Below are 144,179 nucleotides of genomic sequence, written 5' to 3'. Positions count from 1 at the left end.
GACTGCCTGTCACAGCTCCTTAGCCCCTTTGTTACTATCTTACTAGGATGCGGAGTGAGGAAAGAGCGGCAGCCGGAACCGCTAGGCTGTGGACCCACTGACCACAGGCCCAGCGCGGGGTCCCTAGGTGACCTTGGAGGAGGTGTTGCTGACGCCCCTGCCTGCCTTCAGGCAGCCAGCGCGGGTGAGGCCGTTTACGGTGCCCCAGAAGCCTGCCTGCTCGCCCGCCCGCCGGTATTAGCGGCTTAAGGGCCTGATTAAAAATAATGCTACGAGGAAGACCCGATTATTTTTTTATGAGGCCACATTCTTTTTCTTCATTTGCAAATAACAGCCCCGTGGGGCCCCTCTCTCGGGATCCAGGGAGCCTGAGCTCACAGGCACCAGAGAAATGCTGGCCCCCTGGGACCTGTCCCTTCTTGAGGGCGCTCTCCACTCTCTGACACAAACTGCCTTCCACGCTTGGACTTCGAGGGCGGTGGTCTGTCATGTTGAAGCCTCAGAAATTAAACGTGCAGCTCACAAGTCCATTACTTTTAGATTCCCATTAATCTATTTATAAGTGAGCCAGCGCTGGCTCTATAAATACAGTCCTATAAAATGGAACTCCTTCCCATAAATCTTCCAAGTTGTTTATTTACATGTATTCCCTCGCCCTCTAACGAGCCTCGTTTAAACTTAGGGAAGATCCAGGCAGACCCGACCCCCGACGCGCTGTGCTCAACCCTCCCCAGCTTCCCCATCGGAACCGTGGGCTCCCGGGGAAGGGAGGAGGAATCGCTCGGAGGGTGGAAGACAGAGGACAGAAACTCATTTTTCCTTCTTGACTTTGTTTCTTTGTTTCGATCCCAAACTCACGCTCTCCATATTTCCCCTCACAAAGCTCCACGTTGATTTATATTGTCATAAACAGCATCCTCGTGACGATCGCTCCTCTCATAGCTTGGGGTGAGCTTCTTTTTCACTTCTCTGGCAGCCACCACTTTTAAATCAGGCCTCATAAATAACCCCATCGCTTCCTTTGGAGGAGGTCAAACGTCTCCCCGGGTCCACTTTCTCGGCTTGAGAACCTCCTGGCCCCTCCCCCAGGTCACAGGTTAGCGCCCTCCCACCGACTCTCCCCCACGTTCCCAGAACGCCGCAGAGGAGGACGTGGAAACTGGGCGTGAGCGCGATTGCACTCACCCCGGGGCACAGTGCCTGCGAGCGCACGGACCGCGCGTGCGCCACCCCAGCGCAGGCACACAGCGCCGCGGCCCCGGTCTAGGCACGTTCTCCGGCTCGCGGGGCAGGTGGTTAACGAGCGCGCTCGCGCGGACGCCCACGCCCGCGCACGCACGCGCTGCGGCTCCCTGGGGCGTAACTCCAGCCCCCGCGATCACCCAGGGCGCGGCCCACCCTCGCTGCAGGGATTGTGCTGTGCGCTCCAGGGGTCAAGGCGCAGAGTTCGCAAACGACTGCCGCGTGGGCAGGCTGTTTGTGCTCAGAGTGAGGGAACAGGTTTGACACACGAGTGCAGCACGTTCTACGTTGGTCAGAAGCTAGCAAGGTCAGGCCTCGACTTTTTGCCCGCTTGTTGGAAATTTATTGGTTCCTGTCCACCCTGGCTCTTTTCGCTATTTCGCTTCTCTCCGCAGGGCTGCACCCTTCTGGAGCTGTACTCAGGCGATAGGCGTCTAAACGCAAGCAGGGGTCACACCTGCTGCCGGGAGAGGCCTCTGCATAAAAATGTTCTTAAATTTTTAAGCAGCATTATAGCCGGTGGAGTTAGCAAAGCGTGACTTGCCCCGGCCGCACGGAGGGCAGCTCTGGCAGTCATCTGTGACTCGACCACCAGTTAACGTCCTGGACATGCCTGCTCGGGGAGATATTAGCAAACATTTCAAGGATGTGGCTGTCAGATGTCATTAGCTAACGCACTGAACTGGAGGAGGGCATGGCCAGGGCATATACGCGTAGAATGTTTTGGGGAGCTCAGAGTCTGCCTTCTGTATAATAGCCAAATGTCCTGACCTGTACATTCATCAAATGGCTGGAGAAAAGAAGCTGGCACATGAGTAGTGGGATACAGAGAGGTGGCAAGGGTAGCTTGACTGAGACTGGGCATGCAGGTCTTTCCGGGGTGGAAACTCGACCCAAATCATACTCCATAGACTGACGTGCAGGATCAGGTCATCGCAGAGTCCTAGCGCTCACCGTGTGAACTCTTGGGTCCTACGCTGGAACCCAAGTCCATTTGTGCAATTAGGGATCGGCAACTACCGTGTTTCCCTGAAAATAAGACCTAGCAGGCAATCAGCTCTACTACGTCTTTTGGAGCAAACATTAGTATAAGACCTGGTCTTATTTTATTGTAAGGCCGGGTCTTATATAATAAAAGACCAGATATAATATAATACAATATAATATATATATAATAATATATAATAAATATATATAATATATAATTACATATATATATATATATATATATATATATATATAAAATAAAAACCTGGTTCTTATGTAAGACCCAGTCTTATATTAATTTTTGCTCCAAAAGATGCATTAGAACTGATTGTCTGGCTAGGTCTTATTTTCAGGGAAACAAGGTAGGAAACACCTGATTACTTGGAAGGGCAAAGTGAGTGCAACTGTAATCTGAGTTTCCAAGGAAGTAGGATTTTAGATAGTTTATACACAGCAGTGGATTTTACTGCTGAACTGTCGACCATTCTAGGTTTGGAAAGGGGCAGGGATGGTTTGGGATTGTACTAAATGGCTGGGAAAATCCCAGTCAGTTTAAAGAAAACAAGCATAAAACCAAACCAAACCTCAGTGCTTCATTAGCCATTCCCTCCACCCCTAAAAGTTCCAGTGCAATCTTGGACCAGGACGAATTTTGTGTATATGTTATCCTCCTAGATAAGTGATTCTACCAGGAAACTAGGTGGGAGATCTTTTTGGTTGGGGGTTCTAGTTAGGGTTATGTACACACACACACACACACACACACACAGTATAGTAATATATCACAATATAGGAATTCCCCAATACCTGGACTAAACAAAAAGTAACCACAACAAAACAACATTTACCAATGTGAATTTTCTTTGTCATGAGAGTTCCATTGTGTTAAGGAATGAAGAAAAACTTTTTTCATTTCTTAGGTATTAGAACTCTTGCTGTTAAGATAGAATTCTTTGGGCCAGAGATTACTAAAAATAGGAAACGTCCCAGATTTGAGGCAGAAGCAGAGCTTACTCTTTTTTATAAGTTGTATTCCATAATCCTCTTTTGCTGTTTTTAGGAGGGAAAGGGGCTCAGGCATGAGCCCTATCAACAAAATGGGCCCATTGAATGATTCATTCACTTTTATGTTCAATCTAAAGATTCTTTTCCTTTTCAAAGATAAGGGCCATTAAAGACAATAGGGCCAAATAATTCAAAGAAGGATCAGCTCATCCGGGTTCCTGTGACCTTTTCCCCCTTCCTTTAATTCTCAATAGTGAACATCTGTGTTTGGTGGCTAATGTCTGAAAGTAATAGAGACAATTAGAGCTTTCTAGTTTTTCTTGGGGGAGAGAGGTTTGTTTGGGTCCCAGTGTGGAGAGGTAAGAACTTTGTCTATGACGCTGCTTTGCAAGATGAAACTAGGGGAATAACAGCCTCTAGGCCTTGCTGCTTTGCAGGCCTTGGGGAATTGAGGGTGGTAATCATATGCACTGAAGCTATAGGTAATTCATATTATTCCTTTCTGTATTTTTTTCGTTGTTGTTTTTAAATGATCTTATCATTTGCCACCTCTATACCAGGAAAAGAAAATCACGTCCATCTCACTCAAGCCTTGTTCTGAATTTACTTTCAGCTGTGATGCCTGTTAAATTGCTTTCCTGAATACGTTCTTACTCTCCCACCACTTTTGCGAAGGCTCTCCTTTCTCTTCCACCTAAGTACAAACTAAAAATCAAATGAAACCAAAATAACTTGCCAAAACACAGACACCCACCGTACGTTAATTTATTGAAAAGTGTTTCAGTTTTCAGTGTGTAAAACTGTGATACTCACCAGTCTTGAAGCTGCTTGAAAGGGTCAAACTTCTGAAAAAATAAGATATTTTGGAGATAAGCAATTAGATAAATTTATTTCCAAAACAAGTGTCAAGAGTGAAATAACACATTTTCTTAGTATATGTTGTCCTTCTTGCACTCTGCTGTGGATTTTTTATGATCCAAAGCTTGTTTCTTATAGAGGACATACACCTGATCTTAAATGAGCAAACCTGTTACGTATGCATGTGTAAAACTACATAACAGTTTTCGAGCTCTTGGGTGAAGTTAAAGTTGAGAAGTGACAAACTATATCTATATCTATGTCTCTCTCTATTTTCCCTAGAATCTCAGTGGCAATGAAACTTTTTTCTAATGGAGGTCATTTGGAAAGCCATCCTATTTTTAATGTTCTCAAATTTGTAGAAGGAGGTGTGTCCTTCTACACACCAGAAGAACCAGAGCATGAGACCTTAAAATGAGGGCAGAGTTTTCCTGTTTGCTTACCTGAATGTCATCATTCTAAAGTCTACACAAAAATAAGAATTGCAGTTGAATTGTTTTACCTTTAATCACATATGTGCATAGGCACGGGCAGAAGACTGTTTTCATTCATCATTTCTCCTAAACATGTGTTGGGAATTTTGGAACTCTGACTGCTCTAGATCATATTTGTGACTTTGTTCTTACACATGCAGTTTAGAAACCTACAAGATGATAACTAGGTTATTCTTCCTCTCTCTCCTTTTTGCTGTTAATAAGTCTGTCCTTCTTCCTTTTCTCTTCCCCACTGTTTTCCCCCCTCCCCAGCATTCTGTCAAGCAATAGGCTGTAAAATAGTTATCCAGACCAGCAGCCAGGCAAGTGCCGATTGAGAGTAATTTCTGCCCCAAGCGTTTAGCCCAGGGCAAAGCAAGCGTGCTCTCTAACTGATCAACCTGGATATTTCATTATTCATTAATTTACTGTTTAACCAAATCCCACTCATTATCAGAGGCAACGCTTGGCAGAGCCCAGCGAACAGTAGCAGTTGGTGTCAGGCGTGGAGAATTGGCCCATTTGATCCTGGGCTGTTTTATTATTCAACACCACTGACTGAGAAAAAGGTCCATGAATAATAAAGAGCCAAAGCGTGTTTGAACTGAGAAGCATGACACAGCCTTACAAAACAGCAGTTAGAAAATTAAAGGCAAGGTGGCCCAGACTTTGCATTTTTTATCTTGGCTGTGGGCACAGACATTTATATCCCTATATTGTTTTCACAGATTTTTTTTTTTTTTTAAGTCTTTAGACAGAGGCAGTTGTTTCAGTCAGTCTCACCCTTTCAAAACAGACCATTGAAGAACTCAGGAGCAAACTTACACAGCAAGAAATAAACATGCCTCCAGATGGGAACTTGAAAATGTAATATCTAACCTTATAGTCAGTTAGGTCCTTTGTGGCCCTTCTCAGCTATGGGGAAGATTTGGGGGGCTTTAATTCTTTGGGCCTGCCATCATTCATACCCTGGGTTGGTTAATAATATAATTCATGATGCTGATCAAATGCATGTTAAATTCCTTTTCTGTCCAATTGGTTCCTTGACAAATTTTTGGTTCCTTAAGCACCTGGCTTCAAAGGGAATATAACAAAGGTTTTAGGGGTCCTATAGGTAATATCCAAAATCTCAATGTGAAAGAAGGGCCTAAGAAAAATATAGGGATAGAGGGAGGAGTTTATGCTTCCCTAGACGTAACTTTTTTGAGTTTACACACGCAGTAGTGGGCATGAATTCTTTCAGGCTCTGTTAGGTCTGTAAGTGTATAGTGGAATTAAATACACTTGTTGGATCCATTGATGGTGGGCCTGGAGGTATAACTGTCTTTAGGACTGATCTGTCCTGTCATTCTATTCATGTATCCTTTTTATTCCTTGATTTATAGTCCTTGAATAAGTATCATGAGACCTACAACAGTAATGATAACTACATTTTGTATGTTGTCTTCTACTACCTAGTATCCCTTTCATGTTATACATGCATAGCCTTACTTACACAAAGAAATAGAACACATGAGCTAAGGCTCTTTCATTTAGATAAGCAGTATCTGTGTAAGAAACAGTTTCTAGAGACCAATAAGGTCCATATGGGCTTCCTATGCTCATAAACATATATATATATACACACACGAGTACATACACACACGAGGTCTGACATTTAAGTTTGCGAACTTGCCACCATGCACTTACATTGGCAGCCCTGTACAAACAGCTCGATAAGGTTTCATAACCTTGGTATATCAGTGTCTAACAGCTATGTTTGTGTCGACATGTGGCAGTGTCTTCCTGAGTGGCGTTCATTATTGTTGCGTGGTTTTGTGTGCCATCGTGAGAATGTCTGAGCTTTAGTTAGAGCAGCTAACAAACATTAGATTTCTTGTTAAACTTGGCAAGAGTGGAAGTGAAATCAGGGACATATTAGTCCAAGTTTATGGGGATAATGCCATGAAGAAAAGGGCAGTGTACAAATATATTAAATTTTTTTTTCTGAGGGGAGCGAATGCGTCACTGATGAAGAGAGGTGAGGGTGGCCAGTAAACGAGCAGAATTGATGAAAACATTGCAAAAATTCATTGAACTGTGTGTCAAAATCATCAACTGACTGTGAGAAGCAAAGCAGACCAAGTAAACATCGATAGAGAAACAGGAAAATTTTATCCGAAAATCTTGGCATGAGAAAGTTGTGTGCTAAAATGGTCCTGAAGGAGTGTACTGAGGAACAAAAGCAAAGGAGAGTAAAAGTTTTCCAAGACCTTTTGGAGAGACAAGATGATGTTTTGGGCTGTGTTATCACTGGTGATGAAACATGGATGTACCAATACGACCCTGAAACAAAGTGTCAAAGTGCACAATGGAAGTCAGCCAGTTCTCCATTACCAAAAAATTTTGTCAGTCCAAATCAAGAGTCAAAACGATGTTGATAACCCTTTTGATAACCCATGTTGATATCCCTTTTTGGATATCAGAGGGATTATTCATTATGAGTTTGTACCAACTAGACAAGTAGTTAACCAAGTTTACTATTTGGAAGTGCTGAAAAGGCTGCGTGAAAAAGTTAGATGACCTGAACTTTTCACCAACCATTTATAGCTCTTGCATAACGATAATACACCAGCTCACACGGCACTATTTATGAGGGTGTTTTTAGCCAGTAAACAAATAATTGTCGGGCACACCCTCCCTACTCACCTGATCTGGCCCCCAATGACTTCTTTCTTTACCTGAAGATAAAGGAAATATTGAAAGGAAGGCATTTTGATGACATTCAGGACATCAAGGGTAATAGGAGGACAGTTCTGATGGCCATTCCAGAAAAAGAACTCCCAAATTGCTTTGAAGGGTGAACTAGGCACTGGCGTCAGTGCATAGCTTCCCAAGGGGAGTACTTGGAAGGTGACCATAGTGCTATTCAGCAATGAGGTATGTAGCACTTTTTCTAGGATGAGTTCGCGAACTTGATTGTCAGACTTCATATACATGTATATTATGTATATATGTACACAACTATGTATATATATACATATATATACATATAGTATACATACATATGTATATATATCCAATGCTGGTGGTGATGAGATCAAACTTCAAATGATTTTGAATGTTGGAATCTGTAAGCAAAGGCTGAAAGCATTAGGAGGAGGCTAGGCTTTTTTTTACCTCAGGATGTTCTCTTGCCTGCCTTGGATGCATTTGGAAACTATTGTTATTAGGCTTGAATTTAAAATAGGACAGAATGTTAGCATGGAAAAGATTCTTTTAACATCATCAATCTGACCACTTCATTTTAGAGGTGCTTAGAGAATGGCTCGCCCAACCTTACGCATGTAGCTCCTGCTAGAAATGCAATTACAACTTTAGTTCCAATCCTCTCCTTCCTCTACATAACAGCTTAGGTCTTTGGTTTTTATTCCAGATATTAATGTTGAATTTTTTTTCTGCATATCTTTCAGTAGTTTTGAAGAAAAGGCCTTAAAAACAACCTGATCCCATTACATTGAATACTTTTTGGTATCGCAATTTTTGGCATTAGTTATAAGAATAAGGTGAAAACTCTTCCTGCAAGTTAGTTGGGATTGGACCGTCAGGATAATAAGATAAAGAACTCCATTATTTTCCTTCCTAGTATGGTGTACCAGGTTGTTTACTTATTATAAATAAAAGTAAGTATAAGTTAACATAACTGAGTGTGATCATGATTGAAACTTATGGCAGATAAAGATAGTATCTTGACTTCTCAGATCATGCCAGTCCTCATTAAATCATGAGCCACCTGCCCTTGGGTATGACTACATGTGAAGAGATCCCAAAGCGAAGGAAACTGGATAACATAAGGAAGTTCATCGAGAATCACAAGGTCCTTGTTCGCCCTTTTCTTCCAGCTTTGCTCCAGGTCGAGATATTGAGACTTACTCTCTAATGAAGTGTGATTTCAGAATGTTAAGATTCTCTGAGGCCCCTTTAAATCCTTAGGATTTAGAACTTCAAAGTTTCTGGACGAGCAGTAAGTGGGAGGAACTGGTCTTCATGGTCCCTGGAGAAGGGCACTGTTGGAAATTGGGCCGATGGATCAGAGGGATAAACAGGCTCAGTGTAAATATCACCTCACCTGGGAGAAAGTCCTTTCTTAACTCCTTTACCTCCTGTTCTAATAAGTCTTTTTAAGTTCTCTTCCCATGATTCTCCGCCCTGGCGAGAGAGAGTTTAAAAACATACTAATGTCCAAGCCCCATCCTCTGATTTATTTGATTGCAGACATGGGGATTGACTCTGGTGATTCTAACGTACAACCAGGGTAAAAAATCAATGCTTTATGTTCTCAGAGCACTTTCTTCATGACATGGCACTTGCCCCATTGTCCTATTATAAAAGTCTCTCTCTGGGAACCTCATCTTATAAGCTTTAAGTTTAAAGACCATGTCTTAATCAACACACACAAAATGTGGCATATAGTAGTTGCTCATTCATTGAACAGATTCTTACTGAGCAGTTACTGAGGATACATGAGTAGAATCTGGAGATACATCAGGAACAAGACAGACCTGTTCTTTCTTTACCTTGTGAAATTTATAATCTTATCCTTGTAGGCAAGTATGTGGATTCTGGATTTGTGAATCTGTATAGGGTTACCTAATAGCTGGCCAAGAGGCATCTTAGTACAACAAATTGTTGAGTGCTTCCTATGTTCTAGACATTGTGCTAGGTTTGGCTGCATTAGGACAGATGAACCAGGCTGCAAGGGCTCCTGGTGTGGGCACACTGTTTATCTGCCCTTTGGATTGGCTCAGTCTGTGTTTCCTAAACCCTGTACATTTGTCAGAATTTCATTTAGATCTCATTTAACTTACACATTAATCTCAGATTTTTAAAATTTTAAACGTTTCTACAAATTGCTAAAATACTTTCCAGTTTCAACCCCTAATGCTACACTCCAGATGAAAAATAGAATGAATAGGTAGGTATTTACAGATTGCTTCAGCTTCCTTTATTCTAGTTCCAACCCAAGCTAGGACATCTAATATCTCTTACAGGTAATAATGAATTTGAAATTTTGATGTGGATATTTTAATATGGTATGTGTCATTAACATTTCCTTTTAAATAAAAGTATCCATTATTTGGATAAAATGATTATAAACTGTGCATTTCACTTTATGAAGTACTTTCATTAACATCATTTAATTTGGTCCTTGCAACAAGTTTGAAATGTAAGATGGGCACTAAAGCACCTCTCTTGATTTTACAGGTGAGGAAACCTAGGCTCCAGTTGAGACCCAAGCTCACCTTGCGGGAAAGTGGCTGAGCAGGTAAGTGTATGTTCATTCTACCATTCCATATTGCCATTCTTAACATTATGAATGTACGTATGTACCCATATGTACCACAGAAATACTAAATTTTGTTACAGTACTAGAAAAGCAAAAACAAGAAATCTATTATAGCATATTAATATATAAATAACATGATATATATTTTAACAGCTTATTAATTTACATCAACTAGACACAGATGTGCATACATTTGTGAGAAGTTTGAACTATACAATCTTTAGAAAGGATGCAACTTTGCCTCTTTCAAGTATGTAGAAGTGGACTTATTATACAATAATTAAAATTTCTTTTTAGAAGTCCTTAGAGTGCTAACATTGATTAATACATGAGATTGCTTTGTAATTATATTCTCAATTATTTTTATGTAAATGGGTACTCCTAAATGCTTGAGGATACTAAAAACAATGTATTCTCTTAAACAGTTTATGTACTCTCCCTGTAATCTTTATTTACATTAGTAAATTCTTCAGCAAGTCTTTTCTCCATTGATAGGGCAAAGGCAAACTTCCCAGCCAGACCTCTGTTAGAGCAGAAATTCTGATTTAAGAGAGTCTGAATTAATGAGGTTTTACTTTATTTAAAATTTAATAGCTTTTCCCCCTATATCTACTTTTACATACACATATAACCTTATTAATATAAATGTTTTTATACATTTAAAAATATTTTTCAAAGCTACCAACTTGATTTATCAATGAATCTGAGACGTTTCAAATTATTGAATAGCTTCTTAGCCTTAGTCCATCTGTAGCAGTGGAGGAAAAATTCTGTTTTCTTAAGTCCTTTTATGAGGGTGCCAAAAGGTATAAAAATATGAAGCCATTTAATAGCCAGGCTCTTTGAAAGTACCAAGCACACACAGTGTGCATGTTAAGTTTAATCACACTGATGGATTTACATGTAATGTCTCAATCCCAGACTCCCTCATTAGTGCAGTCAATCTTGAAGTTCTCCCCGGTGAGTGAAGGGTGAAGGTGACTTTGGCACCGAGGAGAGGACGGCTGGATATTGCCAACACCCAGAAAAAGACAGTGGGAAAAAGCTATACCATATGAGGCTATAATCCTAGCTGTGGTCAATGTGTTGAAAGCTTTATATTTCCTGACCACAGGATCTTTCTATAAAATGAGTAGTGAGGAGGGATATTCCCTGGATTAGCCAGCTGGCTATTTCTATATGCTTATTAAAATTTCTGGAAGAAATGGTGGTGCCTCTAAACCCTTTTAAAATATATCCGTTTGAGAAATCATAAGCTTTCCTTTTACCGGAATTATTTAGAACAAGAGGGCTGGATAAAATATTTTCAAACTTAAATTTTGACAGTTGCAGCAAAGAAATGGGAATATAGAGAATGATGGTAAACACAGCAGTAGTAGCAGAAGCAAGGAGAGGATCCAGATGTCACCTCGTAGGAAATCTTTCTCTCCTCTAAGGACCCGCAGGTCAGGCTTTTTAATTTTGGACAAAACACAGTTTCATTCCATCCCATGCAGGGTGCAGGGACAGCCTCGTCTTTTGGAGGCTGCATTTGGAACCTGCTGCCTCTTTGTATTCAGTACCCACATGCTATTCCCCTAGCTGGCTGAGAGAATCCCTGAACAATAGTGGCATTAAAGAAAGCAAAGCACAGGCGATGCATTTGGCTCTTTGTTTAGGGAAGAAAAACAAGCAACTTAACACTTAAAATTCATCAAAAGACACTGGGTCATCAGGTGTACAGTAGAAGCAGCATTAAACTTGGGTTCCTTATATAAGAATTCTTCAGTGTGTAGTTAGTGAGACTGCCAGACCCTGGATATTCTGTCTTATGGTGTTCTTCTTCTTCTTCATCATCATCATCTTCTTCTTTTTGAGGGAGATTTAATAAGTGAAGCCAGGACAAGCTCTTTTTCCCTCAGTTTCTCTCTCACTCTCCTTCTCCCTCATATACATGTATATGGATATACTTACATATAATATGTATATTAATACATATACATACACGCATATCCATATACATATATAATCTACATATAAAGATAGACAGGTATAGACACAGAAAACGACGCTCTTTTTCATTTTCTTCGTCCTTTTCTCTGAAGTACCCAAATCTTTAAATAGATCACTGAGCTAACCAAATTTTCATTTTCAGAGGTAAGGCTCCTAGGATATACATAGAGGAAATCTAATATACTTTTAGTATCTTGAAATTTTAACATTCCAGTTGAGACAACTATATCTTTTTGTCCGAATGGTATCTTCAGAATCAGTGCAGAAGCATGTATAATAGTTTGAGCCTTAAGCAAGCTCAAAGGAAAATATTTTGTTAAGAAGTATAATGAGAACAATAGTTTATATTTGTTTAGCTTTTTATAGTTTATGATGTGCCTTTACATATTTTGTTTCATTTAATTCCTGACATCAAGTTCTCTGAAATAATGGATGGTGTAGAGTTGGTTGAGTAATGGGAGGTTGGGGAAAGTTAATAGGCTTGTCCAGTGACAAGCAATGAAGAGATTTTGAGCTGATTCTCTGAAAGTCTTCTAATTGGCAGTGGACAACTTGCCACATAAGAGTTCTGTAAAAGAAAATAGAAAATACCTACTTACCAATTTGCAACTGTTTAGGTGAATAATGAAAGAATGAGTTAGATTATTATTTTTTTTTGAATTAGATGATTTTTAAATGTGTGTGTGTGTGTGTGTCCAGTCATCTAGTACCTAAGGAGGGGTTTTATGTCCAGGTCACGGGTAGTGGTATAAGAGAAAGAGAGGGCACCGATTTTTGAGAAGTATCATGGTTTTGTGGCATCTAAACCATCAGGACTATGGAGCACAGGAATGCAAGAGTAGATTAAATGATTGTCCAAAGGAGGAAGGAATGAAGGGACACAAGTATAAGGATAGAAAGGAAAGCAAAATAGAAAGACAGAAAGAAGAAATAAAGGAAAGAATGATTAAACAATGAGCAAGTGAGTGAAATGGCAAGTAAAACCATAGTTCTTTGTCACTGAAAGCCTGATATGTAGGACCTTCAACTATTATGTTTAAATTAGAGTTAGCAAGACATTTAATAAGACTCTGAAACATAAAAAGTATTCCTTCCCCCTAACCAGCACTTCTACTTGATTTTTGATGCCAGAAATTTCCTGGACATCAGGCAAAACTTTTCATTTTTAATTATAAATGAAAGATTCTAAAGCACAAATATGCAAGTAAAGCAGTGCATAATATAAATGGCTTTCAGCCAAAGTATAACGAAAGATTTCAGCTGTTTTCCTGTTTAGTTACTAGAGGAAGCATTTATACTAAAACATTCTTTTTGCCTTGGACAGTGGGATGGCATTGCTACTGAATCCCATATCTTAACCAGTTCCATGTGTCCCTGATGGCATGCCCTGAGAAGTTACTTATGTTGGCAGTGTACACTTTGACATCTTACAAAACATGCATAAGCTGAATCTGATCACAAGGAAACTTCACATAAACCCAATTTAGGGATGTTACACAAAACAAACAGTCTGTCTGTATGCTTCAAAAATATCAGTGTTGTGAAACATAAAGAATGGCCAGGACACTGTTTTAGATTAAAGAAGACTAGAGAGAAATGCAACCAAATGAAATTTATGATGGTGTATTAGATCAAAGAAAACGTTCCGATAAGGGTTTATTGGTGAAATTGGTGAAATTTAAATATGGTCAATATATTAGAAAATAGTATTGCATTGATGTTAAGTTTTGTGATTTGGTAATTGTACTATGTATGATAAAGGGGTGTGGTGTGTGCAACTTATTCTCAAGTAGTTCAGGAGAGAGAGAGGGAGAGAGGGAGGAAGGAAGTGAACTAATGTGATAGAGTTGAGAATCTGTATACATACATACATACATACATACATACATACATACATACATACATATATACATATATATATACATACACATTCACAGAAGTTCATATTCACAGACGTTCATATTCACAGAAGTTGTTTTATTCTTGCAATACTTGTGTAAGTTTGATAATATTTCCACATAAAAAGTTTTTAAAGAGTGGAGAAAGCGTTTTCTTTTCAGAGAGGATTTCCTTCTGCTGAAGGGAGGAAAATTGAATTATACATTTGGCTGTGTTTCTACAATGGATAATGTAGCAGTTTTCACTGGTGAGTAAGAGTAATAGGCTTAGGTAATGTCATGTTTCTTTACATAAAATGCAAAATGCTAGTCATTTTTGAAGGTTCAGTTTGGTCAGACAGCATAGCTCACACAACTGTAATATATGAGATAATATTATGTCCTGAGCATAAAGGTAAAATGCAAGATGTAGCCACACAGAGCTAGGCCTAGGTCACACATCATTTTGTTTAACATGCTTACCTGGACATAAAAGTCTTGTTTGAAAACCTAATTTGGGACATTTTGATAGAGTTTCCTCTCTTTAAAAATAGTCACATGGAATAGTTGAAGATATTTATGAAGATTCTTTATAAAGAAAAAATGATTAACAATTAAACACTTATAATAGAATGAAATAGATGTGTTTACTAAAACGTTAAATTAAGCACAACTATAGAGAAAACAAACTCTAAGTGATATTTGGAAATAATGATATTGTAGCTCTGTGTTCGCTCTCAAATTCTCATCACATGCCTGGGAAGCAGCAGACATGGCTAGGAAAATGTCTCTGCCCAGGTTCAGGTCCAGAGACTTGTTTTTTCTATTATCACCCGGTGTCCGATTGATCCATGTCCCATGTGAATGCATTCCATCTTACTGTGGCCCGTATAGGACTGGTCACTTATTTATGTCAGGGATGATATACGAATTATGGAGAATTCTTATTCTATCTGCCTCAACAAAGTTGTGTATGTGAAGTGCAAACTCCTTATGTACTGGTTTTCATGGCTTTAGCTATTAGCTTCCTATCTCCTATTACATGGATTCAAGTTCATGCTAGCAATATGATTAGACTCCCATTTGGTACTTGTTTATTATTCTATAGCTGCTTAGAAGTAAATATCTTTCCTTTGCAGTAGCAGGGGAGAGGATTTGAAGATTCTCTTGGATTCCAGGGATGGGAAATAGAACAAAGTCCAGGCTGAGCACTACTTAAAAAACTGTCCCCCTACTACTCAGGAGTCATTTACTTTATTGTTACTTCCTGTGTTTGGCTATCAGCGACCCCCCATGACATCAGCAGCCCTTGGTTAACAGCTGATCACTGACTGCCTTGACAGGCTTTTGCTGTTTAACTGTTTCATGCCCACTTAAATATGTCAGATATATGCCTCCCGGTGATTAAAGTGGCTTTTCCATGACATAGGTCCTAGATCCAAATTACAATTTTTAAAGGCGTGAATGGTTTTCATACCAGCAGGTTTAGGATGGGGCTATAGGGGAAAAAGTTGCAAATGCACAGAATCTGTGGGACTCCCCTGAAATTCTTAACTGTCGGATTTCCACCATAACACAGACACAGCTGTATAGCACAATGACAGTGGGAATTTTGGGACTGGGAAGGGGGACTGTGGGGATTTTCTGCCTGTGTATAAACATCCTGATCCTGCCTTGTTCCCAGAGAACTAAAGGTTGTGCAGATATCTAAGCCTCCACCAGAAAGTGATTTCTGCCATACATATCTGAGTTAGCTCAGTCCTAGCATCAGTCAGAACAAGCCACTAGCAGGAACTGTCACAAATGTGGAGGCAGCAACACAGTAAGAGAGAGTCTCCCTTCAGAAGTAGCAGTTCCTTGGGGTCTCTATAAACATAGCCTCCTATCAGGTTGGCTTACAGATTGCCATAGTGTTTACAGATTGTCCTGAAAATGAGATGTCATGTGAGGGGATCCCGGGGTGCAGCTCTTGCAATGAATTCAATATGAAAAATTAAAGTGATGTGGGATCTTAGTACAAGTCAAAAATCTATGCAGAATTGTAGATGAAATGAAGTTAGTACTGTAAATTATGTTATCGTGGATGGGGAACATTTATATCAATCATTAGGGCTGGAGGATGAATTTATATAGAGGTAATTGATGAGTCACATTAAAAAAAAGCTAATGTAGATAATAGGTGAGTAGAGAATAATACCCCTGGTGTTTGGGCCTGAAGCTGTTCTCTGGGTCACAGTAGCTAACAGTCAGGAAATTATTTTTAACTGTGTGTGTTAGAAAATGCTGAGTACCTTTTCCTCTAGACATCCCTGAACATCCTAAGTCATTACAGGTGCTAAAGCCATGTAAGGATTTTAAAGTACTACTTACAGATTCCAGGAGAGAAGGCCTGTGTGGTCTGTTTTATTGCAAGCACAGTAAAAATTAGTGGGCCCTATTTATTCATTACTGATCTGGTGGCAGAGGTGTACCTTGATTCTTCGTGTGCTTTAAGTGCTGCTACTATTATTCGTTGGGATGTTTTCCCTTTTTTTCCTATTAAATCTTTATTCCAGGAGTTGTGTTTATTTGGCACTAAGTTAAAAGGAGAGGATGTTGTTAAAAGAAGGGACCACTTTATTGTTTCTATTAACACAGCATCACAGTACCTACTACTACTAAAATCCAATTGATTCAGTCTCTGAAGTCTGTCATCAAAGGGTAATTTGGAAACTATTAGAAGTCACAGATATAATTTCTTAATCTAAAAATATATGTCATGATAAAATGGTTGAAATTTTATACCACATATTTCCTTTCTTTAGGTTTTGGTAATATGATAATAGCAATATTATATTTTAATTTTATTAGTTTTCTAATAAAATTAGTGGTATTCATAGAATTCTAGTGGTATTCATAGAATACTTTGGAATTTCTGTCCTAGAGGTGCAACTGCATTAAAAAAAAAAAAACCAAAGAAAAACTTTTATTGACAAAGAATCCTGTCTATGCTGACATGTACAAACAAGAGCATTTCAAAATTGGAGCAAACAATGGCAAAGTCTGAAGTATCAGAAAGATGTAAGTGGCCAATAATGATGTATCTGGATTGAAGTACAGAGCACAAACAGAAATTTAAGGAAATCCAAAGAAATATTAAATAGTACATTCTCTTCCTGAAGAGTGATGATTTAATTGCTGAGATTTCCCCTTTACCTCGAAGAACTCAAGTGGCTAATAAGGTTAAGTTCCTTTGAATTACATTAAACTTCATATTATATACACTTCATATTATATAAACTTCATATTATATAGGCATATTATATAGGCATAATTGAGTGAATACTCCCTGTTATGGACTGAATGTTTGTGTCCCTGAAAATTCATATGCTGAAACTCTACCCTCCATGTGATATTATTAGGAGGTGGGGTCTCTGGGAGGTAATTAGGATTCGATGAGGTTATGTGGGCAGAACTCTTATGAATGAGGTTAGTACCCTTATAGAGGGTTTTCGTCCCTCTCTGCTCTCTGCCGTGTGAGGATACAAGGAGAATTTAACAGTCTGAAACCCGGAAGAGAGGCTCACCAGAACTCAGTTATGCTAGCACCCTGATCTTGGACTTCCATCCCCCAGAATGGTGAGAAATACATTTTTGGTATTATATAATAAGCCCCACAGTCCATGATATTTTTATTATAGCATGCTGAGCTAAGATACTCCCTGAAATAACCCCTTTACTTTTAAACCTGGAGTCTAAATTGATGTTTCCTTCTAGTTTGGGCAAATTTAGACCTAGCACATTGTATCTCACCAGCCCCTACTTAACTTTCCTGCTCATTTAAGGAGTTCAGAGAGACCACTTCTATATTGGCCTATTTGATGTCAACCTGAGTTTCGCGTGTCCTAGGAATACTGGAATTTAAAGCTGGTACTATTCTTTTTTTAAGAAAATGGTTTTATTCCTAATTTTTAGTTCCCATACAGTTTACAAATACATTTTTACTCTGAGAATATGGCTTTGCAACTAGCAAAGCAGTTGAACTAACACCAATAAATACAGGTGGGTAGACAAGTAACATCCACTAATGTTTCTCTACATAAACTATTCTTTTAATGTCACTTTTTGAAAAAAAAACAATTACAAATAGACTACAGAATATATGTGGGCAAAAAGGCAATTAAGTGAATCTCTTGAAACACTAAATGTATAATAAACAGTGCATATTGTCAACATTTACATGATTCACATTAAAATGATGACATCCTAAAATGTATTCCTTTTAAAGGATAGATTTATCAGGATAGATTTATCAATAAAATGTTACATATCTTTTAATACACTGGTACAATACTTCATACACTGCATGAAAGCTGGTATTATTTATAAGGATGCTATTTTTAAGGGTATTCGAGAGTCAGGTGAATACTGTGGTTTGTTGGTTTCCCCCTCTTGTCACAGACCTTCTGGAGGCAGGGAGCAATGGCTACTCAGTGTGGGAAACTGTGGATAGAGAACCATTTTAAGACTATTCAGGTAAAAGGCTATTTTTGATTTAAGTTTGGGTGCATTCGAGATTGATTTGGTTGCCATCCATTTTCTTTTATTTGCAAAGGATTTTAATGGTAGTGCAAAACACTGTAACTTGTTTTTCTGAAGAAAGAAGTTCCTCTTTGATGTAGCCATCTACATTTTGTTTTTATTCCTGGTTCATCCGAAATGGGCTTCCCAAATTGGGCTCCTCTGAAGCTTGATGTAGGAGCTGCTGAACTCATGGCTACTCCAAAGACTTTCATGGCCCTCTGTTTGCCCCTTCTTGTCTGTTCTGATATTGAAACATTGAAGGAATGTTCAAACATTCTAGAATATAAAACTTTATGTTTTTGCTGGTGCTCACCAAAGAAATCTTGTATAGGAATTCAGTTTATGAAACGATGAAAACTAGATACTGTTATGGTCCAATACGTAGTTTCACTTCCTTAATATGATAATTTTGGAGAGTGTATAGACTAAACCTTATGATTATGATGTGAACATTTCCTTATCAAGAAGATGCGACCACTACATTTTTGGCAGTGACGACCTCTCCACGGGAACATTTCTCTCACAAAGGATCTCCTTCCTCCCTGTCCAGCAGAGAAGAGGAAACACAAGAAGAGGTGCGTGGTGGAGTGCTCCAGTTCCTACATCATGGATGTGAAATGCGCAGGATGCTATAAAATCACCACTGCCTGTAGCTATGCACAAAGGAAAGTTTTCTGTGTTAGCTGCTCCACCATCCTCTGCCAGCCTACAGGAGGAAAAGCAAGGCTTACAGAAGGATACTGCTTCCCAGGGAAGCAGCACTAAAAGCTCCTGAATCAAGATGCACAGGAAACCATCCCAATAAAAACATTTTGGGGGGCCGGCCCGGTGACTCAGGCAGTTAGAGCTCCATGCTCCTAACTCCGAAGGCTGCCGGTTCAATTCTTACATGGGCCAGTGGGCTCTCAACCACAAGGTTGCCGGTTCAACTCCTTGACTCCCACAGGGGATGGTGGGCAGTGCCCCCTGCAACTAGCAACGGCAACTGGACCTGGAACTGAGCTGCGCCCTCCACAACTAAGACTGAAAGGACAGCAACTTGACTTGGAAAAAAGTCCTGGAAGTACACACTGTTCCCCAATAAAGTCCTGTTCCCCTTCCTCAATAAAATAAAATAAAAAAAAGTAGCCACTTAAAAACAAAAACAAAAACATTTTGGATAAAAAACTGAAAAAAAAAATGGGACCACAACATTTACATTTTAGTGACATTGCAGTTATTTTGGTGGATATCTGAAAGAACATTGATATGTGAATACCAGGTATAATTAGCTCTTAGGGAAAACAAATCACTGAGTTAAATCTCTAAGCTATGAAAATAATGAAATAGCATATTAGTGATTATTTTTGTCAGTGTAGAAGAAACTAGATCAGAAGTCAAGATACTTGGGCACCAGTGCTGGTTCTGTGACCTTGTACAGCTCTCCTAACCTGCTTGGGCCTTGGTTTGTTCACCTGTGAAATGAGAGAGCTAGGGTAGACCAGTTGGACTTTATGACCTTTCCAGCTCTGTGATTCCATGCCTTACAAAGGCATTTTAATAAATTATCATCTGACCTTTTTTATTTTATTTTTATAATTCTTCTGTTGGGTATGTACCCAGATGACAGCTGGGGGCTCTGTTCAGTCAACGTATTAATGAAAATATTATTGAGTTTGTTCAGAAGATCTGCAGATACGCTAATTGGCAGCTGCTCCGTTTTTCTCAGGGAGCGATTCCAAGTGAAATATTTGGAATTGGGTTTGAAACTTCTTTCTTATTCCTGCCTGAGGGATTTATGTAAAAGAATAAAAATTTACCCTAAGTCAGAAGATTCTCTGGTCTGATCCACCTCTTCTAGGACTTTATGAGCAGGAGGGAAGGTTATGGCAGTTTTTCATTTTCTAGGAGAATGTCAGAGCTTGGAACAATAATGGAGTCTGGAATTGCTCTTCATAAAAGTGTATGAAATTATCAGCAGAATGGAAGGGAAATGCAGCAGGTGAGATCAGAGATATAAAAATAATTTTCCTATTACAAAGTAGTTTTCTTTCTTTAACTGGCTTGCAAGGCTAATCCACCCTGATATCCATGCTGGGTATTTATCTGGTAATTTATTTCTGTGCAAATAACTTCATGCTGTATTATTATTATTATGATAAATTCTCCTCTATCAGGAGCTTTCCCAAGTGGTGTAACACCCTAAGCAAAGTTGCTTCTGCCAATGACACAGGTGATTGTGCACACAATTTAGAACTCCAGATCTCGTGAGAGGCATTCCATGAAACATAACATCCAAAAGGCTAATGAAAATCATGAAGTTTAGTTTGGGGGACAGGTTTATCACTTTGTGAGGGGTGTTAATGTCTAACTATTACATTGTTTTGTACACCTAAAACTAGTAATAATCATAAAAAAATTATGAACTTTAAAAGTCTTGACTTAAGTTTGCAAGAGAAATGGGGATAAAGCAACTCAAGTATCCCAGGACAAGCCAACCACAATGCCTGCGAGGAACTGGCATCCATGTAACCTTAAGAATGTAAATTGAATAATAATTATTTTGTAGAATTTAAAGCCACAGAAGATGCCTGGGGTCAATATTCAATGCAGAAAAAAAAAAAAAAAGATACCGGGCTTAAAATTCTGTTAAAGAAACTTGAAGACTTTGTTAGATTCCCAAGGCTTTCTCTATGTAGAGAAAACATTCTGCTGAGCGCATGCATGACACATTATACATGCAGAGATTCTAGGGGTTTATGGTTGGTGGTAGAGGGAGTAATTATGGACTGCTGTTCAGAGAAAAGGCAAGAGGGAAGACAGAATTGCATTTTAATGTCACAAATATTTCAAAGACAAGCTGAGACATTTTTAGAAAGGGAAGAAGCTGAGCAGGAAGATACAGAGCTGTCTCCAAAAAGATTTGCTCAGAGGAGAGAGCCCTCCAGATCATTCTCTGGAGAGTGGCCTTAGACTTAGAAAGAATCATTGAAGACCTGGAGCTTAAATTTCATTTCCCTGCTCTGTATCTGTCTGGCAATGACATTTCTCTATTCTGTTTGCTTTCTTGCTTTTTAAGGAAAGATATCAGCCTTGGCTATTCATTCCTCTTCAAAAAGTTTCTTTGATTTATAAAATTAAAAAAATAATTCTTTAATTCAAAAGTCATTAAGTTAGGTCTATTCCAGTAAATTTTTATGTAATTCAATTCAATTCAGAAACATGTCTACATTTCTAAACGTTTGTGTCAATATTATACATACAAGAATTGTTCTTCTTGTTACTAAGCTAGCTAGGTGCTGCATATCACATTTCTGGCATCCTTGTAGAGAAAAAAACTTTACGTCTCCACTGATGAGAGCTGTGATATAAATTAAACACACTGACTCAAACATAAAGAAAGATGAACACTCTTGTGTAAGAAAGAGAACAACTTGGGAGTCAAACAGGCTGTCTGGCTCTATCACTTACTAATTGTTTGGTCTTGGGGAAAGTTGCTTAAAACTTGAGTTTCAGCTTTCTCATCTGAAAAATGGGTTTATAATATGTACTTTATGGGAATATTCTGAATGGCTAAATGAGTAGGCAGTGTAGACCATTTAGCACAATGCCTGTCAAATTACAGAATTCTAATCCATGCTAGTTTAGCGAAGCACCCCTACTCCTATTCGTCACTCCCCACCAATGAAAACTGCACTCACATTAAAAGAAGTGTCTATTAGGAGTTACTTCCCTCAGCAATTGTTGAATCAATTAGTGTCTTAGCAGTGCAACTATACTGGGCTCTCAACTGTGGCATTTCCATCTTGGGGGGAGCTCCTAAAATCTCCCACCTTTTTGTTTCTTTTAATAATTTTTTTTTGAAGTACAGTTGACATACAATATTATTAGTTTCAGGTGTGTAACATAGTGATTAGACATTTATAAAACTTCATTAAACTTAGCATAGATCTCCTGATAAATATAGTACCCATCTGACACCATACAGTTATTACAATATTATTGACTATATTCCTTGTGCTATACTTTACATCCCTATGACTATTCTGCAACTACCAATTTGTACTTCTTAATCCCTTCCCCCTTTTCCCCCATACCCTCCATACCCCTCCCATCTGGCAAACATCAGAACGTTCTCTGTACCTATGAGTTGGTTTATCTTGTAGTTCGTTTATTTTTTTCTTTAGATTCCACACACTAGTGAAATCACCAAAAGTGATTGGTATGGTATTTGTCTTTCACTTTGTGCTTATTTCACTTAACATAATATCCTTTAGGTCCATCCATGTTGTTGCAAATGGCAAGATTTCATTCTTTTTTATGGCTGAGTAATACTCCATTGTATATATGTACCACTTTGCCTTTATCGATTTCTCTATTGATGGACACTTAGGTTGCTTCTGTATCTTGGCCACTGTAGATTATGCTGCAATGAATATATGGACACATATGTCTTTTCAAATTAGTGTTCTGGGTTTCTTCGAATAAATACTCATAAATGTAATTTCTTTCTTTGTCTCTTATTATAGCCTTTGTTTTAAAGTTTTATCTGGTGTAGATAGTCTCTTTTGTCTGGTATAAGTTTGACTACCCCAGCTTTGTTTGCTTGTTTGTTTCCATTTTTATGAAATACCTTTTTCCATCCCTTTACTTTCAGTCTGTGTGTCTTTTGATCTGAAGTAAGTCTTTTGTCGGCAGTATACGTAAGTGTCTTGTTTCGCTATCCATTCAGTCACCATATGTCATTTGATTGGAGCATTTAATCCATTTACATTTAAAGTATTTGTTGATAGTTATGTAGTTATTACCATTTTATTCATATTTTAAATCTTTTTTTTTTCTTCTTAAAGAAGTCCCTTTAACATTTCTTGTAATACTGGTTTGGTAGTGATGAATTCCTTTGTCTGGGATGCTCTTTAGTTGTTGTTCTGAATGACAGCCTTGCTGGGTAGAGTAGTCCTGGTTTTGTAGGTTCTTGCTTTTTATCACTTTGAATATTTTGTGCCGATCCCTTCTGGCCTGAGAAGTTTCTGTTGAAAAACCAGCTGACAGTCTTACGAGAGCTCCTTTGTAGGTAACTCACTGCTTTTCACTTGCTAGTTTTAAGATTCTCTCTGTGTTTAAGTTTTGGCATTTTAATTATGTGTCTTTGTATGGGCCATTTGGGTTCATCTTGTTTGGGACTCTGCACTTTCTGGGCTTGTATGTCTGTTTCCCTCACCCATTTAGTGAAGTTTTCTGTCATTATTTCTTCGAATAGGTTTTCAATTCCTTGCTCTCTCTCTTTTCTTTCTGTTGCCCCTATGATGTGAATGTTGGTATGCTTGATGTTGTCCCAGAGGCCCCTTAAACTATTCTCATTGTTTTGGATTCTCTCTTTTTTTGCTGTTCCAACTGGGTGTTTTTCACTACATTGTCTTCCAAGCTGCTGCTTTGTTTGATATTCTGCTTCATCTAATCTATTCTTGATTCCCTCTAATGTATTCTTTATTGCAGTTTATTGTATTCTTCATTTCTGACTCATTCTTTTTTATGTTTTCTAGCTCTATTTTTATGTTTCCTGTTTCTTTGTTGAAGTTTTCACTAAGATCATTGAGCACCCTTATAACCAGTGTTTTGAACTCTGCATCTGGCAGATTGCCTGTCTCCATTTTGTTTAGTTCTTTTTCTGGAGGTTTGTTCTGTTCTTTCACTTGCAACACGTTTGTCTCCCCATTTTGGCTGCCTCCTCGTGTTTGTTTCTATGTATTAGGTAGAGCTGCTATGTCTCCTGGTCTTGGTAGAGTGGCCTTATGGAGTAGGTGTCCTGTAGGGCCCAGTGGGTAATCTCCCTGGTCACCTAAGTCAGCTGCTCCAGGTGTATCCCTTCTGTGGGGTGTGTGTGCCCTCCTGTTGCAGTTGAACCCTGTTTGCTATTTGCATGCCAGTTGAAGGGATTGACCTTCAGGCTGGTTGGTTGTGAGGATTGGCTGTGACTACACTGGAGGAGTTGTGGTGCAGGGGCTAACCGTACAATGCAGGATTCACTTTAACGGGTATGGTGCCGCCCAGTCTGCTTTTTGGGTGTGTTATTTGTGGAGGTGGTACTTTGGTGTGGTCTGAAGTTGGCCACTAGGTGTGTTGATTTTGGGCCCTCTTAGGATGGGTTCTGTTATAGGCCAAGGTCAGCTTCTGCTTGTGCCCTGTCCCAGGCCACTTGGTATGAGCAACAAAATGATCTGCAGATGGTTGTTACTTGTGCTGGGCTTGGAGGTGCCTGGGAGAGGCTAAGCTGCAAAGAGGCTGGCTGCTGCTAGTGCCAGGCTTAGGGCTGCTTAGGAAGAGGTACAGGGCATGCCAAGGTCAGATTCTATTTGTTTGAGGTTTGTAAACCTTTGAGAGATTTTTAGGAAAGTCCTCAGCATGAGCCAAGAAAGGATGTTTGTATTGGAAAGCCACGGGAAGTGGCTTGGTTGTGCCCATAAGTTGGAGGGGTGAGGTCACAGGGAATCACCAGGGTGGGACAAACTGTGCAAACCATGTTGATGAAGATTCAGATATGGCACCTGCTTGCACATTCAGGCTGGGTGCGTGGAGGGCTCAATAAAGAAACAGTACTTTATTCTGCCAGTACTTTTGTCTGCATGAAAGCTGTTCCTTCAGCTGTCACCAGAGCCAGACAATTTAAATCCTCTCTGTATGTCTCTGTCACCTTTAGAGCTTCTGCCCCAGTGCTGGAGCTCAGAGTGAGTGAGTCTGTCAATGAGTAAGTCCATGCATGAGCCCTTCAAGAGGAGTGCCTGGGCCTTTGGCAGCCCTTTAGCAGTCCTCCAGTGGTCCTTGGTCTCACTCAGCCACAATCTGTACTGTTCTTCACAGCCAAAAGTTGTGGGGACGTCTGTCCCCAGCACTGGAACCCTGGGCTGGGAAGCCTGGTGTGGGGTTGGGATCCCTTGCTCCTCAGAGGGTACCTCCACAACCAAGATATCCTGTCCAATTTTTAACCACCACACATGGGTGTGGGAACAGCCCAGTTTCGTGACTCCGCCCTTCCTACTGTTCTCAATGTAGCTTCTTCTGTTTGTCCTTGATTATAGGAATTCCGTTCAGCTATACTTGAGGCAGTTCTCAAAGATGGTTGTTCTGTAGTTTAGTTGCAATTTTGATGTGGTCCTAGGAAGAGGCAAGCACAGCATTTTACTGCTCCTCCATCTTGACTGGAACTCCCAGATCTGACCTTTTTGTTTCTTATTAGCACCTTTTCTTCCTCAGGACCACAGATCTCTGTTCTGAGGAGTGTAAATTAATTCAGTTCCTGTTTATTGTGGCTTATAAATAACCATGGACTATTCTTTTTAAGTGGCCTCCAATTATTGGTTAAGAGGGGTAACAGAACACACAACCTGCTAAGCCATATTTTTTTGTACCTTTTCTGTACTTAAACTTCAATATTAGTGTTCCACTGTGTTTTCTAACTCATTAAATTTTTTATTAGTCCTTTATACACTTTTGATATTAATTATTATAAATATATAAAACTATTTGCAAGTTCTAGTATCTATAAAATTTTATTGGTACCAAGTTTTGTATGTATCTTGATTTTTCCCATTAAACATAGGCCCCTGGCATTTGATTTGGTAATAGGTAGGAGGGATAATACCTCACTGAGGCTGGTCTTCCAAACTAATGTCACTTATGATGAGACATTTTTACTTTGATCAACAGGTTGCCTCTAAAATAGCTGATTGGAGACCTTCAGTATAAATCTGGTTGATACAATTCAATTATGAAACGTAGCAGTTTAAGTATGACACCAACACTGTGCTTGAAATGTGTGATTTTTGCTGTATGTGGCTTTTTGCTATATATTTAAAGGGGTAGTGACACTTCATGGGCCTGGCCTCCTTAGGATTTTATCTATTTGATAACAGGCCAACCCTCTGGGGCAGCCTGAGGCCATGACCTGCTCCTAGGGTGTGTTTGTTGAACTCCGTAATCTCTTGTTGGCCTTTTTTACTTAGTCTAACCATTCCCCCATCCCCTTAAAGAAAATGAGAAAAGGGCTTGCTGTGGCTTGTTTATCTTGGAATGTGAACCCAAGGGAAAGGAGCGAGGGACTGGCAGGTGCCAAACCAGGGAAAAGCGAAAGCTACTCCAAAGGTGCATTAAGGAACTACTCACAACTGTGTGCAATGTTGGGGAAAGAAAGCCATGTACATCCTATGGCTCCTACCTCCATTGGTCCTTCGTTGCCTGTGGAGTGTTTATTGCAGTGTACTTCCGGTGCACACATGTGGTCCCCTTTATAGGGAGGGGCCTTGGAAAGAGAATGGAGTGTTGTGTAGCTGGAAGTCGCTCTTCCTGGCCACTTAGGGAACATCTGGAGGAGATAAGATGTCTCTGAAAGGCATAAGAAGTATCTAATCCAGAAGCACTCTTTTCCTTCCAGCCCCTTGCAAGACTTAGTTTCCCTGGGGACCTGGCAGGTTTAGTGAGAAACCAGTAACTCTTGACTTCACTCCACAGTTAAGGTCCACAGGCTTCAACTACTTGAAGGTCCTGTCTTAGCTGGGTTCTTCTGAGAGCACAGCCTGCTGCAAATTTTGGATGGAAGTAGTTTATTTGGGCATTTTCATATCAGAGAGCTGGAGTTCAGGAGAGGGGGCTGATAAAGGGAATGGTGAGAGCAAATTTAAGGACGAAATAGGATGTATTATTATTTGGTCACTTCTGGGACAACTGGGGCTTGATCCTGCTGGGACTTTTGAGGAGCTTTATGAAATGTTATCTCTTTCATTATCCCCCAGACTTAGGGAAGTTAAGTACATCTCCTTAGGTCACAGGGCTGACAGAGACAGAAGATGGATTTTAATTCAGATTTGTGTGACTCCCAAGGCCTTCCACTTACCTGCCAGGCTATAATGCTTGCCCATATTGCATATTTTCCTTAAGACAATCTCATGCCTATTCAAAATCTACCAATCTAGACGTTAGAAGGTAGGTAAGAGGAAAATTATTACACATTCTTAATTATCAGGCATAGATTTGATCTCTAATGGAATCTTTTGCAAAGAGTGTCATGTCATTATGTTTATTTTATGCTATCCATCATTAGAATGTTAGTAGAATTTAGGATGACAACAAGTAGATTTTCCTTCCAGGGGTAATTTTCAGACTAGAACATCAAATGTATCAGTTAAGGTCTTTTGAAGGAAAGCCTTACTTGTCACATGCATTATCATTGTTTTCATAGAAAACAATTAGGGAATCTAATACCTAGGGAGATATATGTCACTATAATGACTTACGAGTATATAAGATATACACTTTCGACAATTTTTCTGTAATGAGAATGAATACAGCTGTCAAAATAATATTTTGATTAATCATAACATTGCTGATATTTTTGAGATCGTCTGAGTGTGCCTGTGGCTTCACTGTTTATGTTGCAGGCAAGCTTAATCATATGTGAATGTTGTTTTTTGATGTTAGTGGGGAAGTTGTTTATCTGTCTGTACAACTGCTTAGGACCCGCCTAACCAAAATTACTAAGGAACAATGTTTGTCTTTAATGTCTTATGCTTCTTTTTGGTACTGGTTTTCCCTTTCTCCACACTCTCAGATGCCAAGTATGTCTACGGGGAGTGCCAAAAAAATGTATACACATGACTTGTATTCATCTTTTGTTATCAGTATATATTAAGTATTACAATTTTAATACAGTATTTTCCTTTCTTAAAATGTGCCTACATTTTTTGGTACCCTCTGTATTCAATCGGAAAGGCCCTGTTATCCCACATATGTATAGTTCAGCATAACTTAAATCAATGTACTGGTATTTATTACTCTTTGCCCCTCCTTGTCTCACTCCTATCCTCCTACCACTATGAATTATCTGTATTAGAGTAAACCCAGCATGCTGGCTCTGCTCTTTGCTCTACTCATGCTTCCTGCCTTTTCTTTGCTTGGCTGTCTTCTAATCTTTGGAGACTCAGCTCAGTGATAAGCACTTTAAGAAGTCCCCCTGATACTCCTGTCCTTTCCAAATTAGGAGACTCTGTTTTTAGGTCCTATCAAATGTTCTGAATAGACCTCTATTATTATACTTGTTACATTGTTTCATAGCTGTTGTTTCCATTACGCAGTGATCTTGATGGCAACAAATATGTTTTATTCACATTTGTCAACTCAGCACCCAGTAAATAGTAGTCATTTCATATATACTTGCTAAATTGAATTGGAACTAAATTTAATGTTTTGGGGACAGGAGTTCTTTAGCTCCTAAAATAATATAATAAAAAGACTATATCAAATATATGGTAATGGAAAGAGAACTGATTCTGGGTGGTGAACACATAATGTGATGTATAGATGATGTATTACAGAATTGCACACTTGAAGCCTATCTAATTGTACTAACCATTGTCACCCCAATAAATTCTAATAAAAAAGAGACTATGAGATCATACAATCAGGGTTTATAACTTGGAGAAAAGTTAAGTTTGATCTACACAGTTTCATTTGATTAAAATAAATTTACATAATAGTGGGGGGTAGAGGATGAGGTTAGCATAGAGTAGCAAATGTGTTTCTGAATTTTAACTGACACAAGAAACCAATTTTCAAACCAAAAGCATGTCCTTCGGTTTTAGTGATAGTATGTGCCAATTCTGAGTCATTGCATAGCTAACTAGAAGCTTTAGAATATTTTAAAAATGTGCATGCTCTGTAGATAGCGGCATGTCGAGAAAGTGATAACCTTGAACTTCTGTACTAAATGCTGCTGTCCCTGCTCCTTGTAAAGCCTTCACATATGGGACGATTGCCACATATACGCAATCGTTTATACTTGAATGTTCGAATCTAGTGCTTAGGCAACCTACATATTTCTAAATTTTAAAGACTGCATAAATACATGCTCATGGATATTAAGGGAATTTTCAATTCCCATTTCATACATAATCATGTCATGCATTATAAAAGCCCAGTGTTGGGGGAAAATCACAAATCAAAGTCATTTATATCTAATACCATTAGTGAGAAAACTTTAATATTAAAATGGTAAACATCAATTATTGCTATCACTGTGACAGCTTGGTAGAATAAATTTAAAAAAAATCAGAATTTAGATAAAATACATAGTTTGTAGCATTTTAATTATTTGGAACTCTGGTAAATATAGGATATACATATGGTTCACTGCTTACTTGTACTGCCATTGTTTCAGAAGTATTTTTCTCATTTTGTTTTCCACTGTTAGCCATACCAGTCTACATTCAGTACTTACTCAGTGAATTCATTTCAAATGTTTTTCTTTCTACAGGTCTATGATTTATACTGGCTTAATCTTACTTTTTTTTTTTTTTTTACTCAGCAGTTGTTTATCCAATTTATCCTGCATTTTCCCAGGTATATAATACTTTGTCACAGTTTTAATGTCTTAGGTTTGTTCAGTGGTTTCAGGTAGGTACCCAAATGTGAGTTTGTGTGTGTGTGTGTGTGTGTATGTGTGTTATGTATGGGGGAAGTCTCAAAGAAAAAGGATGGTTCTTTTCACTTACTATGTATCAATCAGGGTTCAACCAGGGAAGTAGAATCAGTAGGATGGTTGTGTGTATGTGTGTAAAACAGAGAATTGTTACATGATTGTGAGGGTTGGCTTAAACAAATTCAAAATCTGTAAGGTAAGATCATTGGCAGGGTAGAATTCCATGGGTACAGGCCAAAGCTGTTGTCCATGGGTAGAATATTTCCCTTTCTTTCCCTTTCTCTCTCCCTCTTTGAATTCTCACTCTTCTTTTACGGTCTCCCAATCTATTAACTCAGGCTCATGTAGATTATCCAGGATACTTTCCTTTACTTAAACTCACCTGACTAAGGATGCCAAGTCCATCTGCTAAACCCCTTTACAGCAACATATAGACTAGTGTTTGATTGAATAACTGGGGACTGTAACTTAGCAAAAGTTAAAACATCAAAAAAACAGTTACAGCACATTTATGCTCTGGAGGGAAGGAGTGAAGATAAAGTATGCATTGATGAAGCAAATGAGCAACAGGAAAATTCAAACTAACAACTACTGTTGCAATTCAAAGGATTTGAAAGGTTATTGTTTACTGATATTAATTTGGGATGGCTTCAGGCTAGGTCTTGAGCAAGATAGACTATAGTAGATGAAAAAGAGGACATGGGGAATGTTCCAGATTGAGAAGGATAAGTATAGGCAGATAGGGAAAGCACAGGGGTAAGGGACAGGAATGAGATTGGGCTGATTGACAGTGTCTGTATGAGCGAGGTGGGTAATGGAAATTAATGAAATGGGCTGGCATATAGGCATGTAAAGCATTTATTTAGGAGTGGTAGGCCTGTGTTGACCTAAAGAGCTGTACCCAGCTTAAAGTCATTCAGATTAACACAGACAAAAAAAAAAAAAAAAAAAAAGAAAAAGAAAAGAAAAAGAAAAAACACGCCATTTGAGTCAAACAGAATATACTGGAAGCATTGCTGTAGAGTAAAAGTTTGTGTCCCCTCCCCCACCAAATTTGTAGGTTGAAACCTTATCCCCAGTGTGATAGTATTTGGAGATGGGGCCTTTCGGAGGTGATGAGGTTATGGGGGTGGTGCCCTCCTGAATGGCATTAATACCCTTATAAAAGAGATCCTTACGCACTCCCTCTTGCCCTTCTGCCTTATAAGGTTACAGGGAGAAGGAGGCCATCTATGAACCAAACACTGAATCTGCCAGTGCCCTGAGCTTGGACTTCACAGCCTCTAGAACTGTGAGAAATACATTTCTGTTGTTTATAAGCCACCCAGTCCATGGGTGTGATATTGTGATTTATAAGAAATACATATTTGATCATTCAGATGACCAAAATATATTTCTTATATATATGTGGTCTTCCACAGTTTTAGGCTCAAAACCCTTGGAATTGCCTGTGATAAGTGCTATAAAGGTAACTTGTTTTGCTCATAAGCTGTCTCTTAGAAAGCCCTTAGGTAACCTAAGGATGGGGGCTGGCTGCCATGTGATTGCAGAGCTGGAACTTGTAGTCCCATCTCCTGACCTCCAGGGAGGGGAGAGAGGCTGGAGGTTGAATCAGCTGCCAATGGCCAGTACTTAATCAGTCATGCCTACCTAATGAAGCCCCACAAAAACCACAAAGGACTGGGACAGGAGAGCATCCAGATTTGTAAACCCTTGGAGATATGGGGAAAGTGGTACATCTGAAGAGGGCATGGAAGCTCTGTGCTCTTCCCCCATACCACCCTGAGTTATATCCTTTTATAATAAACAGATAATCTAGTCAGTAAAATGTTTCTCCGTTCTGTGAGCCTCTCTAGCAAATTAATTTAACCCAAGGAGGAGGCGGTGGGAACCTCCAGTATGCAGCCATTTGGGCAGAAGCATAGGTAACAAGCAGGGCTTGTGACTGGCATCTGAAGTGGGTGGCGGGATTGCAGGCTTGTAAGACTGAGCCCTTAGCCTGTGGAATCTGATGCTGTCTACAGGTAGGGAGTGTCAGAACTGAGCTGAGTTGAGTTGAATTCTTGGATACCCTGTCTCAGAATTGCTTGGTGGGGAGGGCGAACACCTCCCGACCCACCTGAACTTGGTCTCAGAACCTGTTTAATGGTATCCTATCCTAGCAGACTGGGCTGCTTAAGACAGGCACCAACCAGAGGCATCTACACAGAGAATGTGACTTAGTAGCTGGGCCACCTTGGGTAAAGTATTTCTCTGTTCCACTGTTTTCTCATTTGTAAACTAGGAATAACAATAGTACTCTCCTGATAGGGTAAAAAACAAAGCAAAACAAAGCAAAACAAAACAAAACAGTATATAAAAGTATTTAAAAAAGGACATTTGGCACATGCTAATTATTCAGGGTGTGTTGGTTGTTATTGATCTTAATATAAATGTTTATAACCAACTAGTTTAGTAAACTAGGTTGAGTTGATAAGGGTATGAATGGAAAAGGTTATTTCCTTTCTTCCATTGTTTTCAAATACGTTCTGAAAAATCTTCCTCTTTATATACTTTACCTGTATCTTGGGTAGATCCCATTCCATTCCCAGTCATTCATATGCATTAATGCATCTAATTTTCAGGTACTGAAAATGTCAGTTCAATCTAAAATATCAGTCTCTCATCCAATTCAAACTTTCCCCTGCCTCCTGATTCAGGGCTGATCCATGAGTCTGAAAACCAGAAATTGAGTTTCCTTGAACTGTTGTCCCACCTTTCTGATTCACTCATTAAACTGCTTCTGACTTCTACAGAGCAGAGAGAAGGGATGATGAGAAAGGGGCAAATGCCTTTTAATTCACCTGGTGCTATTTATAGATTTTCTTGGCTGCTGTCTACCCCCTGTCACTTCAAGAGTCTAATGTTGTCACTGTCATATAGAGGGCCTGTGGGTTCTGTTGAAGAGTCCCTTGCGGGTGTACACTGTTGGTACCATTTTAAGACTAACCTCTTGTCCTCTACCTATATGCCTTTGCAGCTGCCAGGTAGCCAGCCTTGTTGGACAGTCTTTTCAAGATGTTTCAGGTCTTTCACTTCCAGCAGCACTAAAGACACTGAACAGATCAGGCTGTCTTGTTAGCTCCACCCTCCAAATACATTTAGAACCTAACCCTTCTCACTACCTCTACTGCTGTCACTTTGGTCCAAGGCACTTCCTGCCACCTTTTACCTGAATTACCGCAATGGCTATCTCTGGCTGCCTGCATCTACCCTTGCCCATCTAGGATTTATTTTCGGCACAGCAATCAGAGTAACCCTTTTAAAGTATAAGTCAGATAATGTTCCTTCTCTGCTCTAAACCCTGCAGTGGCTCTCCATCTCAATAAAAGACAAAATTCTTCCAATGGTTTGCAAAGCTTTCCATGATTGACTCCCCTCTCCTTGCTCCTCTGACTTCCTCTCCTGCTCCTGTTAGCTTTCTGTCCTCTGATCCAGGCCCAACAGCCTTCTTTCTGTTCTTCAGTCAAGATAGACAAGTAGCTTCCTTAGGACCTTTGCACTCACTATTTTCTCCTCCTGGGATGATCTCCCCCCAGTTACCCATGTTGCTAACTCTCCTTCTTCAGGCTTTTCTCAAGGATGATCTTCCCCACAAAGACTGCCCTGATCATCCTTTTAAAATTACAAACCCACAGACCGCTGCAAGCCCTGTTAGTCTTAATGCTGCTCTCATTTTCTTCTTCTCAAAAAAGTTCCCCAACATTCTTATCCCATTGAATACATTATGTAAAATTTCTATTTATCATGTTTATTTTTATTGTCGGTCTTCTTATGAATGGAAGCTCTGTAAGGGCAGTGGTCTTTATTTTGTTCACTGACGTAGCCAGAGTGTCTGGAATAGTGCTTCACACATAAGAGATTAGATATAGTTACAGTATAGATACCGATACAGATATAGATACACATATGAATGAGTGATTCATGGTAAGTGAGGTCAACCAGCTCCAGCTACAGCCTCTGCAGAAGTTTCCAAATTCCTAGAGAATAGGAAAAGTCCCATCTTATAGCCCGATACTTACAGTTTCTGTAGTGCTTTCATAAACAGTGTCTTGTCTGGTCCTTATAACAACCCTGGGAAGAAAAACAGGCAGTTTCCTTTCCCTTGACTCCCCATCCCTTCCTCGCTCTTTGTCGTTTCCCTCTCTTCCCTTTCCTTTCTTTCATATATATGTATGGAAGAAACATATATATGCTCTGTAGAAGTAAGAAGCAGTTTAATGAGTGAATCAGAAAGGTGGGACAACAGTTCAAAGAAATTCAGTTTCTGGTCTTCGGACTCATGGATCAGCCCTAAATCAGGAGGCAGGGAAAAGTTTGAATTGAATGAGAGACTGATATTTTAGATTGAACTGACATTTTCAGTACCTGAAAATTAGATGCATTAATACATATGAATGCATATATATAATATATGTAAAATGAATGTATATATTATATACATATGTAACATATATATATATATATATATATATGTAAAATGAATTTTTTTTTTTTTTTGAGTGCTTGGTCCATGCCAAGTTCACAGGGGTTTTCAGTTGAGGACAGGGTAGGGTTTTAGCTCATGGAATACTGAGATGGGGATACGTAGGAGGTACACATAAGCCAATATCATGGCATCAGGGATGTCTTCCTGGAGGAAGTAATGTCTAATTTGAGGCATGAATCATAAGTATTAGCCAGGTGAATGAGGGGAGCAGCGGGAAGGGTACAAAGAGCATTTCTGGCAATGGGGATAGTAGATGCAAAAACAAAATGTACATACAGCATGGTGCTTTCTGGGAACTACAAGTAGTTCCCTATGGCTAGAAGAAAAGTGAAAGCAACTAAGGAATTATGAGAGGAATGCAGGAAAATGAAGCACAATACAGACTTTGAAAATAAAGAAATGGAGGCTCAAAGAGTTTACATTGCTTTCCTGTGGTCACATAAATAGAACAGCTAGAACCAGGTCCTTCTCTGCCTCTTCCCTGCTTCCTTGAGCTCACACTATGCCATACCTCAGAGCCATCCTGCCTCCCCTTTACCAGTACTAATGAGAGAGAAAGGCAAACAAAGAATAGGATTCTTTCCATCCCCTCATCTAGAGACCCCATGGGGCAAGAGCATTTTCCCAAGTAATACCCTTCTGAGAGAATGTTCCACAGACAAAGGTCATTCAGAGGGGAATATTTTGGCTCTGTGAATATAATCCACGTGTTTTTTTTATTTATTTTCATCTCCCATAGCATTTTATATTATTTAACATTTTTGATCATTGAAATCATTTGTTTCTTCATACATTTATGAGCTTTGCTTTTTATATTTCTACCGTACTGAAAACTGGCCTACCTGGGGAGAGAAGTCTTGTTCCTGGCCAGGTCCTCACCAGTGGCCTTTGGTGCAGGTCATTTTGTAGGAGTTGTTCTGAAGCCTGACACACTATGGCAAGTGGTGGTCTGGCTGCATTTCCATTTTAGTTTCTGCAGCATGATACCATTGGTTTCATTCAAAAGCTTGTCCACTGTATCATATTTTACATGCTGGTTATAAACTTCTTTAGAGGTTTAAAATATATGGTAGCAGCTTAAAATAAAATAATGACATGTTCCAATTTTGTACTCTCATCCAAATGGCCTTTATCTACTAAAGAAAGAAATGTTCTAGTTACAGAACAGTATTTTTTCAGCTGATCCAAGAAGCCAGTTCCTCGTAATACAGATGTGCTTTCAGCTATAGAGTTTGCATATTACTGAAAAGTTGGCTTTAGCAGTTCTGGAGAGCTGTCATCTTTGCTAAAGGCTTTTAAATCATAGAATATCCTATGATTTGACTTGTGCTATTATAATCATAAATGAAATGTGGTGGCAGTACCAGGGAAACTGGGATCAGATCAGGAAAAATGGAGTTTTAAGCAATTTATTTATATTAGTGTAATTTAAAAAATCACCACAGCTCTGCCAATCATAATCACAAATATAGTAAAATATTTAAAAATATTATTATTATATTAAAATGTATAGGGAGAAATTCCAGAATGAAATATACTAAAACATAATGGACAATTAAAAAAAGCTTTTCTACGTTTTTCAAAATTTCTACCATGAACATGAATCACTTCTATAACACAGAAAAGTACAATGAGCATTTCATTTTAAGAGCAGAGAACAGATACCTATGCTGTTGAACTGAAGGCATTTTCTTGGATGCGAGAGATCCAGCTAGGCTGTGAGTATTGATAACATTTATGAGTCCACTGCCCCATTCACAGTATCACTTGCTGGCACGTGAGCTAAGATGGGACAATTATTTACCTCTTGAATACAAGCGGTATAGTAATGGGCAGACATTTTAGTGCAGATTGTTTTGTAGGAAGGACTCCTGTTCATTGTCAGGACCACTCTGGAAGACTAGAAGACAAATTAGGAAAATCTTAGCAGAATTCTCCTGTTTCAGGAATTAGAGATGGGAATGGAAGGAGTCCAAAATTATGTTTAGTGAATGAATATTGACTGCGAAAACTTACAAAATTATAAAGAGGCTTATTTTTTAGAGCAATTGCACTTTTAGAGACAAACTGAATGGAAAGTCCCGAGTTCCTACATACCCCCTCATCCCTCCACACACTACAGTATCTCCTATTAACATCTTGCACTAATGTGTACGTTTCAAGGTCTGTAGTTTACACTAGGACTCAGTACTCACGTTGCACGTGCTATGGATTTTGACACACGTATAATGACATGGATCCACCCTTATATTGCCATACAGAATAATTCCACTGCCCCAAAAAACCCCTTTAAAAATCTTTAAAGCCTATGGAGTCTGTATTGACTTCCCATTCTGGTTCTCTCCCTCTCTTTTCTTCTTTTTTCTAAAGATTCTCATCCTAATTAGATTTTGAGTCCATGGAGAACTCCATAGATACTCCAGTTATGACCCATTCGGAGAAGTAAAGCACTGAAGCAATTATTTCACGTGGAAGGAAAGTTCTAGGGTTTGAAACATGGTTGGATCCAGGGCCCATTCATGGGAAAGTAGCCTCCCCAAAGGGACTATTTATAGGAATATAGCTTCCCAAACTTCCTGGCTTCGACCATATAGTTTTTCTTGTGTGTTACTCTCGCTTCCACCTATCCTCATTCTGTCCATATTGGAATTAAACTCAAGTCCCTTTGATTCCCTGAAGCCTTCTCAGAAGCTCCAGACCTTATCTGTTTCGCTCTTTCTGCCAGTCTGTAGCCCTCAATGTAGTATTTAATTGTATGCTATTACTATTTGCTGATATTTAAAGTTATTTGATCTTGTCTCCATAATTGGAATGTATGTTTCCAGAGGATAGTGATCAGAGGGGTTGGGGCCATTTATGTTTAAATATCTTTGGTAATTCCAGCGTATAGTACAGTCTTTAAAAGCATTCTTAATGCACTAATCATTATAGGATCTCAGACCAGATGGTAAGTAGAGACATGCTCTGCACCTTTCAGAACGACTATTTGCATCTTCACATTCACTCACAAGTTGTCAACTCTTTTATTCACCAGATCTTTTAAACCGAGGGGTTTAAAATCTATAGAATGACCTTTTTTTGTTGTTTTGTCTTTTTTTTTTTTTTAGGACTAAGCATAATTATTCATTAAATATTGGCTAAATTGAATTTATTTGAATTCAGATGAATTCAGAAGTGATGTGAGAAACCAGTAATTTTATATTTGGAAAGAAATAGCAGGGAAATAGTTATATGAAATGTAGAAGAAAAAGTAGGTTGACCAAAATTATGCCTGAACCCTTGTAACTTTTATAAGCGTATGGTAAGTATAAATAATGAAAAATTCTCCAGAGTATGAAATATGTTCATAGTATAAATGAGAGAAAATAAGTACGTTTACTCATAAATGTCTTAGAGATCTGTAAGCAGAGACAAATGCCATTCTCATTGAGCCTCAGAACTTCTGTAAAATAGGGTTAATAACTTTCTTAAAAGATTATTCCAGATAATGTTTTGTGACCCATGTTGGCTCTACAATCTTAGATTTTTTTTTTGATATTTGTATATTCTCTGCATTGATTAGGCAAAGTTCATTTGTGTGTGTGTATGTTCCTGTTAAGATCTTCTTATCATAAAGTGAGATTGTACAACCAAAGTATAACCCTCCAAGGAATCTGTGGAAGTATTGGCAGATTTAGCAGCAGGAATACATTCTAGGAGGTTCATCTTGGAGTTCAGATGAAGACATTGGAAACCCTGGGACAACTCTCAGAGAGGTTGTATTATTCAAGGAATCTGGATAGACTATAAAGTATTGCAAAGCAGCACATCTCTGTGTGGAGGGACTGTTCTTGTTGATATAATAAGGCATGTTCAGCTGTGGGAGTGTTTTTGGAGATCTCTGAGTGAGAGGGACATTGGAGAGGGCCAGAGTAGAACCATGAACTAGGAAGCTTTGGTGTGCAATGATTCTTAATTATGTACCTGCTTGCATTGTTATTAGAAGCTTTATCTGTCTAAATCTTATCTTCCAAGTAGCATATAACCTTTTGATTTTGGCATCGTTGTGGTATCTTCCCCAGTACTCAGCACAGAGCACATACGAGGTGCCCGGCAGTTACTTGTGGAGCGGTGATGTGAACAACTGCTGGGAATTGACCACGGGGGCCATCACTCTTGACCTGCAGCAGTTAGAATAAGAGGGAAGTGGGAAGACAGTGAGGAGAAGAGCTGAGCTATCCATAGTGGTAGGCTCTGTGAACAGACACTGTAGCTGTGCACGGAAGAATCCGCCTGAGAAGAATCAGTGTCTCTGTCCCACACAGGTAGCTGATGTGGCCAGCACCTGCCTCCTACCTCAGGAACAAATCAGAGAGTTAGAAGACAGAGCTCTCAAGTCTGGGGTCATTTGCTTTACTTTTCTTTCTGGAGTTGAAATTTCATTAATAATGGTATGAGAAGCTCAAGTAAAAAACCTGGATCATTTTTTTTTAAAAAAGAACTATTCTCGAGTTTTAAAAAATAACTATTCTCAAGGAAACCCAAACTTGCAAGACACTGTTTTAATGCCAGTGATCAGATTAGACATTGTGTGTTAGAAAGGGGTTTGGTGGTTTTGATATTGGTGTCTAGGACAGCGTACCTGGAGTGACCCGGAATTGAATGGTGCTGAGTCCTCATCGATCTGTTATTTCTGAGTGCCTTGTAGTTGCTACTCACTGCCAAGTGTTAGGCCTCTTTGAAGCTGTGTAGCTATTCAGAAATAATTTTTCTTTAAGTAAAGGGATAGTGAAAGTAACCATGTTCTTGTCAAACTAAATAGTGTGTTCTTTCAAAGAAATAGCAATTAGAGATGGTGGAATCATCCATTTACACATTTATTACTAATGAAATTAGAAACATTGAAACAAGTACCCAAGGGACTTTTCAACCCTCTGGAATTCTAGCCTATTATGTTTGAAATAATATTACTGCCTGGAACATAGTAGGTGTTTGATAAATATTTGTTAAATGATAAATGACTGTTTTCTTCAACTGCATCTTTAACAGCTTAATAATTCTCCCTCAGTGTTTACAAAGTGGAAAGCCCTGATTTCTACAATGAGGATACAGAGTTTGAGTATATGTAGAGGGCTTACTACTGCCAGGAACTTTGCTAAGCACTTTATGTATTATTTAGTTTCTACTACATCACAATGAGGTAGGTATTTTAACCATATTTTACAAAAGGGAGACTGAAGCTCTGCAGGATCAGAGAACTGAGTCCCTGCATGGCAGAATTAGGGCATGGTTTGTATGCTGTACAGAGCTGTTTCGATTCATACTGCAGTCTCTTGTTTTCCCTTATTGCAACCAGATGAATTAGGATGATAAACAGTAAGAATTGCTCCTTCATTTTCTCTACCTGGAAAATCATCTTTCCCCATTCTCCAGTTCCTAAAAATTAATGGCAAAAGTTGCATGAATAGTTATTATATTAATAGATTTGGAGAAAGACTGTGGAACTATTTTTGAGAAGCAATAGCTCTTTTCTCAGAATGTTCTCTCAAATATTTGAAAAAGAGTCATGAGAAAGCACGACTCCATGGTTTAGTAAATTAAGTCATGCCCATTTTTCATTGGAAACAAAATGCTCCACTTTCCACATTATCTTACCAATATTTAAATCACCTTGTTAAGAGTGAAGAATATAGACTCTGGAGCCACACTGCCTGAGTTTGAATCCCAATTCCTCCACCTAACTGGCTAGTTGACCTTCAGAAAATTACTCAACCTCTATTTCTCAGTGTCCTTATCTGTAAGATGGGGATAACCATAGAACCACATGGGGTTATTATGAGGATTAAATACATTTTGTAAAGTATCATTTTGTAAATATATTTTGCAAATACATTTTGTAAATGTATTTGCAAAATGTAAATACATTTTATAAAGCTTAAATTGTATCCAGCATGTAGTAAGTTCAATGTAGTATTTATTAAGTAATTACAATTTTCTGTTCCTAGAAGTGAGACCTTGTTAAAACACTCCTTCAACACAAGCAAATCTCAAAATTCCATTTGTTTTCTGTTCTTGGAATGAATGTAGAATCGTACTTCAAATGAAGACCTTATATACTTTTAATAGAAAAGAATTAATATATGTGATTACCTGTGTGTCTTATTGTTTTATTTGCCTGAAGAAAATTGGAATGGAGAGAGTTTATTTTTTTGAATTTATTTATTGCTTGACAGTCTCCACTTGCCGACAAACATCACAGTGACCAGCACGAAGCTTTAATCTTACTTAGGATGGATTAGGAGGTGGGCATTTGGCAAGATCAAAAGCTCTGGACAGCAATTGAGTCACAAAAGGTAAAATACTCTGAAGTTTGAACTAGTTACAAAATGGTTACATTTGACATAAGTGACATGATAATTGCCACTGAAAATATGTTTTAAAAAATTGAACTTCCAAATGATCGACAGTCACCTTTTCTAGATGACTGAATTCCAACTCAAGGAAAAATTGTCTATGAAAGGACCTAGTTGACACCAGGACAGGAAATCAAGGAATTTCTTGTATCCAACTCTCATTTCCTACTCACAAATTAATACAGCATTTATTAGAAATCTCTTCTTGGTGCAGATTTTAACTGATTATATGTACTTTGAAAATATGCAGAAGATAGTAGGATGGAGGCAAGGGATATGGAAATTGTGCCAGATTACCTGTGTCACCTCTCTGAAATATAAGGTTGAGGTCTTGGAACTTTGGATTCTATGGTCATAAACTCATGACATTTAAAGTAATTCTGACCTTTCTCAGTGTTCTTCTGAGGGCTAGAGACCCTCCAAGAGTACATATATTCATCTTTAGGAAGCCTGGTAGTTTCTCTGCTAACCTGTTTAGGGAAACATCCAGGCATTCAGACAAAATGGTGATGTTCTCCCAGCCCCAGCAGGAAAATGAGAGATGACCAAAGTCTCTGAAAGCAAGTGTAAAAAGGAGAGTGCTGTGAAGTTTTCTCTAGAGAACAGCTCATCAGCTCCCAGTTTATTTGCAGTGTTGAGTGCTGAGTGGCTAGGAAAAGTATACACTATGATATATTATTATTGGTAAAACAACAACAAGGGCAGTTGTCATGTGAGCAGGACAGTAAAGCAGTTTGCATGTTTGGTAACTGAAGCTGAAAAACTCTTAAAAAATAATTAAATTTTATAGTCTTTTGTATATGTGTACGTGTGTATTCTCTACTTTGCACTCCTACATAGAACCTTGTATTATTTGATTAACATAGCATGATCAGCATATATTGTAAGTTGTCTTATCTCCAGCACCAGCTTTATGTTCAGTGGAAACAGAGGCCTCTAACTTCATCTGTGTCAGCACATAGCAGGTAGCTGAAAAATAGTTGTGAAAATAATGAATGACTGACTGAACGAATGAATGAATGGTACTTCCCTTCTCCCAGCCCCTAGTTTATTAATGGCAAAGAGTAAGATTAAAATAGAAAATGATGATTTATAAAATGAAGAATTATCTGCTTCAATTAATTTATCCAATAGTCAGTTTTTTGAGCCTCTGATAGACCACTCAGGCAATTTTTATGTTACTTTTTCTGATAGCATGTTTTGGAGATTGCCCTTTCGTTAACTTCCTTCTCTACAATTTATAAGTGCTTATAGCACTACAGAGCAGTTTGAAGCTGCTTCATAACTTTAATAGGGGATTAATGTCTTCTAAATCTAAGATGTTGAATCATGACCCCAAATGAAATTTCTACAAAGCAGGTTTTGTGGATCTTACAAACTACCGTGATTACACACTATGAGGGAACATCATTGGGTGACAGTAGAAAGGATCGAAATCATGGGAAAAGATGAAGCTTCCCAGCTTGCTGAAACCAATCATCACGAGCCTCTGGTAAACCAGGAGGGTGAAGTCAGCAGTGGGGCGAGGGAGAACTTTGATCAGTGAAACTCAGTCTGTGATCCTAAAGAAATAAAATTAAGTGTCCCAAACTTAATTTCTGTGAGAGAGTCTTACCCTCCATAATGGCTAATCATTCAAAGAATGAAGTTCTTAGAAGCTAACAAAACAGGGCATTATTTGCCCCCCCCCCCCCCGCGCCCCCGCCTCAAGGAGTAGGCCAATAAACTAAAATCAATGGTTTGGAGCTTTCTTCCATTCTGAAACATGACTGTATCTTCACAGTAATTTGAATAGAAATTAAACACTAAGAGAGTAGGAGAAAAGATAAGCTAAATCAGATCAACTATGTATTATTTTCATCATTAAACAGACTCTTCCATATTATGCTATGATGCAGTTTGCAAGTTTCCAATTGTATTTTATTTTGACTACCCCCCCTCTTTGGGTTACATAAATATCAAATGCATGATCTGAAAATATATTTTCTTGTGTCTCTTCTATATGCTTTCTCTCTCTCTCTCTCTCTCTCTCTCTCTCTCTCTCTCTCTCTCTCTCTCTCTCTCTCTCTCTCTCTTTCTCTCACTGCAATTAATGAAGCAAAAGGCAATCCTACTATCTAAACATGATAATTTGGCAAGTTCTGTTTTCCTAGTTCAGCCGATTTTGTTGTTCTCATTCATTTTTATAATCGCTAATTCTCAGCTATCAAGTTAACACAGGTAGAAGGAAAGCTAGTTTGAATCTGACTTGATGCTAGAGATCACAGGAAGATTATGTAACAGGACTGAGAAGCTTTGCAAAGTGTTTAAATAGCAGAGCGTTTCTGGTAGAGTGCATGAACATAAAAGTGAAACCACAAACCCAAAACATTTTGCAATTACTGACAAAACTGTGCCTTGTCAGATAATGCTGGGGAATAGCTCTAGCAGAGGAGAGAGTGGCTAAAATGGCAATAAAGAGCATACATCCTGATTCTGTAACAACTGATTGCTTGTGTCCAATTTCTTGCTGTAATGGTTTCCCTTGAAATTTTGTAGGATAGGTAGATGAGACAAAGGAGAAAAAAAATTCTATTCTCTGTGTGAATGAAGTGATAGAGATCATGGGTTATTTTTGGAAGCAAACTCTAAAATTCTTAGTTCAGAGCTTAAATGTGGACTGAGGGACTGTGTCCTCTTTCTCCCTGCTGGGTTCATTTAGGATAAATCCCAGGCTGTCCTGCGTTTTAGTTGGAGACTCTCACAGTGGGGGTGATTGGACTTTCTCTGCCCTAGGCACAACATATGCTACTTCCCATCCCTTTAATAGGCATTAGTTCTGCAGACAGCGCTGGTCAAATGTACATTATTCACAATCACTTTAATGCAAATATGCAAGGTTGAGGGAGAAAATATGTCACAAAGAGGCAGTCATCCATTTCTTCTCTGGTTTCCTTTTTCACAGACTCTCTTGTATATGTTTGATTTTAAAATAAATACAGTATGGAAATAAAGGAACATATAGCATCCACTGTGAGAACTATAAAATAGCTCTCTAAAAATTCCCCAGAAATGCCTTTTGTTAAATGCCAGTAACTAGAACCCTATAAATTGTTTTGTTTTTATTGTTCCTTGTTTTTGTGACTTTTTTTAAAATTAAGTAGAATCGCTGTGTGTACTCTGACACGGTTGCACTTATAAGAAATAGAAGAGGAATCCAAGCAAAGGGTAGAACTATATTTAATCTGTTAAATGAAAATAAAACACACAATTAGCTTTGTGCTGCAAAAATTAGCTTCTGCCTCGTTTTCAACCTCTATTTAAAGAACTTTGATTTCTCCATAATAAGGCATCTGATCTGTAGCAGAACGTTTCTAAGACAGATTTGCAAATGCAGATTACACAGACATGCATTTAAATCCGAGCAGAGATTATGTGGTATTTGTCTGTCTAAACCATGAAGATATAACTTACTTTGCCAGTAGTGAAGCTGAGTCTTACAAGATCATCTGCCAAATGTGAGAAAGTCTCCTGGATTTCTGATACTCTATTTCTGAGAAGTTAAACATTTCTGCTTTGTTTTGGAGAGTATCCGGTGAATTTATTTACATATGACTATTTGTCACACAAGACAACTTGACATGCTAAGCCTTGCTTTGCATTAAGCACATGAAGTTCTTATGTGTGCAGAATGAAAAACTAAAATGTAACCATCTGCACATATTTTGAGGTACATAAAATTGTGCCAAGGACCCTGAGAAGCCCATATGTATGAACAGCAATACAGAACTAAAAAAAATATGCAGAGTAATGGAACATTTGGAAGACATTGTACTTCTTAAAATAATACAATTAAAATGTTAAGCAAATCCTGTGTTAGTCTAAGGTACAAGTGTAGCAAACATTTGCCATATGAAGGGAACAATATGCTTTTATTGTGACTCCATTCTGTTAATTTAATGATCTATGTCAATGTGCTTACATATCATATAATGCACTTTCCCATCTTTTCAAAATCAGTCACTTTAATCTACCTTTATGTTTACTTGCTTATTGTTATGGTTATGATTAACGTAGGAAGTAGGGAAAATAAAAGCCCAATGAGGGTCAGGTCACTCATTATTCTTTACTATGTCAATTTAATGTAGTCTTAAGATAATTACATTAAGAACATAACTTTTTTTTTCATTCTCCCCAAATTATTTTTTAACTGAAATAGCCAATTATCCAATAGATGGGGGAAGGTCTCTTCAGCTATTGGTTCCTGGTGATTTACATGGACACCTATTAATGCTAATGAAAGGTATGTGCATAAATCTCTCCACTCCAAAAGGATAATGGCCTCCTATTAGTCTCCTATAAAAGGGGAATAAGCGAGGTCTGCCTTTATAAATGACCTAGGTAGTGAATTACTTAAGGGAGATTTACATCACATCTAATTAAACAGTTTTAACAATTTTGGTAGCATTTTGTTTACATTGTTATAAACTTTAAAAATGCCAAATATATCTTTGACTCTATATAAGCTGTCAAACTTAATTCAGGACACTGTCATTATTAATTAAATACCTGCATTTTCATAGGCAAATATATTGCCATGGTGAAAATATCTCATTGTTCCTAGGAAAAATGACACAGGAAACTTTTATTTCATTTTAAGTTTTTAAAAAACATTGTTACATTCCTGATCAGGATCAAAATAACCCAAAAAGGTTATTTCGGATTGTGTCGTATCCACTTGCAGTTAAATTTAAAAAGAATGAAAAAAGAACTAGATTTTGAAATAAGAATGAGATGACTTCATTTAAGTCAATAAATCAGCCAGCATTAGAAAAAGTATTTTGCCAGATGAGATGAGGAAGAGGGAAAAGGGGTGCGTGAAGTATCATCCTGAACACTCACCTAACAGTCCTTAAGAAATTCCTGTGCCCTAGAGAAGGTCACAGTGTTATACAGTAGTTAGCCAGGCACCTGCATAAAACTAACACTTACTTGTCAAGCTGAAATAAATGAAGTTTGCTTCAGCATCAGCTTTCTGTGTCTACACTAGTTTCTGCTTTCTTTGCCATCCTTTCGCTTCTTTAGGCATTAATCTCACTCTTATCACAAACAATTCTTTGGAAAATGACATTTCAAATCATTTAAGTCTTATTGGAAGTTTGTTAATGTGTACGCTATCTCTAGCGACATGTGCATTTTCACCTCATTGCTAGTAGTTTGCTTTTAGAATGTTTTGCCTCCTATTAAAGGACCCAGATGTATAGGCAGATTCCATGAAATCATATTGGTATGCTACTGCCTGAACTGACTTTGGTTTATGGCGTCATCTGAACTTGGCTGAAGAGAGTGCAGAACAAGGGAAAGGGAGCGGGTTTGGGAAGCCTGGAAACATGCTGAGTGGCTTGCAATTTGGGCATTTGCAAGTCCACGGTTATGTAGACATGGTTGTCTTAGCCTGAATTTAAATGGCCCCAATTGCTTCTAATTCAATTCATATAAGCCCTTGAAGTCAATATTAAGGGCTAGTGCTTGTCTGCTTGATCTGGGGCCTAAATAAACTATTTGAGGTCAGATTCAGAGGTTCTACTTAGTATACATAATCTTTTAGTTTCTCAAAGAGGGTTGGCTATTCAGGTTATGTATTTCTTCTTGAATGAGTTTTGGTACTGTATATCTTTCATGGAAGTTTTCCTTTCATCTGAGTTACTTGTTGGTATAAAGTTGTTCATAATAATCATTTATTATTCTTTTAATATCTGTAGAACATGTAATGATGCCAGCACTTTTATTTATGATATTAGTAATTGTCTTTTCTCCCTGATTAATCTGGCTAAAGATTTATAAATTTATGAATTTTTTTCAAAGAAACAGATTTGAGTACAAATTTTTGTATAGTTGTCGTCTTTTCCCCCCCTCTCCTATTGTCTTTACTATTTTCTCCCTTAAATTATTATTTATTTATTTATTTATTTATTTATTTATTTATTTATTTATTTATTTATTAGTTTCAGGTGTATAAGACAAGGTAATACTTAGATGTTCATCATTTATATCCCTCACACTGTGAACCCCCTTCCCCCCATCCATTATCCCTCCGACCTCACACCCAGCCATCACATTATATATATAAAATTATAGTTGGCATTCATTAATGTTTAGCTTCTGGTGTACAATGCCATGATCAGGCATCCACATTATCTCTGAGGTGGTCTCCCAGATAGGACGCATGTCCATCGGATACCCAACAAAATCTTTACGACATTATTGAATAAGTTCCCCAAATTAATTTTCAAAAACCCTGAGGCCATCTTGTGGTTACCAGCTGCTTCCTAATCCCTTCACCTTTCCCCTTATCCCCAACCCCCCCCTCCCGCCCATCTAACAACTCTCGGTTTTTTTCTTTGTGCCCTCAAAACTGTCTCTGATTAGTTCATTCACATATTCTTTTCTTTAGATTCCGCATATAAATGAGATCATATGGTACTTGTCTTTCTCTTTCTGACTTATTTCACTTAACATAATGTTCTCTAGATCCATCCATGTTGTTGCAAATGATAAGATTTCTTTCTTCTTTATGGCTGCGTAATACTCCATTGTATAAATGTACCACAGCTTCTTAATCCAGTCATCTACTGATGGGCATTTCGGTTGTTTCCATATCTTGGCTATTGTGTAAAGTGCTGCAATAAACATAGGAGTGCATACTGATTTTTGAATTGGAGTTTTGGATTTCTCCGGATAGATGCCTAGGAGTGGAATTACTGGATCATAGGGTAGTTCCATTTTCAGATTCCTGAGATACCTCCATACTGTTTTCCATAGTGGCTGCACTAATCTGCAATCCCACCAACAGTGCACTAGCGTTCCCTTTTCTCCACATCCGCGCCAGCATTTGTTGTTTGTTGATTTATTGATGATAGCCATTTTGACTGGAGTGAGGTGGTATCTCATTGTGGTTTTTATTTGCATTTCTCTGATGGTTAGTGAGGTTGAGCATTTCTTCATATGTCTTCTTGCCTTCTGTATGTCCTTTTTCGAAAAATGTCTCCTCAAGTCCTCTGCCCATTTTTTAATTGGGTTGTTTGTTTTTTTGGAGTTGAGTTGAGTAAGTTTTCTATAGATTTGTGATATTAATCCCTTATCAGATATATCATTGGCAAATATCTTTTCCCATTCAGTAGGATCCCTTTTTGTTTTATTGATGGTTCCCTTAAATTATTTTGGATTTAACTTTTTCTTGATCACATTTCTTAATATCATTAATTTGAGGTTCTTCTTTTGCTTTTTTAATATATTTTTTAATTTTCCAATTACAGTTGACATACAATATAATATTGGCTTAAGGTGTACAACACAGTGATTAGACATTTATAGAACTTACATAGTGATCATCCCGATAAATCCAGTACCCATCTGACATCATACATCGTTAATACAATACTGCGGACTATATCCCCCGTGCTTTACTCTACACCCCCATGTTTATTTTGTAACTACCAATTTGTACCTCTCAATCATCTCCCCACCTACATGCATTACCCCCAAACCCCCCACCAATCTTGCAACCATCACAATATTCTCTGTATCCATGAACTAGTTTCTGTTTTATTTGTTCATTTATTCTGTTCTCTAGATTCCACATAAAAGTAAAATCATATGACATTTATCTTTCTCTGTCTGATGTACTCCACTCAGCACAATGCCCTCTAGGTCCATCCATGTTGTTGCAGATGGCAAGATTTCATTCTTTTTTTATGGTGGAGTAATACTCTGTTGTTTATATTACCACCTCATTTTTATCCATCCATTTAGGGACACACAGGTTGCCTCATCTTGGCCATTGTAAATAATGCTGCAGTGAATATATGGATACACATGTCCCTTCAAAGTAGTGTTTTGGGTTTCTTCACATAAATATCCAGAGGTGGGATTACTGGGTCCTTCTTTGTCTCTTGTTAGAGCCTTTGTTTTAAAATCTATTTTGTTTGGAATAGTAATACTACTCCAGCTTTTTTGTTTGTTTCCATTTTCATGAAATATCTTTTTCTATGACTTTACTTTCAGTCTGTGTGTCTTTCAATCTGAAGTGAGTCTCTTATAGGCAGCATATGTACGGGTCTTGTTTTCTTATTAATTCAGTCACCCTGTGTCTTTTGATTGGAGCATTTAATCCATTTGCATTTAAAGTAATTGTTGATAGATGTGTAATTATTGCCATTTTATTATTCATATTTTTGATCTTGTTTTTCTTCTTTTTAAAGGAATTCTTTTAACATTTCTTGTAATATTGTTTGGTAGTGATGAACTCTAGCTTTTTCTTGTTTGGGAAGCTCTTTATCTGTCCTTCAAGTCTAAATGATAACTTTGCAGGGTAGAATAGTCTTGGTTGTAGGTCCTCACTTTTCATCACTTTGAATATTTCATGCCAGTCCCTCTGGTCTGCCAAGTTTCTGTTGAGAAATCTGTTGACAGTCTTATGGAAGCTCCCTTCTAAGTAACTAACTGCTTTTCTCTTGCTGCTTTTAGGATTCTCTCTTGTTTTAAACTTTGGCATTTTAATTATGATGTGTCTTGGTGTGGGCCTGTTTAGGTTCATTTTGTTTGGGACTCTGCACATTCTAGGCTTGTATATCTATTTCCTTCATCAGGTTAGGAAAGTTTTATGTCATTATTTCTTCAAATAGGTTTATTTTATTTTATTTTTTCAAATAGCTTTTTAATTCATTTCTGTCTCTCATCTCCTTCTGGTATCCTTATGTGAATATTGGTATGCTTGATGTTGTCCCAGAGGCCGCTTAAACTATCCTCATATTTTTGGATTCTTTTTCCTTTTTGCTGTTCTGATTCGGTGTTTTCTGCTACTTTGTATTCCAAATCACTGATTTGATTCTCTATTTTACCTAATCTACTGTTAATTCTTTATTTCAGTTATTGTAGTCTTCATTCCTGTTTTTTTTTTTTTTACTCCTTATCTCCATTTTTATGTTTCCTATCTCTTTGTTGAAGTTTTCACTGAGATCAATGAGTATTTTTTATAACAAGTGTTTTCATCTAGTTGATTGCTTGTCTCCATTTTGTTAGTTCTTTTTCTGGAGCTTTGTTCTGTTCTTTCATTTGGGACATGTTTCTTTGTATCTTCATTCTGGCTCCTTCCATGTGTTTGTTTTTATGTCTTAGAGCTTCTCTGTCTCCTGGTCTTAGTAGAGTGGCCTTATCTGTAGTAGGTATCCTGTGGGGCCCAGTGGCATAATCTCCCTGGTCACCTTGGTTGGGTGCTCCAGGTGTGTCCCTTTTGTGTTTTTTTTTGTGTGCCCTCCTGTAATTTGCACATGACTGAAAGGGATGGACACTTGGGCTAATTGGTTGTGAGGACCAGCAGTGATTACTAGCAGTTGGAGGATCTATTGTGTAGGCTCTGACTCTATGAAGCAGAATGCACTTTAGCATGGTTCTGGTGACTGCCCAGTCTGCCCTTTAGAGTCTTTTGTGGAGGTGTTTGGATTGTGCTCTGGTGTCTTCTGAAGCTGGCCACAAGTTCTGTTGGTTCTGGGACCCCTTGGGAGGGGTTCTTTTGCAGGCCAAGGTCAGCTGCTGCCTGTGCCGTGCCCAGGGCCACTTGCTATGAGCAACAAAATGGTCTGCAGATGGTTGCTACTTGTGCTGAGCTTGGAGATTCATGGGATAGGCTAAGCTGTGAACTGAGGCTGGTTGCTGCTAGTGCTGGGCTTGGGGCTGCTTAGCAAGAGGTATGGGACACACCACGACCAGATGATACTTGTTTGGGGTTTGTGAACCTTTGAGGGGTTTTAGGACAGTCACATCATGAGCCCTGACAAGTTGTTTGTATGAAAAAGCTACTGGATGGGCCTGCAACTTGGGTGGGGTGGAGTGTCAGGGAATTACCAGGGTGGGACAAATGATGTTAGCCATGTTGATGGAGACTCAGATATGGCAGCCACCTGCATGTGCAGGCAGGGTGAGTTGGGGAGGGCTCCACAATGGCCTCTGTCAGCACTTCTGTTGTGGAGAAAGCTGCCCCTCCAGCCCTCACCCTGAAGGCAGACAATTCAGTTCCTGTCGCCTTTAGAGCTGCTACCTCAGTATTGGAGCTCAGAATGAGTGAGTCTGTCAGTAAGTAAGTCCATGACCAGGCCCTTTAAGAGAAATGCCTGGGATTACAGTAGCCCCCTGCCTCAGTCAGCCACAGTCTTAGCTGGTTTTCACAGCCAGAAGTTATGGAGACTTTTCTTCCTGGCACTGGAACCCTGGGCTGGGGAGCCTGGTGTGGGACAGAGACACCTTTCTCCTCAGGGCGGACTTCTGCAGTTGAGATATTCTTCTCGGTTTTTAACTGCCACACGTGAGTTTGGAACCAGGCTGTTCCATGTTTCCACCCCTCCTACCAGTCTCAAAATGGCTGCTTCTGTATGTCCTTAATTATAGGACTTCTGTTCAGCTAGACTTCAGGTGATTCTCATTGATCGTTGTTCTGTAGTATAGTTATAATTTTGATGTGGTAGTGCCTAGCTTTCTCTCCTAGACAGGTCTGTCAACTCCAGGTGCTGTCATAATCATTTTTACTCAGAGCCTGTCTTCTCAATCCCTCACCTTTTCCCAAGTAGTGTGTTGTTTCCTCTGTTTAAAAAGTTACCAAAATAAATCTTAAAGTTAGATTTTATGTTTTATTAGGGTGGGTCCAGAGGAGCTTTTATAGTACTATAAGGCGAATTTAACCCTACTACTTAAATGACATTGCTCTGAGGACTGTAATTAATGACCCATGACTAAGGGAGTCTTTGTATGAACTCTTCCCAGCCTTATGTGGACTCGAAGCATTGTACAGAATACTATTTTCTGGTGATTCCGTTGCTAGCCTCTCAAGCATACATAGAGCAGTACTCAGCTAAAGACTCAAGTAGACCTCTGTGGATTTCCAGATTTGGACTCCGGCCTCTAGAACAGTAAGAATTAATTTCTGTTATTATAAGCCACCAAATTTGTAGTAATTTATTACATCAGCTATAGGAAACTATATAAATTAAAAAATTTTGCCTCTTGCATTTAGAACTATCATCTATTTTGAGTTCAATTTTGTATATTGTGTGAGAAAGGAGTCTGACTTTATTCTTTTGCTTGTGGATATCCAGGGTCCCAACACCACTTGTTCAAAAGACAGTTCTTTCCCCATTGAATTGTTTTGGCAACGTTGTGGAAAATTAATTGTAAATATAAGGGTATACTTCTGAACTCACAATTCTACCCTATTAATCTACGTTTATCCTTAGGCCAGTACCACACTTATTTGATACTATAGCTTTGTAGTGCATTTTGAAATCAGAAAGTGTGAGTTTTCCAAATTTGTTCTTCTTTTTCAAGATTGTTGTGGTTATTCTGGGTACCTTACATTTCCATATGAATTTTATGATCAGATTGTCAAATAATGTAAAAAGGTACCTGGGATTTTTTTCTTTTTCTGTTTTTCTTTTTTTTAAAATTAAAGTTTATTGGAGTGACAATTGTTAGTAAAGATACATAGGTTTCAAGTGTACAATTCTGTAATACATAATCTATATATTACATTGTGTGTTCAACCAAGGTCAGTTCTCCTTCTGTCACCATTTATTTGGTCCCTTTTACCATCATCTACTTGGGATTTTGATACAGATTGTGTTGAATCTATTGATCAATTTGGGGAAGTGTTGTCATTTTAATATTAAATCTTTCAATCTATCAACATGGAACAACCTACATCTTTAAAAAAATTTTTTTTAATGAAGTTTTATAATTTTCAGAGTACAAGTCTTATACTCCTTTTCTTACATCTATTCCTAAATAATATTTTTGTGATGCTCTTTAAATGGAATTGTTTTCTTAATTTAATTTTCAGATTGCTCATTACTAGTATATAGAAATACAATTGATTTTTGTGTTTATCTTGTGTGTTACAATCTTTTGGAGATGTTTATTAGTTCTAATATATTTTTCTGGATTCCTTAGGGTTTTGTATATATAAGATCATGTTGTTTGCACATAGTGATAGTTTTACTTCTTCCTTTCTAATCTGGATTCCTTCTACTTTTTTTTTTCCTGACTAGAATTTCTAATAGCATGTTGAATAGAAGTGGTAAGAACAAACATCCCTGTCTTGCTCCTAATCTCAAAGGAAAAGCATTCACCCTTTCACCATTAAGTATGATTATAGATATGGATTTTTCATAGATGTCTTTTCATGTCATTATTTATCTTTAATTAACAAACTATTTTATTTCTAGAAAAAAATGAGTGAAAGTACAGAGAGTTCCCATATATTCTGTCCCCACATAGTTTCCTCTATGAAATGATAAGACATTTGTTGTAATTAATGAACCAATATTGATATATCATTATTAATTAAAATCCATAGTTTACATTAGGGTTCACTCTTTGTATTGTATACTACCATGGGTTTTAACAAATGCGTAATGTCACATATACACCAATATAGTATCACAAAGAATAATTTTACTTCCCTAAAAGTCTCCAGTTTTCCAACTATTCATCCCTCCCTCTCTTGAACCCCTGGTGACTACTCATCTTTTAACTCTTTGTAGTTTTCCCTTTTTCAGAATGTCATGTAGTTAGAATCATATAGTATGTATTTTTTCAGACTGGCTTCTTTCACTTAGTAATAAGCATTAAAGCTCTTTTTGTTTCTTGGTTGTTTCTTAGTTTTAGCAATTGTGACAATTGTGAATAAAGCTGCCATAAGTATCCATGTGCAGGTTTTTGCGTGGATATGTTTTCAACAAGTTTGGGTAAATATCAAGGTGTGTGATTGCTGGATCAAATGGTAAAAGTATGGTTAGTTTTTTTAGAAATCACAAAACTCTTCCAAAGTGGCTACATTATTTTGCATTTCCACCAGTAATACATGAGAGCTCCTGTTGCTACACGTCCTTACCAGCATTTGGTCTTGTCAGTGTTTTAGATTTTAGCCATTTCTAATGGGTGTGTAGTAGTATGTCATCATTGTTTTAATTTTTATTTCCCTGATGACATATACTGTGTAACATGTTTTTATATGCTCATTTGTCGTCTCCATAGCTTCTGTGGGGAAGTTTCTGCTCTAGTATTTTGCCCACTTTTCATTAGTTTGGTGGTTTTCTTATTATTGAGTTTTAAGAGTTTTTTGTATATTTCTGGATGCAACTCATTTTTCACATGTGTTTCACATACATTTTCTCCTAGTCTGTGTCTTGTCTTTCTGTATCATTTACTTTTTACTTAACTTTTCGGTTTCTCAGTTTGCTCATAGGTAAAAGAGGCATAATAATAACATCCTATAGGGTTTTTTTGAGGTCCACCTCAGTTAGAATTTAATGCTTTAAACAAAAACCACTTTGGGTATTTTAAATACTAAGATCTTTAATGCAGGTTAGTTATGTGTTTATAATATTGTTGGAAGGCTGGAGAGCAAAAACGAGGCTGGTCCTCTAATAAAGCCTTTTAGAATAAGATTCCGTACTGAATTGGTCTGTCCGGAGAGCTGCTGCCTCTGCCATACTTAGAAAGGTAGAGGTTCAAGAGACTGTCACTGGAATGATGAGTCAATACCTGGCTGAAACCTAGGGTTTGGAAGCCTGTTATTGCCACTGTCACTGTCACTACCACTGTGTATCTGGAACTTCCTGAGCATTCAGAAACTGGGCTCAGACACTAGTGCCCCATCTTTTTATCGGTATCTATAAAGCTGTGGCCATTCTCTTCAGAGGCTTGCTTGTCCGAAGAAAACACGCTCAAAACCACAGGAATGTCATCTCAGTTTTACTTCTGCTTTCTAAATGTAGGATAGTGCTTCTAACTGGTGGAACCTAATTTGCAAATCTTATGTGCTTTGTTAGTTGGAAAGAAAATCTTGGAATGTAATTTGTAACTTTTCCAGTGTTTGTCATACAGTCAGGTACAACAGAACACGATGGAAGAAATTCCGAGTATTTGTAGACCATGCCCAGCTCAAGAATGAAATGGGAGAGCACCTGGGGTGAGACCCAGCAGTCGTGGTGGTGCACACCAACAGCGAGGGCCGGCGCTGCGGCCAGTACACTCACGGTCAGCCCCTGCTCTTGCTACGTGCCACGTTCCCAACCACTAAGTGTGTGTCTGCAACCCTCTCCTCCAATACACTGGCATCTGCCACTGGCCACCATGTCTGAGTGTGTGCATAACACCAGTTTCTGCATTTTGCCTAAATATTTATTTTATTTTAATTTATTTAACCTGTTCACTATCAACCTTTTCACTGAAACTGAATTTCCATAGGATTTCTTAGTTTGGAGACTGAAAAACAGACATTGTTAGCTACCTTCTAAAGCAGACTTATTTTTTTAATGTAACATTTTATTCCATGAGTCACAGAGTAGTATGCAATAGTGCTGAAAGGAAGGAAATAAGGAAGGAAGGAAGGAAGGAAGGAAGGAAGGAAGGAAGGAAGGAAGGAAGGAAGGAAGGAAGAAAGAAAGGAAAGAATCATTGTGCAAAATCTCATTTACTTCATAATGAAATTTGATTGTTCTTGGTTATATCTGATGTAAGTAACAGAGCTATTGTGTTCTTTTAGAAATGGTAGATAGTTTTGATAAACCTAGGGCTGCTACAATTATGTCCAAGTCTTGGAATGGAACTTTCAAAAGGGAAAAGATACAAGCACTGAAATGGAACTTTTAAGAGGGAAAAGATACTGAGGATTTTCTTTATAGCTTGTCTGGTGTTTCATTGGGCTTTTGAAGAGAGAAAATGTTTTCATGCTGTTTTTAACAAGAAGAGCTTTTTGAGGCATAAAAGGGAATAGAGTGTTTCTTCTTATACATATACCATTCCATTTTATTTGTTGAAGAGGAAGGATAAAACACAACAGGCACAATTAAACAATGATTACAGTCAGATATATAGCCATCTCTTTTCATCTCTGTCATTTTGAACAAGTCTTTCACTTCTAAGGCTTCTAAGTTTCTTAAATCTAAGATATAGGGGTGATATGAAGTCTTTGTTAAGATTAGCCATGACACACATGTATGTGGAGTGCTTTTGGTAGTTTCATTCATTATCCAAATATATTGAGCACCTATTGTGTATCTTAGTTGCAATAGGCACTAGGAGTACGTACGTGGAGCTGGAGATAAGAGAAGCTAACCAGAATAGTTCTGTGTGGCAGGTGCTCTTTGGAAGGTGTAACCCAGGAACTTTGGAGGCACACAGGGAGTTGGTTTTCTAGAGCAGGTAACTACTGTTTCAGAAGACAAGAAGAGCTAGGAAGTGGAACATTTGGGGTGGTGTGGGGGAAGGGAAAGGAGATGCCTCTTTAGGTAAAGGAAAGAGTGTGGCAGATACTGCTAAGGGTGTATCAAGCCGCACTTCCTTTTCCTTCTGGACACAAGGGAGGAATCTTCATTTCCTGCCTGATTGAGTTACCTGCACCTATGTGATCGTGCTCTCACCAATGGACTGTGGACAGAAGTGATTCACACCATTTCTAGGTGCATCCAGAATAGAACCACCTGTGTGATCTTTCATGCATTCTTTTACATCCTCTTTCATGTCTTTGGTGGGCTGGATGTAGATGATCTAACTAAAAATTCTGAGGCTTCAGATCAGTGGTTCTCGGCTTTAGCTCCCAGGTGATTCTAACAATCTGCCAACATGAAGACCATTCCTGCAGTGGCTTTCCTCAAAGGATTCATAGAGAACAAAGCCCTATAGAAAAATGACTTAGTGACTATTTTCTCAATTCTTGAAAGGCTGCTACTTACCCAGCATAATTATAGATTTGAAGGAGATGGTTAACTTGTCACATACAGTGGATGTCTAAGGATATTAGGCCCTACATGTTTCATGGAACCCCAGGTGAGAAGGGCTGCCCTACAAGATAGTGGAGCTACTGGATGTAAAGATCTTGCGTTCCTGAATAACTGAGTAGAGCAGAGAACCACTGCTGACCTGAATGGATTATGACTTCAGAAATAAACCTTAATGTGTTAGTGACCAAACTAACACATGGGGGTTGTTTGTTACATTAGTTTGCCTATCATCACTAATCCAAATGACACGTGCAAATGCATCGTGGCTATAGACAGCACAGGGAATTGAGGAGATCACGTAATTTGTTTCAGCTGGAATAATGACTGAATATTTAGTTGGGTTTGGGTTGAGTTGAGGGAGGAGAAGATACAGTTAATATTGAGGCTGGACAGCGAGGCAGAGGCCATATTCTCAAGAGCCTTGTATGGCAGTTTCAGTTTTGTCCTGAAGCTCCATTTATTCAGAGACTTTTCAGTGGATAGTTGAACAATTTCCAAACTTTTGAATACTGCTTCCAAGAATATCTATAATCAAAATGAAACCAAGGCCTACTGTCATGTGAAACCTAACAAGGATGATGACATTGCAGTTTTTGCTATGTAATGATGAAAGCAGGATAAATGAAAATGGGAGAAGGCCTTCCTCACCTCACCTAAATCAGGTTATATTCGCCACTCATTTCAACTGGATGCTGGCTCTGGAGATACTCAGAGATGGACACCAAGGAGCCATTGCTTAAACTGGTGGGTTTTTATATTTTCTTTTCTATGCTGCTACACAACTAATGCATCAGCTTACTTAACCAAGCAGAGCAACCAAACAACACAATTAGGAATAGTAAGCCTAGGGCAACAACAGCTCCTCATGCTTCACATAAATACCTCAGTGCTAGAATCTGAAGTGGAATCCTGAGTAAGCACCATGCTCTGGTTGCTCATTTAGTTAGGAATATTAGTGCAAAGACAAGCAATCGGGACAGACTGCTAACCTTCACCTTCACCTCAAAGTGTAGTGGTACTTGAATGGAACCTCATTCATGCCCAGTTTTGCTTGGCTGTTGTTTTTAGTGGTCGATTTATTTTTGATGTCTGAAAAGTGGGGATGACTCTATAAATCTACAGGCACGCACATCAACACACGGTTTCTCAAGCTTACATTGTTCTCTTGTGTTGAAAGACAGGAAACGAAGAAAAAAGCACTTTGGGAAATGCTACAGTACTACTTTATAGGAAGCTCAAGGACTATCTAGAAGGAAACCTGAAAAATTAGGGTCCAAGTCTTTTTTGGTGTTTGTCTGAGTCATGTTTTCCAATCTATTATGAGAAACCTGAATAAGGCAGTCATTTTGAAGATGGCTTTGACTTTTACCAAGAAGAAGCCAGTTACATTCAACACTATCTGATGCACAATCAGTCATTGTGTTGATAGGGCCTGCTTTCCTAGAGAAAGCTTATTTTTTTCCGCTCTTGCTGCTCATGGTCTTGTCACGTGATGATTGTTCTACTGCAGGAAGTCTTATTTGCGAAGAATCATAGACTGTAAGCAGGCTTCCTTCCTCAGGAATAGGATGGATGAAGATGAGAAGGCTCACCAGCTGCCATGTTAGTTATGCTGAGTTCATATTGCCCTTTCCAGGACCTGTCTGTAAAGGCATCTGCATGCCATGGAGAAGGCACTGAGCAGGTCAATGGCTCTTGGTTCCAAGAAATGTTTATAGAATGGATGACGTCATATACTGGAAATTTTCACCTATCTCTCCTGAAGGGAAGTATGGGATCATTGATTCCTCAGTCATTCTAAAGTGATTAGTAATTAAAACAGCATTGTAAGCTGGTTTCTAAGGACATTCTTTCATAAAAATACTGATTTTTGCCTGTGGAATGGTCCGTACCACACATGCAGAGTTTTTGTCAGGGCACTGTAGGGAAGCCAGATATATTCAAAGATTAAATTTATCCCCAAGCGGAAGCTCTTTTTAGGAAAAACATGCAACATAGTGAAGTGATTATAAACATGGATTTTGGAGCCAAGCAGTTTAGGTTCGAAGCTCAGTCTGCCACTTACTAGCCATGTGAACCGTGGCAGGTCTTTTAATCTTCCTGTGTTTCAGTTTTCTCGTCTGTTAATTGGAGACAATAGCAGAATCATCATTTTAGGGTTCTCTTAAGGATTAATTTAAATGATGGTATTGATAAAATGCTTGTATCTATACCTGTGCATATAAATTGCCATGTGTTGTTTGATAAATAAATATAGTTAGTTGATACTTCTGCTTGTCTTATTTCTCCCCGTAGGAATATATATTTGCTTTTTTTTTCCTTTCTTCGAATGGAGCCTACATCCCACCTATCTTTCGAGTCTTTAGTTAAATAGATCCTGTGTTAAAGGGGATATAAGAATTTTCTTCACCTCACTAAGTTTTTCAAGTTGTCTGCTTCTCTGCCAATAGGGTAAGTCCCAGAGAGATTCCTTAAACTTTCTGGAGAGGAAACAAAACAGAGCAAAACAAAACAAAACAAAAAACAATCTATATCTGTGTCTGTGTTTACGTATATAGATGTTCCATTTTGGAAAACAAATGCCATTGGAAACAAGGCCTTTACTTGTTATGTTTAGAATCTTTTCCTTGTTTTCTCATGGACTTTCTAGATATTTTAAAGCTAATCATGATAATCAGTTTCCTGGATTATTAACACACCTTCTTATTGTTTGTTGCCTTCTTCGTAATTATAAATTTTCAGGTCTATCCATAAAATGTCTCATATGTAAAATCAGATGACCCTTTTCATGTATTAAAAAGATGTATATCACTTGCTGTTCTCTTAAGAAAAATTTGCTTCTGCTAGAATTGACCTATTCTCTGCATGGCCAGTACTGAAATATTTGATCAGCAGGGCTTCCTGAGATCATATGGACTAGGAGTGGAAATGCAAGGAGAGAACTGGGAGAGAAAAATGGAGGAAAACATGCATTAATTTGGTACAGTAACTTCTAGTTCTGCAAACATGTAAATATTTAACAGCATATCAATAGCACATAGTTAGCCTTCCCAGAGCAAATAAATCCCATTACTTTTTCTGATCTACTCAATCTCCTTGCCTTCAGGCTGGGTTGTAACTCATCATACCAAACAGATGAGTGTCTGTTCAGTTTTTGTTGTGGCCGTTCTTAACTTATGTTTAGTTTTCAATGACGCAATGGTTTGGGGCCATCTTCTCTGAGATGCCTATAAATGAAATCACAAAGTTGTGTGTGACAAGTTGCAAGTGGGTTTTTATTTGCTTGTTGATTGGTTTGTTCAAGACATTTTTCTTTATTGTATTATTGGCCTGAAATTGTGAGGTTTCAGCCAGATGATTCTTCCCAGAAACATGCTTCTATGTAACTTAAAAATGAATTCTTTTAAATCATGAAACTTGAAATCCTGATGAGACTATTGTGTTTTTGTTTTTTTGTGTTTTTTTAATAGTCAAAGACACATGGCTGGAGGAAGAATCCATAAAGTCTGTTTTATTTTTTCAACTCAAATGAAAAGGACTGAATTCTCAAGCATGAAATTGCCATCTGTGCTTTCCTTCCCCACCCCCACATTTTAAATAATTTTTTAGCAGACCAGGTGAAACCAGAAATTTTTTTTTTTAGAAAGAATGCTGATGTACAACAGAATGTATGTATTCACGAAGCTACAGGGGGCAACAACTTGTCACTATAAAAATGTGAATGAGATAAATTTTCCTCTACTCCTTTGCTCCTCTGGACTCCAGCCTGTACTAATAATAACTGCTACTGGTTTTGTAAGCATTTGGTATATGCCAGGCACAGTGATGAGTTCTTTATGTTCGCCATTTCTCTTTCAGTCCTTTTAAGAACCTCTTTAAGTGGTTATCATAGTGTAATTTTTCCCACTTCGTAGTTGGGGACCCTGGACTTGGAGAGGTTAAGTAACTCTCCAGATACGAAGCAGCTGTGATCAGTGTTGGGTGTGTATCTCGTGTTATTAGACTACTCTTTGGCTCAAGAATATATGCTGACCTTCCTTACTCACACTTCTTTGTTTATGACGTTTCTCTGCCTAGATTGTTCTTCCTTTACCTCTGCCCATTGAAAATCAACACATCCTTCAAAGCCCAACTGAAAGCAATCTCTTCTCTGTGAACTTTTATTGACCTTGTCAGAATTAAATATTCCCTCTTCAGGGCTCTCCCTATAAAACATACATATCTATATCTTACAATATCTATAAAACTAGGTATTTTAAAGCTATATATGTATATAGCTTTAAATGTATTCATGTCATTATTATATTCACAAGTCAAATCTTGTAGAATAATTATTAGTGTACATGTATGCCCTCTCCACTAGGATAAAAGGTAACTAATAAAAAGACTGACTATTCTTTACTGCGAACTCCTTGAGGGGAGATATCATGTCTTAATCATTTATATTATTATTTATTTTTATTTATAATTCATCCTATTTTAGAGAGGATTCAATGAGGAAGCAAGAATATAGAGAACATAATTAGATAGCATGAGAAAGGGGTTTAACCACAAAAGCGTTTAACAATGCTTACCCTATGGTCTACATATAAGTTTATTTTGAAAATAAGCTTACTAGCAGTTCACATATTCTTTTTTTTTTTTTTTTTAAATTCTTAATATCAAGTGCAGGGTCAGGGACATAGAAGGGTAAATACTTGTCGAATTGAATACCTGCATGCCAGATGTGGGGAGATAGTAAAGGAAAGCATGAGATTTTAAGTCAGGCTACTTTTTAAAAGACAGCATTATTGAGATATAATGGACATGCAGTATATGGTACATAGGTAAGTTGTGCAGTTCGTTAAATTTTAACACATAGAGCACTCATGAAACCATTGCCAAAACAAAAGATGCAGTCAGCCCTTTGCGTTTGCATGTTCTGTATTTGTAGATTCAACCTCAGAGCATAAATATTTTAAAAAATGTTAGCATTGTTGCTGACATGTATGCTTATGATGGTTGCATCTGTAACTGAATGTGTACAGCCATTTTCCTTGTCATATTCCCTAAACAATATAGTATAACACTATTACATAAAATTTACATTGTGTTAGGTGTTATAAATAATCTAGAAATAATTTAAAGTGTAAGGGAGGATACATGTAGGTTATATACAAATAACATGCCATTTTTTATAAGGGACTTGAGTGTCCTCAGATCTTGGTATCTATAGGGGATCCTGGAACCAAGCCCCTGTGGAGACTTATGACTGTAATGAAAATAACTGTGACTCCCACGAGTTACCTTCTGTTCCTTTGTAATCTCTTGCCCCCGCCTACCCGGGCAACTGTATTTCTTTCGTTACAGGTTACTTTGCATTTCTTAGAATCTTCCGTGGAATTATTAATTTTTATCTGGCTTTTTTTCACTCAGTATAATCATTTTGAGTCATCCATATTTCACTGTGTACCAACATTGTTCATTGTTCTTAATTACTGAGTCATATTCCATTGTTTGGATATGCCACAGTTTGTTTATCCATTCACCTGTCGATGGATATTTTGCTGATTCAGGTTTTGACTATTACAAATAAAGCTATGAGCTTTTTAAATTTTTATTTATTGGGGTGACAATTGTTAGTGAAATTACATAGATTTCAGGTGTACAATTCTGTATTACATCATCTATAAATCCCATTGTGTGTTCACCACCCAGAGTCAGTTCTCCTTCCATCACCATGTATTTGATCCCCCTTACCCTCATCTCCCACCCCCCACCCCCTTACCTTTATATAAGTGTTTGTAAGGACATATGCTTTCACTTTTCTTGGGTAAATTCTTAAGGGTAAAATGGCTGGATTTATATATTTAACTTTTTAAGAAAATGCAAAACTGTTTACAAAAGTCCTTGGGACATTTTATATTTCCATCAGTAATGTATGAGAGTTCCAGTTTCTCCACATTTTTGCCAAATTTGATAGGATTAACTTTTAAAAATTTAGCTACTCTAATAGATGTGTAGCAGTACCTAATTGTGGTGTATTTCCCTAATGAATAAATGATATTGAACATCTTTTCCTGTGCTTGCTTTCCATTGTACATCTTCTTTGGTGAAGTGTCTGTTCATCATCTTTTATTTCTAATTTTCATATGATTATTGGATTTTTTTTCCTATTACTGAGTTTTGAGAGTTCTTTATACAAGTCCTTTATATAAGTCCTGGATACAAGTCCTTTAACATATAGGTGATTTGGAAACATTTATCACAGTATATATAGCTTTTCTTGCCATTCCCTTAATAGTGTGTTTCAAAGACACGGTTGAAGAGATTGTAATTTTGATATAATTCAGTTTATCAATTTGTTCTTTCATGGATTTTGCTTTGGGTGTTGTTGCTAAGAAATGTTTGCTTATTTCTTGTAGAAATTTTATAATTTTATTTTGCATTTACGTCTATGATCCATTTTGAGGTAATTTTTGTATATAGTATGAGGTATGAACTATATATTGAAGTTTTTTTTTTTTGCTTTGTATATGGATGTCCAATTGTTCCACCATCATGTCTTTTTTTTTAACTATAATACAAATGCTATTTATTTCATGTGCTGTTTACACAGTTAGTCACCATGCTTCCAGACAGACATGAAACAGTATCTCTTCAAATGAAAAACGAAACAACCACTATAAAATAAAAATATACAAACGACTTATTTGTGTCAATTAATTGTATTTATCACTCTATAAGATGCATAAGTGATTTGGTTCTACTTTTCACTTTCCCTCCTTTGTTGTGTCATTAGGTAAGAAAAGTTATATCAATTTTCTTTACACACCACATTGTAATTGTTTTTTTTTAATTTTATTTATTTATTTTTAATTAGTTTCAGATGTACAAAACAAAGTAATACTTAGACGTTTATCATTTATATCCCTCACACTGTGTCAACCCCCCTCCTCCCCCATCCACTACCCCTCTGACATCGCACACAGCCATTACATTTCCACTCTCTATTCCTAATGCTGTACTCCGCTTCTTGTAAGCATATACATATATGTATATATGTATATATGTGTATATATGTATATATACACATATGTGTATATATGCATATATACATGCATATATGTATATAAACTTGTAATTGACATTCATTATTGTTCAGCTTCATTCACCATCATTTCTTGAAAAAAGACTTTTCTATTTTCACAGAATTGCTTTTGTAACTTTGTTAAAAACCAGTTGTTCATATGTGTGTATGTATTTTTGAACTCTTTATTCTGTTCCAGTGATCAAATTGTTTATCTTTATGGCAGTACTACACTATTTTAATTGCTGTAGATTTATAATGAGACTTGAAATCAGGTAGTGTTAGTCCTTTACATTTATTCCTTTTCAAAGATGTTTTGGCTATCATAGGTCCTTTCCATTTCTTTATGAATTTGGAATCAGTTTGTCATTTTCTGTAAAAAACTGCTGTGATTTTTAATGGGAATTCATCTTATTTGTAAATCACTTTGGGAGTAATGATATCTTAACAACATTGAGTCATTTGTTTTAATGTTTTCAGTGTACACAACTTTCACATGTGTTAACAGATTCATCCCTTATTATTTCATTGTTTTTGATGTTATTGCAAATATTTTTAAATTTCAATTTGTGATTATTACAAGTATATAAAAATATAGTTAATCTTTGTATTTTGGTCTTGTAGCCTGAGACCTTCCGTAAATTCAGTTATAAGTTTCATAGTTTTTTGGCCTTTTTTTTTTTTGGTAAATTTCACCAGATTTTCTACATATACTTTTGGGAATCATGTCTTTTGCAAATAGTTATACTTATTTCTTATGTCTTTATTTCTTTTTCTTACCTAATTGCTGTGACTAGAAGCTCTAGTACAATATTGAATAGAAGTGGTGATAGCAGACAGCCTTGTAGTTTTTCTGATTTTGGGGGTAAAGTTTTCACCAATATGTATAATGTTAGCTGTAGGTCTTTTGTAGATGCCTTTTATCAAGTTGAGGGAATTCTCTTCTATTCCTACTTTGTGGAAAGTTTTATCAGAAATGGATATAGGATTTTGTGAAATACATTGTATGTCATTGAAATGATCATATGATTTTTCTTTTTAGATTGTCGGTATGGTGAATTACATTGATTGGTTTGTCAGTGTCAAACTAACCTGGCATTCCTGGTAAAACACTACTTTGTCATGCTGTATCATTGTTTTTTGTATAGTATTGGATTAGATTTACTAAAACTTTCTTTAGAATTTTTGCTCTATGTTAATGATTGTTTTTGGTCTGCAGTTTACTTGTAATAGCTTTGTCTAGATTTGGTATCAGCATAATGATGTCCTCAAAGAATGAATTGGAGCATACCCTTCCCTTTTCAATTTTCTAGAAGAATTTGTGTGGAATTGGTATTATTTCTTTCTTAAGTATTTAGTAGAATTCACCAGTTCTGTAGTTTTCTTTGTGGGAAGGTTTTTAACTAAAAATTCAATTTAATAGATTAAAAAATATTGAGATTGCTTACTTCTTAAGTGAGCTTTGGTAATTTGTGTCTCTCAAGAAATTTATCATGTTAAGTGGTCAATTTATTGGCATAAAGTTATTTATAATATTCTATTTTTATTCTTTTAATATCTGTAAAATCTCTATTATGTAATCTCTCTTATTACTGATATTTTTAATTTGTGTCTTTACTGTTTTTTTCCCCTTGATCATTCTGGGAAGATGTCTTTCAATTTTATTAGTCCTTTTTAAAGAATGAGATTTTTGTTTTATTGTTTCTTTCTATATGGTTTTCACTGATTTCTGCTCTTTATTATTATTATTATATCCTTTATTCTACTAACCTTGGGTTTAATTGTTCTTTTCTGTTTCTCAAGTTGGAAACTGAGGTCATTGATTTGAGAGCTTTTTTCCCCCTAATATAGTCATTAGTGCTATAAATTTCTCTGTAAGGACTACTTTGGTGGTATCTCATAAGTTTTGACATGTCTTTTTAAATCAATTCAGTTCAAAATTTCCCTTCTGTTTTCTTCTTTAATCTATGTGTTATTTCAAAATACATTAATTAGTTTCCAATTATTTGGGGGCATTTTTAAAGATATCTCTGTTAATAATTTATAGTTTAATCTTTTTTTCTTTAAAGAATGAATTTTGTATGATCTGAGTGCCTTCAAATTTATTGATAGTTATTTTATGGCCTAGAATATAGTCCATCTTGGTAAATAATCTGTGTGCACTTCAAAAGAATTTGTATTCAGCAGTTGTAGGGTGGAGTGTTTTAGGTCAAGTTGATTGATGATATTTAAATCTTTTGTATTTTTACTCAGTTCTATCTAATTGTTCTGCCAATTATTGAGAGGGGGGTTTGAAATCTCTGAGTATAATTAGACATTTGCCTATTCATCCTTTCAGTTTTTCCTTCATTTATTTTGAACTATGTTATTAGATTTAAGGTGTTACATCTTTTTGATGAATTAATCCCTTTATCTTTATGAAATGATATTTATTGCCAGTAATATTCTCTGCTCTGAAATTTTCTTTCTCAGCCATAGCCATTCTATCTTTTGATTAGTATTAGTACATTATATCTTTCACCATTCTTTTACTTTTACCCTTCTTGTCTATTTATATCTCAGGTGTGTTTTTGTCTATTTATATCTCAGGTGTGTTTTTTATAGTTAGGTTTTGAATTTTTTAGTCTTTATATGTTTGAAAATATGTTTTTTTAATGGGGTATGGGACCATTTATATTTAATGTGATTATTGATATAATTGCATTTAAGTGTATCAGCTTGCTATTTATTTTATAATTGTCTCATCTGTTCATATTCCTCTTTTCCCATTTTTCTGTGATTTTGGTTTATTTGAATTTTTTAAGATTCTATTTTATTTTCTTTGTTGGCCTATTAACTATATTTTCTTATTTTGATATTTTATTGGTTGCTTTAGTGTTTATAATATATACCTTTAATATATTGCAGACTACCTTCAACTGATATTATATTACTATAGATTAGTTTAAGAACTTAAAAATAGCATATTTACATCTCTCTCCTCCAACTTTGTGTTATTTTTGTCATTTATTTTACTTCTACATATATTATAAACCTAACACTAGACTATTATTTTTATTTAAATAGTCTATTCCCTTTTAAGCATTAAAATAACAAGAAAAAAATGTGTTTACTAATTCATTTACCATTTCTGATATTCTCTATTACTTTGTGAAGATCTGTAGTTCCATTTTAAAAAACTTCCTTTTACAGATGTTTTCAGGTTTGTTGGGTATATACCCAAGAGGGGGATTGCTGGGTCATATGGTAATTCTATTCTTAAACTTTTGAGGAACCTCCCCACTGCCTTCCATAGTGGCTGCACCAGTCTGCATTCCCACCAACAGTGTATGAGGATTCCTTTTTCTCCACAGCCTCTCCAACACTTGTTTTGTTAGTCTTGTTGATGATAGCCATTCTAACCAGTGTGAGGTGAAGGAGAACTGACTCTGGGTGGTGAACACACAATGTGATATACTTGTATAGATGATGTATTACAGAATTGTACACTTGAAACCTGTGTAATTTTACTAATCATGTCACCTCAATAAATTTTAATTAAAAAAAAGACTTCCTTTTACAGTTTTTGTATGTGAGTTTGCTGGTGATGAATTCGTTCAGCTTTAATATTTCTGAAAAAGTCTTGATTTTACCTTCATTTTTGAAAGATATTTTTAGTGGGAATAGAATTCTAGTTTGACAGTTTTTTACCCCCAGTACTTTAAAGATGTTGCTTTTCTGTCTTCTACTTGCATGGTTTCCTGTGAGAAATCTGCTGTTATAGTATTTTTTTTTTATTAGTTTCAGGTGTACAAGACAAGGTAATACTTAGACGTTCATCATTTATATCCCTCACACTGTGAACCCCCCTCCCCCCATCCATTATCCCTCCGACCTCACACCGAGCCTTCACATTATATATATAAAATTATAGTTGGCATTCATTAATGTTTAGCTTCTGGTGTACAATGCCATGGTTAGGCATCCACATTATCTCTGAGGTGGTCTCCCAAATAGGACGCATGTCCATCGGATACCCAACAAAATCTTTTGTCATAGTATTTTTGTTTCTCTGTGCCCGCAGTGTCTTTTTTTCCTTGCTGGTTTTGAGATATTTTGTTCTCATTCTTTGTTTAAAGTGTTTGATTACAATGTACCTCTGTGTAGTTTTCTTTTAAGTTTCTTGTGTTTTGAGTTCATTGAACTTCTTGAATTTGTAGTTTTATAATTTTCCTGAAATATGGGTAATTTTAGGTCAGTATTTCTTCATTTTTTTTTTCTTTCCTGTGTTCCACAACTCAGGGATGCCTGCTGCATGCACATCAGGCTGCTTGACGTCTTCTAGTTCACCATTTCTTTTTTTAATTCCTTCCTTGCCTCCCTCTTTGCCTCCCTCCCTCCCTTCCTTTCTCTTGCCTTCCTTTTCATCCACACCTTTTCTCTTTCTTTCTCATTCCTTCTTCCCTTCCCTCTTTCCTTCCGTCCTTCCTTTCCTTCTTTCCTTCCTTCCCTCCTTCCGTGATTTGTTTTGGATAGTTCCCTTTGTTATATCTTTGACTTCACAAATCTTTTCTTCTGCAATGTCTAATTGGTCATTAGTCCTAATTAGTACATTATTGTTCTCACATATTATAGTTTTAATCTCTGAGAATTCAATATATTTATATATTTCTACAAATATTCTTGAGCTTTTTTGCTGGCGTGCAGTTACTTGAAAAATATATTGCTTCTTTCAGATCTTGGTTTAAAGATTTAATGGGTATGAATGGAGGAGTGCTCACTCTAGGTTAATTATTCTCTACTGTTAAGGCAAGACCCTACTGTGTGTTCTACCTAATACCCTTTGAATCTTGAGGTTTGCTAGGAACTACACCTGGCTCTTTGTGAGTCTTAGGCACTGTTACCTCTTATTATTTCCTGTGGTTCTTTCCTGATAGTTTTCTCACATGTGTGTACTTATCAGTACTCAGTTGAATACTAAAGGGACTTCTCTATAAACTTGTAAGGTTCTCTCTCAGTGAAACTCTCTACTCTCTAGGACTCTGTCCTGTGAATTCTAGCTGCCTTGGTCTCCCCAGCCTCTCAGCTCTGGGTTCCACCGTCCTGTCCCGGAGCCTGGAAACTGTCTCGATGCTGTAAACTGAAGAGTTCCCAGTGCTCACTTATTTCCTGCTTCTCAGGAATCTCTGTCCATTGCTTGGGGTCCCGTGTTTTGAAAACCTTTGCTTCTTATATTTGGAACCCTTATTTGATGTATTTTGACTGATGCAGGCAGGGCAATGAATCTTTTCTCTCCACAGAGGATATTCATGGAAGTCAATTGTTTTGAAATCCTGGCTTAGTTACTTAGTTGCTGTGAGACCTTATGTGTGTTGCCTTAGCTCTTTGAACTTAAGTTTTTTAAATCAGTACAACTAAGAAAATATCAGAGCTCTCTTAACAGAATTAAATGAGATAATCTTTAACTTGTGTCCAGCATGGTATTGGGCATATAGTATATATTTAATGTATATTTCCTTCCTCTCCCTTCTCACTCCCTTTTGCTCATAATAGTGTATAACATATTTATTGAATTGTATTAAATGAGTTATGTGACTTCAAAGTCATCCTATTCTTAAAATATGAAGATTAGAGGATAACCACATTGCTGAAAACCGCATACATATATATGCACATATATATATATATATGTGTGTGTGTGTATGTATTCAGGGATATATGAATCATCTGGTTCTATTGATAAGATTCATCTAACTTTTCTGGGGAATTGTTAAATCTTATTCTGTTAATGTGAAGAGGAGTAAAACATAAGTGGGGCTCATTGAATAGTGGGGCTCTTGATCCCTAACTTCTGCCTTCCTATTCTCCTGTGCTAAACGACAGCTTGCAAGTGTTTCAATCTTATTTCATTACACGTGGCTTGAACACCATATAGCAGAATTGAGGTTATACAGAAATCTCAGGTTCTGTTACTCTATAAGCTTTCACTTAATTCACACACTACATTTACCTTTGAGGAGAGACATGTAGACAGAATGAGAATATTTTAGCATGGTACACGCAGCTACCATGTGGTGCTTGATCTAAATACATATATGTTTATTTAAATTTTAAATGTCACAAAATTTCATGAATTCTTCACTTAGCAGTGTGAAACAGGGAAAATAGTACATACATATGGCTAAAATTTGAGTTTTAGCCATAGACTAATGAATCTTGTTCTGAGGTGGCCATAACAGCCATGGCATTTATTTCTGAGCAGTATTAGTTGTCAATTTTAGAAAGAATAATTTAATTTGTTATCTCCATTTCCTACAATTCATTCTGCGTAACTTTACCAAATTAATCTTTCTGAATCACTGCTTTCACATTGCCATTCTCCTTCTCAAAAAACTTGCAGAAGATTTGAGTTCTTATTGGCTAACAAGGGAACTCTTGCCCTTGTTTTAAGTCTCTATACACTTAGGCCTTATTTTTTCATGTAAAAACCTGCTTTCTCTTACTCCCCTGTGTAAGGCCTCCAAAGAGATCAGAATTTTCTTAGTTCCTCGAATCTGTCCCACTCCTTTCCTTCTCAGTGTCTTCTCATGTTTGTTTTCAACTACACCCCACTAATTTATTTCTCCCCCTTTTCCTCAGACGGATCACCTTTACTTCATAAAACCTTCCATGACTCCAGCCCTGACTGATACCCCTATTTTCTAGTCTTCAAAGAATGTGTAGTTAGAGAATTATAACCAAAGTTGTTATATTGTGTCGAGATCATCTAGCCTAAGCCCTTATTTTTAAGTAAGAGAAATTGTGGCTCAGGAAGTTTGTAACTGGTTCAGCCTCACTCAAAAACTACATTAGAGACTGAACTAGAAGTCAGGTTTCTTATATCTTGGGCCATTGCACTTCAGCTCTTTTGCTGCATTAATTTATTTCAAGTTTTTTTTTTTTTTTAAATGTGTCAGAAATCCACAAAAAAACCAAAAAGTTGATATTTTGACTATTTAATAATAACAACTTTGTATATAAATGAGATGATTTTTATGTATAAAAATTTACTATTGTTATTTATTCTTGAAAAACACAAATATATAGAAAAATGTACATCTGCTTTTCTAAACTTCCTTTCTGGAAGTTTACATCTGCAGTTAGTGGATGGAAATATTCAGTGGATGGAAATATTCATTGGGATGTATCCGACAATTGCAGCAAAAGAATTGAAAACCACACGAAGTTTTATTAATTTGTTCATTCAACAAATATAGACTTGTGCACCTTCTTTGACCCAATATTTTAATACACACAAACCCCTAAGAGGTAGATAAAATTGTCTTGCCCATTTTACAGATGGGGACCAATCTAAGGCATCAGAGGTTAAATGGCACAGCTGGATTCAAACCCCCATAGTTTGGCCGTAGGGCCTGAGTGTTTAGTCATTATGGGATACTGCCTCTCTTTGTTGCTGGTCTAGCTCCCTGACTAGTTTTTACATACTTGAAGGATGAGACCATATCCCATACTTCTGGATTTCTCTCTGTCCTCCAGAAGGGAGTAAGCACATGATGTACTTCAGTATTTGTTGATTGACTGGTTCTCTGACCTAGTTGATAGCTCATTAAGACAGTTCCCAAATGTGAATCAACAATGACACAGTCATATTTTTAAAGAAATCGTTTGACCCCAGCCTCGAGTTAGTTCTGTACATGGAAATTAGTGTGAGGTAATCATGCAGGTAATGAAGACAAAACCCCAGCTTTTATTTGAATAATCTCAATTTATTTTATAGATTATTTACTCATCTGGAAGGATTCCTGTTTTACTTTATCAGTATAGCACTGCATCTCAAACTATTTGACCTATCCCAGTCAGTTTTTTCTGCAAAGTCAGGCAAATACATAGAGAATTTGGCTGGCAGAGCCATAGTCAGTTCTTTCAGCCTCCTGACTGAACTTGATTAATTCTTACCACACAGTCCACAGTTTTCAATTGACTTCCACAAACTCTGGTCTGTGTAGACTTTGCCTGGCTATCTCCATGCTAGGTAGTGTGTGTGTGTGTGTGTGTGTGTGTGTGTGTTTGTGTGTAATTGTATTTACAGTATATATGAGAACAAAAGTGTGTCATATCCATATATCCATGCTAAAATGACAAGTGAATTTGGAACCATTAGGGATGCACTTGAATCTTCAGAAAGATTTTCTGGATAATTACAGTCTTAGTATCTGGGATTGAACAAAGTAAGCAGGCCCCCAAAAGTAAAAAAAAAAAATAATCCTTCTTACCGTCTCCCAAATCCTTATTGCAGTAAGTATAATATGTCATATCAAGATAGTGATTTATGATATGAGGCACCACATAAAAGAACATTATTATTATCCTTTTTATTTGACTTAAGAGCAACATAAGATTGATTTGCTTTTAGGCTTCAGTGAATGGTGGCGAGCTTATGTTTATATGAGCAAGGATAGGACTTACTGAAATGATAATCAGTGGTATGAATTCCAGTTTTATTTGAGATTGGTATATGCATATATTGGTGAGAAGTTCTATTTAACTCATGGATTGCTATCTTTTTCTGTCTAGAGGAGAGATAAAGTTCTTGAAGTGGAAACAAAGGCCCATGTTTAGCCAATCTATGGTATTGTGACTAGGAACAGAGTTGATTTGATCTAATAGACTGGAGAAGCAGCCTAATTATTGTCTTGAGTCTTTACCTGAATTTATTTTAAAAGCTACATAATGTCAACAGTAACAAAATAGTCATGGGGATGTAAAGTACAACATAGGGAATATAGTCAGTAATATTATAATAACTATGTATGGTTCCAGGTGTGTACTAAACTGATCATGGGGATCACCTTATAAATTATATAAATGTCTAACCACTATGCTGTACATCTGAAACTAACATAAAATAATATTAAATGGAAATTGTAATTGAAAAAAAAAGAAAAAAGCTACATATTGGTTTATGATTTTTGTTCTAGGGAAAAATGAAGAAGAGGATCCTTTATTAACCCTATTTAATTTATTTTAGAATAATTATTTAGATATCATGCTTACTATTAGCACCATTTAGAACTATACTGTGTTTCCCTGAAAATAAGACCTAGCCGTACAATCAGCTCTAATGCGTCTTTTTGAGCAAAAATTAATATAAGACCTGGTATTATATTATACCCGGTATATTATATTATTATATTATATTTATATTATGTTATGTTGTTATGTTATATTATATTATATTATAAGACCCAGTCTTATTTTACTATAGTAAAATATAGTAAAATAAGACTGGGTCTTATATTAATTTTTGCTCTAAAAATTAGAGCTGATTGTCCGGCTAGGTCTTATTTTCAGGGAAACACGGTAAGTTCTCATTTTTAGTTCAGTTTTCACCTATTACAAATAAAGATGGAACAGTTTTTTATCTCCTGATAGAACTGAAAAAGTGGGACTGTTAATGTCTTTTTTGCACAATAACTGCTTGTTATGATGATTTAGCTGAAGTCACTGGAACAGATATAATGTCTACTTTAGCTGTGTCTACAGAATGGCAGCATGCAGACCATTGGCTAAAAAAGGATTTTTCTTATAAACTTGATTTTTCTTATAAACTATAAAATATACTATTAAGGGAGGCTGCTAGTTGAGTTTTATGAAATTCATCTGATCAGTTGGATCTGGGATTGGAGTATACAGATGTACCCCTGAGTTTCAGTACATGTCAGCACTTGTGCGGGCTTATGTTCTCTCTCTCTCTCTCTCTGTCTCTCTAATTGAATATTTCTGTTTATGTTACTTGGTAAAAGATTGCCACCATAATATGAAGCATCATTACTGAATCTTAATGATGCCCAATTAGGAAGGAGCCATGAAAGGTAAAGGAGAATATTGACAGAAGAAAATCATCAAGCTTGGCAGGCAGTATAGGAAGAGACCCTAATCAGTGCATTGGATCTATTTAATCATAATCAGAGATGGTAATTGACTTGGATTCAGCCTACTAAGTACTTGGCACAGATCTGGAAAATATAATGCCGAGCAAAGACAGACTGTAGGTTGCTTCAAGGGCCCTAGACGAGGTATCACATTTCTTCTGTGACAAAACTGCATAAAAAATTGTTGTCTGTTCTCTTGTCTTTTCTGGAGACACTTCTCTCATTGAGGAAATGAATACATGTGGACAGCCAGAGTATCCATGTATGATCTTTCCTGGGCCATGTAGACAGGTTGAGGAGGTGATATGTAGTGGCTTAGTGACTCATGTCGACTGTACACCACCGCTGGATTCAGACTGATCAGTGGAGACCAACGTGCTCTGACAGCCAAAGTGCAAATATTGGCTGTACTGTGGCTGGGTTAGTTCAGCTTTATCATGTCTAAGCAGTCTGAGTGCTCAGGTTTGGACAAAGGAATGAGTTACCGAATACCCTTTGGGTTCTGAGGTTGTGATGGTCAGTGACATACTGAGGTACCTTCCTGGTGTCCTACCGAGTGACACTGAGCTGTGATCATGGCATGATGGGCAGACACTTTTGGATCTTACGGTAAGTGTCCTTTGGCCTGCTTTAGATGAGTAGCTGCTTTGATTCTTTAACCGTGTGTTGCTGCTGCTTCTGCTGTTGCTGCTGCAGATACAGAGGCAATTGCTCCTATCACGTCTTTTACCACCAGGCCAAACATGATTCATTATTTTTCAGTCCACCAGGGGCGGCAATGTTTCAGAAACACTACAGCTATGCATACTTGCATCTTAACATAAGGCCTTATCTACTCTATCGCTAAGGTGACTTGGGCCAGATCAGTGGTGTTTGAGCTCCTTCCACGCCTTGACAGAAGTTTGCTCATTGATAGAACCTTGCCCACCCTGTGTCTTCTGTTTGAGCTTTTGAGCTAGCAAAGGGACTTTGTGAGGTTCCTTGACTGATGGATAACTCTGTCATATTGGGAGAGTGGAGACTAGGCCTGGGCATTGTCCCAACCCTCCTACCTGCTTTGTGGGCCTCAGAACCTTGAGTGTGTCATCATCAAGTTTACTTTCATAGGAGTAAGAATCTATCAGTTACTTCAGTTAATCTACTAACCTAAATCATTACTGTGAGTTTTCTGGTGTGGAAAAGCAGTATGTCAAAAGAATGTCTTTGATCCCTCAGCCACTTTGTCTGCCTGCCTTGCTGACTTTTATTTAGTTTTAAATATTTCTTGGGTATCCACTATACAAGCATACATGTGTAGGTATACTTTTGACAATATTATTTCAAACTAGGAGAAAATCTTAGTTTCCATCTGTATCAAACATTCAGTAAAAGATAACATTGGTAGGAGATGTCATAATTGTAGGTGTATTTATTGAGTATTAATTATGTGTCAGACACTGTTCTGAGTATAGAGCAGTGAAATAGCACAGGCAAAAATATGTGCCTTCATAGAGATTACATTCTGTCTCGGTGAGTCAAGGTGTGACAGATGACAAACAAAATACATAAGTAAAATGTATTGTGTGTCAGATGGTTGATAAGTATTATTGAGAACAAGAAAGCATAGGAAACCTCACTGAGAAGGTGACATTTGAGCAAAGGCCTGAAAAAAGGAACGGAATAAAGAGAATCCCTGGCAGACGAAACACAAATGAAGAGGTTCTGATTCCAGGAGTGTGCCGAGCACATTGAAGGTACACAAGGCACGGTGTGTACAGAGGGAGAGACTGCTAAGAGATGAGCTCTGAGGAGTGATGTGGGGAGGGTATAGTTCGGAGAGGTTTGATTGTTGTTTTTGTGCATTTAGTTGATGTATTTGAGTATGTTAACCCTGTTGGGATAATGTGGCAATTCTTGTGAAGGATTGGCTGCCCCAGGGAGATTTGTATATATGAATTTTAATATCTCTAACAGGATTCCATATACCATCATCTCTATACAAGGCTATGCTGGCATGATTAGAAGGGGGCAGATAGCAAGTGGATAGCAAACCCCTGTGAGGGGAAAAATGAGGCAAGGTAGCACTCTTCATCATGATGGCTTTGTACCTAGTATTCTACCTTGTCTTCAAACGACTGTGACTTAGCCATTGAACAAGAACGGCTGTTTGTGAATTTGCCAGCATAAAAATATTTGGGAAGGTTTTGCTTTAAACATTCTTTTTCCTAATTTTCTTCTTGCATTTTTGAGACATCTAATACTATATTTCAACTTGAAACAATTAAAAGGCCATACAATTTTGGTTAATAATCTCAAAATAAATTGAGAACAGTATTAGGAGTAAGGGAATATATTTTGGGTGATAACGTTATATAGATAGCTCGCTAGCTGGATGGATGAATGAATAGATAGATAGATAGATAGATAGATAGATAGATAGATAGATAGACAGACAGACAGACAGACAGACAGACAGACAGATGAGTCCTGCTTGCCTTATCTTAGTCTAAATGATACCACAACTCCTGGATGACATATGTATTAATTGACTTACTAAATACTTGTCCTGTGACAGTGTTACATTCAACTAACAGGTAGTAGTGTGACATTCTGAAGTAATCAAGAGACAGCTTTCTCTCTGCATTGCTCATTTCCCAAAGTGAAATTTCTTTCCTGTGTTTCCATTATCATCCTAATATGATTCATAATGGTCTCTTATATTGCTTCAAGAAATTGTGGACAATTTAATGGGCTCTTATTTTTAAAAACTCCTTTTCACCTCTGGCCGGGGTTTTTCATTGGGATTATTATCTCTGGGGTCCATAGAGAGGCTTCAGTGGTTCTCTTTACCCCTTGGTATCATGTGCATGCATTTATGTGTATGGCCACATGTAAGTTTCTCTGAGGAGAGAATTCTATCCCTCCTCAAATTCTCAAAGGGATCTATGATCTGAAAAAAATGTTACTATCATTTATTTAATAGAAAACATTTTACTGGGGGTGTTAGGCGGCAATAAGATACAATATGAGGTCTCCATACAGGAAAAGACATGGTTGCAGCATTGAGTGTGTTCATATCAATTAACAGGCTTGAGACTTTCTATACCAACCACATTGCTAAGGAAATAATCCAAATAGAGAGCTTTTCAAAGGAGTAAAGAAGATGAGGTTTCCAGGGACTGATGAAGTTACTTATGTACCCAGTTCTTGGGCAAAGATGGATGGAAGGAGGAAGAGTTTTGAACTGCCATTGTCATTTATTGTTCTCCCAAGTTGGAAGCATGTACTGACTTGGAGGTGATGGTGTAAGTATTCAAACATTTTCTTTAGGAACCCAACCTTCAATGGATGCCAGAAACAGAGCACACTGAGGAAACTTGACAGTCGTGGTTTCTGTTATGAAGAGTTATAGAGTGAGAGCAGCTGTTTAGAAAAGAAAAGAGGAGTCTTCTTCATGTTAGAAACTTTTTTTTAAAAAATTTTCATGTACCATTTTTGGTAAAATCCTGGTGGACATGAAAAAGAAATGTGTTTCTGGAGACTGAAAAAGCAGTCTGAGACTACTGTTGTATGAATCTCTAAGGAGATTGAAAACTGTACAAGAGGAGAAAATGTCACTGCTGGCAGAACAAGAGATAGCGAATATTACACTGCCACCTTCTAGTTTAGAGGCATAGAAACTAGGAGGGGCTTTGGACTGGAAGTGCTGTAGAATACAGATTAATATGAATTCCCTTAGTAGGCTGAAAGAATTACAGCAACGTGCAGCACCTTTAACACGTAGCTGCTAGGGGGGAGGAAACAGTCATAGCCGGTCTAAACCATAAACTATAATGAAAACATTTTATGACCAGTTTGCAAAGATGATGTGAAAGCAATAATGAAGGTGATCAGCAATGGTGACAAAGAAAGAATTTACTTTCAGAAAAACTCACTGGGGTGGGTAAATGCTGAGACTATAGCTTCTTGAAGGATCAAAGCACTGAAAGGAAAAAGAAGCTAAGAATAAAAGCAGGAAGTATATAGAAAATTTTAGTTGAATGTTTTCAATTCAATCCAACAAATATGTTTTGATACCAAGGTGGATATAAGCATGAATAAGCAACATCTGTGTCTTTAAGGAGCTTCCAATATAGTTACACAGTTAATGGCTAATATTGCAGTAGTATAGGTCATATTGTGCTGTACAGGAATAGTACGTACAGAGGACTTTGCTAAGGCATACAGGAGATGCAGAAATGAATCCTTGTGACACCAGTGAGGAGTGTCAAGGTGTGCACACAGCTGACCTTCACATAAGCAAGGATAGATTAACTGTCACCAGGGACAACGCTATCTCTGTCCAAAGCAGGTGGGTGCCTAGCTGATCAAGGAAAATAGGCAGAGTCTTAAGAGAGGAGATGGCATTTACAGTGGGCTTTGAAGGATGTGTACAACTTTGTTGGGCTACCAGATATGTTCAAAAGGAACAGATGCATAAATGTTACAGGAACTATTTTGGTTTGGTCACAAAGCATTTGTATCTATGAATAATCTTTGAATGGAAAATAATCAGTGGCATCTCCTTTTCTGGCTTTTTGCATAAAACTGTAGATAGTTACCCTTTTAGAGGTGTGGGGAGGATTGAGGTAATCCTTGGATGTTTTCTGACTCTGTATAATCCAGTGATTCTCTAAACCTGTACCCAAGAAAAGTAAACACAACTTATTTAAAATAAAAAATATGACCATACCCAAATGACTTAAAGTCTTATAAATGCGTCGGTTAGTGATACTAGTAATTATAACCACATTTTACTAAATTCACCCACTAACCTTATGAGTTATAGATTATAATTCTCACTCTTCAGGTGAAGAAATGCTCAGAGAAGTTAAGGCATTCTTCCAATTTCAGACAGCTATTCAGTGGCAGAACTGAAATTCCAAACCCTGTCCTACTAACTCCAAAGATTGCTTTCTTAACCACTACTCAATAGCATCTTATTACCTATTTACTGGAAGCATAGAGTCAAAGTGGTTGTATCAGAGTTCCTGTTCGCCAATAACAAAATCCACTCTAGCTAACGGAAGGAGAGAAGTATTTGTTAAAGGTGAGAGGCCAGCTCACTGAATCTCCAGGAGGGCCGGAGGTCAGTGGTGAAGCCTGTGTATCCCAAAAGGTCACCCGGTCCCACTGCTGCATCGATTTAGTAGAGACCCCACCACTGCCGCCTTTGTACACAGCTTTGCACAGGGTGCTGCTGACCCTGGTGCGGGGCCCATAGCTGTGTCCTGGGCCGCTGCTGTTCCTGATGCTACATCTCTCTATGCTTCTGCCGGCAGATTAAATTCCACGGGGAAGCTCCTCCTTCATTTCACTTTCTTGAAGTTGTGTGTGGGTGTGTCTCATTGGCAGACTCCAAGTCACATGTCACGACCAATGACAAAGTAATCTGGGAAACAATTGCTTAGCTTCTAAGTTGGGGAGGAGAGACTCATACATGAAGAAATTCCCCGTATAGGAAGTATTTTCAGAAGGTTCTAGAGAGCTAGAAATCAGCGGCCAGTGAAAATTCATTTTGTGTAAGATTCTAACATTTATCTAAATGTTCTCTGTCTGGAGTTCTCATCAGCCATTTACTTCCTTGTATTCAGAAGGTGACCTTACCAGCATGTCAGTTTTAACACCATACCAGCAATGACCCAGGCAGTAAAAAAATATATCACCAAATTAATTTAGTGGAAACACTAAAACATTCATGGTCTTAAAATTTTAACAGAAGCCTGTGTTTTCTCCATTAAAAAAAATTAATCGGGTAGGATGTCTTTAATCAAAAGACAAGTCAACTGGGTCACACAAAAGACCAAATAATGGCATTGTAACTTTACAAATTCTCTGACTTTTGGCTGCTTTTTATAAGCCTGAAAAAAATATCAAAAGCAGTAAAAACTTATATTATTTCTGTCAGTAGTCCTTTTCATAAAATGTTGTGAAAACAATCTCTTTAAGAAGGAAGCAACATACTGAGCAGCAAGCCTCAGTCACAGGAAGTTCATTTTTTCTTTGGCTTACAGCCCAATGCCATCAGAACTAATTAAAAACAGAGCCACGCTGGTATGGGGCTCAGTGTTTGGGTTTTACAATAACAGAGTCGCAAAGCAGGGGGATGTCTAATGAGAATAGTTTCTGAGTTTGTTTTGTAGCATTGGGCAACTATGTCAATTACTGGAACTGCAGCTCAGGGCCAGCACCCATGCTGGGATGTGAGAGAGTCTTATTGCCGTACAGATTGAGCTTCCACTTTGATACATGTGATATGCATGTCACTTGTATACTGGTGCCGCTCCTTGGCTGCAGACTGTATTAGAGGAGGCTGATGCCACCTTGCTCCTCTTGTCTGAGGCCGGATCAAATGTTACCAGGCCCAGATTTCATCTGCATCATTAGCTATGCTCCAGTTGAAAAATGAAGCATATCTTCTGGTTGAAAATTATTGGAAATGCAGGCTCTGACTTACACAACCATATGTATGGGCAGGAGAATTAATGTGGAATGGAAGAGGGAGCAGAGACAGACATGCATACCACTATAAAGAGAGAAAGAAGAACAAAGCAGTGTGGCCAATTACTAGATAATTCAGGGCTAAAATATCCCCCTTGCTTTACTTTATGTATATTAGTAATAAAAGCAAGATTTGTTTTGGTTATTCTTTTTTTCTTCTTTACTTAAAGAATAAAAAAAATCTCCCCCCACCCTCCCCAAAAGAACTTTTATTTTCTCTCTGTGTACATGTGTATATAGCGATCATGGTACACGGTCTTCTGGGTCATTTAAGAAATTGACTTGCAAGAAAGAGGGAGAGTGATGGGAAAAGATGGTAGTTTTAGATGAGAAATTATCAGGAGAGTACTTTGCAACTGTGCATGGTCCCTTCAGGTTTACAAGGTGTGATAAAAAAATATGGTGAATGTTTAAATTTTAAAAAAGTTATTATAGTAAAAGACACAGTGCTATTAATCCCTCTCAAAATACTCCCCCGTCTCTTCTAACACACTTATCCCATTGTTCTGTCACTTTTCGAAGCAGTCCTGGAAGTCCTCTTTCATGAATGTTTTTAGTTGCTCTGTCGTGGCTGCCTGGATGTCCTTAATTGATCCAAAACATTTACCTTTCATGGTCATTTTGACTTTAGGTAAGAGCCAGAAGTCTCAGGGTGCCAGATCTGGTGAGAATAAGGAGGATGAGGACACACCGTAATGTTTTTATTTGACAAAAATTGCCATTCCAGAAGCAATGTCTGACACGGAGCATTGTCATAATGAGGGAGGAAACCGTTTTCCCATTTTATGTTAATGTATTGTTTGTGATCCGTGGTTTATGGCACACACGAAAGCACACCATCTCTCAACCATAGTTCACACCTGATTGACTGAGCTGAACAAATTGAAACTTGTCACACACTGTTACTAAGGTTCAATGCACTGCGTCCTGTATTGAAGATCCCTGCCTTTCTGTTGGATGGCACTCGGCAGCAGCATTCACCGTAGTTTTTGATCACACCTCATGCAAGTTAATCTTGTGTTCAAGATGATTTTTCTTCTCCTTCATACAAAATATATGATTGAAGAACATTCCATTGCCAAATGTAAGTCCCATTGAACGTATTAAAATAGAACTGCAGTAAGAGCACAACAAACTTAAGATCCGTTTTTTTTGTGTGATTTAGTACACTTAAAGACAATTGTTTATTTGCATTCCGTTTTATTTATATTCCTGTTTCATATTCTAAGAATATATGCAAAGAAAATATAGTTCTTGTAGATGAATTCAACTAAATATGGAGATTTATTAATTAACTTATATGATCGAGCAATTATTAATAATAGCTCATGCAACATACACCTACTTATAGATGATCTTCCTTTGTGTTTTTTAAAGTTGGGAGAAGACAAGCATATGACAGATGAACATGTTATGGGAACAAGATTCTAAGAAGGTTAACATACAGATTCTAGTCCAGCAATGTTTATATGAATTAATCTGAAACATTTAATGATTTACATATTTCTTAATATCAGTGGTGATTAGACATAAAGAATGAGATATTTTAAAAATACATGCAATTAGTATTACTTTGCAAAATGCATCATATTTTTACATTTTTTCTTTTGTCACTGTGTTCACTCTCTGGGCTCTTCAATCAGTGTCAGTATTGGGAACCCGGCCTGATACCACGTATAGTATACTCTTTGACACAGAAACATATATCTGCCTTGAGAGTTTTACATACTGAAACCTATTAGGCTGGGATTTCCTTAATGCCTCTCTTAGTAGCATCTTCTCCCACCCTACAAAAGAGTGTTTCATCCAATGATCCATGAAGTTTTTGAAGAGTAGATTGAGCTAGCTACTCTCTACCTATGTTCTCAAGCATCCTGGCTTCCAGAGGGCTCAAAATGCAAAACTCTGGACAGAAGACCATCAGCAGTCTGTTTAGAGAATGACAATAACATTAGCACCCTGGGAATGACGTGCTAGAACACTTAGTGATGCTAGGGCCAAAAGGAGATTGGTGCATAATAAAAACAGTCCTTAGAACTCTGGTGCCTGTTAATCTTGGACCCGAGAAAGGGACAGGGAACGCAGGAGGAAATGAGGAAAAAAGATGGAGACTGAGGAAGGTTTGGTGAACAGAGACTTCCTCAGGTTAAACTCAGGTCCTGGGACTGTACGTGAGTAAGATGGGCCAGGCTTCTCCCTTTTCTGTTCTCTCCAAACAGAAAAGGGCTACTACATGAAATCTACCTTCAGTGCAAGACTGGCAGGGAGTAGCATTGCAGAACAAATCCTGCAGAGTTGGAACATTGGCTGAGAGTCACTGATGGTAAAGTGAAGTGAGAACATCAGCAACATAAATGAAAGGCTTTTGATTTTTCTGTTCTTTTGCTACAAAAAGAGATTAGAAACATGAATGTGCTTGGGGGTGTGTGTGTGGGTGTTTGGGTGATTTTACAGTTTTTACTTTAGTTCCTGTTTACACTCAACTTCATGGATAAATGGAATATATTTATGTAAGTGATTTTGTAGAGCAACCACAGTCTCTTGTATAATTCTCTTAATGTAAACATTGATTTTATGATGTATGGCCTTTAGTATTATGACTGGGAAGGGTAAAGGAAGAGAAAGTACATTTAACCTGGTATATGTTATGTACCGGATACATTATGGTGTATCTAATTTATTTCTCAATACCACTCCCAAAACAGGGAGTGGTAATTATATTTCACCAGTAAGGAAACTGAGGCTCAGAAGGAGTTAAAATCAAGGCCATATCGTTTGTAAAAGATGGAACTGAGATTCGAATACAGTTTTCCGGTCTCCAGAGGCTATTTTCTCTCCATTTCACTACCCATCTTTTATATTTCTGTTTTGTTTCTTAGAGGACTTGAAAGTCATTACAATCCAGTGGCAGCTCAGAAGGAAGTATCTTTCAGGTACCTTCTACTTAAACAGGAAATTGATCTCCCTAATAAAGAGAAAGACAACATCCTTGGCTATGGCCCACATGGTGGTGATCTGAGAGGTGCTTTTGCAGATATGCAGCAGATTCACAAACATAAGTGTGGGAATCATCATGTAGGAGATTCATGCTTCTGAAATTAACTAGGAAGCAAAGAACACATCTGAAATTAATGAGGAAGATTAGCGTTGGGTTTGATTGTTTACTCCTTCCGCATAGCTCAAGGGTTGGGTTGGATTAGAGAGAATCTACTTCAAGTGTCACTTTATGGCAAGCTCAAACTTTATGAAAAAGTACTTCTGTGGCCTCTTATCATCCAATTCTTGTGACAGGTAGGTCTCCTGATGGGAAGAACCCTTTTTTTAAAAAAATTAATTTTTTTTAAACACTCCTGGCCACTGAAACAGTCCCAGAAATTTTGACATGTAATTATGTTGGTATCAAAAAGTTAAACAAATGTTAAGTGGAGTTTTTGTATTGATGCCATCCAAATTCATCTCCTGCCAGTTCTGTGGCACCAAGGGTTCATTTCTTGTTCAAGTACCAGGCTGTGGCAATGGCCTAAGGGGCTGGTGTGCTGCTTTCTGAATGTGGTGTAATTTCAGAAATGGAGGTGGGCTTCTGGCAGAAGCAGGATTAGTGTACTCTTCTAATGACACCTCCCAATGGGGCAGCATGGTTGCTGCTGGTGCAAAGTTAAGTAGGACTTGTGCTTTTAATGTCGTCCTATTCCTGTTGACTTTTTAAATTTTTTTCATGTATGAAGCATTTATGAAGCTCTCATTAGATACAAGTCATAATGGGAATGTTACAGGAAAAGAAAACAAAGTGCTACACTCAAGGAGCTTTAGTTTACTAGGGAAGTTAAGGCAGATGGAAACAAGTCAGTTATAAAGGGGCTTCAACAAAATTCTATGGGGTCCATGAGGATATGATATTTTAGCAACTTTACTGTTCTCTAAATCAGTCATTCACTTTGGCTCTGAGATATTGAAGAACACAAATACTAATAGGCAAATTTGGATTTTCCAAGAGAAAATAAAAGCTAATTCTCTTTTTCTATAGATTCTTTTGGAATTTATTTTTTTGTAACTTGCCCATAAAATCTGCCCATGAATAATTACTGCTCATCATAAGTGTAGTGGGGAAGAACAGTTGAACAGGCTAGCAAGATGATGTAAGATGCTGCTACTTCATTAAAAAAACGTAATTATTACTGCAGCTATGACTTCTTCCAAAATAGAAGTAGGGAATATTGGTATATCGAAGTAATTCTTCTGTTTAATGTGAGTTTGGATTTTTTTGGTTCATCTCTTCTAGTATGGCCTTCTCAAATTCATTCACTGAAAATAGATACAGAAGAGCCTAACATTATGAAAGTTTAGTTGACTGTGTAAACAATCAGAATTAACTTTTTGTGACCTATAAATGTAGACATTGAGGAAGGAATCCACTAAATAAGGCTCACGGACCTTGTGTATGAGTTTGTCTTAGTAACATCTAACCATATGTTAATTACCACCACAAAATACTCCTTAATTGACACTTAAGATAAAAATTGTTTTTAAAATGTTGAGTATTTCAAAGACCAGCAAGCCAAAAGCAGTAGAATAGAATAGGTCATGCTAGCAGACGTGCCTATATTATGTCTTTACTCATGAGAAACTTACATATGAATGGGCAGAATAAAGGCAAGAAAATATTAATTGACTAGATTGTTTGGGTTTAAGTCAGATTTCATAGTATATATTTTCCTGGGTATTTAGGCTGAGTAAGAATATTGCCTGAAGTGGGAATGTAAAATGGTGGATCGCTTTAGAAAACAATCTTGGCAGTTTTGCAAACTGTTAAACGTAGTTATCCTGTGATCCAGCAATTCCACTTCTAGGTATCTACTCAAGAGAAATGAAAACATTTGTACACATAAAAGCTTCTAAACAAATGCTCATGGCAGTATTATTCATAATAGCCTCAAAATAGAAACAACACAAATGCCCATTGGCTGATGAATGGATAAACAAAATGTGGTATATCTATATAGTAGAATACTATTTGCCAATACAAAGAAATGTAGCATGTATATATGCTACAACAATGAAGAACCTTGAAAATCCCATGCTAAGTGAAAGAAGCCAGTCACAGTGCATCACGTATTGTATGATTCCATTTACTTGAAATGTCTAGAATAGGCAAATGTATAGAGTAAGAAATTAATGGTGCCCTAGATCTGGGGGTGGGATTGAGGAGACTGGAGAGTGATGGCTAAGGGGTCCAGGGTTTTTCTTGGGGTAATGAAAATGTTCTAGGATTGATTGTGCTTATGAGTGCATGACTCTGAGGATACACGAAAAGCCATTGAATTGTACCCTTTAAATGAATGAAATGTATAGGGTGTGGATTATATCTCAATAAAGCTGTTTAAAAAAATACTGCCTGCCTACACAGTCCCAGAATATAAAACCAAACCACTTTATATTATCAGTTTTAAAATTCTCACTTGCATTATGCTAACTGACCTTTGGTCTCTTTTAATAAAGATTTAGTAAGACTTGTATTCCATTTTATAGGGTATATATGAGAGCTGGGGGAGCTATCTGATTATTGCATGTAATACATCAGCAATGCTTTTGGTCGCTACGTAAAAGAGCCCCCTTTTAACCATGAAAAGTCTGACTGAAGTCAACCACAAGAGAACCACATTCATTTCAGAAGGATTTTGTAAAAGCAAAAGTAATTGGCAATAATATATATAGGACTTGTAAATATTATATATACTTCACAAAGTTAGGTCTGAAACTTCTGGGCTCTTGTCATATGATACTGTATGTATACTCTGTTCTTACAGCATGAGACCTCTCACATTCATAAAGAAACATTAAAAATTGTTTTTAACTACTTAGGACTGGACATAGAATACGAGATGTGGTTTTCACATGCTCTGTGCCTCTTCACACAGCAAACCATAGAACCGGGACCGTGGTCTGCTCACATCATACTGAAATACTGCTTGGCAAATTTGAACAGACTAATATATATTTTTCTCTTTCCTACTCATTAACTATATAGTAAGGTGTCAGCAATATAAAAAGGCTTTGGTTCTTTTCATATTTAAAGAAAAAAACCGACCAATATTAATGTCTATAAAAACAAAACTTCTTAAAGTATCAAAAGTAAAAAATTGGAGATACTATCTTTACCATGCATGTGTTCAGTAACTTGACAAGTAATAATTAAAGCTACATTTTCTTTTAAGGAATACATGTATAGGTTTATCAAGTGGTATACTGGTAAATGGGTAACAACTAGCTTTTCGGAAAAAACAACAACAAAACTCCTGACGTGTAGTGATAGCTGATTTTTGTGGTGTAAATATTTGTGGTGTAAATATTCCGACCATGGCTGCTGTGGGACTATCTCTAATATGGAGATGAGCAAAGTTGCCCCAGATGGCTCCTGGGAGCTTGGATAAGCTGGCTACAGCACATGACTGGCTAACACATGTGTCCGTATACACAGACACATGTACTTGTGCATGGAGAGAAATGCACTACCATTTGCAATTTATAGAACTCTGATGGGAAATGAGATGTTCAGCAACATGGTTTTCTTGATAAACACAAGGTTATTTAGAATTTTAACCAAACTGGAGCCTTCTTTTTCTAAAATAAATGATCAAATCCCTTGCTTATGATATGGAATATACTTCATGAAATATAAACTTTTCTTGATCATCGAAAATCAGTTGACAGAATAGGTTCTTGCTTCAACTCAATTATTAAGTAGGTGTGTGTGTGTGTGTGTGTGTGTGTGTGTATTAAGGGGGTAGGAGACAGAGGGGCCACCTTCATTGAGCAACACCTCAGTTATCTCTCTAGGCTTTGGTTTACTTCACTGTGTATGAACAAATTTAATCAGATAAATTCCAAGGTCCTTCCATTTCGAAATCTGTGAATGCAGTCGTTATGAATTGATATATGCCAAACTACTGATCTCAGTGCAACATGATTTAGAGTGGTTATATCTGTTCCTTGAGATTATTCTCTAAAGCTATATTTGATATTACCCTTATTTTTGCTCTTAATTTCTAGATTTCCTTTCCCTACCTTTAGTTTGCTGCTTTTAATCTTCTATGCATTTGAGAGAAGCAAGCTTCTAAGAAAACAACAAAGGAACAAGACAAACAAATGAAGAAACAAAAACTCATAGACACAGACAATAGTTTAGAGCAGGGGTATCCAAACTGTGGCCCGCAGGCCAACTGTGGCCCATGATCCATTGTTAATTGGCCTGCAGCAAATTCCAAAAATATATTTAGTTTACTTAAATAAACCAGGTGAGGCAATATGTACTTCACCTCGAGTGAGTGGCCCGACTGTTTGTGTATTTTACCGCATATGGCCCTTGGTGAAAAACGTTGAAAAAAGTTTGGACACCCCTTGTTTAGAGGTTACCAGAGGATAAGAGGGGGAGAGGAGTGGTAGATGAGGGTAAAAGGGATCAAATATATGGTGATGGAAGGAGAACTAACTCTGGGTGGTGAACACACAATGTGATATGTAAATGATGTATTACAGAATTGTACACCTGAAACCTATGTAACTTTACTAACAATTGTCACCCCGATAAACTTAAAAAAAAAAAAAAGAATGGTAGGTAAGCCATGAGCAAAAACTGATGCTTGAGACGCTATGGAAGGAACAGTATAGGGAGTATTAGATGATGTCATGAAGTATTTGTTGCTCAAGGTCTTTACAGTGATTGGAGAGCCGAAATTGCTATATATTAATAAATGGTATTTGGATAAGTTCATTATATTTTTGTACATTTTATTATTTAGTGTTTATTCTGTGTTTTGGTTATGTTTCATTATGCTGGTAGTCTTTAATAATGGAGGAAATTTCAAGAAATTTAGGTTTGTTTAGAGGGCAGATTTTAAGAAATCTAATTCTTACATATGGAAAAATTGAGGAAAAGAGATTATTTCAAAGGTAGAAATTATATTTAAAGCCGAAGCAAGATTAGAATTCAGAATTCCTGACCCTTAAGACCATTCAAAGATTTGTAATTTATCATCCAAGAGTTTTAGTAAATGAGTCACTGTCCCTATTCTGGAGAAAATTTTATTTTCAGGCCCTTCAAAATAGATATGTAAAATATAAAATGTTGCATTCCATTCTTTATAAAGCAATATGATTTTGGTTCATCTTCCCTGGTTGGAAATGCCAACTCAGTCCTTCTTATGGGTCCTCCTTTGATGCCAAGGTTGATGGGTCTTGAGCAGTACCAGAGGTGGTTACTAGGCTTTGGGTGGTAATCACCTCTGGGTGTGTGTGTGTGTGTGTGTGTGTGCGTGTGTATGTGTGTGTGTGTGTGTGTGTGTGTGTGTGTGTCCCTCTTTCCAAACAGGTTCCGTCTCAGTTGTGCATTTGCCTTTCCTGCTCAGTGGCTTTAGATTTGAAGGTTGTTATTGTTTTTATACCACAGTTGAGACATGGGGAAATTTTCAGGGCTTCCATTAGTGCCATCTCTAAATCTTCAAAGATGCTATGTTTCTCAAATTCTTGCATCCCTTGGTTTTTACTCCTATGGGACCCACAAACCTGTTTCTTCTCCCCGACTCAGTGAGAGATTCTTTTTCTTGTTTGTAAAGATTAATTTTCCCCTTTGCTTCTTTCTAGATGCTCTGCCTCTTCCTGCAAACCTTCTTTGTACATTTGTTTTCTTGGCCAACTCTGTGTTCTCCCCAAAAGCCTAGACTTTTAGAAACAAAGGCAGAAAGTCTCTCAGGCTAATTCTGTATTTTCTCTTGTCATTTACTGTATATGACTCCCACCCCAAGGTGGGAAAAAAATGACTACTTGCTTGAATGTGAAAACGTAGGAAATGTGTGTTAACACTGGTTACTTCAGGGAGGAAGGATTAAGGATGAGATGGAGAAAGATTATGACTATTTTCTTTATTCACTTTTGCGATTTTTGATCTGTCACAATTAGCATATATTGTTTTTGTAATTAAAAATTATAATGAAGTTTTATAAAGGATGGATTGAAGTTTGGAAAATAGACTAAAGCTTTACTGAAATCACTTTTTTTAAAAAAGCTAGTGATCTTTTTTGGTAGGATCCAGTCTGTTTTTCAAACTGCAGTTTTATTTGCCTACCTTAGCAACAAAAAATTGGAAATTGAAATTAACAATTCTCTTAAAATAGCATAAAAATACTTAGGAGTAATAAAATGGGGAAAGGATAATTTTTTTTCTCAAAACATACATAAAAACTAACTGGAAATGAGACAGACAAAATTAAGTTTTAAGTTTTAAGACTTAAAGCTTAAAAATACCTGTAAGAAAATATAAGAGAAAAACGTGACCTGGGTTAGACAAGATTTCTTAGCTAGAACACAAAAAAATGCAACATAAAAGAAAAATTGATAAGTCAGACTTCGTCAGAATTTAAAAATTCTACTCTCCAAAAGACACTGCTAAGAAAATTAAGAGCGAAGCCGCAGAGTAGAAGAAAATATTTGCAAAACAAATTTCTGATAAAGGACTTATATCTCTAATATATAAAGAACTCTTACAACTCAATAATAGGATGATAAACTACTTGATAAAAAATTGACAGGTAATCCACCAGAAAAGATATATGAATGGTTAGTGAACACACAAAAATACCCTCAACATCATTAGTTATCAGGGAGTTGAAAAATAAAACCCACTAAAATTGACATATCTCCACACACCCACTAGAATGGCTAGAAGTAAAAAGACTGAGAGTCCCAAGTCTGACATGGATGTAGAGCAATTGGAAATCTCAGACATTGCTGCTGGGAATGCAAAATGATATGGCCACTTGGGAAGACAGCTTGTCAGTTTCTTATAGACTTAAACGTAGACTTGCCATAAGAAACAGCAATCTCACTCTTAGTTTAGGTAATTTGGCAAGAGAAATGTAAACATACACGTACAGTTACAAAAAGATACCATGTTTCCCCCAAAATAAGATTTAGCCAATCAACTCTAATGCATCTTTTGGAGCAAAACTTAATATAAGATCCGGTCTTTTTTACTATACTGTAAGACTCAGTCTTATATAACATAATATAATATAACATAATATAAGACCAGGTTTAACAACACAACACAACACAACACAACACAACACAACACAACACAACATAACACAATATAATACTGGGTCTTGTATTAATTTTTGCTCCAAAAGACGTATTAGAGCTGATGGTCCGGCTAGGTCTTATTTTCGGGCAAACATGGTATATATCTTTATGGCGGTAGTAGTTATAGGACTGTACACATGTGTCAAAAATCACTGAACTGTGAACCTAAAAATAGTGGATTTTACTGTATGTAATCATAGTCATTAAACCCAACTTAAAAATATGCTTGGGGTGGGAGGGGTTATGTTTTCCTGCTTCACTTTCCTCATCTGTAATGTGGGTTTATTAATAAGACATATGTAGGGTTACTTTGAGGATGAATTGAGATAATACATGTAGAGGGCTTAGAATAGTGTCTGGCATATGGAGAAAGTACTGAACATGTTTGATATTTTAATTATCATTGTTTATGGCTTTTACTTACTGTATTTCCCTATAAGATTTCATTGGGAACAAAAGAGTTTGTGGCCAACAAAAATAAAATATGTTTGTAACTATTTCTAAAAACTGTGGTCTTCCCAGACAAGGCCGGTTTACGTGTGTTGCAGTTGTGTAGTGATGGGTGAGCGCATGTGGGAGTCTGTGCTTACCTGAGTCCTGCAGGTACTGGACCCCTTTCTCCCGGCACTGCCTGGTCTAAGATTGTTCTGCATTAGCTGGTGATTACTGGAGGACTAGGGCTTGTTTGAGCAAACCATCTGCTTGGATTTAGAAGGAGAGTTTCTCAGTGGGCTGTGTTTCATTCTGAGATAAAATTTTTAAATCAGCATCTTTCTGATTCAGAAGTACATTTCTGCATCAATCTCAGTTCTCTTACTTTTTACTCCAGCATAGATAAGTCTCATTCTACCCTCTACCTTTCCCTTGTATACTATTTTCACTTTCCTTCCTCCTTTCTAGAAGGGCTAACTGATTTCCTTGTGTTTCAGCATTAATAAAGCAAATCATCAATTTATGTATTTATTTGTAGACAGTTTCTATTCATTTTAAACTTTTTATTTTGAAATAATTTTATAGAGAAAAGACGCAACAATAGTACAGAGAGGTCCTTTATACCCTTCATTCCCGTCTTCCAACATTAATATTATGATCATATAACCATAGGACTGTTAAGAAAACCAGGAAATTAATATTGATACAATAAATTACCATTAACTTATCTATAGACCTTGTTTACATTTCATTACTTTCCCACCGATGTCCTCTTTTCTGTCCAAGATCCCCACATTGCATTTAGTTGTCATATCTCCTTAGTCTCCTTCAATCTGTGACAGTTTCTCAGTCTTCCATTGTCTCTAAAGACCTTGACACTTTTGAAGAGCAGTTATTTTGTAGAATGTCTTTCCGGTTGAGTTTTTCTGATGAGTTACTCACGCCTAGACTAAGGTTAAATATTTTTGGTGAAGAATGCCACACAAATCGTATATGTAGTGCCCTTCACTGCTCATCTTAAGAGTGGTACAAGATGTTGGTATGTCTTATTCGTGGTGATGGTGACTTTGATCACTTAGTTAAGGTAATGTCTACCAGGTCTATCCACTCATTTCCTTTTGTAATTAACAAATATCTTGGGGTGGCCCGTTAGCTCAGTTGGTTAGTGTGGTGCTTATAACACCAATGTTGCCAGTTTTATCCCCACATGGACCACTGTGAGCTGCGCCCTCCTTAAAAAACAAAAAACAACAACAAAAAAAAAACAACACATATCTTCGGGGAGATATTTTGAGAATACGCAAATATCTTACCCTCATTATATACTTTTTTCTATGTTATTCTAAATTCTATAGAGAATTGTCAGTTTACCTTGATCCTTAGTCAAATGGCTCAGAAAATAAAATTTGCATTTAAGAACCTCAAAACTTAGGTGCCCAAGAATTGGGTATACGGGTATATTTTAGCACTGAGTCCTTCTGAATATGCATGATTCTCAAGGCTGAATGGGGAGAGAGATGGGACTGAAATATGCATTGCAGGTGTCTGAGGCAACTGACTGATTCAGTCACATTCATGGCATATTTCTGGGACTTATGTCATATAGCTCCTGCTGCTACTCTTTGGGACTCTGATTCACCCCACCTCCAAGCCATTCCACACAGGAGTTTGTAAGAATTTCAGCTCAGTGTCCCGAGGGTGTTTATTTCCTAGTTTCTCAAAGGGAAGGCACAGTGTGTCTATCCTGGCCTCCCTCTCCAATCAAAGATTCAGCTACCTCCACAGATGCCCGTGTAAATCATCTTTAGTGGAACAATGAGAATCTGGGGAAAACCCCTCCTAGGGAAATGAGTGCCATTTCATTAAAAGAGAAAAAAACAATCCTTCAAATCTGGTTCATCTCACAGTCTAAATGCAAGTTCTTAATTAAAAGCCAACCGAGATTTCTGAAGTTGGAGAAAAACTGGAGCAACAACTTTTAAAATTATCCTGTGGGCTTTTTTCCCTTCTTAGGCTCTTAAAGGGAAAAAGGCTAATAACCATTCAGTGGCAAATTGCTGTTCCTTCAGAACAAGGAAGTGAATAAGAATGAAAAGTGGCATCCCAGGGGAATAGGGAGTCATCCTGTAATTAGACTGGGCTCCATGTAGAGAGGCAACAAAAAATTACTGGCATGGATCAATGAGGAATTATCCTATTAAACCTCCATGGTTTTTTCTCACTTCTAGTTTGTGAAAAAAATAAAAGACCATGCCTTACACTTTTGTGTTTTCCACAGAACCTGAAACAGTGCTGAGTATGAAGTAAGAACTCGGAATTCTTGTTTATCTATTTGAGGTTTCCATAGTTCAAAGCCTCTGGTGTTTTGGTAGACTCTGGTTTTTGTGTGAGCAGATCAATGCTGAATGATGGCAGTGATAATAGATTCTTTACATCCAATGTTTGTCTACCTTGTACTCTTGGCATTTTTCTTTCTTTGAGAAAAAAATTTAATTTTATGAAATTTATTGGGGTGACATTGGTTAATAAAATTATATCGATTTCAAGTGTACAGTTCTATAATATATCATCTGCATATTGCATTGTGTGTTCGCCACCCAAAGTCAAGTCTCCTTGGCATTTTAAGCAGATCACTCTGTGTGGTGGGGCTGTCATGTGCAATATAAGATGTTTGGTAGCATCGATGGCTTGTCTGCACTAAATGCCAGTAGCACCCCCAAGTTATGACAATCGAAAATATCTCCAGACATTGCCAAATATATCCTGGGTGTGTGTGTAAATCACTCTCATTTGAGAATCATGGCTACATATCTTTACCCCAAGGTTACACAGCTAATAAATGGTAGACTTGAGCCTACGATCCAGAAAGTCTGAGTCCTGGCTTCTAGTAATTTCCATGCTATAACCCTACTCGTTGCAATTTTGACTACGTGGATAAGAACATAATGTTAGGAGGTTTGGTATACATTGGCATGGATTTTTCTATTTTTATTTTTGGATAGAGTCTGTGCACAAGTCAGATTGACTTAGTGGCGTAGAGACCACCTTGGAGAATCAAGAAACTTTGTCCATTTTGCAGGAAAAGGCACTGATCACAGAGACGTGCAGGAATTTAAACAGTGGAGTTTTGGTTTTGCTTCTTTCTGAGTACCAGCAGAGGTCTGGGGCAGTTCTGCATCTGAGTATCTTTCCTTAATTTACATATTGCTTCCATTTTAGCAATGCAAAAGGAAAATGAATAAAAACAATTATCCTCAAAGACATTCAGTCTGGTCTTGACTTGTTAAGAACGATAAAAGTCAGCAGTTAGAAACATTTAATACAGCTGAACAAACCATAGAGTCTCAAACAGCTTCATCTGGTGCATTTCCTCTCAGTGGCAAATAAAAAAGAAGACTATAATTAGGGCATGATTCTGCTCAAGCTATCCAATAAAAGCTTTTAAAAATGATTGCCCTTATAGATGGCAATGTAAAGAACAAAGGAATCTTGTGTGGTTTATTATTTGCTTATTAGCATTACTATATGATAATCTCTACTTTTTGCATTTTAAACCAAAGGGAAACACTAAATGCTCACATGATTTCTTAAGTATATTGTTGACACCACATTTCCAATATACTGGCTTCTTTATTTTGAAAGCCAGATCTCAGATTTTCAGTTAATCAATAAGTGTTTACTAAACCTCATGCTATGTTCTAGGTCCAGAGAATTGCACACAATTTGTTGGAAAGATGTGAGTCTCCTTTACCTTCCAGAAATTGAAAGTAGAGTAAAAAGGAGAGAAATCGGTGACCCTCTGTCTTCGGTGTGAACACGAGTTGCCTGGGGATCTTGTTAAAATGAGTTTCTGACTCAGTAGGTCTGTAGTAGGGCATGAGATTCTGCACTTCTAAGAAGTTTCCAGGTGGCGCTGGTATTGCTGATCCAGTCATCACACGTGTATAACAAGAATCTGAATGACAAGTCAAGAATACATGATATAAAATCACTGAGCTCTGATTACTAAGTTCAAAGTATGTCTCCTCTAAGCTCAGAGAGTTCTAGTCTCCTCATCTCTGGTGTAGCAACAGCTGAAGATGTTCATGTGTCCTGTGCTTATGCACATGCCAGCTCAGTATGCTATTATTTCTCATCCATGTAAACATGTTTGCATTTTTTATATATGGAGGCAGGGATGGGCTTCCACTCTTGTACACCTCTCACACGTATCTGAGCTGCTCAGGAAGCTATTTGAAATCTGGCATGGGCTGGTGGCCTCAACCTCCATCTATGTGGCTTCTGTATTTTCTATGCAGGTTTTATAACTGCCCAGAGATTCTTCAAATTGGGGTCTTTGACCCAACCCTGTACTAGTCCCATAGTCCCTGGGGATGTTCCTTGTCATTCTATGAACCAGATGTAGCTTAGGGGAGAAACAGGTATAAGTAGAGTCCTGCTCTCCTATTTCATATAAAAGTGTGAAGGTCTTCCCTCTCAAGGTTTGCTCATGGCTGATGATAACGTTGTGCTCAGTCAGTAGCTAAGCTTCTAGACCAGTGCTATCTAATAAATCTTTTTGTGATGATGGAATGGTCTGTATCTATGCTGTCCAATTGGTAGCCATTAGCCACATGTGGGTATTAAGAACTTGAAATATAGTTTGTGCGACTAAGGAACTAAATTTTGAATTTTAATTATGGTTAAATAAAATTTAAAGTTAAATACTACATGCGGCTGGTGGCTACCATATTGTACAGCACAGCTAGATGAACTTCTCAAAGATACGCATACCTATAGGAAAACAGCAGGTAATGTTTGAATTCAACCAAACCTGGACTACTTCTGACCTGACTTTCTAATTTATCAAGGTCATGAATTGACCTGGGGAAATAGCTTAATTTCTCTAATTATTTTTGTACCTTTCATAGAAATATGTGAGAGACTGGGTATTTAGTTTACATTAAAAAAAAGCCTTTTAGTTTGCTTTGTTAGATAGGTAGCCATTATAGAAAATCTGGTAAATATTGTTATACAAAATGAATTAAAGAAAAATCACTCATAATCCACTTAAAAATAATAACATCAAATACAAAGTGAACATTTTGGTGACTAGTAGTTTTATAGTTCTTTGTGTGTGTATCACACATAATGATCTATGAATGTATAGATCTATAAATCTATAAATAAATAAATATTACACACAAGAAGTTTAATTTAGATCCATTATTTCGGAAGGGGTCATATTGCTGGAGACCATCACATGCCACTGGAAAGGGGAAGATAGGGTAATTTACTTCCGTCTTGTTTTGGAAACAGTAAAGCTTTGCTTTGCATATTAATTATGACCAACCTATGAAACTCTTTTGTAGGCATCAAAGAAATGGAGTCTGTGAGTGACTGATCAAAGCTCCTGGGCTCACAGACGGACCCTCATCTAGCAGCCCTGGATGAGCACTTAGCCATCTGACTTGCTGTCAGTATCACAGCCAAAGAACAGATGGAAATGCGGGAGAAAGTAGACCCAGCAAACTCCAGGATGAAGTTTGTCTTCATCGTGTAGCGTGAAGTACTAAACAAGATGTTCCCTAGTTAGTGGAGTTGTTTTCCCAAATGCTCTCCCGTTACTGCCTAAGCAGCCCCTGCCTTCGTTCGGGCCCACAGAAGGGAAGAAAAACGTTCTCTTGAGGATCATGATGGGGGTGTTTTTAGGGACAGCTGAGTGGAAGGGGAAAGTTCCTTTGCAAACTGAGCTTGGAAATCTGGAATTTAAGCTTTTCTATCTGATGCAATGCAAGTCATTTTAAGGAATCTAGATGACTTTCTGCGGGATATGGAAATGAGGTGAAGGAGGGAGGCTGTAGAGGTCAAAGTATAAAGAGATTCACCCAGAAAGCTTTTGCAACAGAAGCTCCCTAAATACAGCTCTGTTTTCACTTTAGATTATGTGCAGCGTTAAACTGCACTTAAGATCATGTGCAATGTTAAATATTTAATCAATCTGAAAGCACTATCATAATAACAGCTAGCAGTAGTGCTTTTGTTCTTTTCTGGCCGCTTCTCAGGTTCACACTGAATGCAAAGTTCAAAGTTTATGAACTCCAGCAAGACAAACTTAGGCTTTTCTTTTGTATCCCACAAAAGCTTTTTATTGGCCTCCTTGCCACCTAAACCAGAAGTACAAAATAGGTGAAAGAAAGTGATGATCCCATTTATGAATTACCCATGGATTCTTCCTTCTTGAATTTTCTGCCCTCTTCTTGGCCAGTTCCCTGCTTATTTAAACTTATGACTGCTGTGGTATTTTCAGTCTAGAGTGCTGGCATTGGTGTTTGGTCATACCTTGTGGAATGGTGCAGAGGTTCAGAGCATAGACTCTGAGTCATAGTGCCAGATTCAAACACTGGCTCTACCATTACTTGGGGAAATTTATAAGCAGCTATGTGTCTCTGTTTCCCCTTATGTAACATGGCAATAACAGTAATAATATTACCTGTTATTATGATTTTTTGTAGACTGAAGATACTTATTTTAAACTCATAAAGTTGTTGTGAGGCTGAAAGTTGTTGTGAGGCTGAAATTAGACAATCTTTGTAACGCGCTTATCACAGTGACTAGCACACTGTGTTCTAAAGTATTTTGGCAATAGTGCTTAAAAATGTCAGGTAGACATTGTGTCATTTTAGCATTTCCCCTTGTGGCTTCTCAAGAGAAATGTTTGCCCATTAAGAGGAGGGGATTTTTCCTTTAGTTTGTTGTCTGTAATTTTGGCCTGGCACGATGCAGTCACTCTGGAAGCTAAGATCTCAACTGTACAGCCCTACTTGTCTTTGAGCTAGACCAGAATGGCAACTGTATTAATGTTAGCACACATATCTGAAGATTTATGAGGAAAGATGGAGGGCCCTGAGTTGAGAGTCAAATAGATTTGGTTCAAATCCCAGCTTTATCATTTACCAGCTGTGTGACCTTGGGCAAGTTACTTAATATCTCTTATCTTCAGGTTCTTTATTTGTTCACTGAGGATACTAGTTACATCTCATAAAGTTGTTGTGAGGTTGAAATTAGAGAATCCTTACAAAATGCTTATTACAGTGATGGCCACATTAAGTATTTTAAAGTACCTGTTAGTAACAGTTGCATAGTTTTGTCATTGTTCCCCAAGAGAAATTATGTCGCCAAGCTCAGAAAAAACTTCTTCTCTGAAGAATGTTTATTTACGAGGTCTGACAATTAAGTTGGTGAACTTGTTTCAATAATGTTGCTAACCTTTTTTTGATATCTGTTGGTACTTGTACCAACTGGACAAACAGTTAACCAAGTTTACTATTTGGAAGTGCTGAAAAGGCTGCATGAAAAAGTTAGACGACCTGAACTTTTCACCAACAATTCATGGTTCTTGCATAACGACAGTGCACCAACTCACACAGCACTGTCTCTGAGGGAGTTTTTAGCCAGTAAACAACTGTATTGGAACACCCTCCCTACTCACCTGATCTAGCCCTCAATGACTTCTTTCTTTACCCGAAGACAAAGGAAATATTGAAAGGAAGACATTTTGATGACATTCAGGACATCAAGGGTAATAGGATGACAGCTCTGATGGCCATTCCAGAAAAAGAGTTCCAAACTTGCTTTGAAGGGTGGACTAGGTGCTGGCATCGGTGCATAGCTTCCCAAGGGGAGTACTTCGAAGGTGACCAGTGATATTCAGTGATGAGGTATGTAGTACTTTTCCTAGGATGAGTTCGCAAACTTAATTGTCCGACCTCATATGGCTTGAATGACACCTACCAAAATGAGATTCTAGACTGGTATCCCTGCTGCTGCATTCAATCCTGGGCATACAATGAGTGTTTGGTTTTTTTGAAAAAGGAAATATATGGATGACATGATTCTTCATATCAGACTAAAGACTCTATCCACCAAAAAACTATTAGAAACAATAAACAAATACAGTAAAGATATAGGAAACAAAATCAATGTAAAAAAAAATCCGTTGTATTCCTATATACTAACAACGAAATTTCAGAAAAAGAAATGAAAAAAAAAGAACTTCTTTTGCAGTTGAACAAAAAGAATAAAATACCTACGAATAAACTTAACAAAGGATGTGAAAGACCTATACACTGAAAACTACAAGACATTGTTAAGAAATTGAAGAAGACACAAAGAAATGGAAAGCTGTTTTGTGTTCATGGATTGGAAGAATCAACGTAGTTAAAATGGCCAATTTCCCAAACCAACATACAAATTTAATGTAATTTCTATCAAAATTTCAATGGCATTTTTTAAAGAAACAGAACAAAAAAAAACCCTCAGCTTTATGTTGAATCACAAAAGACAGTGAATAACCAAAGCAGTCCTGAGAAAAAAGAACAAGACCAGAAGTGTCACACTCCCTGGCTTCAAATTACACTGCAAAGCAACAAAAAAACAAAAAAAAAAAAAAAAAAAAAAAAAAAACAACAGCATGGTATTGGCAGAAAAACAGACACACAGACCAATGGGACAGGATTGAGAAGCCAGAAATAAACCCATATACTCATAAATGGTGACATAAGGAGAATTGACTTTGGTTGGTGAACACAGAATGTAATATGTAAATGACTTAGTATTGAATTGTACACTTGAAATCTATATAGTTGTATTGACCAATGTCACTCCAATAAATTTAATAAAAATGTACATATACATCTACATATGTAAATGTATAATTATATGAATACATATATATGCATATGTGTATACACACATACCCACACATATATATGCCTCACTTGAGTAGCACTGAGTGTGTGTCAAGCACTGTTCTAAGTACTTAAAAATATTAATTCATTTAAGTTTTATATTAACTTCCATGAAATAGTACTGTTATTATCATCCCCATTTTACAGATAAGGAAGCTGGGGCAGAGAAAGGTTAAGTAACATTTGAGGATCTCAGAGCTCGCACATGGTAAAGCTGGGATCTGCATTCCGGAAGTGTGGCTCAAGGATCTGTATTCTGATCTACTACACAGGCTACCTCTGAGTGCCATAGCCCTGACTCAGAGTATCTCACTTGGAAAAGGCAGGTGAGGACACATAAATTTCTCTTTACATTCTTCCTTTTCCTCCGTATCGGGAAACCAGATGACGAAATGCAATAAAAATCTTTCTGTTTCAGGTCCTTTCCCTTTCTTCTCCTTTCTCCCCCATTCTCTCGCCACTTCCTCCTCTCCCTCTTTCAGGCCATTCCATTATGTAAGTCCCATTATGGGCTGCTACTGTCACACTCTGGACAAGATATAATTCAACATGACACATGGTGAGCAGAGATGTGTAGAAATACCTGAAACTATTAGCGCCAAACAGCTCTCCGTTACAGGTTTTTACTGCCGCATAAATATTCTTCTAGCTGGCTGGAGTCCTGCGGTATAAAGACCCCATTAGAGAATACATCCATGGTGGCAGTATGACCCTCTGGGTCTTGTCCAAGAGCCCAAGAAAATGCAGGGGTCTGGCGGCATCAAATCTCTTTGTGTTTAAACAGCCTTTTCCCAGTCCCAGAGTACAGTGGCGTTATTAACAAGGTCCATTAGGCTTATTTCTTCCTTAGAAGAAATCTCAAGTCCGCTGCGGACAGAGTAAGGATCACTCAGGCCACTTGTGTTCATTGAGTGTTTGCTATATGCCTAGGCTTGTGGCAGGTACTATGGTAGAAACAGGTAAGCTCTGAAATACCACACCCCACTGCCACTGAATACGCAGACCCTTTCATATGAGGTCTCCAAAGTGCAGTCTGGACTTGAATGAGGTAAGGAAGCTCTTTTATCCTAAGACAGCATATTTACCTTCCACGAAGATTCCTGAAAGAAAAATTCGTTATTAGTTATTTTCACTAGAACAAGTTTTGCTTTCTAGAACAATAAACCACATCTCTAAAATGCAGACATAAAAAAAAAGTCTTGATGGTCTGTTCTTTTACAATATTGTCTGAGGAGGCTGAGCTTATTCCTGAACACTCCAGGTGGCTGATATCACCATAGTCCTGATTACCTAGGAAATAATATTTTCTCAGAAGGGATGACTTAGGAGGCAGGAAGGGAGTCCAGAGTGTTTGAGGTCAGCAAGACTGCATCATCAGCTGGTCCACAGATTGGCTGGATTCATTCATCCTTGCTCTGTCTCTGCCCCAGGCTATGCCACTCCAGAAATGGGAACAGAGTGGCAGCACACAAGCTGGGCACTGTAAGTAGACAAATGAGGCATCCACCCAGCCCTGCGTAAATATGAGAAGGGCATGCCTCAGTTCCTCTCCGATCCACAGATCAGAAAATTAAGGCCAGTATCTCTTTGACCTATACAACATCCCCGAGATGAGGGGGAAAGGAGGCAGTCAGCCTTATCACCATTTCATAGGCCAGGGAATATAGACTGGGGGGGAGCGCATGAAATGAAGCCTCTCTCCACTGATGGCCACATGCTTTCCATATGACTGGGCTTCCCCACATTTGGCTATTCACCAGCATCACCTAGGAGCAGGGGTTAAATACATAAATTGCAAGGCTCATCCATCCCTCAGAGACGTCAATGAAGTATGTCTGGGTACCAGGAATCCATATTTTTTACAAGCCTCCCACATGATTCTAAAGATTAGCACTGTGTTAAACTACTGCCCTTCTGTCTCCATAATTGTTGTGTTAGGAAAGAAAAGTTCCTATTTGACAAACTGATCAAAACTACAGTCAGCCAGGGATTATTACCTTGTTGCGTGGGATTCAGTTGGGTCTTAAGCAGAGGACCTCTCTTGAACAGCTTTTGAGAGGAAATGGTCAAACCAGTCTCAAGTAGCTGACAGAGGCCATGCCAATGTGTGATCACAGGAATGGAATACGAGGCCTACATCCACCAAACATGTATTTTGGTCATAGAAACTCTACACGATTTTGCTTGTCACTTAGGCAATCTGGGCTATGTTCCATGAGGTTCTGAAGTCTCTGGGGGTACTTCAATGTGAGAGCAAAGCCAAATTCATCCCCAGGAGATATCCTTTAGCTATGGAATGTCTCGGTCTCGTGGGATTTGGGCTGTGCTGTTTTCAGAGCATTCTGTGGAATCAATGCACAGATAACAGACTTGGTGTGAAGTCTTGTCCACATTCTGATGTTGGATCATTTGGGGAAGGGTTTGCTACATTTTATTGCAGCAGGTGGGCCAGTCACTAGGTTAAAGGATTGGAATTCTTAGACATGAATCTGAATAAACTCCTTTTTTGATAACCTCCATTTTGTTCAATAAATCACCAACTAAATATTACCTATAATAAGGAATCTGCATAAGTTGCATTACAAAAAAACACACATAATTACTACTTACATCATTTTTTTCCTCAAACTCACAAGAACCTGGCCATATTAGTAGAAATTAAAATAAACTCGTTTAAATTGTTTCCCTTTCCTTGCCCTTTCTACCTTCCTGAGGAGTCATTCCATTAAAAAGAAAACCACATTTCTTTAAAAGGGAAAGAGGATGGGGTGGGATTTTATCATTCACTTAGAAATATGGAAAAAATTCAGTTATACTTAGTAGTCTGTGCAGACGACTCCAAGATCCAGATGGACATATTGACATATTTGATCATCTGAGAAGCAGCCTGTACAACCAGAATTTCCAGGTGTATGTAAAATGCAATGATATGCTTAAGGGAAAATCTAAGCACGTGATTAATTCACTTCTGCTGTATATATAGACATGGCTAGAAGTTTGCAAAATGGTTGAAACTAAATACCCAAGGGAGAGAGTATGAGTTCATTGCCTATAGATAAATGTCTTATGGAAAGTCCTACGTGTGTATGATTTGCTGTTTCCAGTCAGCACTTAGAGAGGAGTCCCAGAAGCTGGACACTTAAATGGCTAGCTGCATGGTTAGATAGGGGTGACTGAAATGGGCCCAGTCTTTGCCCTAACTCACGAAATGAATTAAGAAAGAGCATACAGAATAACACTGGGGTGAATTCAGCTCTGACTGTAATTTTTTTTCTTTACTCCTGATGCCAAAGTTCACATAATTTTCCTCCTAGCTTGCTTCATGGTTCTTTAAATATGAATTTTTGCCAGTTTCATGGTTTTCAGGAAGACTTTTCTAATTAATTTCATGTGCAATTTTCATTGGTTGGCAGTGGTTTGGTTAAAAATTTAGCTTCTAAATCATGTTAGCCTCTACTCCAAATTCCTCTTAAAGGTAAATCCCCGGAAACTGTTGCTTTAAATGAGTGCTGCCTTCCTTCCTAACTTTTTGCTATCAGCAGATCCTGGATGTTGACTATAAATAGCCAATAAATAAATACATTTGAAGGAAGTTTGGAGGTTGGAACTAAATTTGTTTAATAATGTTATGGCATTGGACTTAGCATACAGAATTTGAAAACACATTATACTAATAGGATTGTATAATGGTAATCAAAATGGTAATCAGAAGACATGATACCAAACATTTGTGGAGACTGACTGACCCTTTTGAAGTACTTCTCATTAGATCTGCAGAGATTTTGAAAATAAAATTTATTTACATAGTATAAATATACATTTACTATTCCTCTTCCAGCATGAAAGCCAACACAATTTCTTATAAAGTTAAACTCCTCAAGTTTTCATGATTCCTTTCTATAAAACTGTATTTACAGAAATACATTTCTTTAAAAGGGAAAGGAGATGGGGTGGGATTTTATCATTTACTTAGAAATATAGAAAAAATTCAGTTATACTTAGTAGTCTGTGCAGACGACTCCGAGATCCAGATAGACATATTGACATATCTGTTTGTTTTCCCCTCCTTTTACCTCTAAATGTACTTTATCTTCTAGCCATCTATTGTTCAGACTCTTACAATAGACTTCTGCTTTTATAGAGATTCTTCATCCCCAAGATCATAAGTGTTTTCCTTTCTTAGATCTTTCTTTTTAACAATATCACACACATACTTTCTTCGTAACTAGCTTTACTCTACCCTCTGCCTTCTCTCTCCTAGTTTTGGCGAGCTGACTCCAATTGGATATATATAGAGAAAGACTAGATGCCCCCATGACTCTTCCTCCCCATGCAATTATTTTAATAGAGGCTATGTCCTCTCCTACAAGAATGTTGGTTTTGTATATAGTCTGGCGTAGAAGTATGTTATGGAAGACAATCCTAATGATACCTTTGCTGTGTTCTACTTATTCCATTTTTCTTTCTTTCTTTCTTTCTTTCTTTCTTTCTTTCTTTCTTTCTTTCTTTCTTTCTTTCTTTCTTTCTTTCTTTCCTTCCTTCCTTCCTTCCTTCCTTCCTTCCTTCCTTCCTTCCTTCCTTCCTTCCTGCCTTCCTTCCCTTCCCTTTCCTTTCCTTTCCTTTTCTTTTTGCAGCTTTTCAGAGGTTTTAATGTTCTGTCCTCAGCCTTCTTCTCTGTAAACTCCCTCTCCCTTGTTGAACTCACATTTTGAAGGCTAAAATCAATATCTCCAGTCTTCCTCTCTTTTTATGAGGTTGATTCAACAATTGCTTACTGAGTACCAACTCTAATGAGTACCAACTGTAATGGTGCTGTGGATATAGCAATGGATTAAACAAATGCAATTCTATCTCTCATGGAACTTGCACTTTTAGATGAGAGAGATAATAAAGACATGTGAGGTGATGAGATAAGTGCTATGAAGAATGTAAGGCAGGGTAAGGTCTATAGGAAGTGAAAGGAATACAGCATTTTTAAGGTAGTGAAGGAAGCCCTCTCTGGTGACACTAGAGCAGAGTCCTGAAGACAATGAAGGATGGAGCTGGCCTTGTGGCTGTGGGTGCCATGGCATTCTAGGCAAAATGAAGAGTAGGTGGAAAAACCCTGAAGAGGGAGTGGACTGGGAGGGCCTATGGAAGAGCAAAGAGGCTAGTATGGCAGGAGAGAATTGAGTAAGGAGAAGGAGAACAGGAAGAGAGGCCAGAGAGTAATCAAGGGACAAATGTTGTAGGGCCTGTGGACAATGAGAAGGACTTTGGATTTTATAGTGAATGAGATTGGAATGTTTCAAGCAAATGAGTGATATAATAATATGACTTATTTAAAAAAGTATCACTGATGTGTTGTGAATAACAGACTACTTATTGAGAATAAGGTAGAAGTGGGGAGAGCTATTAGGATATCACAGTGATTCAGGGGAGAGATGATGGTGACTTGGACTGGAGTGGTAGCTACAGGCAACAAGAAGTGGTTAGATTATCTCCTGGACACGTGTCCCATTTGGGAGACCACCTCAGGGAAGATGTAGATGCTGGATCAATGTACTGTACACCTGAAGCTGAACAATAATGAATGCCAACTATACACACACACATATATATATATATAAAGAAGTGGTTAGATTCAAGATGTACTTTGAAGGTAAGGCCAATAGGATTTGCTGAAGGAGTGTTGTCAGAGAATGATGCAAATGTTTACTAACTAGGAGAAATAAGGTTGATAACATCGGGTACAGGGGGACGTTCAGATTTTTATAAGTTAAGTTTGAAATATCCAGGAGATGTCCAAGTAGCAATAACAAGTGGAAAGTTAGCTGTATGAATCTTCAGTACAGTACAGGTCAAACATGGATATGTAAATTTGGGTATACTCAATGCATAATTGATCCTTAAAGCCATGAAAATGAATGATCATTTAGGTATAGCTAAAGAAGAGGTCAGAGCAATGAGTATTTGAGCCCTCAAACATTTGGTCTAGAGGTTAGTAGGATGAAGATAAACTAGCAAAGGAGAGAGACTGAGAAAGAAAGATTGATTAAGAAGAAATAGAATCAAGAGAAACTGTCCCAGAAGCCAAGAGAAGATTTAGGGAGTAATCAAGTATGATAAATGATGTTGACAAATCAAATAAGATACACACTGAGAAGTGACCATTGGATTTGGCCACGTGGAAGTCCTTTGTGTCATTGACAAGGGCTGTTTGAATACAGCAGTAAAAAAATCTTGGCAGGATAGGCTAAGAGAAGTTGGAAGGAGATGATGTATAGAAAAACTACAAAGGTTTTTTTCCCCCCATGTAAAGAGATGTTTAACAAAGATGGTTGTGATGCACAGGGAAATTTTTTAAAGTCAGGAGATATTACAGAATGTTTGTCTGTTGAGGGGGATGATATAATAAAGAGGGAAAACTAATAATACCTGAGCAATGTAAGTCAGAAGGGATCAGATATAGTGCAGTATAAAAAGGGTGGTGTTAGAGAAAACCACGGAATGAATACAATGATTATAATCCTTTGTAACAGGAGGGAAGGCAGATTAAATGGGTACTCATATAGACTTGGTGGGTCCATAGACTTGGTGGTGAGAGTATGTAAAAGGTTTCCACCTGAGTGTTCCAAAGACACCTAACACATAAGATGATAAGCAGAAGGATTTCTTGTCTAGATGGTGGAATAGGTAAACACTGTGCTGGCCTCCCCTAATGACCACATCAAAATTACAACTAAACTGAACAACAACCATCACTGAGGATCACCTGAAGTACAGTTGAATTGAAGTCCTACAACTAAGGACATCCAGAAGACACCTTGATACTGGTAGGAGAGGCAGAGAAACAGAACGGGTTTGTCCCACAACTGTGTGTGACCATTAAAAATTGAGAGGTATATTTTGTCTTATATAACCTCCTCTGGGGAGGTTCCCCCCCCAGAGGAATGAGGGGTCCCTGCCCCACATGAGGTTCCCCAGCCCAGGTTTTCCAGGGCTGGGGAGAGAAGTCCCCATAACTTCTGGCTGTGAAAACCAGCGGAGATTGTGACTGAGGGAGACGGAGGGCTGCTGGAGTTCCAGGAGATCCTCTTAAAGGGCTTGGACATGTACTTACTCAGTAATGGACTCATTAACTCTGAACTCCAGTGCTGGGTCACCAGCTCAAAAGGCACCAAGGACATACAGGGAAGAACTGAGTTGTCGGGCTTCAAAGTGAGGACTGGAGGGGCAGCTTTCTTCTGGACTGAGGCGCTGCTGAGGGCCATTGGTTCTTTGTTGAGCCCTCTGTGCTCCTTCCATGCAGATGCAGGAGGCTGCCATATCTGGGTGTTCATCAACTATCATTAGGGCTCATCTGCCCTGCCCTGGTGATTCCCAGAGACCCTACCCCACACAACTTTTGGGTCCACCTAAGCTGCTTCCAGTGGCTTTTCCATACAAACGGCCCGTCTTGGCTCATGCTTTCTTAAAATCTCTCAAAGGTTTACAAAATCCAAACAAGCAACATCTGGATTCAGCATGTCCTGTAATTCTTGCTGAGCAGCTCCAAGTCAGCACTAGCAGCAGCCAGCCTCAGTTCACAGCTTGGCCTCTCAAGATACCTCCAAGCGCAGTGCGGGTGACAGACAGCTGCAAATTGCTTTATTGCTCATGCCAGGTGGCCCCTGGGCAGGACACAGGCTGCGACTGAACTTGGCCTGTAGTGGGGCCTTTCCCAGGAGGCCCTGGGGTTGACATGCCCACTGGCCAGCTTCGGACTGACCTGGAGCATCACCTGGCCACCTCCAAGGATGACATACCCAAAGGACAAACTGGGCAGGCACCAGAGCCCTGCTAAAATGAATCCTGCTCTGTGGGTCAGCTCTTGCACAACAGCTTTTCCACTGTAGTCAGGGCTAGTCCTCACAACTAATCAGCCTGAGGGTCAATCCTCCCATTAATGTGCAAACAGCAACCAAGGCTCAATTACAACAGGAGGGAACACACAATCCACACAGGGGACACACTTGGAGCACCCACCTCAGTTGACCAGAGAGACTGCATCATTGAATCCCACGGCACACCTACTTTATAAGGCCACCTACTAAGAGCAGGAGACATAGCAGCCTTACCTAATACATAGAAACAAGCACAGGGAGGCAGCCAAAATGAGAAAAAGAAACATGTCCCAAATGAAACAACCGAACAAAGCTCCAATAAAAGAAGTAAAAAAAGGCAGACAAGCAATCTACCAGATGAAAAGTTCAAAATGCCAGTTATAAGGATGCTCAGTGATCTCAGTGAGAGCATGAACAAAGAGATAGGAAACATAAAAATGGAGATAGAAAACACAGAAAAGAACCAGTCAGAAATAAAGAATACAATAACTGAAATGAAGAGTTCATTAGAGGGAATCAACAGATTAGATGAAGTAGAAGATCGAATCAGCAATTTAGGAAATAAGGTAGGAGAAAACACCCAATCAGAACAGCAAAAAGAAAAAAAGAATCCAAAAAAATGAGATAGTTTAAGGGGCCTCTTGGACAATGTCCAGTGTAACAACAGTCATATTGTAAGGGTACCAGAAGGTGAAGAGAGAGAACAAGGAACTGAAAACATTTTAAGAAATAATGACTGAAAACTTTCCTAATCTGGCAAAGGAAATAGACATACAAGCTCAGAAAGCACAGTTTGACATGACACCAGGTCTAAAAATCTAAGTCCTTTTATCTATTAATGACAATACCTGACTGTCTTTTACCTTAACAACACTCTACAGTTCTTCTGGCAAACAACTACTCACGTGTAATTTCTTGAGGAGGGATTTGTACTTATACTATGTATTATTCACAAGTACTGTTGAGCCAAGTTATATTTAACTGTACTAAACTCACGTATGTAATTCTTTTTCTAGTGTGTGCTCAGTTCTTTTTAATAAATGGTATCTTCCTTAAAAGTGGCTTGCTTTAAATAGCTGCTGTAGAATTTGCAGCAGAACGTGACCTGGGTGAACATTTGCTATTATTTTCCTGATTGAATAGGCCAGGTATTACCTTCTGTCTAAAAGGCACGTTTGATCTATATTTTTGACATACATGCATAATATAGTGTTTCTTATTGTTTTCTTATTCTTTCAGTCCTGAACCATCCAACTCTGAGATTCAATTGACACCAGTTTTCAACACCATCCTTCTTGTCTGCAGGACTTATGCCATATCCATTTGTATGCAGTGTGTCACTTTGGATCCATAATCTTATTTCTTGATCTCAGATTAAATCATTCTTTTGTTCAGAGTGCCATACACTGTCTTGTAGGCTTCTTGAGCTTTATGCTCTTTTTATTACACATCCACCTTTACATGGTGTTTACCCCTATATTTTTGAGAATTTGTGCAGTCTTGGGGCACTCCTTCTCCTTAGATTCTTGTCATTCTACTTAAAAGCAAAACAAACAAATCTTTTTATTTTTTTTTCCCCTTCTAGGACTTTGGCTCCATATATATTGAACCGCGTTTTTCTCTGTCTGTTTTTATTTTGTTTATTAATTTCTCTAGATGCTGTTTTGTTTTTTTTTTCCTCCCATGAACTGACCTGCCACTTTAGAAGGATTTGTTCTTTCTATTTCCTCTGCAAAAACTACTTTTACCTGGGGTTTGCTCACTGCTCCTCTGGTCCATCTCCAGCATCTCCAGTTTTCCATCACAACATCAGATCCCTATATTCTTGAAATCTTCTTTTGCTGAGTTTTAACCCCAGGGGACTATTACACAGCTTTCACTTTGGGTCCTCCATACTGGCCCAGCTTCACCAGCCTCTTCTTTTGCCCATGACCCCATCTTGCACAGGTGGCATCACAATAAGTGTGTTCTCATTGACCAAATTGCTATGGGCTTCTTGGTCTGTTTATAACCCTGTCCAGACTGCACAGTGCTTGCAGAAAGGCAGCTGCTCTAGTGCACAGGCTCCCAGACCAGGTGCCAACGAGGCCTAGAGGCCCATGAGCTGTCTGCAGAGTCACTGCTGGGCAGGGAGGATGGGGGGCCCGGTCCAGGACCACTGCCTCTGGCACCAGTGTGGATTCCTCTTACATACTGGGATTCTGTATAAGGTTTACATTTGAAACAAAAATGGTTTTACTGCTAATAATATAATTTTGAAAATGTTGATATAGTGAAGGAACATTGACCATGGAGACAGAAGGATCTGTGCTTACCGGCTGGGCAATCTTGAGTACTGTCATCTGTAAAGTAAGATTGCTATATTCTGTCCAACTTATTCAGGAAGACTACAGGAGATTGTGTGAGAATGCATGAATGACTGAGAAAGAATTGAAGGTATGAAGTAAATCTTTATATAGCAACATGTGTGCACCTCAGAAACAATGTTTAGTGGGGAAAAAACAAGTTACAGAATGGTAGGTATAGTGTGATAACATTTGTATGAATTTAAAACAAATACAGAATAATACTGAGTATTGCTAGAGAATTAGAACTGGGCATGAGGACTTGAGATTGAAATGTAATGCTTTTTTTAAAAAAATGAAGGAATTAAGTCAAATATTAACAATAACTATACTTGTTAAGTTAATTTAAGCTTTTTGGGGTATTTTTAAAAGATACTCCTCTCTTCCCAAATCTGTAAAGTACCATTTAAATGTGTTCATGCCATTTTATTAAATGATTTCCATCTTTCTCTTTCCCCCTCACTCTTTCTCCCGCTTTTTCTCCCTCTTCCTCTCTTTCCTCCTCTTCCTCTCTCTCTCCTTCTCCCTCTCTCTGTTATCCTCTCTTTGTCTAGTCTCTAAAACTGCCTGTTCCTAAATGGAAAGCTCAATGGGGGGAAGAGAAGATAACTAACTGATGTTTGCTTTTTATTGGCACATTCATACATTGGAACATATTTAAACCGGTTCATACCCTTTCTTCTTCTCATTGTTTTATTTCTGAAAAAAATGAAGAGAAGTTAGAATTCCGGGTAGTTTCATCATTTCCATTTTCCAACTGTCTCATCCCTTTTCTCCATGCAGAAACAATCTCTAAAGTAAATTAATCTTTCTCTGCCAATTTGGAACACACATCAAACTTCTTCCTTCCCAGAATTACATGTCAGCATGTCAACCCTTTGAATCAATCCCAGTTGAATTACTAATCACGCATCCACTGCATGACCTTCCACCCACTAGGGCCCTGAGCATTGATCTCCCTCAAAGGTCCCTGCATGCTGCTTCCCTTCATGAAATGGCAAGTAGCGGAGACTGTATTTTCTTTTCTTTCTTTCTTCTTCAACTCCTAAGCAGTAAGGAAGACAAGTTAAGAAGAATATCTTCTATTTCTTTTGGTCTCTACATCTTCACTGTATTTTTGTTTCTCATTTTTCTCTTCTTGGATGCTTCTCTGACTCATCATTTTAATACTCTTCTGTATGTTTTCTTTTGCAGCATAGAGTTGACATTACTTAGGAAATGGAGAGGAGGAGTTTGGGGCTGGAGCCTGGAGATATGGACTGTAGCACATTTTGCAAATGGCACACTTTAACTCTAGCCCTATTACTGGCCTTTTGCTTCCCAGTAGGGTGTGCGATGTCTTGAGCTCAGCCTTTTTGCCTCCTTGCCTACTAGCAATGCCCCTTTGTGACATCTCACAGAAGAAACGTCTTGGGCCCCATCAGTGGTAACGGGGCAGGCACGGACAATAACCCCGTTTTATAGGTTAGGCAGTGGACATGAAGACCTTCCTTCCAGCCTGTGATATAGCTGTGATTAAGGTTTGGGTTTGTAAATGCCTAACTTCACCCTCTTTCTACTGCAGTTTTAGTGCTAACTGAACAATCTTTCCAGTCTTATTGGATCCTGCTTCAGTCAGCCCTAAAAAAAATGCCTGGACATTTTCTCCAGCTATACTCACTTACTTGGTGATCTATTCAGTTCCATTTTAAATACTATCTATATGCTAATGACTCCTAAATAGATATCTCTTGATCTGGTATTTCTTCTGAACTCCAGTTTCATTTATCTTACTTGACAGCCATCAGTATTTTTAATAGACATCTCAAATTTAGCTTGTCTAAAATCTTAATTCCCCTCCATGCCAAACTGACCTCTTCCCAAGATTTCTTAGTGTGACAATATCACTCACCCAGTTGGCTTTTGCTAAAAAAAAACCTCGGAATCAATATTGACTCTTCTGTTTCTTTTGTACCAATTTTTCAAGCTCTCAGTTGATCTTGTTTGCCCTACTTTCAAAATATATTCCAAATCTGACCACCTCTTACTACTGCCCTTCTATATTACAAGACAGTCGTCTCTCATCTGGTTACAGAAGATTCCTAACTGACTCCCCTGATCCCACTCTGATTTGTTAAAATCTATTTTCCACCCAGGTACCAGAAGGGTCCTTTCAAAATAAATCAGATCAAGCCACTCCTTTGCTCAAAGTTTTCTAATGGCTTCTCAGCATATTTTTATGTATCCCAAACTCCCTACTATACATCTGATCACCAACAGGGTGGGCGGCTGGCCAACTCTCTAATTGCATCTTCTGCTTTCTCTCCCTCCCTTCCTCCCTCCCTCTGCTCAGGCCACAGTGACCTGCTTTTCCTTAGGTGGCCGAGCACACTGGGCTTCAGCATTTGTTATTGCTAAATCCTGGGCTTGGAATTATCTCAAGATACTTGCATGGCCTGCTCTTGCACTTCCTTCAGGTCTCTGCTCAGGTATTCCCTCCTCAGAGATACTTGACCACGTGAACTAGAACCTGCAGCTCAATCCCTCAGTATCCTCTTTCCTTCTTTATTTCTCTTCATGGTAGTTTTCACTTCCTGACTTTAGACACATCTTTGTACATCGAGTTGTGTTTTTCTGTTTCCTCTACTTGCATGTAAGCTCTGTGAGAGAGAGACCTTATCACTCTTGTTCACTGTTGTGTCCCCTCTTCTAGAAGCTAGAACACATTAAACCTGAAGAACAGATTAAGCCAGAATCAATAAATACTTGCTGATTCAATGGCTAGGGGAGCATACTTCAGGCTAAGCCATTTAGAAGTGCTCAGTTCAAAAGATATCCTCCGACTGGGATTTCAGGAGAAATAATTTGAGTATATATTGTATACATCATATGATCCAAACCCTTTTTTGGGACAGGTCCAATTTCAAATAATCTGACTTATCTTAGTTATTTATATTTGTTTCTATGAAGTACACTTATCCCTCTTGGATTACGTATTTATTGGGTGCATTCTAAAGTCCAGGCTCTATACCTCTCTATTCGTTACCTCGTCTGATCCTCACCAGAACCCAGGATACTATTAAGCTTCAGTAACTTGCCCAAGGCCACGTGGCTGGCCAGTGGTGCAGCCAAAATGTGAATCCCAGAAGCCTGACAAGATGCCACACTCTCAACTACCACCGCCCTGCCTCATAGTCTCGTACTGCTCTGTGTGTCCCTGTTTTTGATTTAGAAGATGTGACTATCCTGCCCCAGCATCACTGTAGCAATGCCGTCAGAGGATCGACAGAGCATGGCATGTTTGTTGAAGTGTGTGGTGGTGTGACATATTTTTCAGATTCAACAACTCATTAATTCTGCAACTTGAGAACAACCTGCCCCATGCGCTGCCCAACAAATATTCTTTCTACTTGTGATCATTGGACAATAAAGAAGCCATGTTCTGGCCGTCTCTCCAACCTTCGCCCTGCCCTCCTCCCCCTAAGAACTGACTGTTTCCTATGTTCTGCAGGCTGCTCAGTCAACCTGGTCACTGTGGTATCCTGAGTGCCAAGGACACTGGAAGTGGGACTCAGGTTTGCACAGTTAGGTTGACAAGCAGATGCTAAGCCGATGTGACACAGCTGCTACTTGCTGAGCCGGGAAAAGCAGGTCAAGGTTATTAGGAGAAAGTGTGGAGTGTGGCAATTGCCCAGAGCTGGGGGGCAAAAATATCCCCATGTACGGTTTTCTTTCCTGGTCTCTCTCTCTTCAAGTCCCTTCTCGTCCTTTCTTTTTATTTCTCTGTCTTCTCTCTCTTAGGAGGTTGTGGTAAAAGTGTGACATATTGAAATCACTGGACCTCTCTAAATAAAGGACATCTATGAATCAACCACTTTGTTTTACTAACATTATATGCATTATTTGGTCTACCAAGTAGTGCCACACTTTAAAAATCAGATTCAAAGATTAACAGTGACCCTTTGCCATTTATTGTTTGATTCTGTTTGTTTTAAAGACATGTTTTCACATCGGAAACATACTTCAGATCTTGTACTAATGCAGCAGATACTCCTGACACATTAGCATACATTCAGTGTAACCAGGGAGTTTGGTTTCTTCTATCCATTTTTCATTGAGCTGAGTTTATTGGTGGCTAACTTTGATTTGTTATCCAGAAGAACTTGTGTCCCCTAAGGTCGTTTTTTAAAAAAATCTATTTCTATATACTTTTGAACTGAATATGATTTAATGAGGTAAAAATGACCACATAAAATAAATCAGCCTTAAAACAAAATGCATTTAAAAATTATCATCCTCAGATCAAGAACACATCAGTATCTACTGGTAAATCTTGAAGCTGTGCCAAGATCTCTAGCTGGTAGGTTTGCCATGCCCCTGTTTGCAGTGGTGTGGGGCCTCTCTGAAAACCCATTTCTCCTCTGGGGTTCCCCCACCCCAATCTCACACCTTCCTCCTGACCAGGCCCTGTCTTCTGCCTGGAAATCTTCAGGCTCACCCAAACTTTGGAGACCTCTGCTTTTTTGCCTCTATAGTCCTTTCAGGATGTGTCATGTGGAACATGGGCTTGAAGCCTTGCTTTATATTTGAACTCTGGCACTTATCAGCTGGGTGGGTTGGGAATATTATGCATCTCTCTGAGCCTTGGTTTCCTCATTTGTCTGAGCAGGGAAGCAGCAATGAGACAAAATCCACAAAATGCCTAGTGTAATATACTTGCAATAAACCAGAGCTATTTTTATAATAGTATATTGTCTCACTGAACCAAGTTTATTGCTCCTGGTAACAAACTATTAAAAATCAAGAATGGTAGGTGGAGAATAAATGAAATTGACTTTTCACCGAGTTTGGCTTGTAAAAGATATGAAATTTAAACAAAGAGACAGAACAAAAATCATACTCAGGCGAAGGTACTAGGTCATGGAGAAGAAACCTCAGATCTTCAAAAGGTAAAAAGCAATCCCAGGATTGAACAGTATGTTTTTAGGTGACATCTGTAAAATAGGAATAAAATAATGCTTAGTCCATTGGGTTGTGGTGAGAATAAAATGACTTGATCTATATAAATAAAGCATTTAGAATACATAGGAAAAAGACAGTCACATGTTGACATTAATAGATAAAAAAACTTAGATTTTTAAACCTGGTGGCATGCCAGCGATTATTGAGGTATGTCTCCTTGGGTTGAAATACTACAACTCTGATTGTGGTATTTGTGGTATTTCTTAAACTTTGGAGGATGTCTAAATTGTCAGTATCCTGAGATTATCTATCTATCTATCTGTCTGTCTATTTATCATCATCTGTCTTACCTCTTGGTACAGTGTCTGGCACAGACTTCACATTTAATGAATGTCTATTGCATGAATGAATGAACAAGTAGAAAAGCCACCTGTTTTGTCTACATCTGGGTGTTATTTGGTTGAGAACATACCACTTTGTGCAAAGTGAAATTTTTTTATTTTCCTCTTCACTTTTCCTATCCACTCCAACCTCCCAAGTATTGAGACTCTACACCAGACACAAAATTCTGCAATCTCTCTACCTCTTCTCACTCCAGACAGCATTCCCTGGAAATAGTCTGGGGTCACAAACTCCCAAGCCCATAGGGGCCAGGCAGAGAGCATGAATGAGTAGAATGGGCTGGGTGACAGTAGAGTATGACCCGCCCTAACCCCCACGCACCCCCCAAAAAAACAAGCTCAGCAGTAGCCTCCTGTTTTTTCACTCGTGTCCACCCAGTACCTAGAACTGTGCCTGCCACATAGTCCTTGATGGATGAATATTGGTTGAATGAATGAATAACTGTTCAGTAAAGGCTGTCTGTTGCAAGACAGCAATGAGGCCCCAGTGTTGTCCAATCCTCAGATTTCTCAAGACAGAGCAAATGATCTACTTTTATGTGAAATCTCTTGGTTTCAAATGTTGGCAACAAACTAAAAATGTTAAAACACTGTGTAGGTCAATCAAAAACCCATCGAAGGTGAAAATTCAGCTCCTAAGCCCCGAGCAGTTTTCAGTCCCCTGCTCTCAGTAACAGTTTATGCAGTATTTTCCATTTGCCCCGTAGGATCCCTTTCATTATTGCCTTCCTTTTTCATATGTGCTGGGTAGTGTAGGTAGTATTCTTTCCATTTTACAGATAAGGTCACTGAGGCTCAGATAAATTAACTGACTTATTTAAGGCCACAACACTGGTGTGTAATGGAACTAGAACCAGAATCCAAGTTTTCTGATCTCAAATCCTGCACGCATTTTGGGACACCATTATGATCACACTGTCACATGTCCTCTGGGAAGATAAGTCACACACCAAATGCTTTCGTTTGGTGTAAATTTGGGTTTCTATTCTTAGGACTGTCTAGCACTTTCTTACTGATGCATCTCTCTATCTTCCAACCAATCTGGTCCAAGCAACGCAAATGTGGCACTGCAATTGCAATTCAAATAAACTTGCTTCCACTTTGCTGTTACTAATTCATAGGTAAGCCCATTTCTCTTTTGTGATGCTCCTGTGTGTACAGATATTAATCTGAATCATTGAGAATTTATAGCTCCATTCATTTGCACCTAGATTTGATCATTGTAAAAACATCCCCAATACCAATGTTTTAAACAAGATAAAAGTTGTTTTTATTTTCCCTTCTTTCATGTAAATCTGAACATTAATAGTCCAGAGATGCTATGGTGGCCCCAAAGCATCACAGAGCTAGACTTCTTCCATCTCTACTGTGGCTGTTACCCTTGCCTGCTTTGCTAAGGTCTCTCACCAGTATGTTCATATTAACATCAGAGAGGAAAAAAAAGAGGTGAAGGGACCACACCCCCTTCTTTTTATGGCATAAAGTAGAGGTTGTACACATTGCTTCCGTTCACGGCTTACTGACCACAGCTGAATATCATTGTCACCCAGCTGTAAGGGAGTGAGGAATATACTTTGTTATCTGGATGGCATTGGGTCCAGCTGAAAATTATTTTGTTACTATATAAGAAGACAACCAATACTGAGGAACAACTTGTCATCTGTGCTATAATAGCTAAGCATTAATGCACTATTTAGAGTTTAAGCCGTGTTTTCTAACTGATTGGGTATTCCTTGATTCAGATATTTGGTCCTATTTTGCTTTTCATCTGCAGTAGTTACTATAGATAGTAGATGTTTGGTGGATTAATATTTTAATACATAAAACTAAGGTGCTGGCTGGACAAGTCTCAAGACTCTTCTCTGAGTCACTTGCAAGTTATCAGGTAACCTTTGAAAGTTGAAATTTGCATGGAGTTAGGACAGTTAGATATATCACTACTTGTAGGTGGTAACTGAGGACAACGATCTTTGAACAGGAATTTATCAAAATCCTCTTTGGGGATAACTCCCATTCCCCTAAATCTTCAGTACCTGGTTGAGCTAATCACTTCACATATCCACTCACTTTCTGTTACCTGGGCAGTTTTACTGGTGAGAACACTGAAAATACCCCAGCAAAATGTCTGTAGTTTGTTGTGGCTACTGTAACAAAAGACCACAAAGTTAGTGGCTTAAAGCATCAGAAGTTTCTTCTCTCACAGTTTTGGAAGCCAGAAGTCTGCAATCAGTTTCACTGGGCCGAAATCAAGGTGTGAGTAGGACCGCAGTCTGTCTGGAGGCTCCAGGGGACATCCACCTTGCCTCTTCCCTCTTCCCATCCCTTGGCTACTGGCATTCCTTGTCTCATGGTCACGTGACTCCAGTCTCTGCTTCTGGGACCATATCACCTTCCTCTCTTTGGTCTGTGTCAATTTTTCCTCTATGTCCTTCTTGTGAAGGCACTCGAGGTTGCATTTAGGCCCACCTGGATAATGCAGGATAATTTCCCCATTTCAAAATCCTTAATCACATCTGCAAAGTCCTTTTTCTTTTTCCCATATAAAGTGATATTCACATTCCACAGATTAGAATGTGGATATCTTTGGGGGGAGCCATTATTCTGCCTATAACAGTAATATTATTTAATTTTAGCCTCACATAAATTTCATTTTACTTTTCAGGAAACTGAAGTCCAGAGAGGCTGAGTAACCTGCTCTAGGTCACCCAGCCTGCTCCACCTCTTGTTTCTCACTCCTCCTTCCCTGGGCCAGTAGCAAAGTAGAGTGATTACAAGTTCAGTGAACCTAGAACAACAAGACAGAATGCCTCCCACCCCTTCCTGTTCTCATCACCAAGTCAATTCAGGTAGAATGACTTTCCCTCCCTTATAAAACCTTCCGGGACCATTGTGACTTCCTTTCCCCTTTCAGGCAACTATTTCCTTTTTATCCTTACTTCACTTGTGTGTGAAGTTAGGCATCCAGGAGAGGGGCTACATAGGACAATTGGACTATCAAGTTCCCTTTATATAAGTGGGTCCAGATTGCTTCTGGACTTTGGCATTACAAAGTTGGGTTACAAATGTCATGAGAACAGACTCTCTGGCAAGATATCCAACGTTACAACTTCCAGTCTCAACCAGATATAGCAGGAGACTAGCTTTTCCCAGGGTATTTTAGTGCTTCAGGTTCTGGTCCCGACCGGAATCAAGTGGTAAAACAACTCCCAAGTAAACATTCAGAATGTTAGTGAAAAAGCTTAGTTCATTATTAAATGTACCAATAGGTGAAGTTGGCGGAATAAGCTGATGAGAATGAGTGGAAGCAGAATGGCATATTTTCCCCCCAAACTACCCCTGAGTGAAGGTACATGTTGGAAAAGCATAGATGGATCTATTGAATATCTGATATGCCATTTCCCAGTTATGTGCAGAGGTAGGGCCAGCTCAACTGTATTGTTGCTGTACTAATGTAGTGGCTTAGCCATTTGGAGTTAATTGTTAATCAAGCCAGACATTATCTGTAATACTATGCTGAGAAGTAGAAAGACCAAAATAAAAAAAAATAAAAAAGGAAAAATCCAATATCTTATTACCCTTGTCATCAAAAAGCTCTAAAAATTCTTGTATAATAGCCATAGGAATGGCAGAGACAGGGCTATTTTAAGAACCAAAAATGCCTTCTGTTTTTGGTTTCTATTAGGTTGGTACAAAAGTAATTGTGGCTTACAAAGTTAAAAATAATTGCAAAAACCGCAATTACTTTTGCACCAACCTAATATTTTCAAATAATTTTATCTATGAACTAACATCAGCTGGAAAGGATCTGCCACACACTGAAAATTGCAAAGGCTGGCTTCCAGCAGCACCCTCTCTGTGACACTCATTTTGCTATTAAGGGAAGCCACTTAACAAACCAATTGTCAACAGGGGGAGATGAAAACACAATAGTTAATCAGGTTTTACAAGGTCACACATCTAATTCGAATTGTAAAAGGACCCCATTAGTGCCTTCTTTCCCTTGTTCTTGAATGTAGTCTTTTGCCAAATTGAGGGCTCACCACTTTGGATCCCCCTACAAGATAGCAGTCAGTTAATAAAGGCTTGAAGTACTCTTTTCCTTACAGAGGGCCCCCTTTGGAGCCTATTAACACCCCTTTTTTATGGGAGCAAAGCAAGTAGCCACCTCCTGACATGTGTTGGCACTTTCTAAAAGGTCATTAATGCTCCATATTTCAGAGTATAACAAACCCAGGAAGGCTCACAAGGAGCCCAGCAGGGGTAAAATAAAAACAGTGAGTAATTTACAGAGCTTCTTGTCTCACCTAGGTGGTGCATGCTAAATGAGAGAGAGAGAGAGAGAGAGAGAGAGAGAGAGAGAGAGAGAGAGAGAGAGAGAGAGAGAATTAGGACATCCCCCCCACCCATGAATTTGCAGAGATTTGCAGGGTCCTAGGATTTCCAGGTAACATCTAAAAAGTGAGATTTTAGGAAACAGATTTGATAAAATATTTGTGCTATAGAAAAACAGCATCTAGTGGTTCAGAATCCTTGCTCTTTAGAATGGATTTTCTGTGCAGATGGGTCTTTTTTGCCTTCTGAAGCTCTGTTGTGATTCTTTGATGATATACAACATTGAAATTGGAAATTGATGGGCAAATCTGGAGCTTCATTTCATTTTCAATTTTGGAATACTTTCTTTCTTTCTTTACTTTTTTTAAAAAATATAAACTCATCATCTATTTTCCAGGGGAGCTACTTGCATTTTAGCATGCTGCTAAAACTTGCATTGGGTACTAGACTGATAGGGTTTCATTTCTTAAATTATATGGGAAGGTCTGAGAATGAATATGAAACATTAAAAAAAAAAACTTCAAAGTGTTATTACAAATAAAATGTATAACTAAAGTTCACTTACATGAGTGTTGGCAGAGCTGACAAGCCTGTGATCTTTCTGTGTTTTTAAAGATAGGTAGTAGATACCACACCTACTAATACATGGAAGCCCATTCTTGTTTACACTGTGATTTCCCCAAAGGATGCAAGGATCATCACCGCTGGCTGTTACCCCTGGTGAGGTGTTCCCATTTTTCCTATATTTTTGAGTTTAGTTTTGTGCACCACTCCAGCATTTGATAGTGAAGATTGTACTGAGATGTGTCCTCTTACCATTCCTACGTTCTGACAATGATAGGGATGTTCATGGCCCACCTTCTATACTTTTTCTGAACCTGCTGCAGAACCAGAGAGGTAGGCAAAAAGCACCTAGTGTTACAGATGAAAGAAGGATCCTACCAGACAGTTATTTCTTCAGATAAGTAGACTCACTAGGGAGCGACAGGGATTTTTGATCCTTTCTTGAATTCACTTTTCAAGTTGACACCATGTATTCCAACAATCATACTGATCGCCTATTACAGGGCATTCTATTTGGGATTCTAGGGAAACAACAGTGAATAAAGCAGACAACCCCCTGTTCTCATCATGCTGCATTTGTGTGTATGTGTGCGTGGTATGTGCGTGCGTGTGTAAAAAGCACAGAAATGATGAATACGATATACAAGTAAACTAGACACTATGTTATTTAAAGTTTTAAGTATTATGGAAACAGTAAAAAAGGGAACAGATGTCACTGAGAAATTGACATTTGAGCGAAGACTTGAGGGATGTGCTTTTCCTACTGAACTGATGATTGGTGGATACAATGATTATTTCTAGGAAAGAATTTACATTAGGGAAATTAAACCAACTTCACTTATAGTTCAAGATAAATATGTCAAGTGCCTTAAGAAATTTATAAGCAAAGTAGTAGGTGGGCAGAAGAGGAAGGGAAGGAAAAATTGGGGAGAGGAGAGAGCTCATCTCTCATTAGAATGAACAGAAATTGGTTTCATGAAACTTGAGGGACAGTTTAGATTTTTGAGATTCCCTGTAGATATCAATTTCCTAGATAGATCTATGAAGAAGCGTTGCCTCAAGATTGCTAGTAATCTGGTAGAATTTAAAAATATTACTGGTGATTGTGCTTTTGCTGGCTACAATTAAGCATAGTACATAAGAGAACAGATAAAAGAGGGCTGGAATCCTGCTGCCATTTTGGCAGGCCTCTAGGAAAGAAAACATAACTAGTATTTGGAATCTCTGAGTTCCTTCATCTTGCTGACCGTTATGCCTGAAGGTGCACACCACCCAGAGGATATTCTAGTTAATACTTTCTTTATTACTGGTGAGGACTTTGCCCGAATTCTCTGTGTGTTCTCTTATTCAGGTAAGGAGGGTTGGCCTTGAGAGCTGATTCCTTTTACCTCTCTTGCCTCTAGATTCTCAGTCACTGAAGCACCTGGCCCCTTGGTCCCTTGTCCTAGGTCCACTCCTGATCTTGGCTCTCCGTATCTTATACTGTGAATAAAGTCATGGAAAAGGGTGAAAATGATAACTTGTCCTGATCCAGATCTATTTATCTTATCTCCATATAAAAGTGCTCCTGAGGATTCTATTTAGTCCTTGATCTTTTCAGAGCTCTTCCTGCTTGGTAATGAATGACTGGGAGAAGCCCCCAGATTGAAATACAGCTTGAACATGGATGCCCTCATGTAGATTTATGTTATTCATTTAAAGGAATACATGATATTTCATTGAATGGAGATATCATAGTATAGTTACTAAATATTTAGTAGAAGACACTGAGTTTGTTTCTAGTTTCCACCTCCCCACCCCCTGGTTATAGGTATATATTTTCTAGATGGACTTTTACTACTTCCAAGATTATAAAAATATTCATTTTTTATTACAGTATTATACTTTGATTTTTCTTTTTCCATTTTTATTCACTTGCGTTTCACTGTAGTACTTTTACAGTTTATTTTTTAAAACTTTAATTGTTAATCTGTGTTTTTGAATAATATTCAGTAATTTCATGGTTTGTTATAAAAATATTCATCCATTTTTATATGAACCATTTGGAATTTATTTTGGAATATGAAGTGAGGTCGGCCTACAACTTTGTATTTCACTAAATATAAATGCTAATCAATTTTCAAAATACTACTTATAATCCCTAGTTCTTGAATTTGAAATGCCCATTTTTGTAATGTACTAAATTAGTACATGTGGTTGGATATACATCTAAATTTCTGTTTATTCTGATATCTTTATTCTATTCCTATACCACCAGCACACTGTTTTATACAGTGGCTTTATACAGATTAATTTAACATCTGACAGGACAAATACTTTTTTTCATTACTCCCCCCCCCACCCCCAGAATTTCCTTGGCTGTTATAACATGTTTTTATTTCCAGATGAAATTTTGAATTAGTTTGTCAGGGCTCAAAAATAATTCTCTTTTGGATTTTTAACGTGGATCCCATTGGCTATACCAGTTAATTTAAGGAGAATTGATACTTTTACATTACTGCTTCTAATCACCCAAGAAACAAAATATGACTTTCTGGTAATTCAAGTTTTATTTTGTATTTTTTTTTTTGTGTGTGTGTTTTCAGCAATATTTTTTCTCTTTTAAAAATTTTTCTTAAATTTATTGTGGTGACATTGGTTAGTAAAATTATGTAGGTTTCAAGTGTACAATTCTAGAACACATCATCTGTATATTGCATTGTGTGTTCACCACACTAAAGTCAAGTCTCCTTCCAAATAAACCATTTATTTGACCTCCTTTACCCTCTCTTACCTCCCCACTTTCCCTCTGATAACCACCATATTGTTGTCTGTGTCTATAAGTTTTGTTTGTTTATCTTATTTGTTCATTTGTTGTTTTCAATTTTGTATCCCACATAAGAATGAATTCATAGTGTTCTTGACTTTTTCCATTTTTGCTTATTTTACTTAGCATAGTATTCTTGTTTTTTTGTTTTTGTTTTTGTTTTTGTTTTTAGCAGGTGGGACTGGGTTGAGTTTTTATTTTTTTAGATTTTTTTTTTTAATTGGGGAAGGGGAACGGGACGTTTTTTTTTTTTTATTGGGGAACAACAGTGTGTACTTCCAGGATTTTTTTTTCCAAGTCAAGTTGTTGTCCTTTCAATCTTAGTTGTGGAGGGTGCCATTCAGCTTCAAGTTGTCCTTTCAGTCTTAGTTGTGGAGGGAGCAGCTCAGTTCCAGGTGCAGTTGCTGTTGCTAGTTGCAGGGGGCGCAGCCCACTGTCCCTTGTGGGAGTCGAGGAATCGAACTGGCAACCTTGTGGTTGAGAGCCCACTGAACCATGTGGGAATCCAACCGGCAGCCTTTGGAGTTAGGAACACGAAGCTCCAACTGCCTGAACCACTGGACCAGCCTAATATTCTCAAGATTAATCCATGTTGTTGCAAAGGCAATATTTCATCATTTTATGGCTGTGTAGTATTCCATTCTATATATATGTACTATAGCTTCTTTATCCAATCAACTATCGAAGGATACTTTGGTTGTTTCCATGTATTGGCCACCATGAATGATACAACAATGAACATAGGGGCACTTATATCTTTATGGATAAATATTCTCAGATTTGGGGGCTAGATACTCAGAAGATGGATGACTGGGTCATATGATAACTCTAGTATTAATTTTTTTGAGAAACCTCTGTACTGTTTTCCATAGTGTCTGTATCAATTTATATTCCCACCAGCAGTGCATAAGGGTTCCTTTTTCTCTACAACCTCTTCAACACTTGTTATTACTTGTCCTGTTGATAATAGCCATTCTCACAGGTGTGAGGTAGTATCTCATTGTGGTTTTGATTTGCATTTCCCTAATAGCTAGTGAAGATGAGCATCTTTTCATATATTTGTTGGCTGTTTGCTTCTTGAGAGAAGAGCATGTTCAGGTCCACTGCGCATTTTTTAAAAAGATTTTTATTAAAAATATAACCAACATAATGATATTATGTTAGTTTCAGGGGTATATCATAGTTATTAAACATTTATATTCCTAAGAAGTGATCACCATGATAAGTTCAACCATCAACCAGCTGACACCATACTATGCTATCACAATATTATTGACTATGTTCCCCATACTGTATATTATATCCCATAACTTATTTGTTTTATTCTTGGAAATTTGAACCTTTTATTCCCCTTCACCTTTTCTCCCCTTTTAAATTTTTCAGTTACAGTTGACATTCAATATTATTTTATTCTATGTTCAGGTGTGCAGCATAGTGGTTAGACATTTGTACAATTTAAGAAGTGATCCCAAGGGAGGACATCATCAAAATGGCGGCGAGAGGTGCTGCCATTAATTAATTAATTAATTTTTCACCATTAATTATGACATTAGCTGAGGGCTTGTCATATGTGGCTTTTATCATGTTAAGGTATTTTCCTTCTGTACCTATTTTATTAAGTGTTTTAATCATAAATGGATGTTGTATCTTGTCAAATGCTTTTTATGCATCCATAAAACTGAAGCCCTTTGCTCTATGTACTGGAACACGACAGGGCTGTCCCCTATCACCTCTGCTTTTTGGCATAGTGTTGGAAGTCCTTGCCAGAACAATCAGGCAAGAGAAAGAAATAAAAGGCATCCAAATTGGGAATGAAGAAGTTAAATTATCACTCTTTGCAGATGACATGATGCTATATATAGAAAACCCTAAAGACTCCACCAAAAAGCTATTAGAAACAATGAACTAATAAATTAAAGTTGCTGGCTACAAAATCAATGTACAAAAGTCCATTGCATTCCTATATACTAACAATGAAATCTCAGAAAAAGAAGTACAAAAAACAATTCCCTTTGCAATTGCAGCAAAAAGAATAAAATACCTAGGAATAAACTTAACCAAGGATGTGAAGGACCTATATGTTAAAAACTATAAGACATTTTTGAAAGAAATTGAAGAAGACACAAAGAAATGGAAAGACATTCCGTGCTCATGGATTGGAAAAATCAACATAATTAAAATGACCATATTACCCAAAGCAATATACAGATTTAATGCGATTCCCATCAAAATCCCAATGGCATTATTTAAAGAAATAGAACAAAAAATCATCAAATTTGTTTGGAAGCACAAAAGACCCTGAATAGCCAAAGCAATCTTAAGAAAAAAGAACAATACTGGAGGTATTGCACTCTCTGACTTTAGCTTGTACTACAGGGCTACAATAATCAAAACAGCATGGTATTGTCAGAAAAACAGACACATAGACCAATGGAATAGAATTGAGAACCCAGAAATAAAACCACATAAATATGGACAGATAATTTTTGACAAAGAAGCTAAAACCATACAATGGAAGAAAGACAGCCTCTTCAATAAATGGTTCTGGGAGAATTGGATAGCCACATGCAACAGAATGTAACTGGACTGTTATCTGTCACCATGTACCAAAATTAACTCAAAATGGATCAAAGACTTAAGCATGAGACCTGACACAATAAACTGCGTAGAAGAAAACATAGTTACTAAACTTATGGACCTTGGGTTCAAAGAGCATTTTATGAATTTGTCTCCAAAGGCAATGGAAGTAAAAGCTAAAATAAACGAATGGAACTATATGAAACTTAATAGCTTCTGCACAGCAAAAGAAACCATCGACAAAATACAGAGGCAACCAACTGAATGGGAGAATATTTTTGCAAAGAGTGCCTCCGATAAGGGGCTAATATCCAAAATATAAAATGAACTCATGAAACTCAGCAACAAAAAACTAAACAACCCGATTGAAAAATGGGCAGAGGACCTGAAGAGACATTTCTCCAAAGAGGACATACTAATGGCAAACAGACATATAAAAAAATGCTCAACATCAGTAATCATCAGAGAAATGCAAATAAAAACCACAATGAGATATCTCCTCACCCCAGTCAGAATGGCTATCATCAACAAGACAAATAGTAACAAGTGTTGGAGCGGCTGTGGAGAAAAAGGAACCCTCATACACTGTTGGTGGGAATGCAGAGTGGTGCAGCCATTATGGAAGGCAGTGTGGAGGTTCCTCAAAAAATTATGAATGGAATTACCATATGACCCAGCAATCCCTCTCCTGGGTATCTACCCAAAAAATCTGAAAACATTTTTCCATAAAGACACTTGTGCTCCAATGTTCATTGCAGCTTTGTTTACGGTGGCCAAGACGTGGAAACAACCAAAATGTCCTTCGATAGATGAATGGATAAAGAAGTTGTGGTATATATACACAATGGAATACTATTCGGCGGTAAGAAAAGATGATATAGGAACATTTGTGACAACATGATTGGATCTTGAGAGTATAATTCTAAGCGAAATAAGTCAGACAGAAAAAGCAGAGAACCCTATGATTTCACTGATATGTGGTATGTAATCAAAAAACAACAAAAGAACATGACAAACAAATGAGAAACAAAAACTTATAGACATAGACAATAGTTTAGTGGTTACCAGAGGGTAAGGGGTGGTGGGGGGAGGGAGATGAGGGTAAAGGGGATCAAATATATGGTGATGGAAGGAGAACTGACTCTGGGTGGTGAACATACAATGGGATTTATAGATGATGTAATACAGAATTGTACCCCTGAAATCTATGTAATTTTACTAACAATTGTCACCCCAATAATATAATAAAAAAGAAGTGATCCCCCTGACTAGTCTAGTACCCACCTAACACTATCAAAGTTACTACCATATTACTGACTTTATTCCCTATGCTTTATTTTACATTCCCATGACTATTTTGGAACTACCTATTTGTACTTCTTAATCCTTTCACCTTTTTCACCCTGCCCCCCAATCCCTTCCCATCTGTCACCCCAACAAATCTAGTACCCATCTAAAACCATACATAGTTATTACAACATTATTGACAATATTCCTTATGCTATATCCTACATCCCATAATTATTAATACTTTGTAACCAGCAGTTTGTACTTCTTAATCCCTTCCTGTTTTTTCACCCACATTCTCAAACTCCCCTCTCATCTGTCAACCATCAAAGTTCTCTGTATCTATGAGTTTGTTTCTGTTTTGTTTGTTAATTTTGTTCTTAGATTCCACATATAAGCGAAATCACATTGCATATGTCTTTCTGTATCTTACATACTCCACTCAGCACAGTCCCTCCAGGCCCATCCATTCCTCCGCTGATGGCAAGAACCTATTCCCTTCCATGGCTGATGGCAAGAACCTATTCCCTTCTATTGTATATATGTACCACCTCTTCTTTATTCATTCATCCATTGATGGACACTCAGGCTGCCTCCACATCTTGACCATTGTAAACAATGCTGCAATAAACATATGGATGCCCATGTCTCCTCAAAGTAGCATTTTGGCTTTTCTCGTGTAAATACCCAGAAGTAGGATTACTGGGTCTTTCATTGTCTCTTCTTGCAGCCTTTGTTTTAAAGTCTATTTTGTCTGGTATAAGTATTGCTAACCCAGCTTTTTTTTCTTTTCATATCAAAACTCATGATTTATCTTTTTTTCCATCCCTTTACTATCCGTCTGTGTGTGTCTTTCAATCTGAAGGGAGTCTCTTGTGAGCAGCATATGTGAGGGTTTCGTTTTCGTATCCATTCAGCCACTCTGTGTCTTTTGATTGGCACATTTAATCCATTTATATTAAAAATAATTGTTGATAAATATGTAGCTTTTGTCATTTTATTATTCACAATTTTGATTTTTTTTCATCTTAAAGAAATCCCTCTGATATTCCTTCTAATACTGGTTTGGTGGTAAAGAACTCCTTTAGCTTTTTCTTGATTGCTATTGGCACATCAGTAGGTGGGATTGACCCTTAGGATGATTGGCTGTGGGATTTGGCCACATCCATAGCTTACAGGCTGCTGTGCTGGGGACTTACCTCACGGAATGGGATTCGCCCCAGTGGGCTCTGGTACCTGTTGAGATCACCCTGTGGGTGTGCCACTTGTGAGGCTAATTGGGTGGTGCTCTGCTGTAGTTTGAAGCCAACCTCCAAGTATGTTGGTTCTGGGGCCTCTGGGGAGGGGCCTTGTTGCAGGCCCAGGTCACCCACTGCCTTTGATTGTTTGGGTACTACCTGGTAGTTGCTACAAAGCAATCCACAGTTGTTCACTGCCTATGCTAAACCTGGAGGTATGTAAGAGAGGCCACACTATGAACTGAGAACATTTGCTAGTAGTACTGGGCCTTGAGTAGCTCTGCAAAGAGCCAGGACACCCTGAGGTCTGCTGCCACCCGCCAGCTCCCTTAAGGTTCAGCTGCTGATAGAGTCTCATGCTGTATGCAAGTTGAAGATGAGGCAGAGTCTCAGGGAGTCACTAGAGGGGGAAGAGTTAAGGTCACCAGGCTAATGTAAATTCTGGTTTGGTGCTAGTGCTGAGCCTGGAGCTACTCAACAAAAGTCTCAGAGCACACTGAGGCCAGTCACAGCCCACCTGGGGCCTGCCAGTCTCTGATAGTATTCCAAGAAAGAGTGCAATATGGGCAGGCTGGCTGTTCATGGAGAAAGTGCCTCCAGCGTTCAGGGAGTTGGGTGCTTCGGAGTCCCAGTGAGTCAACAGAATGGAGCAGTGGAGTTACCACACCAATCAGATTCAGATTTGGCCTGTGGGGGCGGGCTCAACACAGGAAAGATGGCGCCCATCTGCCTGCTGCACCGGAGAAAGACCACACACAGGGAAAATGCCAGCTGTTCTCCAGTCCTCCCCCCGCAGCCACACACCTCAGTCTGCCACTGCCCCCAGGTCTCCAATATCTCCCGAGTCATCATCCCTCCACCAGAGCCCAAGGTGACTACCTGCGAGTGAGTCTATGCGTGGGCCCTTTAAGACTACATCTGGGTTTCTTGCAGCCTTCCCGTCTCACTCGGATGGTCGGAATCCCCACTGTTTTTCACAGCTAGATGTTGTGGGGGCTTGTCTTCCCGAACCAGTACTCTGGGTGGGGAATCCTTGTATAGGGGGCTCGGGTCCCTGGCTCCTCCAGGGGGAACCCCCTGTGGCCATGATATCCCTCCTGATTCTCAACGGCCACTTGGAGGCTTGGGGCCCATTCTGTGTCTCCGCCCCTCCTACCAGTCTCAATGTGGCTTCTTTTAGTCATAGTCTGTTCAGCTAGACTTCAGATGGTCTCCAGGTTGATTGTTTTATAATTTAGTTGTAATTTTAATGTGTTCACAGAAGTAAGGGACACATTGTTTATCTACTCTGCTTATTTTGTAATTGATTGTTTTTTGTTGTTGAGTTGTATGAGTTCTTTATATATTTTGGATATTAACCCCTTATCGGAGGTGTTGTTTGCAAATATCTTCTCCTTTTCAGTTATCTCTTTGTTTTGTTGATGGTTTCTTTTGCTGTGCAGAACTTGTTAGTTTGATATAGTCCCATTCATTTATTTTTGCTTTTACTTCCCTTGTCTTTGAGGTCAAATTCATAAAATTTTCTCTAAGACCAAGCTAGGTGTTGGTCTTAGAGAAAAATTGATAAAATTTTGTTTAAGACCAAGGTCCGTAAATTTAGCACCTATGTTTTCTTCTAGGTAGTTTATTGCTTCAGGTCTTATATTTAGGTCTTTGATCCATTTTTAGTTAATTTTGGTATGTGGTGGCAGATTAGCAGTCTAGTTTCATTGTTTTGCATGTGGCTTTCCAATTTTCCCAGCACCATTTATTGAAGAGGCTGTCTTTTCTTCATTGTATGTTTTCGGCTCCTTTGTTGAAAACTATTTGTCCATATGCTACATATGTGGATTTATTTCTGGGTTCTCAATTCTGTTCCATTGTCTGTGTGTCTGTTTTTCTGTCAATATAATTTACAGCAATATTTTGTTTTCTTCATACATAGTATACAGGTTAGGATGTGCCACTTGTTAGCAACAGAAACTGAGTGTGGCTAATTTAAGCAGAAAACTAATTTGTTCAGAGGGAATTTGTGGGGACAGAGCCAGGAGTGCAGTTTCCAAGCTCTTGGCCTCACGTGCAAAGGTGCTGACTCAGCTAGTAAATGGCCATCAACTGTGATTGGATGGCCATCAGCTGTGGCTAGTTGGCCGTTAGCTGTCACCAGTGAGCCATTGGCCACTAATATAACTGCCCTGGCTACGCTAGCAGAAAAATGGGGGCCAGCAAGAAGATGGTGGCTGAGCTAGCAAGTGGTGGAGTGAGGGTTGTGGATCGTGTGGCTCCTGTTTCCTGTGTCTCCAACCCAGCCACCAGCGAGAACATAGTGGTATGACACCCCTATCTATGGCTCCGTGGGTGTTCCTTTTTGGCCTCACCATGTCCTGTGTTCTTATGTGGGGAGCGGGAGCAGAGACCCCGCAGGCCGCCCTGAACAACATATGGCACAGCGAGCAGGGTATCATGCTGGCCAAAGTTCTCCGAAGGATGGTGGAGCAGTTTGTGCGTATGAACACTTAGTCTGTGGAAGACCAGAAGGAGAAGCTGCTGGAGAGCTGGATCCCCGTGAGGGGTGGGAAGACGTGGATGGTTCCCCAACCAGCATAGGCCGGAGAAAGTGAAGGTTGTTGCGGCCCTGTGGCTTGGAAGTGCTTGCTGAGGCAACCCAGATGCAGAACTTGTAGTCCCAGGAGGAAACAACTTGTTGAGTCCTCTGTGGAAGATGAGGGTGAGGTCAAGGTCTTCCCTCACCCCCAGGACAGCCCTGGGGAATGACTATGGACTATGCGGAATTGCCTTCCATAATTTAATGGACAGCTTGACTGCTTGGAACTTACCACCATATAGTGGAACTGGCGGATTTTTGCTTTTGTGTCTTGACTGGCTGCCATCGAGAATATGTAAGCACCTTGACTGTGATCCGCTGTTGTTCCAGCATGGTACCCTGAGAGGCCCAGAGAGAGTGGCAGTGCCCTGAGAGCCCTGGCTGTGTCCAGGAAGTCTGGCTGTGCCCAGAGAGAGTGGCAGTGCCCTGTGAGCCCTGGCTGAGCCCAGGAAGTCTGGCTGTGCCCAGAGAGAGTGGCAGTGCCCTGAGGCCCTGGCTGTGTCCAGGAAGTCTGGCTGTGCCCAGAGAGAGTGGCAGTGCCCTGAGAGCCCTAGCTGTACCCGGGGAGACTGGTGGTACCCTAAGAAGTCCAAGAAGTCTGGCTGTGCCCAGAAGGACTGGTGGTGCCCTGAGTAAACCTGGCTATGCCCAGAGAACCTGGCTGTGTCCAGGACATTGCATTCACCTCCAGGCTCCTCACACCGGGCCCCTCACAGAGGACACTTGTCACATAGATTGTGAGGCAAGACCCTGTAGGGGTGGAGTGTGGGGACAGAGCCCCAAAGAGCAGTTTCCAGGTTCTCAGCCTCACATAGAAAGGTGCTGGCTCAGGTAGTAAATGGCCATCAACTGTGATGGATGGCCATCAGCTTTGGCTAGTTGGCCATCAGCTGTAACCAGTGAGCCATTGGCCACTAATATAACTGCCATGGCTACGCTAGCAGAAAAATGGGGGCTAGCAAGAAGATGGTGTCCGAGCCAGCAAGCAGCAGAGTGAGGGTTGCGGATCGTGTGGCTCCTGTTTCCTGTGTCTCCATCCCAGCCACCAGCGAGAATATAGTGGTGTGACTCCCCTGTCTGTGGCTCTGTGGGTGTTCCTTTTTGGCTTCACCATATCCTGCGTTCTTATGTGGGGAGCAGGACCAGAGACTCCACCTGACACCCTGCATGACAGAATTGATAGCTCAGAAAATTGCTAACATGTTCAGAATTAAGTTTGGAAAAAAGGCAAAAATCAGAGCAGTCCTTGCAGGAAGCACTAGATAATCTTATCTGGGAACTGAAGTATGAGAGATGAACATCGACCATTTTCTTATGTTCTTGCCTCATGCTGCTTATGATCTAATACGTGTTTTGTGAGTGAGGTTTCTAACGGGCTTGGCTTTAATCATGTTTCCTGCCCCTGACATAAAAGAAGACTTACATAATACTGGTGTGTCTTTGTATTCATGTAACAGGGTGTCAAACCTGAATCTAAAGGGAAAATAAGCCCTGGCAGGCTGGTGTCTTTGCCCTCAACTAGGCTTTGTTTGTTCTGTCCAATCTATGGAGCTGATAACCATCCTGAGTGAAGACCAGGGTCAGGATCTGTGACTGCAGTCTAGAGATATATAGACATCTCAGAAAGTATTGGAAGGCAAAACACAACATACCAAGCAAGACTGAGCAGTAGGGTGTGGAGAAGAGTGAAATGAGAGAAGCCGATCTGGATATAGTTTATGACTATTTCTGCATGTGCCTCGTCCCATTCCCTCTGACAGCATGATTATTCCTCTATACCCCCTTTATTTAAATGACACATGTATAAAAACGAACGTAATTATCAGCCTGGGTTTTACCAACTATGCATGAATGTAGTTGTAAAGTGGGAGTTGGTAAGTGGAAATCTCTTTCTCTCCAAGTAGTAAGAGGTGAGAACCAGGGCTGTGATGTATGGTTGTGCAGATTGTACAAAGCACAATTTCAGAGATTATCCTTCACATAGACTGCAATATGCATATATAATACCTTTATAACTGTACTTAGTTGCCCTGCCAAGAGTCAACATCAGTTGGGGAAGTGGGGACAGCATCCCAAGGGACCATCGGTGTTCTGAAATGGAGCAGTCATGATAGGGCATGCAGTGGGCTGGCCGTACATGATGGTCAAGTGTTGACCATGGCCTAAATTAGAGTGCTGGCCTGAGGAAACTGAGTACTATGAGACACTCCTGGGAGCTTCCAGAGATACAAAGGTTGGGAGAGAGTATTAAATGGTGGTCGAGGAACTGGCGATGTCTGTGAAAATCAAGAAAAACTGGGTGTGTTAATATGGCCTTATTTCGTGCCCAGGTGTAGGCCCCTGGAGGTTTTTGAATTATTTTTGCAAACAAATACTGTGTTTCCCTGAAAATAAGACCTAGCTGGACCATTAGCTCTAATGCGTCTTTTGGAGCAAAAATTAATATAAGATCCGGTTTCATTTTACTATAAGACTGAGTCTAATATAACATAATATAATAAAATATAATGTAATATAACATAATATAATATAATATAATATAATATAATATAATATAATATAATATAATATAATATAATATAATATAATACCAGGTCTCATATAATATAAGACTGAGGCTTGTATAATATAATTTAACATAAGACTGGGTCTTATATTAATTTTTGCTCCAAAGGACGCAGTAGAGCTCATTGTCCAGCTAGGTCTTATTTTCAGGGAAACACGATATGACTGATTTATTTTCAGACCTCAGATTTATGGTTGGGCCCTATTTTTTTCTTTTCAGAGGATAGACTCCACCTCGTTCCTTGTTAATGGGAGGAGTGTTGCTGCTTATTGAATCTTTCACGTGTTATCTGCTGAGAAGGAACATGCAGCCAGCTGGCCTGGCAGTCACTGCCATAGAGTTTCCTTACTGAACCTTGGTAACTGGCACAGACAGGAAAGTGAAGTGACATTAAGTGGACTGGTGAGCTAGTTCTGCATAATAAACCACCAGGAAATAATTCTTGGCCATGCCATTTAAAGAAAAAAGGAAAACAAGATGATGATGTTCAAGAGACCTTCAGTAAGGGGAAAAAACTCAGAATTTTTACTAAAAAAGTACACACACAGAGGAAGAGAGTGGGTAGTAGAAAATTCTTTTCCTTTCAATCTAATCATAACTAAATAGACATAATGGGAAATATTTGTAAGGAACATTTTTAAAGGTGGAATTTCTAAGTCCACAGAGATGTGAGTATCTGAAAGGCTGTGTGCCTCCAGCACCTTAGAGAAACTGAGAAAATGCAGCCCCTGCTGCAATCATCTCTAGAGTCCAAGCAGAGTGAAATGGTGGAGAGAGAGTCGACTCAGGCCCAGGGGACCTGGCTGACTTTGACTCTTTTTGAAATGTCACCTGTCTGACACCTTGTTTGACCACAAGATGCTCACCACAATGTGCCCGTTTTGTCCTGAGGGTTTACTAAGGCCCTCAAAAGGGAAGAAATTTTTTTTTTTTTTGGTCAGGATGGAAATGTGAAGTAACTCATAAAAGGAAAGAGGAAGTACCTGGCCTGCTGCCCCAAGTTCTGTTCCTGGGTAGAACTAGTAAGAGGCTTTATAAACAACTTGCTCTTTCAGAATGGATTTTGAGGAAAAAGTGTGATTCATAAAACACTTGCAGTGAACGAAAGCAGTTAACATATACGAGAAGCCTCTAAATGCTGGGGAACTTCGTGTTATTTCATGTGGTATGGCTACAATTATTCCCATTTTATAGAGGAGGACAGTGAAGTTCAGAAACCTTAAGTGGGTGCCCTACTCACACATCCAATTGTGGCGTCAGGACTGAGCGGACTTACCTCTCATCATGACACATGTGCTATTTCCACATCAGGCCGCTCTTTCTCCTAACATCCCTGCATCTCTGGAACCGCACTATGCTCACATTTGTAGGTGCTCTCCTCCGAATGTGTGCTGGCAAACAGCTCTTCATTTGTAGTTCAGAAAGTTAGTACAGCATCTCTGGACTCTCCACTGGTCACGAGATAGTATTAGCCGTTCTCCTCTTTTATCCACCTGACCTCTCACGGATCCTCGCAGCCCTCACCAGCCTCTGTCAACTGTTGCTTAAAGATACATTGACTGGTGTGATAGCATTTGCGTTCTGCTGAGTAATTATAACTAATTCTGCGGAGCTTTGTTTATTGAGTTAAAAACTAATTGTAAAATTCCAGAGTTGGGATAAGATTCTTCCTTCTTAAATAAATAGACTGGTATGGCAGATATATCAGGTTCACGCAGTATGCTCCTGCTGTCGCCCTTGCAGCCAGGGCAAGGGAAGGAGAGGTTTCACCCATCATTACCCCTGGCAGAGCACAGCACATTCTGGATGTGGAGAAGGGTTGGCTGAGTGTTGTTCCAGAAGCTGCTGAGACCACAAAAATGCAACTGCAATTCTGGCGGCAGGATCCAGGAGATGGATCTGCAAAGACACAGGCCGGAGGGCTTCGCCTGTAACATCAAGCCACCTTCAAGAGAGTATCAAAGGTTTTCTGTTTTATGTGGTCATTTGGGAGTCTCAGGAGTGACTAGTTTTCACTGGCTCAGGTGCCTATTCACAAGTAATTCTGTCATTCTTTCAAAAAGTAACACTAAAAAAAAGGGACTCATTTATGCCAAATCATACTTTATGCCTAAATTCAAACTACTACACTAAAAGTTGGTTCTTCTTGCTTTTTACTGAAGCTCTAAAGGTGGCAACTAATTTAGAGGAAAATCTGATGATCAAGGGGAAAAATATCTCTGTATTGGGTTATGGTTGCTTAGAAGGCCTGTTCTACACAAAGATATTTTTCTAGAGACCTCTACTCTGTCTATGTGTACATTCTCAAAGTTCAAGTCCATTAAGAAAGCATTTATAATATTATGCATATGTAAACACTGTTCTCTATACATTAAAGAAATGTCATGCTGCCGTCCCTTTGCCCCGTGATCAGTCAGGGTCCTAGGGTTAGGTCAAAGGAATTTCTTTTACTGATACTCTTTTGAATACTCCAGTCATGTCACACTTTAATCTGTTTCATATTTAGACTATAACTTTTTTGGACGGCGTTTCTTTTCCTGGAGTGTCTAATTACTACAAGAAGAAACATAGCCTTCTGCACCATATTATAATCTTGTAGCTTCTTGCTCATTCGATCTATTGAATGGGATCAATCCCTTTCTCTTGCTTGTAAGGAGCCCACTGAGAGTCTTTCCTAATTTGGAGCAATTGCTTTATGGGTTGTCTACACTTATGTCAATCTCTGATTCACTTTTATTGGACTTTTGAGTTATTCTCAGAGATTGTTATAGCTCAAGGCTTTTTCTGTCTTGGATTTCACACTTAAACTTTGTTGGAATGTGTCGTCAAGTTACTTCCTCACGAAGACTATGCAGGAGGTAACCTTTTTATGTATAAAATATGTCTTCATTTTCCTATCACAATTGATTGATGATTTAAAGACATGGAGAATAATAAGTTCAAAATAACTTGTCTTAAAACTCTGAGGGGGCCAGTTCTCAACTGCATCTTTCTGCATGTATTCTAGGCCACGGCTTCCTTCTGATTTTCTGCAAAAAATGCTTCCATATACTGTCCTTCTTCAAGAAATGTATGGAGATCTCTCTCTCTCTCTCTCTCTCTCTCTCTCTCTCTCTCTTTTCTCCACTGTTAGGGATCTTTTTCCTTTTATAGATAACTTTTTATCTGTCATCATCAATTTAACTATTTAACTGCAACCCTGAAGGGAGAGGAGACAAGCTTCTACATTCTACTTGTTCTCAACTCACCATCTTGAGAAAACAAAACCAAACAAACAAAGTCTTGGCCTTCACCTGGAAAAGTGCAAATCCTTTGGGGTCAAGGTGAAAGAGACAGCTAACCTCATCATGTGCATCCCAACAGCTAAATTATTCTGCTCAGCTTGAGAGAACAGTGAACCCAAGCTGGCCAAAGACGTATAAACAAGTCTTCAGAGTATCTCTTTAAAAGAAGTAGGAAATGGGGCAGCTAGATGGCTCAGTTGGTTAGAGCACGAGCTCTTAACAACAAGGTTGCCGGTTCAATTCCCACATGGGCTGGTGGGCTCTACCCCCTGCAACTAAACATTGAAAATGGTGACTGGACTTGGAGCTGAGCTTCGCCTCCACACTAGATTGAAGGACAATGATTTAACTTGGAGCTGATGGGCCCTGGAGAAACACACTGTCCCCCAATATTCCTCAATTAAAAAAACAAAAAACAAAAAACAAAAAACAACTAGGAAATGAATAACAGTTTTTGTTTCTTTGTTTGTTTATTTTTGGAACTGAAAGGCTGACAGTGGTAGTAAGTAGGATTTAATCCTAGCTCAGAGAGAATTACTTTAGTGCTGGAAATCCTTTTTATAAGTTGTTATTGATTTTTTTCATCAGCAGTGTCACATGTATACAAGGTCAGTCTATAAAGTTCATGAACTCATCATAGAAAATGTACTACACACCTCACTGTTGAATATCACTACGGTCACCTTCTAAGTACTCCCTTTGGGAAGCGACGCACTGATGCCAGCACCTAGTCCACCCTTCAAAGCAATTTTGGAACTCTTTTTCTGGAATAGCCATCAGAGCTGTCATCGTATTACCCTTGATGTCCTCAATGTCATCAAAATACCTTCCTTTCAATATTTCCTTTATCTTCAGGTAAAGAAAGAAGTCATTGGGGGCCAGACCAGGGGAGTAGGGAAGGTGTTCCAATGCAGTTATTTGTTTACTGGCTAAAAACTCCCTCATAGACAGTGCCGTGTGAGCTGGTGCATTGTCGTGATGCAAGAGCCATGAACAGTTGGCGAAAAGTTCAGGTCATCTTTTTCACATGGCATTTTCAGCACTTCCAAATAGCAAACTTGGTTAACTGTTTGTCCAGATGGTACAAATTCATAATGAATAATCTCTCTGATATAAAAAAAAAAGGTTAGCAACATCATTGCCACAAGTTCGTGAACTTGTCAGACCTCATATCTATGTATATCTAGAGCTATCTATCTGTAGATAGATATATGTGCCATATATTCACACACACATATATACACATATAGTTGTATATACACATATATTACATATACACATATAAATACATACAAAGATATATGTTTGAGCCTCAACTGGGTTCATTTCAGACATACTTTTTCCCTCCCTAAACCTCATAATAGAATGTCTGGGTATTTGGTTAATGTAAGTCTTGGAGATTGCCACTCATGGAATAATTTAGGGAATGTGCCCATGTGAACTTTGATGCAACCAGTCTTTATGAATCTTTTAACTCTTGGGAGAATGTTCAAACTTCTTTTCAGATAAAACTGTGGCTGCTCTGCAGCTTAGTTGTTTCCCTCCTCCCAGACTTCATGGTGTTTTAAAAAACAAATAACACTTTCTAAAGTTGATTTTAGCATGTAGAGCTTCAGGCTAACCATACTATCATTTGAGATGAGAGTCCCTTTAATTACAAACCATCTACCCATCATCTGCTTTCACCCTAAAAGTGTTTTAGGGGATTTGGGCTCTGAGAAGATATAGGTAAACCTGGCTTTGATATAGGTGGACCAAAGCCACTAAGGGAAGAGACCATTTTCACAGAATATCTCACCCCTCACTAAATCTTCACATATCTCATTGTCTTAAGTTCCACAAGTTGGATTAATAAATATTAACTATTCATATTTAAATTGGTTTAAATGTCCAAGTATTTTTTTTTCTTTCACCTATTTTAGGAGTGTTAAGGAATTAAAGTGTGGAGATAGATAGTGGGAAAGATCAATGAGAAAGCAGGATCTGGGGTGTTTGGGGTCAGGTTGAGGTGCATGAGACTAAGGGAGAGGGTGCCTAGGACAACATGACCTGCTCCCATGGTCATGTCCCAGTAGGCAAGCATCTTGACATTTGAGAGCAGCAGAATGATTCTGCCCCTATATAACTGGTTTCTGGCAGCCTCCTGCTCTATTGTGATGACAGAACAACGTACTCAGTTTTCCCAAAGTTTACCACTCTGGATTTGAGGATTGTCTCCAATTCCCAAAGTATCCTGGCCTCTTACGCCAGTTCAGTCTAACCCCGTCCATGCTGACAATTCTCTCCTCAATTTCCTCACAGCTGGAGCCATATTTGATCAAGTGACGACTCACTGGACTGTGCACTCCAATTTCCCTGTAAGAAAGATAATGAGAAAAGGAAATACCTACAGGGGAAGGAGGATAGAGGCGGTTTTTGGACTTCTTCCTGAAAATGAGGCAATATTTATCTTATACCATAGGCCTCGGTTTGATGCTAGCTGTTGGAGGCAGACTATTTCCTTGTTTATGAAACCTTGCTTTTTTTTTTCCTATTAGAATTAAGGAAGAGGACATTTTTAAATTCCTTGTGTTTAGATAGCTGCAAATTGAGTACGTTCCTGAGTCAGGCTAGCTAATTTGGCCTCCTGAAGCAATGAAAATGTGAAGCCAGACCCATGAAATAATACACCATAAATAGCTATGAAAGATTGAGTTATATGTCTCTTACAAGTCATTTTCAGTTAGCTTTCTCTAATCAGTGGGGTGGTATTATTTTTCGTACATTAATAATTCATGCATCATTCTAGAGAAAGAAAAGATTTACATTTTGGATTGGTTGAAAGAAGTAATTTGGAGCTTCTGCATATGCAGAGAAAATTTGGGTAGAGTACAAGTGAAGAAGGATTAATGTGTACTGAACATGTTTTATATGTAAGTATTGTTTAGGTGCTTTATAGATTTTCTCATTTTATTCTTCATTGCAACAGCAACAACAATAACACTTTTTTGTGAAAAATATTGATAAGATATTTTATAGTTAAGCAAATTGACTTTCAGTGAGCTGAAGTAGATTGCCCAAGGTCACTAAGCTTGTAAATGGCTGAGTTGCATTGAAATCCAGATTTTGTGACATCAAATCTGGGCTCTTTCTATCACCCCATAGTGTCTCTGAAAATGATCCTGAAAAGTCTGGCTGGTCAAAAATGTTTCTGTCACTGATCTGCCACAGCCTGAAATCACCCTCACTGAAGTCACTGAAAGTCATCATTTCTAGAAGGCAATTGTTAAAATGTCCTTCTGCAATCCAGAGTAAGTACAGTGTGGGAGTCATATTAATCAGGCCCACCCTCTGCCCTAACCCTTTATCGTAGTTCAATGACAGACTTAATATTAGAGCAGAAAGGGACTTTGGGAGAATTGAGCACAGCCTCTTTTTATAAAAGAGGAAACTGAGATGCAGAGAGTCTAAGGAAAACTCCTCAAAATTATATAACTTATATGGTTAGTTTTATCAGAAATCAGGGCCCTAGGGGATGACACAGATGAAATTTGATTTAGTTGATGAGGAAGGGGCAGACGTGTTCAATGGTTGGGGTGCTTCTTAGTGGAAAACTTACGGTAAATAAATAGCATACTGAAGAACCACATATGTCCATGGGTCCACTGCCCTGGGGACCTGAAGTGGAGGGAGCCCTAAAAATAGGGAGGTAAGCATTGCAACTTGCCAAGGACCAGTCCTGTTCGAAAGCGTGGATCATTAGAAATGTTTGGGAAGGGATTTACCACTGTTGCTCTTTCTTGAGAATGCCTCCAATCACTCCTGTCTCTATTTCACTCAGAGTTGATGAAAGACTCGAAGTCAAACAAACAATGCTCTTTGAGAACAGTTTATGCACAATTTGTGGGCCAAAGCTCCAAAGTGGCTGGCACCTGAAAGCAGAGTATCAAAAAGCAAGAGTGTAAATTGCGACCCCCACCAAACATTTGGCACGGCAGGATGACCTAGTGGACATCCATACAAACAGCTTCCATTTTACCTCTGATTCTGATAAACGGTGCTCCAAGGGAAATGGCAGCTTCTGCAAATGCGATGGTATTCTGGCTGGAGGGGTCTGGTTTTAGTGCTCATTTAATATGAGGAAAGCCTTTTACCTCAAGCTTTAAAAAAAAAAAAAAAGCAATTCTGGTTCCTGAAAGAGAGAAATGTTACACTGCTCGCCTCAGCCTAGGAAATAGCACCACTGGCAAACTTGGCAGCTGTTCTGAGGAGCGTTGTGTGGCTAGCTCTTCAGGCTACAAGTGTAATGGTAACTGCATAATGATGTCTGAGAAAAATCAAAGACCAAAGGAACAATTACAGTTTGGTAGAAACAAATATACAACCAAGCCCAACTTTGGGGTAATTTTTGAAAGGATGCCCTTGGGTCTTGGGGAGACATAATGGTTATAGATTCTGTAGGAAAATCCTAATCATGAGAGGGCATTCAAAGCATCCGATTACCTGTGGTTAAGCCTGTGTGTGTAATTGTGATTAGCTAGTCAAGGGAGAGCACTTGGAGATGAGGAAGCCAGCCACGATGTGCCCATGTGTGGAAGGCGCTGAGGTGTGGGTGCTTGGTTGGACAGAGCATACACTAAAGGAAGACCTCATTTCTAGGCCCAGTGTAGAAACACCCAGTGTTGTCTCTGCTACTCATTGGATGCTTGTTCTTGGAAAATCACTTAGCTTACTTGGACCTCAGTTTCTTTTTCTGCAAAATAAAACGTTTTGACTAGGTGATTTCAAAGGTCCTTGTAGCTACAACATTACATAATCCAGTTGATAAAGCACATTCTAGGTCTTTGGAGTCTTTATGTATGTTTTTTTTTCATTCTTCATATGGTTGAGTGCCTGCTAGAAGGTCAGACAGTTTGATTGGTACTGGGACTCTTGCAAAGAGTAGCCAGCTCTGGTTTCTGCCCTTAAGAGATTGATAATTCAGTAGTGTTAATATCTTGAAATACATGTGCCATTCAATACTAAAGAAATATTTATTCACTGTGCTGTGCTTAATGAGAGATGAAGGGAAAATGAGGTACTACATGGCCCCTTGCATTCAGGAGTCTGAAGTAATACACGTGAAACAATTAAGAGACAATGCAGGTATAAACTTTTGGACACTGACTAAATGCGACTGGGATTCACAGTGTGGCCTGGGAAGTCGGATTAAGCGTACTGGGGAAGGACAGACTTGGTGGGACCTTGGAGAAGTACTAGGATTTCAACAGGCAGAGAGGAGAAGCAAGGAAATGCCAGCTGGGAGAAATAGTATAATAATTAATAGAAAAAATATTCATAGTTTTTCTCAGATGCACTGAGAGCTTCAGCTGTCCTCAGCCAAATGTTAACCCAGATGGTATATCCAAATTTCATAATTAACAGTTCACCCAGTCACCACAGGTGCTTAAGTATAAGTCTCATGTTATTTATTTGTGGGGACAATGCAGGAGGAAAAAATCCTAGGGGTGGGGAAGGAGGATGTGTGGGGCGATACCCTGCAGCAATTTTCCAAGATGGGTAAGTTTGATTAGTTTCTGTTTGGTAGTGTTTTTGAAGCTGCATGTAGGTTTCATCTCTGTGTGCAGACAAGGTATCTGTTTTTTTAGGAAGCCACAGATGGAGTACACAAGGCCAGCACATGCATATATATATATACAAGGGTACAATGCCTGGCCCAATGCTCTCCCTTATTTCCCTTGGCTTTTGAGACTGGGGCAAGAGAAGGTGGGAACCAATCAGCAGAAATTAATCAGCATTTCCGTTGAAAACACCAAGTCAGGGTAGATCTTGTATTGCTGATGGTCTTCAGAAGGGAAGTAAATAGAAGTAGCACCCTAAGCATGGTTCCCAGACACAGGGCTGGAGCCACACTGCATTACCCGTGAGAGTGGGTTCCAGTCTCACAACTTGCCGGTCCCTGTACCAGCCCTTTCTTCAGAGGCACACAGATGGTTTCTGCCTTAAAGGCCCTGAACAGACTTGCAAAGTGAACACTGTTTATCTTTTTCGGCTGCTTCTTTTCCTTTCTGGCTTTTTCCCAACTCCTGTAAGGGAACGTTTAACTTGGGCTCTTCATTCCATCCTTAGAGTTCTGTGTTTAAACTCTCCTATGCTTATGAAGTAAGAGGGTGACAATGGGTCCTAGCCTCCTGTGTTTTATTTGATACTTCCTCCAGATACATGGCTCTTGTCCAACTTGAAGGTGTCTTAGAGTTACAGTGATGATGCTCTTGCTTTGCTGAGCAAAGAGGACTGTGTTCCTGATGTTTTGCTACATTGTATAGTCAGTCCTCCCATCTGCCAGCCCCTGCCACACAGCTGTCCTCACCAATGGTGGGTGGCCAAGCCAGCTCACCTGGTAATGGGAAGCTTGGATTCCTTCTCAGAGGAAACAAGGAGTCTTCTTATTTCCTTCTTTATTTCTATTAGGTTGGTGCAAAAGGAATTGTGTTTTTTTTGCGGTTATTTTTAACACTGTAAACCGCAATTACTTTTGCTTCAACCTAATACAAGCTCTACTGATTTAAAATAATTTGTCCTAGACACCCAGCAAATGCGGTCTATGGACCAGAATATTGGTCTCCTGATGCTCTTCAAATCCACTTATTTCTATTTGTCCAGAGTTTTGCTCCTGTATGAAAGGCAATATAATACATTATTAATTAAAAGGGTGGACTCTAGCTTACTTCAAAAATGGCTTCTCTCCTCGCGTATACTTGCCCAGACCTGAGGGGTGGTCCCAGGCATGTTTAGAGTTGTGTGTGTATGTGTGTGTGCATGTGTGTGTGTGTGTGTGTGTGTGTGGGTATGTGTAGAGTTCACAGTGTGTAAGAGAGCTGGGGTCAAAACAGAATGGGAAAGCAATGGACTGTTGACCTCCACTTATTTTTGCGCTAGTCTGCGAATGTTAGGGCTCTTTAGGACTCTTTGGTTTAAAGATCATTCTGGCTGCTGTGAGGAATGCACTGGAGGCAATATAGCCTGGGGTAGGCAGACAGATGTAGCTGTAACCAGGTGAAAACAACCAGTGTCTGAGCCAAGACAGTCGTTTTGGGAAAGGACACAAAAGGGACGGATTTGAGACCTATGGTCGAGGTGGTAAAATCCACAGGACTTTGTGGCCAGTTAGGATCAGGTGAGAGAGAAGAAAGAGTGGATGATGGTTTCCATGTGGGTGGACAGTTGTGCCAGGCACCAAGGGTGGAGCTCAGCAGCCAGTGTAGTAAGTGTGAGTGGGGAGAGTAATGAGTTTAGTTTGGCTCATGCCGAGTTTCAGGTGTTGTTGGACAATTAACTAGAAATGCCCGCTAGAGTTGGATATAATAACAACAATGACTACTGCATACATAGCACTTACAAGCTCCTCGATCATTTTCTGTTAAAATCTCCATATCTAAACCGGGGTGTCTCAATCTCAGCACTATTGGCATTTTGAGTCAGAGAACTCATTGTTGTGGTGGCTGTCTTGTGACTTGTAGGATATTCGTAGCATTCCTGAACTCTACTCACTAAATGCCGGTAGCACCTATCAGATGTTAAAACCAGAACTGTCTCCAGACATGGCCAAATGTCCTGTGAGGGGTGGGAGTAAAATTACCCCTCAGCGAGAACCATGCCAATGATACATAATTCTCAAAACAATGCTGTCATGTGCAAACTACTGTTATAATTCTTATAGAGGAGGAAATGGAGACACAGAAGTTAAGTGCCTTGCCCAAGGTCACACAGTGATTAAGTAGCAGAACCAGGAGTGTTATGGCTTTAAAAGCCCCCCTCTAACCATTGCTCCATACTGCCACTGAGGCGTGAAACTGGAGCTGGAGAAAGAGGTTTTAAAACTACGTGAGTTGAAAACTGCGTGAGTTGAAGTTACAAGGCATCTGGGAAGTCTATTCAGAAAAGAAAAGGTCATCCCATTATGGAACCTGGGGAACATTATTTAAATAGAAGGGCAGGGCCTTCAAAGGAGGCTGAGTAGACATGGCTGGAGAGGTAAGAGAAAACCTGAGTGATGTGGGCAGAAACCTTAGAAGTAGGAGGGAGACAGGAGACGGCACATTCCAGAGGAAGGTG

The 144,179-nt window shown here is 38.5% G+C and overlaps 1 protein-coding gene across 1 annotated transcript; it reads left to right on the top strand.

Moving 5' to 3' along the window:
- Window positions 1–18,929: 18,929 nt before the first annotated feature.
- On the top strand, window positions 18,930–19,088 carry LOC308496180 (small ribosomal subunit protein eS27-like; the record flags this gene model as incomplete). The annotated part of the gene is made up of 1 exon (XM_081044969.1): window positions 18,930–19,088. The coding sequence occupies one exon, from the start codon at window positions 18,930–18,932 to the stop codon at window positions 19,086–19,088; it is 159 nt and encodes a 52-aa protein (XP_080901095.1).
- Window positions 19,089–144,179: the final 125,091 nt, after the last annotated feature.

The sequence above is a fragment of the Rhinolophus hipposideros genome (assembly GCF_964194185.1).
Source record: "Rhinolophus hipposideros genome assembly, chromosome: 3".
Classification (NCBI taxonomy): Eukaryota; Metazoa; Chordata; class Mammalia; order Chiroptera; family Rhinolophidae; genus Rhinolophus; species Rhinolophus hipposideros.
Note: the sequence above shows the minus strand (reverse complement) of the source record. Positions and strands in the feature narration are given on the sequence as shown.